This window comes from Oreochromis niloticus, linkage group LG10, assembly GCF_001858045.2.
Source record: "Oreochromis niloticus isolate F11D_XX linkage group LG10, O_niloticus_UMD_NMBU, whole genome shotgun sequence".
Taxonomy (NCBI): domain Eukaryota; kingdom Metazoa; phylum Chordata; class Actinopteri; order Cichliformes; family Cichlidae; genus Oreochromis; species Oreochromis niloticus.
In genome coordinates this window covers 3017820-3161998 of record NC_031975.2, presented here as the reverse complement: position 1 = coordinate 3161998, position 144179 = coordinate 3017820, and the positions used below count along the sequence as shown (strand labels likewise).

Sequence of the window (144179 nt, the reverse complement as noted above, 5' to 3'; positions counted from 1 at the left end):
TACTTTTTCAGAGGTAGATAATCTCTGTTTACCGTTTTCCTTAGGAAGATGCGATGACAGTCGGCTGTATTTGTATTAACAGTTACTCCTAACAGCACAGAGCACGTCACACTGTAGATCTCTTTAAAACCGAATGGGGGAGTAATATTTAGAAAGTATATGGCAACAATGGCAAAAGGGTATTTGAAGTTTCATAGCATTGCCATTAGGACTAGAACAAAAAAAATATGCCTCCTGTCATAAAATGCACTTACTGATTTGAAGAACTGCAGTTGTTGAAACATTAAAATATTCCTGTGATGCATTTTTACTTTGATTTTTTGATTTCTTTATCTGTCAAAGTGTGTAATCAGCGTAAAAATGTCTCAGCAACTGATCTTAAATTTTATGCAGACATGTTTCATATAATTAGTTGAATATTATATGAATAAATATATATATTTTTGCATTTACATAGCAGCAAATCACACTGAATAAAGATGCTAAGCACTAGCATGTTAGCGGTATTGTAAGCGGTTTGCTTAACATCTAGCTTTAGAAATGTCTGAGTACACAGCTGTAGACTCTTGGTCTTGATCCACATTAAGAATAAGAAAGAATTTCTTTGTATTTTATGCTTACTAGTGTATCACAAGCACTCTGAGGGAGTACTGATACAAATGTAACTTATTTTGTAAAATTGTTTTTACCTTCTAATTAAAGGACCAATGAGCTCATGCTCATTGGTAAGGCGTTGGTTCGTCAGCTGTGGTTCACCAGAATCATTACTCAGAATTTAACCAGTCTTAAAAACACTGATCAATTAATGAACCTTCATCCAAAATGTGCTTAAAATCAAGGTCAAAGTCACTTTTATCATTTTAGTGGCTAACCTAACATTCTCCATAGTGATACATTTTGTATGCACAAAATGAAACAAAAGAAAAATGTTCATTAAATGCGGAAAAATGTACAAGCTTGGGATATCGCTCTGACACACATGTTGCATACTACTTATATCCTGTTACATGGTGATAAATGATTAAATGGTCATGATCATGGAGGCAGAGATTCTGCTGCCTGCCTCCCACATTACGAAGGTGTAATTAGGGCCTCCTATCACCATTATGTTAACATCAGTAATATGCTGTGTCACCCTGACATGGCATTTTTATTCATGGGTACTGCTGACCATGTGATCACACTACTCCTAAACTCAAATACCTTCATATACTGTTGATTAATTTGCCCTGGATATGACTGTTTGTGAGTCTTCTTGACTCCTCAGTGGGATTTGGTTCTCATTAGTTCGTGGAATACAGCCAACCACTGAGTCACTTTCCTTCTGTACTTTACACACTACACTAACCTGCGGAGTGTGATTAACGGTGAGCCGGATGAGTTACTACGCCACTGTTGTTCTGGTTTCTGTGAACCACATCACTTCACTTTAAATAGTTGAATCAACACAAGCAAAGCAGAAAGTGAAATTACTGATAAAAATCAAATTAAAAAAACCTCCACAGACGCCAATAACCTCATCGAATTTTTTTTGTTAATTCTTGGCAAAAAATAAAATACAATCACAAGACCTTCTTTATTGATATAGCTGATAACAAAGTTTGATTAGGTCATCACTGCAGACACGTGGTGTCACAAAGTTCATCTAAGCTGACAAAAGAGTGTGGTCCGTTCTAATTTTATTTGGTGTGTGTGTGTACATGTTTAGACATCTTTGTGAGGACAGAAAACTGGCATGTTACTATACTTGTGGGGACCAACAGCCGTCCCCACAGCTTTGAAGGCATTTTTGAGGCTCAAAATGTGGTTTTAGTGTCAGAGTTACATTTAGGTTATGGTTAGGGTTAGGTTTTGATGGCTAGGGTTAGGGTTAGGGGAAGGGCCTAGGGAAAGATATGAAAACAAGTGTGTGTGTGTGTGTGTGTGTGTGTGTGTGTGTGTGTGTGTGTTTGTGTGTGTGTGTGTGTGTGTGTGAGAGCGTGCACTAGCACATTTGTTTTTAAGAGTTGACCTTATTGACCTCGACTGGCCCAAATATGTCATCACATGTTTTGACTGACTGGTTTGCACTCAGTGTCACTGAGCCACTCGCTGGCTGTAGACCGGTTTTACTAGCTAAAGCAGACTTGGTTGCAATAGTCTGTGTACTGCTACTTCTGTTAGGTCTAAGCATCGAATTTATTTCCAGTGCACATGCACATGTCCACTACTGCCAGGGGGGTATCACAGGATCATTTCCATGTAAACATAGGACAAATCTAGAAGATATTCCTGATATTTACAGAGAACAGGGCTTCTTTTAAAAACAGATTTGCAGTATTTTTGAAATTTATGATGTCAGATTAAACATCAGCACACTCTTGTTGTAGCCGTGCAATGGTGTAGAGGCATTTATTTTTCAAGCTGTGACCTTTAGATGTGTCATATTGACACAAATACCACAAAAAGAAGACATCTGTCACTCTGAAATGCATAAAACAAACTAGAATTATCACCTTGCAGTTGCATGTGTACGCCATACACGTATGTGTATGACTTGACTTTGTACCAGTGTATAGGATCACTGAGATTTAAAGAGCAAAACAAGTTAAATTGCTTGGATGTGCTCACATACTTAGCCAATAAAGCTGGTTCTAAAGAATACAAGGTTGTAGTTATGACAGTACAGGAAGCTACAAACATTGTACAACATGACTGCTTCACACAAACCTTGAGTGGCAGAGAAAATCTACACAATCAGCACATTTTCAAGGTGGGCGCACAAGATTAGCGATTCAGTATCGAGCCTTACATGAAATATGGCCACAGTCTCTGTTTCAGAGTTATATCATTGTAAGACGGCCAGATTTGTTTTGTTTGGGAACATGATGATGTCACAGTGTGTCATGAGATGACCTTTGGATTTACCTTTTGAATATAAAACGTCCTAATTTTATCATTTATTATTGTGAAATATCATCATAATTAACAAAAATGTACTTTGTGAATCCCAATAATCAACAACCTTTGACCAACAAATTTAAGCAACATATGCTCAGCTGGAGGATCCAGATGAGCGTTCTACTGGGTGATTTCATGGTAGCTATGTCCATCTTTTCTAAAATGTGTGTGTTGCCACCGCTGTGGTTCCACCTTAACTTCAACAGGGCATGTGTGACAGAAATAATTACATTTCTTCCAGGTGTGCTTGATGAATATTGCATTTAACCACAACAAAAGAAAGATATCGTTAAATGTATGTGAGGAAATTTGTAACATTTAACTAAAAGTTGCTCCACGACAGCAGCAACCACTAAAATGTGATCAGTTCATCCTTGAGTCCAAATGAATATTTATGCTAAATTTAAAGAAATTCCTACTAGGCATTCTGGACATATTGCATTCATGAGCTGCGATCAACAGTCTGTGAATATAATGCCTGTGGCCACAGATATAGCTGGTGCAGACGCATAAAAAACAAAGCAACACCTCAGAAGTGATGAGATACTTTTTCTTTCTTATTTTCTGGAGGGCTCTTCTGACTAGACTGAAGTAAGCAAAGGGCCACAGGCTGGACTGATTTAATCACCAATAAAACACACTCTATGTTTTAAAATAGACAAAATACACAAAATGTCTACTGTTTTATAGTAATACATAATAATAATGTTACATTCATGAATATATTCTGTTATTGCTTGTAATGTGTGAGACTATGTTTGCTTGTATAGCTAAATCAAACTGTCAGGGCCACTAATATTATTATTATGCCATTGCTATAATGGTCCTGAGATACCAGCAAACTTTTAAGAAACCCTGGAAAAGTACACAAAATACAACAGAAGCTGAATAAAACATAAGAAATGTGACTAAAGCTCATAATAAATAATTTTTTATTAAACTTTGTGCTGTGGCCACCTTGGCTGAATAGTAAAGGTGGACCCAAAAGCTGAACCAATGGAGATAAAAAAGGTGGAGGTGAGTACAGGAAGGTTGAGGGGGTTTGCTTAGGGGTTTTTTTTCCAAGTAAGATATCCACTGAACGGAGACGAGTATTAAATCCAGATCCGCAGTAATCACAGAGGTTGGTTAGTGGGGAACAGAATTACTTTACTTTGAGACGGGGAAGGCTTTCCAGAGAGGGAAACTTGTTACTGTAAGAGGGCAGGCAGGCAGGCGGAGAAGTTGTGGAGGATGATCCAGGTTGGTTTGATGGGTGAAGCAGCTTGCTTGCTCGCAATGGCAAAGACTGAAGACAGGAGGCACTTGAGCCAGGAGGAAGAACACTAAGAACAGGGAGAGGCACATAAGAGCAAATACACAAGGTAGCCACTAGAGAACAAGCTTTTGGCTGTTTACCACTCACTGGAAGCAGACTATCTGGCAGAGACCAGCTGATAAAGCTGATACTTTCATATTGACATTGATGAAGAAGAGGACAATAAGGTGTGTGCGGCTGAAGAGCTCAACTGAAAGGAGAGGACGGAGTAGAGAGAGAGTAGGATGGTCCAGTTGGAGGAGAGAGGAACTCAAAACAAACCTGTGCCCACTATGATACTTCCACTGTGGTTTGTGTGCTTTTGCAGCATATTTCTTTTTGCTAGTGGGTCTTTTAAGTTGTAATGCATTTGAGCTCTCGGGGCTACCGTGCATTACAGTGCAGACCTACATCACAATTAAATAAAGTTCTTAAGTATTTACTGTGTTGAATGTCTTAATGAGACTATAAATGACTGTTTGCAAGAGCATCAAAGTCTGATGTTAAGATCTTAAATTATGCAGCACAGTACAGAGGATACACTTCTATCCATCAGGTTTTGTAGGAGCTCCGTCTTTTGGAATCAACCCATGTATCCATACAGACTAATTACAGTCATTCTCCTTGAGAGTCACTAACGTAATGCTGCCTTTTATTGAGTTTTCAGGGCTTGTCTCAGTACTTTGTAGGTGGACTGAGATGTTCATCCCAGTTTTGGCCTCAGGCCGCATTATGCTCATGTGTGGTCATGCTACACTGATGGCCAAATTTTGTAGGCCAGTCAGAAATATTCAGCCTCATCTCTTGGCCACATTCAGGTTTTTCAATTATTGAAATAATATTTGTGGAAAATAAATGTTTTGGATATTTTGAATTGCAAAAACTAAAACACTGATGTTAGGATGTCACAGTTATACAGCTTCAGTGGAACCACCTCTAAGCTCCTGTGTTGATCACTATATGTTCTTCATAACATCTTTTAGCCACTTGTTAGCAAATGTCTTTGTTGGACTCAGAAAAACACTCTGAATTGGCAAGGGAACTATTTACTTATGTTTTATGACACTCAACTTTATGTATACATGAAGCCAGATAACAAACACCAATTAGACAAAGACATAAAGACCTGGATGAGCTTTAAATTCCTGCTTCTAAATTCAGATACAATGAGGTTATTGTACTCGGCCCTGAAAATCTTAGAAATATGGTATCTAAGCAGATTCTTACTCTTACCTTGGCCTCCAGCAACACTGTGAGGAATCTTGGAGTCATTTCTGACACCATTGCTACTTTTAAGATTAGGCTTCAAACTTTCCTCTTTACAAAAGTATATAGTTCAGGCTGGATCAGGTGACCCTGAGTCCTCCCTTAGTTATGCTGCAATAGGTGTAGGCTGCTGGGGGACTCCCATGATGCATTGAATGTTTCTTCAGTCACCTTTCTCACTCACTATGTGTTAATAGACCTCTCTGCATTGAATCACACTTGTTATTAATCTCTGTCTCTCTTCCACAGCATGTCTTTATCCTGTCTTCCTTCTCTCATGCCAACCGGTCGCAGCAGATGGCCCCGCCCCTCCCTGAGCCTGGTTAAAAGAGAGTTTTTCCTTCCCACTGTCGCCAAAGTGCTTGCTCACAGGGGGTCATATGATTGTTGGGTTTTTCTCTGTTTGTATTATTGTAGGGTCTACCTTACAATTTAAAGCACCTTGAGGCGACTGTTGTTGTGATTTGGCGCTGTATAAATACAATTGAACTGAATGTTGGAGAACAACACATGGAAGTGATGCGGGAGCAGGAAGTGCAAAAATACTAACTCATTTCCAGGTTTTACCTCATGCACCACTTTGAAAAGCTGCATGAGGTGTATGTTGAGCAGGAAATAGCATTCAATAGCCAAACAGCTTTTCCCTATAGATTTCTGCAGACATGGTTAAAGCAAAGGTCAATTAGCTACAGATTTTCAGTGTGGTTATAAATAGAGCGCTGTGTGCTATGTTAAAAAAGCCTATCATGTTATTAGACATCACTGACCCCCCACTAACTCCTGGCCAACCCCCACCACCTCTCCCACTGCCACAGAATGACGGATCGATTGAAGAGTGACAGCAGTGAGGAAATAGAGAGAGATTCGGGATTTACATTGTCCTCTGACACGCTCATATAAACGCCCCTCGTGATAAAGAGACTACACTCTGACAAGGACAGCGGTCCTCGTTTAGCTGCTCACAAGTTAAAAGATTTGCCATCTCCCCTCCCTCTTCCCCTCGCTTTCTCCCTGTCTCTCTCTTTTAGCAGATTTCAGTGCAAAGCATATAACCTTTGTGAATTATTTAGTTTATTGACCTCTGTGGGGATTTAATATGAAGGTCGTTTCCTGCTGGCAGAGCAAGTGCCGGCGGGGTCCTCAGGTGACACGGCCAAGGTCACTCGTCTCCCTCCAGTTAATAATATATTTGTCACACGCAGTGTGTTAGCCCCCGACACAGCGCTACTGCCTTCCACTTGATTAGTGCAACCAATAAGGACTGCCAAAGATAATAAAGTAGACATTGGCTTAAGGAGATGTGTCAAATGTCCACAGCATCTCTCCCTATCTCCTCCCACACATTCTCTGAGCACAAACACACACACACAAATTCACACCCTCTCTTTCCCTCCTCCTCTTCCTCCTCCACTCTGTTCTTGTTTTATTGTTTCCTAGATGAAGGTTAAAGGGAGATGCTGAACAGACAGAACAGCCTCAGGGCCTTGGAGGGCCTGGCTGTAGCAGGCAGTGCATTGGGCTCCAGTAGCAGCCAACCTCTGCACCTCTTCTGTCCCTACACAAGCCTATGTGGTGCACTGGCGTGTCAGGCAAGAGGCAAGAGGGTGAGTAGGCCAGAGCCAAAGGGGCAAGTGGCCTACAGTATCTGATGTAGATCGGGGGCAGTAGAGAGCTGCTGTAGCCTGGCCGTGCCTGTCACTGATAATAATCACAGAGAGCTATGGAGCCTTATTAGCGCTGCCGTTTGGCTGAGACAAAATGGCGCCCCATAGGTGAAACCCAGGTGAATTACGGCAGGAGGACAGAAAGCATTACAGCAGTGGTCGCAGATATATTCTGGCATGGTGCTGTAATGAAGCTGCCGGAGTCTGTGTGAATAAAAAGCACAGAATTTAAATCTTCAAGGGCTGAACAAGCCTTAAGTGCAGAATTATTGATTGGATTGTATGGGTGCTGGTGATAATGGAGAATCCAGGAGGCAAAGCAATGACAGGCAGATGAGGGTGGCAGAAAAGGTGCCGTAGTCAAGGGTGAGCTGCAGTCTGTTTCACGCTTCTCCTTTTCCTGGAATAGTTTGCATGAGGAGGGTCACTACAAGGTGAGTCTGAAAACCACACAGGGCCTATGCCTGTCAGACGCTGGAGACAGCTAATGACAGGGTTATCAGTCATGTATTACAGATCCGATATCCATGTAGACAAACACATTAATATTCAGTGGTTGCAAAATATATAATCCTTTGACAAAATAAAGCAAAAATGGCCTTATTAACAAACAAACACTGAGTGTTCAATAGATAACACACTAGCTTTTATTAAAGAAATGACTACTAAAAAAAATAAAAAAAAATATCTATCAGTGTCACATGTGTTAATTTTAAACTAAAATGTGAGTTATCCACATGCTGTGTGACCAGTTATATTACTAGCTGTCATCTTCAGAATGAAAATATCAAACACCTGAAAACCTTCTAATATGCAGCGTTTTACCATTTAGGTCCCAAAATGACATACATGTTTGAATGTGCATTTTTAAAAAGCGTTTTCGATTATCAGTTAACAATCAAACTTAGATGGGACAGTGTTAGACTTCAACATGTGGCTCAGCTTCTCCTCCACACAGTCCTCATTTATAAAGTGCTCTGCAAACTCAAGCATTGTGGCTAACAAGTGTATCTTCCCTTTCAGTTTCCTTGTTTTTCCACTGGGTTATTGGTTCTATCACTAGCTAACCAACCAGCAAACACAGTGACATCACATTCTGCACTGAAACGTACAGGGTTGGTGCTACACATGTTCTAACAAGGTTAACTTTAAACACTTATTTCTTAAATCTAGTTTTAGAGTAGGGTTCCATGGTGTAATTTAGTTTTAATACAAGCAGACTGGTACAAAAAGCCCCACATTGGCTTTGGTGGATAAATTCCCCATAACAAGACTAGTGGTGACTGGCAGGCGCGCTAATGCAGGCAGCTGTAACTAATCTTTTTTCTGCTAGGCCTCCCCTCCACTAGGAGGTGCTAAACAGGAGTTCTCCACCGTGAATACTACTAGTGCCTTTAAGAGTATTTCTAATGGAATGACCTTAGACATTTATGGGCTGGTGTGTGTGTGTGTGGTGTGGTCCAAACAAGTTTTTGCTTTATTTTTGGTGAGTGAAATTCTAGTTATATTAGCCTGTTCTGTAGCACTAATTAGCAGCTATGTTTGTCTATGCATTGCACCCACTGATGGCTCCTGTTAGTCAAGCTAATGTTAGCTGACAACTTGGCACTTCCCACTTCAGTCTTATTGTGGCTCCAAAACAAAATAACGACAGCAGTCAAAGCACAAACACTTCGAAATTTAGAGCCAAACGACGCGTTGACATAATCCTGGCTACATCCATGCTTTGTATACAGGTTATGTGTCATACAACCGTCAACCTACTTAGCCATTAAGCTAGGGTTAGGATTACGCTATAGTTCTAAGATTACAGCAATGTGTGCTCAGAACAGATGTTTTTTTTTTTTCAGCCTTGATGGTGAAGAAGACCATTATCTCACATTACTTTATTAAAGTAAGTTTTACTATTGTTTCGATTCAGAGACCCAGGATGTAATTAAATATTGCAGTTTTCTTAAAATTCAGCATTTCCACCAAAAAAAACCAGGAAAAAACACTTTTAAATCAAATTCTTAGGTTAGCACACAATGATAATAACATACGCACTGACACAGTTTTTGTGATACTGCTCAGGCACTGGGGATGAAACAAGGTCCCGCCACCATTTAATTGTAGCTGAATGAGAAAAACCCCACAGAAACAATGTTGCTTTGAAATCAGCACATGTAAGAGTGTGTCAGGGGGAGCTGATGAAGCTCATGTCATCCAAAATTAAACAGCAGAGAGCAAATCACGAAAGGAGGTGAAATCTGCCAGGGCATTAGCATGATCTATGATTCGACTGGTGGAAGGACACGGTACTTTTTCTCTGAATGAACAGATTTGTTGAGTCTGTTAATGACCTTCTATTCTAGACCTCTTTCCCTATTATCTGAACTGTCCAGAACCATCCATAACCTGGCTGATTCCTATCTTATAAATCATTGTTCCTCTCTCTCATCTTTGCGCTATCGTGACAATTAGGCTCAATGCTAGAATCCGTGTTTGCTTAATCCAGATTAACTCACATATAGCACATATGAGGAGGATTAATGGTCACAATACCATCCATTATTTGAGACTGTGTTGTGGTGCTTTTTCATCCCTGACATTACACAAATGGGACTTCCTGCTGCTCTATATGTGTTGCACAGATGCCATAAAATGCAAAAAGTGACTATGTGCAAGAATACAATGTTTTGCAAGTCTCATAAACCCAGAGTAGTAATTAAAAAATATTTCACAAAACATAACAAATAGCTCCAATAATACAAATGGCACTAATATATAAATATTCCATTATATTACGCAAAAATTAAATATAAATAAAGCTGATAGAGGTGCCCCTCTTCTCACACTGATATCAGATGTTTATTAATTCAAAAATTATTTTGAATTTGATTGTTTCTAAAAAGAAACAACTGGAGAAACAACTAATTAGGTTCTAGACAACAGGTCAGTAACATGACTTGGTATAAAAACAGCATCTTAGAGAGGCAGAGTTTCTTAGGAGTAAAGATGAGGAGGGTTTTATGAATCTGCAAAAAACTGTGAGGACTATCGAGCTTGTTATCAGCACCTGCTTAAAAAGCGTGCATTTACAGTGGGATGAGGTGCGTTTCTGCCTATGGGACTCCCAGGAAAAGCTTTCTGTGTTCTGTTAGTAATAAAATATGCATTTATGAGCAAATCATTGCATTTAGTTTTTTATTTATTTATTTTTTACCCTTTTTGAGCTGAGGTCTGCGTGTGTAAACATGATGACATCCTCCTTGGTGGATTTCTCCTTTAGGACTTCGCCCATGCATATGACCGAAGAGGTCACCAGTGCAGCCTTTTATTGGCCTATTCATTAAGGAGCACTGGGCCAGAAGTCTAGGGTAAGGTCTCCATTTCCAAAGTAACTCTGCGGCTCAGAGCTCATTTGCAACCAGACAAGCCCATTGTAACAGCAAATAAAACAATATTGATTTTGCAAGTGGCAACGGGGCTGTGCATCTTATTGATCAGGATCAAGCACTTATCACTCTCCAGACCCAGAGTGTGCCAGTGTTAAGCGCAGGTCTCAGGTCTTAATTACGACAGTGCCCTTTACATGGTTCCTTGTCTAATGATGCTCCAATAACATTGCTACGTTTGACCTTCCGTGTGAGCTGGCCTGGAAAAGGTGCCGTTCTTGCAACAAAATGAAATTTTGTGTTCAGTGATTTCAGTCTTTGTTATACTTTTCACCTTAGTGCCCTCTCTACTTCCGCTGTTTACATCCAGATCTGCCAGATCCAAAAACACCTGTGAACACGGAGCGTTTACACACGTGATCTGCTGTTATAAATGATCATTTGTCACCAATATAGACTACATTGTCCACTGCTTAATAAAGTCACTCCAAACAATCCAAAATAATTGTAATCAATGTTAATGTACTACAAATAATATTCAAATAAAGTGACATGTACTACAGTTAAAAAGGCAGTTCCCATTAAGCCAAATTTAACTTAATTTCAGGCATATTTTAATGATAAAAGCTTTGCACATTTATTTATCAAGCTACTTTTAATCTATTTTAATTTTAACTTTTATTTTATCTTTATGTTGCATATGTGAAAATAAGGAACATATTAGAGGTAAGAATGAAGGCATATAAATTACATCTACTTGTACAGACTGTTTGTGATTAAGCCTTGATCTACCATAGTATACATTATATTCATTATTGCAAAAATCCACAAACTAGAGAAACTAAAAAGTTGATCAAATCCTGAAGTGACACCTTAATAGTAATAAGTAATATATTTCAGTGCGAGTGTTTAATAAAACTGTGAAAACATTTTATTTTTCTTATTTACAGAATATTACCTGACAAGCGGACTTACAGATATTAGAAACAGTAAGATGAAATTAAAGTGGCTCATAGCCTCAAACAGGACCTTGCACTCCCTTGAACAGTGTTTTTGACTCTATAAAGGCCTGAAAGCTGTGCTGTGTCAACCTAGCGAGTCAAGTTGTTTGCATGCTGTGGTTTTAAACAAGTCCCATTAGAGGCTCTTCAACTTCACCTCTGCTCAGACTGAGACCTTGGCAGAAGATGCCCCTCCCCCTAGACTCAATTAAACAAAATTATCAAATTAAACGCATCTTTTAATATACACAAAATTTATTTATTGCACATTCATCTTTATTACTTTTGCATAACCTTGCCTGTGTAATTGCCAATTAACAAGCTAACAGTTAACTTTTCGTCTTCTTCGATATGAGCACAACTTCCAAACCTGCGAAACAGGGCACAGGTTTATTACCACAAACCTGCCTGGAAAGTGAGTAAGACACAGCCCAAAGTTTATGCTTCACATAAAATGTATTGATTTATGTTGATTCCATCTATAGAAAGGTGCAATCCCACAAGCTTCTTCATGTTTCATGCATCTTTGGTTGCATTCAGAGGTGCTTGTAGAACTTTGATCCTGGTACCTGGTACTGGACTCATCACAGATTGCTGTCACATCACTTAGTGCACTAAATTAGAACAAATGTACATATTGTCACATGTTGGAGATCATTCTCAAGCATGAACTGAGATCAAATGATTGATGAGCAGGTACATTTGTTTGGTTATCTCGGGATGTTTGTGCATGAAATGAGCCATTTTTAAATGCATTCCAAGAGCATTTAAAAGAAGGTATTTACATTTTTAAAAGAAAATTAGCCCCTAAAAGATATTAAAAGCATTGGGAAATGACCGCATGGAAACTGACACATAATGAAACAGACATATAAGCATAAATGTGGCTCTGCAGATGTTCCACACAGAAGTCTAACTGCATTCGCTTCTTCTACACTCATCTCTTTTCACTCTCAGCATGTTTAAGCACCACTGCTGTATTTAATCATTAGCAATGATTAAGACGCTTGCCCCTCCCTGAGCCTCGTTCTGCTGGAGATTCCTTCTTCCTGTTAAAAGGGAGTTTTTCCTTTCCACTGTTGCCAAGTGCTTACTCATAGTTGGTCATGCGATTGTTGGGGCTTCTTTCTATTATTGCAGGGGTTTTACCTTACAGTATAAAGTGCCTTGAGACAACTGTTGCTGTGATTTGGTGTTATATAAAGAAAAGTAAATTGAATTGAATTAAATTGAAAGACTGCATGTAGGCTAAGCCATGTGACTTTAATTGAATTCAGTAAAATATGTTTTATTAACGTATTACAGACAAATGGTATGTGATTACAGTGATGTGTTTATGTAATGTTTATACCCATCACTGGCCATCACATGGCCTGACATGCTCATTTTGCATATATGTTCATGTTATCTGCCTTTTACGTGAAAATGAAGAATGGTTTAGATACCTGGAGATGAGGTGCTGTCTCAGAGATGCACTGCAAGATGAAAATAAAATAAACATTTTAAAATCTCATGAATATATTTCCTCAGTGCTGTCAGGTCAACAAACACTGATAAGACTGTGAAAGAAACAAACTATAATGTGCAGTAAATGCAACCTTCTCCCAAGACCATGTGACGGAGATGCGTTTATCAAATACAGCTTCATTTTTCTACGCCTCAACATGTTTGGATAGGAAAGGTTTGGCCTCCATCTGTAAGGATTTACAAAACACACCTTTCTGAGTGCTGCAGGGATCTCAGTCGTAGATTAGCGGGCTAAGAAGGAGCATTGCTACTCAAGGTTCTGCTGTCAATCGTTGAATTTTGCTACTAGGTCACTCAGTGCCCCCCCTCCCGTCTCTCTCTGCCTAACTCTCTCTTTCCAGTGATCTTCTCAGATCAGTGGAGGAGGGAGAAAAATCAATGGAGTAAAGTAATCACTTGGCGGAAGATACAGCGAAGGCCCGAGGCCCGCCCAGCTACCTGAGTTCCATTTCACGCATCAGCAGCTGCAACACAAACACACAGTACCAGCCTGTACTCCCATCTTAAACAACATGAGCAGCCTGAAGCTCTGTACCCCATGTGACCTATTCCTCCCCAGAGGAAACTCCCAGATTGCACCACAGTGCACTGCCACTGTCTACCCAATAGCTGTGCTATTGATCTGCAGTCCCACACACTCGGGCCATGACAGCATTAGCCGTACCGCGTTTCCAAAATGCCAAGTGGCAAAAATACGTTTCCCTGTCCGTGACATCATCGCCTAATGTGTCATGTCAAACCCACACAGCCCCTGCTCGATACTGCAATAGTTTTACAGGTCCATGTCTACAAAGTGCTGCAGTGAGCTCTTTAATAAATTAAACAATATGACTCCATTTCATTTGAGTCATTTGCTGTCACGTTGAGGACTCTGGCAAGTTGGTGATGCTGGATAGCTGCTTCAACTTTTCCCTTATGTTGAGTATTTCTTTCTTTTACTCATACAAATTATTCAGCCGCTGACTCCACTCCCTCTGACTAACATTTGGAGCAGCCCTCCCTCATCTCACAGCACCATATGACTGCATTACCTTTGGCCGGCTTGAGAAGACAGTGGGTGGAGGGTCACAGTGGGTGACAGGGAGAAGGAGCCATGGGTGGGTATTTGTTTAACAACTCTAAAATGCAAATGACTGTATACACTCAAGAGCTGCTGTACTAACAAAGGACCTAAGGGAGAGGTCAGCAGTGTTTCAGAGGGGTCAGGCAAAGGAGGGATGGCCGCCGCATTAAATCCTAACTAGACAGATTTCAGCATGTCCCCAGGTCTCAGCACCCATGTTGTTTATGTATCAGGTCAGTATGGGCCAGTCATTTCTGCTGGGGTTATCCGTTTTAAGCCGCCCTTGTTTGGCTTTAGCAGCTTTATTAGTTTGCATAGGAGCAGAGGGAGGGTACTGCAGGGGTGAACTATGAAGTATATGAGATTATGTTTTGGAAGACAGTCAGCTTTTAATCCATTTATCAGACATTGTGTAAAAAAAAACTTTAAAGAGGAGGATAAATATGCAACAGTTCAAAGAAGTGGGCTAAAAAGAGCATTTCAAATAATCAGATGCAACTTCAAATACTGAATTTAAATTAAAAGAGGTCTGACAGGGAGAGGTAAGGACTATGGGATGTTCACAATGCAGTGGAAAGGATAGACAGCTGGATGCTTTATAGCTTAAAACAGCATGCCAAGGTTCCAGTTTCAATCTTACATATGCTTCTATTTATAGAAAACAAAATGCCCAATCCAACATCGACTGTATATATTACAGACAGGATTGTGGAGTGATGGAGCCTAATTAGGATTACGTCATCAGATTACAAAAATATCAGTAACTATAATCATCATTTACAATCAGGTTATAGCTGAAAAGACTGTAATTTAATAACACCCAGTGGTATTAACTCATGAAAATCATTTATTGGAATGATTTTTTAAAATGTGTGATTTATAGAAGTCTGTTTTAGTATAATTTTCAATCATTTCAGCTCTTTAAAAACACAGTGGAGGTAACCCAAATGTATGCATTCAGTAACTATACGTGACTGAATGATTGACTGATTTGATTACTGTGCCATGCATAAAACATCACCTTACAAAACATAATTAAAAAGTTTTAAATTATAATACTGAAGAAATAATCCAACCTGAAGTCTTTTAAGCTTTAAAAAAAACAAATGCAGCTCACCAAAATCAATCAAACGGTTTGGAATTTTTAAAAGACATTTTATAAAATATTCTTATTTCATCACAATAAGGAAAATAAAAGAAAATGTGACTATTTTTCTTCTTTTCTGTTCACATAATTCACACAACCTGATGCCCTTGATGTTTGCAAGTCTGCCTGTTTCCAGGGCATCGGGAAGGATTTCACAGTTATTCAACTCCTTGATACAATTTGGCTCTAACAAAGTTCAAGATCAAAGACTCGATTTGAATATGTGTTCATAATATTGGTTTTATTAAAGTATGTTTCAACCATTTTTCTTCGTAATCTTCTTGTAATTCTGTCCATCTTGCATAATGCTGTAGTTCAGCTTCCTCGAGAGCAGCATGAAGGTCTGCCATCCCTGAAGAATGTTAGATGAGCTGCGCTTTACAGACGAATCATCATATTTAACCTGTTTTCTTACATTAAGCAAATGATTCCAGTCTTGTCATGTCAAATTTTCACCTTCATCTTTAGGCCAGGAATCCATCCCATAACAGCCAAACTATGTCTTTTTTCTCTGTGGTATAGAGATCTGTCGTGGTCCAAACACAATTGCAGACTTTTTAAATTTTATTTTAATATAACCATACAGTCTCTCCTTATGCGGTTAATGGCAAACTAAAGTTAGCACCTATAAAAATGATACAAAATCAAACAAACTTTTGGCTGCAAGCCAGATGAAGCCAAACCACAGAGTTGGAAAAGGATGAACCCATCATCCGAAACATGTAAACATCACTCAAAGTGAATTTTTTCATAATTTGTTAACACTGGTATTGTGACCATATACAGCTCCCTCCCTGTACATCTTGGTGAGGTATATTCAACCTGGCAGATAGACTTTATTAAACCTGACACACCTATATACAAGCAAACATTGTTTGCTGTGATGTTGTGTAGGCTTCTTAATCTCCCTGTGCTCTGACACCACCATATTAGTTTTGAGATATCAGCCTGTGGAGACTTTAATAACACCCTTATGTATGCGTGTCTAGTCTCTCCTGTCAGGTCACAGAGACGTGGCTAGACATTTTTGCCAAAACATGCTTCAGCCATGGCAGGAAGAGTTTTGAGAGCAGCGTCGCCCTGTGCTGCTGGGACACTGTCAAGGCCGAATCTCCGGGACACTGACAGTGGAGAGATTACTCGGTGGCAAACTTCAGGCCTCTCCCTTAGCTTATAGGCAGAACATGTTCCTGAGTGGTGCAGGGTCACCCTGATCTCTGATGACTCTCCTCCTCCTCCTCCTGCTCTTGCCTGCGTTCTCCCTCTTCTTGTCTGTGTTTTTTTTTTTTTTGTGATGTTATCTTGTCACTCTCCTCCCACTCACTGCTGTTCCCTGAAGCTGTCTCGGGGATGAACGCCTCATTGTTTTTGTCCTTGCACCGCTTTCCAAAAGCGTGTTTCTGGATGTGAACTTTGAGCAGCTTTGCACTCTGTTTGACCTTTTTGTTTTCAAGGGAGCGGAGGTCGTGTCTAGGCCAATTACACTTTATGCAATTATATATTTGCCTGTAAACACGGATAAATTCACTTACGGTCATGAGGTTTATTACTGGAGACTGGTTGTCCCATATTCCCAGTTGTTTTTCCTTCTTTTTTTAACCAGCTGTCCAAATATAATTATACAGAATTTTAAATTGTGTCAAAACTCACTTTTTTTACTTAAAGTTTAGCTTTACGCAGTGCAGCTGGGGACTGGCTTATCTGTGTTCCCCCCTCAGGGCTTCCTGTAGCTGTATGAGCTGCCTGCTTGTACTGCAAACCCTTACAAACAAGTGTGCTCGACTTGACACAGCTGATGCTGATACAAGCTCTTGTACATATGCTAGTGCTACACGGAAAACCACTGCAAGTATTAAACGTAATTTGGTTTAGTTTTGATTCAGTACAGTTATTATATATAACACCCTGGCACTGCTCAACAAACCGTTTTGCTGTTTTGCCGTCTCTTTGTCTCAATGACATAAAGACTTAAATATGCTTTTGTTCTGATAACTGAACCATCGCTCAGTGGGAGTATCTGGCAGAGAAAGGTTCAACTGTTCAGCTACATCCCTTGCGGATTTTTAAACGCACGTATATGCAGCTGTCTCTACACGTATTATATTTTGTAAGTACGAAAGGTCCATATTGCTTTTGACAACTGCCAAGTTGCTAATCAGCCACCTTCCAGTTGTTACAAGCCGTGTAGCACAGGATGTTGGGGTGTATCCATCTGTTTACCTCAGTTGTGCCTGTTTATTCTTCATTCTGATCATGCACGCTTCTGGGATCCACACAAATCAAGTACACCTTCAGATGTCGTTTCTCCACGGGGGGCTGAGTGATCGAGGAGGAGACGCGGTGCCTCCTCATGAGGGCTCTAAAATTGATGTGCCCTTTTGGCTTTAGTGAGGGTGACCTTAAAAAATCTGAGACACTCAGCGAGCGGCACAACCACTGTCTCAATGCTGATCAATCTCAGTCCTCCACTCAGCTCTCCTCCAGCCTATTCAGACTCCAGAGCAGTCAAATACCAAGCGCTCATGTGCTTAAATTCTTATTATGTTCTGGGGCGGGCAGGTTGGGAGAATGCCACACAGTGTTTTGTTGAATATTGAGTGAGCGTCTTCTGTAAAACTACAGTGTGTCAGATAGTGAGACAGCCCTGATGGAAAAAGAAAGCTATTAGTGGGGATGTATGAATTAGCAGATGGTCTCAGAATTCCAATGTGGCGAGCCATAACAAGCTGTGAGTATGTGACATCCACGCAGACTTGGTTGAGAAAGAATTTTGGGGTAAAAGTGGGGATACAATAGATCTTTTTCAAGGGTAAACTCGGGAATAACTATCACAATTTGACTGGCTTAGCACTTCGTTATTTGATAATTACAGGCGTCCTTAGAGATTTCTCATTAGGGTGGTGACCTTGGGGAGGTGCACGCACCATTGACATCTTAACTAAAGAGCGGAACATGCTTACACAATGCACACGCAGGGACACTCTGATCGCATTGTCCGCTGAGAGCCAACTGGAGCGGAAAAAGGCAGTGGAAGTTCAGAAAGCGTGGCTAAAAAACTGAATGTGATGAAGTGCTGCAAGGGCAAGACGTCTTCTACGACCCCCTCCACCACCGTCACCACCCATCCGCGCCTAACCTCCGAGTAGAGCTCACGCACACAGTGGAATTTCAAAACATCAGGATACACATACACACTTCTTATAGCCCATTACCTCAGCCTGCCTCCCTACCTCCTCCTGACCCTGTCATCCCACCCCCCCTGACTCATTACTCCCTCACCACCTATCTGCCGCCGCGCTCCGGCCCTCCACCTGTTCTCTCCTCCTCTCATTCTCACTCGCTCCCTGCAGGTCAGCTCTCTATCGATGTCAAGGTAGGCAGCGTGGTGAGTAATTCTCCCAGTGATACCGGGCTTCTGACCTTTTGTTGCACCTTAAGGAAAGAGGGATTTTTCTCCCTCCTCACTGACATCACTTCTCATCGGTCATGACGGCTCACGGTGCATTCTGGGGGCTGCGGCCTTGCCCTGGACTGCGAGAAGACGGGTGGGGGAGGGATAACGCTTGTGCTGTCATGGTGCAGAGTGTCAGGACTGACCTCCTAGGTGGCCTACAGGCTGACAGCAGACAGACCTGCTATTTGTTGCCTGAAACACCTCTGAGGAAGATGTCAGGTGGCATCACAGTGGCACATCACCTGCCCCTGAGGCCTCTCTATGTAGTCCGCCTTCGCTTTTTTATGAACAACCTCTATCCAAAGACTTCCCAAGTGACATACATCACATGCATTGTGTCCATACAGTCTCCACCAGGCTTTGAGCGATGGCCTTATTTGGCGTGTGATCGAACACCTTTTCTAAACCCTGACTGCAGCATCATCACTTTAAAGAAATCAGTCTGAAACTCCTTCACAGAAAGCCAAATCGCGACGCGACCAGACATCTGTGCGTTGCTCGTCAGCAGTTAGCAGTGGGGGAGGTGGGGCTCCAGTGTTCTGTGGTTTGCCAGGAGAGAAAGGTGTTTGATTTCCCCCTTGCCAGCAGCACAACCACTTAAAAAAAAAAGAAAAAGAAAAAACACAAAGCCAGCAAACACGTTTGATAACAAGCAATCACATGGAACGAGGCGATGACTCGAGACCCGAAACTTGGCGGTGTTTAGGGAGCACAGGACGCTGCAGCACAGCTCACACAGGAGTTAGGGGGACTCGATGGAGCTCGAGTGTAAGCCACAGTAATAATAAAATGAACCAGGATTTAATTTGAGATCCTGTCTATGTCTTCCCCTCCTTCTTCTAGCCTTCAAAGCCTCTTTTCTGCAGCTTTTCCTAATTTACACTGAGCTAGAAGAATGGCTAATTGCTGACCAGAAAACAGGTTTATTTTGCTATCCTATTAAAAACACACATGGTGACAATGTCCTTCCTGTGCCAGTGCACAATCAGAGAAGCAGCACTAATGCTCTCGGCTTCACACTCTTGGATGCACACGTAGGGGTGGGAATCTCAAAATTAGAAGTGGGATCACACTGGTGGTATAATAAGTGACAGTTCTTCTCTTTTATCTTTTTTTATGGGGGGTGTTGGTTGTTGAACAAGCCTCTCGCTCAGGAGTCCTCATTTCCACACAGTCCCACAGTGGCAAACTCTTTGTCTGCTCTGAGGGCTTTGTACATATTTAGGTGCCTGGGGAAGGGAATTTTTTTATTTTTTATTTTTATGATTCCAAACAATGGCGCTCACACAGGGACAGAAATAGGTCACAAATGGATTATCTATTTTGTGTTTGTTTGTTTTTTGACACCACTTTCATTGCGTTCTATATTTAGATGTAAGGATGCATTTCATTATTGCGCCTTTGATAAAGCGCTAGCTGAGCTGTGCGGCCCAGACATGAATTTTACAGTAAAAAGTAAACACCCTTAAGTCATATCGCTCTGCTTGGGAAAAAGTATTGATTGATTATTTTGTGCTACGAAAAGTTATCTGCTCCAGCCGATGCCTTCAATTATGCATTAGTTCTGAAAATTGCATGCATGCATTATTCATCTTACATGATACATGAGCCGTTGGCTTTGTTACGTTAAACTGTCTGTATTTTGGGCTTTAAATCATATTTACACATTTGGTACAACTATCTGCTTACTTAAACTTGTAGCAGGTAACTTTGTTATGAAGCAAATTTTGCATTCTTCAATTGTGTTTGTGGTCACATGATCAATAATCATAACTCTTTGAAACTCTATACTCTTACACTCTTTTTTTGAGTGGGGGGTCTCTACAACCTCTTGAGGTTGTAGCTAAATAGTTGCATATAATGGTTACCTGCTAATTGCTAACCTTATGTCTTCATGCTCCTTTGTGCTGATCAGAGTTTAGTAGCTTTGCTCTGCACCCCCTAAAAAGCCTGCTAGCTAGCTGGCTGCCTGCTAGCAATACAAAGTGTTCTCTCTCACTCTCTCTGGGAGAAAATGAATACCACCTTGTTATGTTGTGCTAATCATTGTTGTTTTGTATAAGTATATATAATATAAATATTTATATATATCCGAGAAGCTTCTTCAGTTCTAGGATCAAATGGTGGAGAGTCCCAAATTTGACCCTAGAACTGAAGAAGCTTCTTGGATGAGAGGTGAAACGTCTTGAAGCAACTTAAAGAAGTCCAGACGCTTTTCTTTCCAAGCTCCTTTGACTATGATGTGCTGGATGACTGAGAACCTTCACAGACAAAACAGTTTGTAGTTTTGTGTAGAGTGTGTGTGAGCAGACAGCTCTTAGTGTTTTAAACATAACAATTTTTGCAACTTTGATTCAGTCTGTATTGTCACACACTAAACAGTGGAAAGACTGTGGAGCCAGTGGAAGCTGATGGTTCTTGTGTTCAAATCTCGTACGTGTGTGGGGTTGTGTTCAGTTTGGGTACACATTTGTTTGCAAGGCAAATTTCTAATTTAGAAAAAAAGGAACTAAAAAAACTAATGTTCATTCTGTGAAGTCCTCTTAATCTAAAGAAAACACATTTCCTGTGGACAAACCTTTACCATACTTCTCCTTCTTAACCGTAATCATAATCTTTACCTAACCCCAACCCTCATCCAAACTTTTAACATGTTCTCAACATAAAATCTGAATTTCTCATGTCATGGAGATTTTTTGTTTTGGGTCTCATAGGGTGGGCATGCCACCTTCATGAGGCTACACCTTCATGTGCAGTCTGTTCATTTGCAATATTACAGTTCCTCACACTGTGATCATGCTTATAGGTCCTACATATATCACATCAATGTGTTCAGGAGTTGCAAACTATAAATTCAGTCAAACGTCCTTTCTTTATTAAAAAAAAAAGAAGCCAAGGACAGTGCATATCAAGATCAACATCAAGCATCATTTCTATTTGCAGACACTGAAATAGGTCCATCAGAGCCCAGCAGCCAGCCTGCAGGGTTAAACAATGATACAAATCACCAAATTCTGTTTTCACGACAGTCGACCCGAACCACATTTAAAAACACAGTTGTACAGAGAGCCTCGTGCTTCTGCATATTGAAATCCATATCTGTTATGAATAACACACAAATAGCTAGGAAATATCCATCCAATCACAGCCATCTTACAACAGGAGGGAATATTGATAAATTGATCACTGGTGTTATTCAGGAATTGATGCAATGTGAATGCAGGAGCAACCCTCGGTACAGGACAAATAAAAGTGTGAATGTGGAACAGACCGCTTAACTAACATGAAAGGTTATAGTTCTCAATGTTCAGGGTATTACATAATGTTTTACATCTTCTTTTTTAGATTGCCGTAATTGCCTGTAAAATAATTATAATATGATGTATTATCGTGAGCTAGCAAACAGCTGTATTAAGTTTGATACAGATCGATGTGATGCTCATATAAAACTACATTCTCAAAAATAAGGGGACAGTAAAATTCACTTTCCATCCACACAGCTTCAATCTATATTAATGCACCTCAAAGGGCAAATTATTGGACCTAGAGGTACCTTTTCAAGTGTCTGTCTAAAAGTATAAAAGGTGCTTATACTATATGCTCACACTTACCATGCTTTCATAATGTTTATTATCTTCACATTGGAGTCTTATCTCACCAGGCTACAGTTGTCAAATTTTGGCGAGCCTGTGTAAAGTGTAGGTTTAGTTTAAATCACGTTACCTTCTCATTCTTGACCACGTCAACATGTCTAAATCCATCGAGTGAGAGTGCGTAAAACATTGAACAGCATCACATCCCAAGCCCGGATTGCATTGCGTCATCCGGAGTAAAATCTGTGTGAAATCATAAATGCAAATCCATCTGCTGTGGTGACATCCTGACAAGTTTCACTGTATTTCTGCCCCGTGTGCTGACGGGTGCGGCAATGTTCTGCACGTTTGTCTCCAAGCAAGAAGGTTCTGGGTTCAAGACCTTTGTTCTCTCTGGGCCTGGTGGGTTTCTCTGCGTGTTCCAGTTCTAAGAGGTGCATGTAAGGATTTTGGGCAGAAAGTGACCATCTGTTACCAAGTACACCATTACATTGAAGTGAAAAATTGTTACACGAGGTTCCACACTGGTTAATATAAGATATGAGCTGTAGCAGTACCCCCAACAAGGTGGTGGTGGAACCTTAGAAACATGTAATCAGCTGTTCTTTGCAGCATCATCCATATTAGAAGTTGTCTATTGTTATGGCTACGAGTTTGTGTTATATAAAAGTCAACTCTACATTCCAGGAATGTGAGCATATATGAAGAATTTTATTTCTCAATGAACTTACACGCCTCAAAGTCCTCATGAGATACAACACATTTAATGAGATATGTGTAGATTTAAACTACAACTTGGTTTGTTCACAGAAGCATAAACATGTAAAAGGTTCCTGTTTGTCTTTTACTGGTTCTTTAGATGTTATTCTCACTTGTATAGCAGCATTATGATATGTTGGAGCACTCCCACACTTTCATTCACTGCTTCTGTAACTGAACACCAGCTTACAGTGCTTTGTCATCTTACAGCCATAACTGCTTTTATGGCTCTCACAGACACACAGTGTAGGTAATTAGCCCTGCTGTCACCATATAAATGAAAAGGCACTGCATGACCCCTGGGTCACTCTGGATCAAGGGTCACTTTAGGGCTAACCGTATGAGTGGTGAGCAAACATCAAGTGTCCAACTAATTTCACACTGTACGGGTGTCTTAGGTCTGCTGTACATGATTATATTTTTCTCAGTGTATCTCTCAGTTTACTGTCCTACAGTGACACGATGAATTATGTAAAAGAGCAGTAAACAGCAATCTTAAGAGAGCCGGAGAGGAGTTCTGGCTGCCCTCTCCTCTGCTCGAATACTGTAAGGTTGATGGGTGAACGTGGCCCCAGGGACACGAGCCAATAGATGGTGATGGGCTTACTGAGAGTGACATTTAAGATAGAAATGACATCAAGTACGGTACCGCTGTGCCCTGCGGCAAGCCACCACATGGAGACAATGTCAGCGTGATCTGACTTAGCCCCAAAATGCTATGGACTCCCACCCCCTGTGATGCCGTGAACACACCCACACACACACATATCTCTTACACATGTCAGCTGCTTCTCATGTCAAGTGACACTTAACAAGATGTGCCACCTTCCAGATGTGTATGTGCCGCTCTCACCTTGAGGCGGATTTAGCTGCATGATATTTACATGAAGTATGCTTTTTGGGCTTTTTTCTCATATTTGTTATTTTTTTAATATTTGGAGCATTAAAGTAAAGCTCAGACTGTTGTGTTTAACAGCACATACGCGACCGCTGCATTCAGCTACATTTAAGCTACATTTAAGCTAAACAGGCTCAGTACGAGCAGAGGTGTTACTGTAGCAGCGGTGCTCAGGAGAATAGATTTTATATCATGTGAGATCAAAACGGCAGGAAATGAGTTACAGTTGTCGGGGTGAATAGCTGCATCACTGGGTAAGCTTGGAGTATCAGCAAACCACAAAATCCAATTATCTTATTCATACGTGACACAACGACCTTTGACCTAACATTCAAATGGTCCATTTCTGCAGAAGTCGCAGCGCCCCGGGAGGCGGGAGAAATTGTTTTGCCTTGTGCCGAAAGCTTATCTTGAACAGGGGCTATATTTTGTAAGAGATCTGTTTTGTGTCCTATATAAGTCATCAGAACTACAACTCCCAAGGAGAATAGAGATCAGATAGGGAGGTCCGGCATCAAGGACAGGGAAGCCATTTAAAGGTGACATTTCAGTCAACCCAGCAGATGCTGCCAATCTGTCATAGCTGGGCTCTATCTCCTGCTCTCATTTAGCATCCCTATCTCGTCCTCTCTCTGCCTCTCGCTGTCTCTGCATTACTTTTTCATTTTTTTGCCGCCGTTCTTCTGCTTTCCTCCTCTTTCTCATTTTGCTCCCTCTCCACCTCTCCCTCCTTCCACCATCCCCCGCTCTGCTGATGAGGCAGCAGGGAGGAAGCGGCGTAATAAAAGGAAGCGCTAATGAAAGGTTGAGCGAGGTCAGCAAACTCGCATACCTTTGCCAGGCAAGGGGATGAGAGGTCATTTATTCCAAGGGGAACAGAGTGTTTCGCTTTTTGGCTGTGGGGTGTTGAAAGTTCAAAAGGTCACAATAAAGGTCACAAGGTCGTAGCCTCTGGGCTGCGATTCTATGCGTCCTGGGGTCAGAGGTCGGCGCAGGAATGCCGGGAAAACCAGAAGCTGTGAGCCGGGTCAGAGCTGTGGTCTCCATTCCCCGTTTGGATGAACATGTCTGAGTGAGTGAGAATTGAACTCTGTGTTATTCCTGTGAGTGGAGATCAAACTTTACCTACAGCAGCTGCAGGTTTAGGCTGAAGGTGTAACTGGGATTTAATCTTTAATAATTACACACAGTGGAAGGTATATTATGGGAATTGATGGATCATATTATATTTAATCTGTCAAAAGAAGAATTACAGTGTTTAATTAAACCTTTCAGGATTAACTGTTGCTGCATTGGATAAAATTTATGCAGTTAATATAAGATCCCTCGACAGCCATTCTTACAAGATTCTAGTGGGTTGCATAACTTATTGCAAGACCAAGGCTATTCAATAATTCAGAAAACATGTAAAAAGTTTAAGATAGTGGACAATAAAGTGGATAGATACACTCCTCAGATGTTCTCTGAACATCACTTATAACAGCAGAAGGCTGTGAGATCCATCTGGCTGAGACGGGCTCAAAGCTGCAGTGAAATGAGTAGGTGTGATACTGCCATCTGCAGGAGCAACATAAAACAGCCAGGGTGGTGCCAGCTTTGTTACACACTGTACCAGTGAGCTCTACAGAACATGACTTTACTAGAAGAGTTTAATGTGGTGACACAAAACAAGAAGACGGCAGCAAAGTGACTGAAACCGTGAATCACGGTGATTTAACGTGTTAATTAGATCACGCTTTCAGATGTAGATCTCTCTGTTCTCGGTATAAGAAAACCCAGACACCAAACTGCTCCTTATTCAGTGAATAATGGCTAAAATGTTACATGTAACACTTCTAATAACTGCTGATAGATTGTGCTCTAAAACTCAGAGGCTGATCTCAAATCTGTGCTCGAGCCTCATCTGGACAGAGAAGACAACAAAGGCTATTTTTGTCATTGCTGATTATTAGGTTGGAAGATTCAAGGATTGAAGCTACTGAGGTTGGGAATTTTTGAAGTTGTATTCCCAACTGGTTCCACTAGAGGGGAATACACAGACATTCAGCAAGAGATGAAAATGGCTAAAAGCTGCATTTTGATGTGTTTAGGCTTTAATATTGAAATAAGAGTCCATATAAAACAACATCAAAGCATTACAAATCATAGCTCACACCACTGTGCAAAAAAATAGTAACACTATATAAGAACAGCTTAAAACATAGTTGTTGTTTCTCGCTCTCTGGGCAGTATTTACATTTATGGGAAGAATATTGTATTTAGTAAACTTCATTTTGTTTTCTTTGTTCTTTATAAATGTACTTTAATAAGTTTGTAGTGCAGTACAAATCAGATAAGGGTAGCATGACAGATGTTTGCTTTGAATACACTTTATGTAGGAGTAGGTAGTAGATAATAGCTTTGTAAATACCTGAACATGAATAACTTCAAGTTTATCATATAATATTATACTACAGTATTTTTCTAACTAACCATGCAGCTCATTCTCTTTTTATTGACAATACTTTTTTTTAAAGACAGAACACATTTTGTGTCAGCTTGAAAAGAAAGGCAGATGAGATCAGAGGTCAAATGTGATATTTAGAATTCCCACATACCAGCATCATTTTCTAAATGTTGCCAGTACAAACAAAAGCAGTAGAATTTTAAACATAGTTTTAAAGATAAAAGATATTTTATGAAAGTTTGACCTTATTTGACCTCAAAGAAGAGGTCAGAGGTCCAAAGTAATGTGATATTTAGAATCCCCATATATCATCCCCTCTATGTTGTCAGTAAAACCAATGGCAGTAAGAAACATAGTTTTAAAATAGCTGTATATAGGATTATTAAATCAGATCAGTCTATTGGCCTTGAAGGAGAGGTCAGAGGTCAAATGTTACATGATATTTTAAATCTTTATCAGCTACTATACGCCAGATTTTAATTGATTGTTAACATGATCCCACGCTACACCCCTACGAGGTTTTATCAGGATTCATTGTAAATTTTTCAAGTTATCATTTTTACAGACAGAAAGAATAACATGTACACAAACATAACCTCCTTTCTGGAGGTAATAAATCTGATATAAAGGTCAAATGAAAAAGTCATGAAGATTAAAAACATTTTTTGTTTGTTTGTAAATACTGATTTTTAGTAATGAGATACAAAATCTCTATTATGCAGTAATATTTCGTTTTGATAGGATACAATTTGGCCCTGCGACAGACTGGCGACCTGTCCAGGGTGTACCCCGCCTCTCGCCCTATGACAGCTGGGATAGGCTCCAGCGCCCCCCGCCACCGTGAAAAGGATAAGCGGAAGCGAATGGATGGAGGATACAATTTAATTTCAGTTACATCAACAATTCATCAGACATTTGGAGAGGCGCTCATTTACGTCGCTGTACTCAGTAAACATTGGGAATTCTATTTTGTTTACAGACTCAATTCCAAAATTTTGGGACATTGTAAAATGAAAAAAAAAAAAAACTACAAAAAAACTGAATGCAATGATATGCAAATCTTATAAGTCTTATAGCCCCTTTTTTTGTAATAGAACATAGAAAACATATCCAATGTTTAAACTAGCTATTTTTAAAACTTTGAATTTGATGGCTATAAACATCTGGGCTGGAGGCTAGTTGCTGGGCAAACTTCTCTGATAGAGGATTCTTGCAGTCCTGCGACTTCTGTGTCATGTATTTTATTTCATGACACAGCTGATCTGATCTGATCTCAGAGTACTCTACTGATAGATAAAGACTCTGCAACATCACCAAGAGAACTTCAACATTAGATGAGCCCCTTTGAACAAACACTTGGTGACAGTGGAGAGGAAGAAATTCCAACCTTCTTTTTAACAGGAGCTCTAGCAGAATCCGAGAGGGGCAGTCATCTGCCTCAGCTGGCTGGAAGGTAAGGAGAAAGAGAAGAGGATACTGGCACAGTATGATACAAAATGTTTAAATTCAAGACTCTAAACCATGATTTCTACACCAAATGTCCTTCTGTCTGTGGCAGATGTCCTGTAGCAAGCATCCAAATGCAGGTGCAAGGCACATGTTGTAATCTACGCATGCTACAGAAACCAGATTGTTGCTGAATGGGTGCTCCCAGGTGTGAGTGTGTTTAACTGGGTGAGTGTGAAGTAGGATGGAAAACAGCTTTCATGCTCACTGAGCTGACCCTTACAACAGCAAGGAAAAAGTGAGGAATATATCTATCTCTGTGTGTGTGTGTGTGTGTGTGTGTGTGTGTGTGTGTTCTGGTTCTTCCTATCTTGGTGGGGACCAAAATCTAAAATTTACTGTACTCGTGGGGACGTAAATCCAGGTCCTCACGAGGTTGAAGGCATTTTTCACACTCAAAATGTGGTTTTAGTGTCAGGGTTACAATTAGGTAACAGATGTCAATCTTCATGAATCTGAAGTTATTTTTAAGGCTCAAAATGTAGTTTTAGGGTTAAAGTTACAATTAGGTTATGGTTAGGTTTAGGGCGAATTTTAGGGATTCTATTTATATGGTTAGGGTAGGGAAAGCATTATAGCAACCGAATGTCCTCACAAAGCTGTGAAAATGAATGTTATGGGTGTGAGAGAGAGAGTGTGTGTGTGTGTGTGTGTGTGTGTGTGTGTGTGTGTGTGTGTGTGTAAAAACAGTTTGCAGCAAAAAGAAAATGTAAAAATTCCAAAAAGTTTTGAAAAGTTAAGCTGTTGCACACACAGAGACAAACCTGCATTGTTTTATAATGGTCAGCAGAGAGCAACTCTGGTTCTTGCAAAATGAAGCCCAATGTACAAAAGTCTGTTAGGAAACAACCCTCTGCTTCCATGATCCTCGATCCTCGTGACTGTCAATCTATAGTTTCAACTGCTAGAATAAAACATGATGTTCATTTTGTAAATGATAGTCCTATTAGAGTGCAGAATGTTACGAGACAGCAGGGGACTCAAACGCAGGACTCTGAGGCTGGAAGGAAGAACAAGGGGTTTATTTACAAACATCAGCAGAAATGTACGAGAATGAAGAAGGTGCTTTATACAGTCGTGCAGGGATGGGGTTTCCAGGGAATCCAAGGGGACAGAGACAGGAAACGCTCTCTCTCTTCTCCTCTGCTACTTCGCCTGCCACTCTCCACTTGCTGCTTCTCGAGCCTCCGCAGGCAACAGGAACAGGTCCAGGATTTCTGTGCACAAAAGAGTTCAATTAGAACAGACGCAAAATCCACACAAGCAATGCAAAAGGTTTCTAACCGGGCTTTCACTAACGCGAGTCTAACAACGATCCAGCGATGAGTACCGCGCTTCTTCCCTTTAAATAGTTGCAGGCAAATGAGGTACAAGTGAACATCATCCTTCTCAGGTGTGTAGGCCAAAGGCAGGAACCTGTAACAAGTTCCGTCCAGGTGACAGAGGGACAGAGAAAAACACAAACAAAACCTGTTGCCAGTGTGGGCCAGCCAGAGAGACACGGGACCGTGACACAGAATGATTATAAACAGTTGATGAGGGAAGAGCACTGAGATTTAAACCACGCAGAATGGATGCTGATTGGCTTGGAGAAGGTGGGCAAGGCAATTATTGCACTAGAGCAATGATGTCAGGATTGAGTTTAACAGTGTAGGAACGCTGAAGTGATGTGAAGAATATACTAGTAGAAAAACATCCAGGAACACCCCGCTTACACATAGGCTTCATTCAAAGCAGGACAGAATACAGGTGTGTAAATAATAAATTCAAATATAAAGATGATGGTTATGAACAGTAACCGTAAAATAATTTCTTTAATCCTACAAGAGGGAAACAGTTATACAGTTAAACAGAAGTAACAATAAAGCTGCAAGGAAAAGATTTTAAATCTGGTGAAGGAGAAGGTTTGGAGATGGTGGTGCTGACAAAAAAGACAGGATGCTGAGCTGGAGGTGGCAGACCTGAACATGTTCTGCTCTTCATTGGGAGCGACCGAGATGGGCAAGATTAGAAACAAGTACTTCTGAGGAACAGCTCAGGTTGAGCAGTTTGGAGGCAGAGTTAGAGAGGTGAAGCTGAGGTGGTTTGGACATGTGCAGAGAAGAGAAAGTCAATATATTGGACAAAAGATGCTGAGTATGGAGCCACGAGGCAGGTGGAAAACAGGAAGACTACAGAGAAGATTCATGGATGTAGTGAAGGAGGACATGCAGAGGCTTGGTGTGGAAGAAGATGATGCTGGGCATCAGGAAAAGTCATTATTATTATTATTTTTTTTTTTCTTAACCTGTCCCGTTTGGTTCTTTTGCCATCAGAATTATTGTCTAAAGGCGAAGAAAGATGCCCAACGGATTTACTTTACCAAATGGACCATCCCAGCCTTGCCGTAATGGTCCATCTGATTCACCTTTTATTGTTTATTTTATTTTCACTTGCTGAATACGGGACAGACTTGACTGGTGGAAAGAAAGGGGAGAAAGAAAAAAAAAAACCTGAGAAGAGGGACGGGGAAAAAGGGCAAAAAACAAAAACCAACAGAATAAGCAGACAAAAAAAAAAATACATATCGATCACCTGGATCACCTGTTGAGAAAGAAAAAAGAAAGCAAGCAGAAGAAGACAAGAGTAATAAACAAGATCACAATGATATATGGGAATATGACGGTAAATACTAAATATTAAACATTATGGTGCAGCACGTGAGATCGACAGCGCACAGTGTGCTTTGAGGTAGGAGCCCAAAAGGGTGTAGTTTGTGTGTGTGATCACCCGTGTGTACACCTGTGAGCATGAACGCGCTTGTTTTTAAAAGGTTCCTTCATGTAATGATCTGCTAGAGGGTGTGGGGGGGCCACTGCCCCGACCTCCAGGGCATGAAGCAGGTATGGAGGAGATCAAAACTCCAGACATCCAGAGGTCCTCAGAGCACAAGAGACCAAGGAAGACCAACAGAGGGGCAGCCGCGCCACTATCCCAGAAAGAGCTGAGGAGAGTCCCAGATGAGGGGTCACTCAACAGCCGCGGAGCAGAAGCCAGGGGGGGTTGCAGTGACGTGCCCGTGAGCTCCGCCGGCAGCCAGCTGTGCCTGAGTGACCGAGCCCCGGGCCGAGAGGCCGAGGGCACCCCATCCCCGAAGTGGCCCGAGTGAGCCCCAGGCTCCAGGCCCCGATAAGCAGCCGCCAAGGAGTGAGCCGGTGGGTACCCGGGCGCCCACCCCCGGACACAAAGAACCACCAACGCACCGATGTCTGAGGGCGTCTGCCACCGGCAGGGGAAGTGGTGGGGGGAGATGGGCCTCCAAACCTTGGAGGGCCTGAGATGTCCCCAGAGAGGTGGCGTCTGATACCCAACCTGACATATAGACACAGACAAACAGGCACACACAGATACAAACATCCATTCCCACCCTCATGCTCTCAACACTCACCCAACGTGGAGACAGACATAGAGAGACACTGTACACACAATCACACTCCCCAAGCGTACTCTAGGCCCCGGGTCTAGGTACCCTTGCCCCTGGAGGGGGAGAGAAAAAAAAAAAGGAAAAGTCATTATTGCAGTCTGTGAACTCAGAACTAAAAGAATTACACTGATCTGATTTGCGTTACTGTCTGCATAAGTAAAATAAATGGTTTTAAAATGTAAATGTTCTACAAGATTATTCAGTATTCTTTCTGAAAAGAGTGCAAACTGTGAGTAGCATCATTGTTTCTTATTAGCAGAGAAATATTGTCCTCATTTTCTGACCTAATTTTCAGCCCAGCCCCGATCACAGTAACATGAAAGGTCTTCTTTATCTCTGGATGAGAGACAAAAAGACAGCAGGGTAGGAGAAGTCGCAGACAACTGTACCGCGGAGCAACGGGAGACGGGCTTTAAATCCAGACATCAGTAGTAATTGTAACAACGTTATTGTTAGAAGCTAATTCCCTGGGACAGCCACCTGCAGAGAATGAGACCAACCTCAAGATCTGAAACGATGTTTATCCTCAGAATAGATGAGAAGGAGTGACAGGAATAAGAGGTTTATATTTAAGGATTTATGGGATTTGTCAGAGTGAAGCATAGTTATTTTGCAAATGGCACAGTTATGAAAACAGGTTCATGCCAGTGAAGCTCCCCCGTCTCATACAGTATGATAAACTACTGTAATTATGCTTTTTTCCCCTGATTTTCTTTCTCTTCGACATTTCTAATTCATTATTTTTCACCTTTTTTGTATTTCTGTTCTGTTAAATGGAGACCTGTTCCATTCAAAATCACATAAATATTTTTTAGAAAAGTAAAAGTATTAGTGTTGTAGAAAAAATACATATTCCTGGCTGGTTGATACAGTCCTGTGAAAAACAAAGTGTATACCCAATAGTAGCACGTAAAACCACCTTTACCAGCAACTTGGAGTAATCCCTTTCTGTGTGACTTTATCTATTTATCCTAATTTATAAAGTCATTCATTTATTTACAGCTCTCTTAAGATCCTGCCACGGCATTTTAATTGGGTTGAGGTCTGCACTGGGCCAATGCGACACCTTGTTTCTTTTCTTTTTTATAGATTTGGTCCTGTGCTTGGGATAAATGTCGCAAAATATGAGCCAGTTTGGACCCAGCTTTAGCTGTCAGACAGATGGCCTTACATTTGACTCTAAAATATTTTGGTATAAAGAGGAATTCATGGTGACTGCAAGATGCCCAGGTCCTGTGTGTCATGTGAGGGCTTGTGTGCAGGCAGGAGTGGTAGAAAGGAGGACCCAATGTGGAGACACTCGGAGGCAAAAACATGAACTGAAAACAGCTTTAATGCTGAACTTAAATGTAACGAAACTGAGAATACAAATAAACTTAGACAGGCAGACAGAACACACAGCATAGGATGAGGGTAGATCACAACACGGACAGAGGAAAACACAGGGCTTGAATACACAGAGGGAGCAATCAGGGAATGAGAGACAGGAGGGAAACACAACTGGGATAAATCAGGCCTAACGAGACAAGGGAAGCAAAACCAGACACATTAACATAGGACACAGACTTTCAAAGTAAAACAGGAAACATAACACAGAGACGCGGACTTGACAAGGGGATACAGCAGACAGGGGAGACAGAGCAACTAAGGAACACAGACAGAAACCAGAAGGCAGAAAAGAAACCAAAAGACTAGAAATGATAAATAATGGCCAAATCAAAGTTCAACAATAATGAAAACTCGAAACAACCCAGGTCTCCTAACGCTGAGGCTACAAGAACACATTATTCCTTTACCATTATGTTTAATACTGTATATGAGGTGTTTTTTGTTGTTGTTGTACATTATGGCAAAACATCTCCACTTCGGTCTGTCCAAACACTGTTCAGAAGACTTGTGGTTTGTCCAAACTTGTGAAACTTTGCACACCTGCATAGAGGCCTGTGAAAAGTGTCTTTTTCACTTGACTGTATATGACTGTAAATACGCATCAGCACTGTTGTTTAAGGTGGCACTGTTTTGCAAGGCAGTAAACACACTCTATACTGGAACAACTCCCCTGTATTCAAACATGCTGCCAGACTGTAGTCTCTCCAGCAGTCTGTGTTTCTGTGTTCAAGCCAAACATTTTTGTTTGCTGACAGCTTGCCTGCTGCACTCTGTTATGCTGCACTTCTTCAGCATCAGCATCACTCTCAAACTTCTGCCTTCACAGTCTATCTCTGCACACACTTGCCTCTCCCAGTTCTCTGTCATCAGCCAAGCCATCACTTGTGGTTTCCTCTTGTCTGCTGGCAATCCACGGCCCTTTCAGTCGTAATCAATAATAAATCAGTTTGGTCTTTCTCCTATGTGACGGTCTTTTCATACACCTGGGTTCAACTGTTTGTGTGTGTAGGTGTAATCCAGGTCTGATGTTTCTGTCTATTCTATTCCTGTCAAATGTATTAAGAAAGTGAAAAAAAATCTTTGATAAACCCTTATATTTCGTATCATAGCTCAATTATCTGGAAAATGACTTAACCCAGTGTTTAATTTGTGAAGACAGCAGTATCTTTGATTTATCACATACTTGTGTAATACGCTTTGTAGCTACTTAATTTACAGTGAACAGCATTAGGCCTGTTTGGGTTTTATTAAAGTCCAAGCTGTTTGATTATAGACTGATTTCATTCACAGTGACATTGTGTGACGCAAGAAGGGCTGCAGTGATATTTGTCAGTTTTGGTGGTCTTTGAAAAAAAGAACTGTTAGCTGAGAGCAGTGAGTGGCCACCAGATGATAGATTAGCAAAAGAGGAGTCGGTGTTTCTTGATATTCAGAGGGGAAGTAGTCCATTTTTCAACAGCCTGGTAAGAAACACCACTTTCACTAATATTTCTCTTCACCAGGTCGTGATGGCACAGACAGAAAGACAAACTGGAAAAGCAACTAATACTGTTAGTTAAGGACACAATGAAGCAACAAAGTACAAAAGTAACATGTGGAAAAGTAATAAAATACTTTTCAAAGTGATTAAAAAATATTTAAAAATCACTTTAGTGACAGGAAGCAAATGCAAGAGGAAAGAAAAGTGTCAGGGGCTGCGTCTGTGACCCCGCTTTCAGTTGGTTTTGATCTCTTTTGTTATATTTTGAAGATAATGTGGAGTTTTGGATTATTATTAATTGAACTTTAGTTTAGTCTGTTTCACCCAGGCCTTCAGTGCTAGTTGTTATGAATTTTTTGTCCACTCGTTTTATGTTGTCAAGCCTGTGTTGTCATGTCTACGTCTTTCCATGTTTCAGCTGTTCCCCCGGGTGTTTCCACTTCCCCTGTGTGTATAGAGTCTGTGTGTTTCATTCAGTCTTTGTCAGGTCGTCTGTTCTTCCCTTCATATCATGTCAAGTTTCAGGTAATTCATGATTCTGATTCTGTTTCCAGGATGCACCTGTTATGAATCATGTTCATGTTTTTGTCACAGTTATCATAGTTGAGTTTTTCCAGTTTAGGTTCTAGTTTAGTTTTCGCCCCGCTCGCCGTTGCTGTGTTTATGTACTCTTGCTATCAGCCACAATAAACGGCTCACTTTTTGTTCAAGTCACGTTTCACGCCCTGTTTTTGGTCTGCATTTGGGTCTAATATTCTCTCTACAAAGAGACAACTCCTGCTGATTGTGACAAAAAGCAAAGCTGTTGTTTGGTTTTACCAAAATCTGCTGTATTTATTTGCTTATTTATGTATTGTTACATAAGTAGCATATTAAAAATCTCTGATGGCCAAATGACAACGAACCATGGACTTAAATTTCACAGACGCACACAGCTCCCAATATTGCACATGTGCGCTTCCATGAAAAATGCCATATTTCAGAGGTCTATGACAGAAAGTAGTTTCTCATTGTCTAATAAACAGAGTACAATAAAATCAATATAACATTGTAGCTGAGTACTTGAGTAACAGAAGATTAAAGTATTACCATCTGTGTAAAGCATGCTTGACTTCGGCATGAATGCAGTTATAAAGACACATTTGATAACGCGATAAATCCTGATATTCTGCCTAAATTACATCCAAAACACTTTTTAACTGAGTAAAAAAGGTCACTGGAAGTTTAACCTCACTCAGCGATTACATAATCTCCATGAAGTCATTATCATAATCATTTTAGACATGAGCAAAACAAAGGCAGCCTGTGTGGTTTATTGTCTTCTTGCTACAGGTGTCCTGATGCTTTCTGAGGCCAGCGTTGGACAGCAATGGCTCACTGCATCTATTGGATTACGTGAGGGATTTGACTCTAGGAATAGGCCACTGGCTGGAGACGGCACGGGGCTGCGTGAGCCTTTGCATCACGGGGGTGTGGTAGGGTGCTTGTGTGGTTTGAGATGGAGGATGGCGTGTGAAAGTGTGCTTACGCGACCTGGAGGCTAAGCCTGTCTCCACTTGGCTTCGTACTCTTCGACACAGACCATCAGTCATGAACCTGTTCTGCTTCACACTGGTAAGATTCAAACTTTTCAAGTTTGTAAACTTGAGGTTAGCCTGTGAGGAGACACTTAAAGGAGCTGGTGAACAGAGGAAACTTGTGGTACTCTTATGGGAGACACTGCTGATGTTATTATTGTTGACAGGTCTCTTAAATGGGCTCTCTGCGGGATGAGACAATACAGCAAATAACTTTTCCTCCAAGATTCGTCCCAATTTCTTTGATGCAGTCTTTTTCTTCTTTACTATCCTTCTATTTCCTGCATTTTGTTGGATGAATGACTCCATTGTTACGACAGTGTTAGAAAATTGATTATCATATCAACAGATGAGCTTATAGTTGGTCTTGATGTTTCATATAAAAGAAATATTAATATTAAGGAGCTGGGAGAGCTGTGAGATCCTCATGAGTGGGAACATTATATGGCTGATCTGACACACCAAGGTCGCGGTAACTATACCTATAGATGACTTGTTTCAAATGTTGTATTATCTTATTATAATGAATGCATAGTGCGTCTACATGTGTCTGCATGTACCCCATCGTTGGCTTAACGAGTGGGTCAGTCTGAATGAAACAGACATCAGTACACATGCAGCAGCTGTTAACATCTATATGTTTTTTGATTTTCCTATATAATGCTGCTTCACTGCTTCACAGAGTGAATGGGTTAAATGCAGAGAGGAATTTCCCCACGGGGATCAATGAAGTATACATCATCATCATCATCATCATTATTATTATTATTGTTATTATATTTCCATTTCATCATCCCTCTGGAAATGTAACGTTATGTCCCCCATTTATTTATTTTTATTTTTTAACTTAGCCCGTACGTAACTTAACGGACACCGAAATTTGCATCCACGACTGAATTTTGTTTGAATCAATACGAGTCGTTTTTGCATAGCATGTAGCAAAATGAGGAAGCCCTGTGCTAACCTGCATACACAAAAAAGGTTTGGGGTTCAAATCCCGCCTGAGGCCTGTATTCTCTCTCTCTGGGTTTCCGGTTTCCTCCCACAATCCAAAGACAAGGACTGAGTCAGGTTAACTGGTGATTCTAAACTGACTGTGAGTGGGAATGGTTGTCTGTCTCTATTTGTTAGCCTTGTGACTCATTATCAACCTGTCCTGATTATTATTAAAGTTCTTAAGTGGGTCAAATACTACAGTACTTAACAACGGCTGCTGTATGCGTACTGGCTTTCTGTTTAGGAGGGCTCCACAGAAAGCATGTACGAACCAGCAAACAACCAAAAGCTCAAGGAAGTCCTGCCCAAGTACCACTGCAGTCCTGTTCTTCTGAGGCGCAACGCTGACTGGGGCGGCTCAGATTCTTCAATCACTTCTGTAAGTCTGCTGCGTCTGAGCTTTTATGGACGTAATCAAATACTCAAACGTTCACTCCACCTTGTGTTTGGAGACAGATGATCTAATGTGTTCACTGTTACATTTAACTTATAAACACACAATGCAAAACACACGGAATAAATGTGTTCACAATTTTTGTGCACATTTGTTTACTAAAAGTTGTGTTCTTGTTTTACCAAGAACCGACCCCTGGGTAAGATGAAGTTTAAAAGAGAGAGCAAAAGGTGAGTTTTACATATATTTTTTTTTATTATTATCTTGAGTTTATCTCAATTTTAAATTTCATTCAGATAATAATTATTTACTTGTGATTTTAGATCATGCGTGCCAAAATCAGCCTTGGACAATGAAATGTTAGGTTGGTATAAAAGGATCAAAGTCTCAGATGTTCACATTTTTATTTCTAATTGTTTCTATATGGCTACAATGTGACAGCTTCTTCCCTCTCCACCCCGTGCGTTGCAGAAACAGACATTCATCATACCTGCTGGTTGTCATGTGGTGACAAGGACTTGTTTCATCAAATGAAAGTCCAAGAAAAAGGTACAAATAAATAAATATATATATCTATATATCTATCTATATATATATATATACATATATATATATATATACATAATAAAAATATGTATGTAATAATAAAAGATAAAATAAAATTCAGTTGATGTAGCATTACCACAGCACTTACCAGTGGCAGCAATAGCTGGGATGAAATAGCAAGGTGTAAGGTGAATCTGCTCCTCTTTGATATGTATGATGAAAAGCAATTTGTTAAACTGCATTACTCACTTGATTGTTGGACTTCATACAAATTAAGGTGAATAAATTGTTATGCAATATGTGGATTGATCCTGCAGAGATGTGTGACAGCAGCAACCTGACAACAGAAGACAAAGTGAAGGATGTGAGGTCTGACAGGACACAGACTACTCAGGTACAACCACATCACTTTACAGCACATTTATGATCAATGTAAGACAAAAGCCCTGAAAACACAACTCTGTAGTCTCTATATAACAATTTCATTTTGAAATGGAGCCAGAGCACACAGGGCAGTACGTTGTATAATAGGAACTCTCACACTCGTCTTTTGACAAGGAGGCAATCACTTTAGCACCACAAATGATAGTTATTTGCAAAGCTGTGCAGATGGCAGAGTTAAAGGTCTCGTAATCCTGTACCCACATGGATGTGAGTGCCAGACAGGCGCACAAATACCTGGCATACCTGGATGTTTGTGCACTTGCCATGTGTGCATGTGAGCAAAATGATTGTGGTTGTTTATCTTTGCTCACCATCCACGCTCTGCTTATGTAACCGGGGAAAAAGGGGGATTAGACAAAAACAGTGTAAAGTACCAATAAAGATATTAGAATATAATACATTTGTCAGATAATAATTAAAATTATAACAAAAGAAGCGTTAGGTAGGTTTGGATGGAGGTAAAAACTCAACATCTCAAAAAATCTTGGAGAGGTCAAATGTATGTCAACCAAATCAGATACAGTGTCCACTGTAATCTGCTCTCTAATCTTTAATCTCCTTTATAAGGACCTTTTATATCTGCCCTGTGGTCTTTAGAACACCTGAATTTGATACTGTTTACCGCATTTCATGCCAACTGCTGATAAGGTAGTGAAGCATGGAACAATGCTAACATCACACAAAAAGCGAATACACAATGAGGCAGCATATGCATCAAAAGAAACCTGTGTACACCACGGTTACACTTTTTGCATGATGTAACTGGAACGTAGGCAGGAAATGCTCCGATCTTTTACTTTAGCAGTGGTTACCAACCTATGGAGTTTTTGTCCCTTCAGTCTTTTAGGTGACTGTATCTGCAAAGTAGTCTTTAGATTTTCTTATACATCTTATAATAAAAATCGCCACCTATGAGCAAGTACCTGGTGACAGAGTGAAGGAAAAACTACCTTTGAACAGGAAGAAACTTCTGGCAGAACCAAGCTCAGGCAGATGACCCCCAACCAGTCATCTTTATAAACCAGTTGTAAATTTACAATATCATCCAAATAATACCTTACGTTTTGTGTAATCAGTACCAGTAAAAAATATACACATATTTATAAAGGTTATTAAAGAGTGTCACCCAGAGGTTTAACGGGACAAAGTCTAATGAAGTCACACAGTGAGCCTCAGATCTCGCTTTCACATAAGCAGTAGTGAGTCAAAATATGACAGTTTGCAAAAACTGAAAAACTGGAAGCAGGACATGCAGTTGGTGCAGTCACACCTGCACATTAGTCTGACCAACTCTGACTGTTTTTTCCTTGTTTTGGGCAGATGTGAGGTAGCAGCAGTTTGGGTGCGGTACAAAATGAGCATACCAAGATCATTGGAATGATCTCAAGCCCTGTGGCTGTTTGTGGGAATGAGATCTAACCTCGAACTGAATGTCAGGTGTACTAGCAATTCAATGCATAAAAGGTGCTTTAACACAGATGTCCCTTTCATTTGAAGGAACGGTAGTGGTTAATGGTACAGTAGGTTTCTAGACATATTCCACGATGCAACGAGACAGTCAGAATTACAAACTAGAAACAATACCAGCCACGCTGTCATGTCTTATAATAATAATGCTGGGGAACAGCTGAGAAAATCCTGAGGCTGTCAACAAAGCCAGGCAGGTGGGACTCATTGATCCAGTGTAGAGATGATAAAACAAAACAATATCATATATATTACCTATATGTGTTATAAATATAGTTGACTAAACTGTATATAGTGGATTCAAATCAAACCTGTACTGTACTGAAACAAATTACAATGGGGGCCACAGATTTTAATCTTCTTAGTATGATTCCTTATCAAAGATCTTATGGACTTTCATAAGGAAAATTAACATGAATAGATTCGACAGCAGTCGTTTAGCATGAAGTAAATCATTGTTAAACATAGAAATGACTGTACTTAACTGGAGGTAGATAACAATGGAGACCTCATAAAACTAAAAACCCTGTTACTCTAGTATTTAGTGTTGTTCTATCTGTTCTGGAGACATGGTTGCTGTTGGTATTTGTACACTGCACTGAATGTATGCATTTGTTTTGTTTGCTTTAATCTAGGAGAGTAAGACATCAGCTGATGCATCGGAATCAATAAAAACTACAGGAAGACTAAGGAAATTACAGAATTTAGTGCAAGCAAGAAGTGGAAGTGGAAAGGGAAAGAGCACATCTAAGAGTAACGGTGAGTTACCCATGAGGATGTTTTTCAGTGTTTCAATGAATCTGTTGGAATGACGTGTTGAATCTGTTTATAATACACGGAGTATCTGGTGATCTCATGTAACAGATGCAGAAATTGTGAGCAACAACAGCTCAGTCCTAACCTGCATCGGCTGGAGGAGGAAGACCGACAGGAGGCTCTCCAAAACTGCTCCGCTGCCACAGCAGCTGTTCCAGCAACACGCCAGGAATCTGCATAAAGATCCAGAGGAGGATGAAGCTTGGAGCACAAGGGTTGGAAATTACCGGTGGAGCCCTTTTGACTATCCACAGACTTTCTTCTCTCAGACTTGCTACCAACCTCGACATGGACTTTGTGAGCTGCCACAGACCACAGAATGGGATCGTTTTGAGACCCTCGTACACTGGACAGAGCTGGACAGAAAACAGTCGGGTCTGTCTCCTCCCCAAATGATCCGCTCCATCACAGATTTGCATCTCTACCAAAACACTGTAAGTTATAACCTTGTCAGTATTACCATCCATCAGTGAAACTTTATCAATAGCTTCTGAGCAACTGAGAGAAAACAAATCTGTAAATCAGGAACTGACAACATTTGATTGGAAGCATCTGTGATATTGGCCAGGATATAAAGGCTCGTAGCCAAATGCCATGTCCTAAATTCTATCCAATTATATCCAGACCATAACTCAACTTGTATTTAATAAGACTTAAAACTTGACCAAAAGCTCTTTAGGAAAGTCTAGAGTCATTTATTCAATTTAATGCAAATGGACTACAAAAGCGTTGCATTAAAGGAATACAAACACTTTAGAAGGTCGGCTTTTTATTTACTTCCTGGCAGCTCGTTAGCTGAGAACATTGGTGCGTCATTAACTTTATTAATTATTTGTAATAATTATTAAATTAAAGCATAATGGGTTTTTTTTTAATTAAACCCATAAAAATAACAACAAGTTGGGTTTTAAAGTCTTTATACCAGATTATTTGGGATATGTATAATATAGCAGTTTTCCTGTTCCATTACTTTTTGCCAAACTAACTAGTAGCTTACAGTGGTACAAGTATTTACGATACTGGCAGAAGTATTTTCTTATCAAATTTAATTTTCCCTAAATGATTATGAATTTAAATCTCTTTTTCTTTTTTATATTTTTGGAAAAAACCCCAAATCCCCAAAATTGTGATTTCCTTACCTGGATGATCGAGCATGCATCAAGATACATTGATGGAGTTATGTCTTCAGCAGCCATTCTTCCTGTCAGCCAATGCAGCTTTCTGTTTAAATGAGCAAACCAATCCGAGATATCTACTTCCCCCTCCCAGCTCTCCGAAGTATCATTAATCTGTGCTTTGCAGGGCTCGCCTTTCTAAATGTGCTTCAGGGCTCTTTTGGGAACATTTAAGCTTCCTGAACTGTAACTGAAATTTTCACCTAGTGCTTGTGTTTCATCATTGTTTTAATGAAATCAGGAAGTTTTTAAGCACTGGTTTAATTTCCAGCCTCAGTTATCATTAATGCTTCGTTGGCTCTTCAAAACATCATAATCATAATTTTAAAATAATTCAACAATGGACTGTTTTTATCAAGGGATTCCACACAGTGTTGAAAGTGGCTGCTTCAGAATGTAATGTTTACACATTAAGTTTGTAACCAGGAAAAAGCTGCATTGCATTGTGGGTAGGGTAGATTTGCCATTTGATCCCCACTGAAGCCTAAACCTGCAAATCTTGCTGCTATTTTGATTTCCACAATACTTTTTTGTTGTTAATGTTCATGTTGTGATTGATGTGATAGTAGCATTATATACAATTTTATCAGTAATGTACACTGAAACGCTTAATTTAACAATATCAAAAGAATATTATCACTCGCAGTTTATACAGCCTGTAAACCGAATCAGTTCTAATACTGCAACATGTTAGCCTGTGCTCGTATTAGACACAGACTGTGTAGACTTAATTTCTCCGTATAATTTGGCAACTTAGTGTAGTTTTTTAAACTGCTTCAGCTTGCATCCAGACTTACACACACTCTCAGATATCTTTCAGTTCCCTCTGTGCCAACACCAAAAATCTATAATGACATACATGACACATTGCTTAAAGACTTGAGAGCATGATGCAATCATGTAATTACTGATTTTTAAAGTGTGCCACACAGCACCTCAGGGTGTGACAGTAACCACAAATCTTGTTCAGTGGCTTCAGCCTACGTTTAAATTATCAAGTGGTTCTTTAGGATTGAGTAAGAGTGACTCTTGAGACTACAGCAATATAATTTCGCCAATGTGGTTAAATTACTGACTGAAATCAGACTCAACATCATACATCAGAGCACATAGTTCAGAGAGCAGTACTGGTGAAGCAGCGGGATGGTTGGGAGAGGCAGATATTTACATTTCAGAAACATCTGCCTTAGAACTACACTTGTTTCCTGTATGTGGTATTAAGAGGTGCTTATCCACCCACTCAGTGCATGACAGTGAGGGCTCAGTTTACGTCCTTGTTGGGAAGTTAGCCAACACACACTGTAACAGATTTCTGAGAGCAGCATTGAATCACTGCTAAGCTGATGCTAATGGGCAACCTGTATAAGAAAGGATGCTTTGCTTCATGCTTCACCAGCTTCAGTGACACTTTAGGAAATATAAGCGGCTGATCAAAAATAAGCACGTGGAATTAATCACCTGTAAAATGTATATTTAAGAAACTCCAACCACAACCAAAACAGCATTTCTGCAAGCTGTGTAGCTTTCAGGGTTTAGCCTAATTCAGAACAAAGGTTTTATATTGTTGGTGTTTATGTTGCCCACCAGAAAACACACATTTTAATCTGTCTTTTATTCAAACAGTTGACCAGATTTGAGAGATTTGAAGCCTTAAGACAGCACTCGCCTTTAATGAAACCACAGGATAATGAAAGTTGTATGGTAAGAGAGCCCAGCCTCCTCGTCCTGCCAGCTCGTTCATCTACGGATTCAAACTTTCTCAAATGTTTATTTTCAGGAGCTGTGTTGGATCCTTCTGTTTACAGTGTGCTTTGTTATTCAAGCGAACGCGGGAGCAGAACGGTGAGCTGACCGAATTGAGAGTGCGGAGGACAGAGCTGGAACATCTATCTCAGACTGACAGGAAACACATCGAGGCCTCACCAGAGGGAACGCAAACTATCGTCTCTGTATGTCATGCATCTGCAAATGTTGTGTTAATGCAGAAAGTTGTTCATGGCAGAATTTACTTTTATTCAGATGTAATGAAATAACAAACAATAGTAGGAGAGGGACCAAAATGATCTAGTTATCCAGGCTCAGCTGTGAAACACATCTTCACACTCCAATATGACTCATAAAAAAAATCATTTTCCTCTTTAAATGCATTAAATGACATCCAATCATTCATCTAGCATTACTAACATTTTCAGCTCAGTATGATTGAACAATGCTGGGTCAGATTAGCCTTCTGAGGGAACTTAAATTCTTGTTAGCGCCCCAGAATTTTACTTTGCATTCATCATAGACACAGGATGCATGCATAGTGATCAGTACTTATTGGTAGTTTCTTTAGGATTACCTTGACAGCACTTATTTAACTGACCAAAACTCAGAACAGTGTGAAAGTCCAAGAAAATCAGTGAAGATGTAAAAAAGAGAATTGTAGATTTGCACATGTTGGGAGCCATTTCTAAACAAATGTACCCATATGTTCATGGCAGCCTGAAAAGATATATATAAATCTTATAAAGTTTGTATCTGTGTTGTGTGAAACTTGTATGAAAAGCATACAAGAGTGAAAACCGATATAAGATCCCTTGAAAAATTATATAAATGAAACTTGTATGTTTTGGATACTTACTAAAATAATATATGACAGTAATGAGAAAGTGGCCACTTTCATGAGTAAATCATATAAGCCTGATATGATTCACTATATGAAGTAGGCCACATCTGATGCAAGTCTTTTATAAGTTTTTTCTATTTTTTTTCCATATGGGTAGATTCCAAGATCATCCGTTCAAATAACTGCATATAAGTAGAAGTTATTCAGATGTCAGCGTCACTGTTCACTGTGAGGTTTTGAATCACCATGGACTAGGAGGGTGTCAACCAAGAAAAAAGCGCCTTCTCCAAACTGGAAACCTTCCAAACGTGACTCAAATTTGCAGCTGCCCACATGGACCAGCCAAATACCTTCTTGAGCAGTTTTATGATCAGACCAGACAAAGACTGAGATACTTATAAGACGTATGTTTGGAGGTGTAAAGATGAGGCTTTGTCCCCACTGTCAAGCTTTATGCTGTGTTTGGCTGCCAGTGGTACACGTATAATGCACAAAGTAAATGAAATAATAAAGGACGAGGAGTACCTCAAAATTTTTCAACTTCATCGCAAATTGCAGCTACATGGTTGAAACTTGACACAACTGGGTTTTCTAACGGGACAGTGATCCCAAACTCACAGCAGAACTGGTTAAAGGCTAAAGTAAAACTTTTGCAATGGCTTTCCCCAAGCCCCGACCACAACCTCAAGTATCCAGCCAAATTATGCCAGAAGCTTGTTGATGGCTACTAAAAGAATCTGGTGCAACTTGCTAAAGGTCACTAACTGACTATTAGTGGGGTTGCATGTATATTTATTTTTGACCCTGTGTATTTAGATAGAATCCAAAAAATGTACACTTGTGTAACCAATTCTTGTTTTTTAAAATCATTTCGACACGTATGCTGTACAATCACTGCACCCTGTAAAAAGTGCAGTTTAAAGAAATCACTACAAGATGATGTGCAGTATACAGTTTAGTCAAACTAATTTAGATTTCAGAGTAAGAGAAGCAGGATGTTAAAAGCTGAGCACAGGTAGTTGGGGATTAAACTCACCGCACAGCTCCTGGACCTCTGCTATAAAAAGCAAAGCAGTGTTTGCAGGATTAGGTATTTCGCTTGCCAGAGGAGCTGGCGTGTCTGGGATACTGAGCTGTTCAGTCACATGAGGAATCAAACACAGCAGCTTGGGGCCCTGACTCAGCTTTCTGCTTGGTTAGCTTCGTCTTTTATTTATCCTAAAATTCCTGTGGCACAAAATCGACAGAGAACATGGCAGAGAACAAAAGCATATACTGCATAGGAGAGTAACAACACGACTGAATGTTTTTACTGTGCAGAACAGAGACATGCAGAAAGGCGAAGCAGAGAAGACGGATGCTGACCATGGGAGACCAATTACTAAAGCACACCACAGGTCCAGTATCTCTCTGGAAAGCCTCTACAGCCTCAACAGCAGACAAAGCTCCTCAAGTAAGCACCTCTGGGCACAGACCCAAGTGCATCCTTCACACCACAACCTAATGAATTATGCAATCCTTGTGTTCTGAGTATCCTATTACCCCTCTTCTGATGCACTAATTTGTCCAGCTACACCGGCCGCTGACATATCAAAAACAGAATCCCCATCTCACACTTGTGCTGCTGTGTTACTGAATGATGAGCATTTTAATTCTGCTGCCCTTCGCTGAAGCCTCTTGTGTTCTGTTTCCCAGGTGGAGTCACCAGTGGGTCAGACTATTCCAGTAACAGAAACAGTCTGAAGCTGGAGGACGATCTTCTGTGCACAAGGCAGTTTTGTGGCAGAGCCAGAGTCCATACTGAGTATGTGCCAAGTCCATACGACACCGAGTCCCTCAAACTCAAGGTAAACAAGTACGGCAACCAAATGCAACATTATTATATTACTATGTTATCTTTAATATTTGTGGATTTAAGCTGTGACTGATATTCAGATGATAATTTTAGGACAGTCTCTGTTGGATTTTGAGCCATGCTGGCTACAGTTTTATCACCTTGGACCTTTCTGAAATATCTCAACAATGATTGGCCCAAATGTATGCTTTGCTCCCGTATCTTTGAGATTAAAGTTTGAATGTTTATTAATGTTCTGTACGTGCTATTATCTATTAAGAAATGTAATAAAATGGAATAATTTTACTCAGGTGGGAGATGTCATTGACATCATAACCAAGCCTCCCATGGGAATATGGACAGGCATGCTGAATGGCAGAATAGGAAATTTCAAGTTCATCTACGTGGACGTACTGAGGAAGGAGAACTTGGAAACACAAATCCACAGAGTGAGACACAAATCAACTGTCCAGGAAGTGCTGAAGCGTCTCAGTCTTGAGGTATTTTGCTCTTATTTATGTTATGAACTGATTTCATGTAGTTACCCAACCATCCTTCCAACAGGAAGCTGTTCCTTCAGCTTTCTTCTGAACAGTACCACTTTTTCTTTTTCAGGAATATTCCACATGTTTGCAGCTGGGTGGTTACCAAACAGTAGACGACTTGATGAGGCTGAGGGAGAATCATCTGATGGAGCTGAATGTGACTGATCCAGAGCACAGGCAGCGTCTGCTCGCCGCTGTCAACTCCCTGCAGCAACTGCGCTGTGAGTAATGAACCCCAGACAAGGTCATTGAAGGACAGCTGTGCTATAATAGAACCACAATGAAATATGCTGGGATGTTTGGATCCAGAAAGGAAAGAGAACAAGACACATTAATCCTTTCCTAGACGAGACTGGAAAGGTACCACTTTTAAAGACAACAGGTCTTTGAGTAGTAGCTTTAAGAATAAAGGAGACAGATAACCTGTTCGATCACAGAAATAAAAGTGACTGAATGATTAGTGACTGCTCATCAATTCAGCTCTGCAGCACTACATCCGACCAAGCCATCTTCTCTACTTTGCAGCTGATTGTCAGTTGGAGAATGAAGCTGATCGAAAGGCCGAGAGCTCCTCTGAGAACAAGAAGGCAGATGTGAGTAACTGCCCCAGAGACTCTGGCTGCCCCATGCCATCTGACAGCCCTGACAACATCACAGAGGAAGCAGACCTTCATTTTCTCTCTGACCACGCTTTGCCAGCCGACCTGACGGCTTCATAGGAAAAATCTATTCCTTGACTTGCTTGTTTTATTTCTTCTGTTGCTGTTGACTTGTTTTCCCCACAGCTGTGAAACATGGAAAAATACAATAAAAGGCACACTCTGACCTAATACCACTAATACCTCCTCTATGTGTTAGCTTGATTTCTAAAGTAAGACATTTTATATTTTTTTCACCATAATTACCATTTTTATGGAAATGACTGTGAATCAGAGAGAAACACTCCATGAAATGTGCAAATAGCAAAAACGAACAAACTGAGCGGCTATTGGTCTGTGCATCAAAGTAAACAACTATGTGAAATTTAGCCTGGTAAGTGTATATACGCATGTAAAACGTGCCTTCCTCCTACACTGGTAACTCTAACCAGTAGGCAGCAGGAAAAAAAAAATCCAGAATTATTACATGATAATAACATAATGACTATTTTATAAAAATAAAAGTCGCAGTCAAGCACCCAAAACACACGGTTGGGAGTTTTTTATTTGTCTCACTCATGAAAAATCCACAAAACATCATTTTTCAAGAATTTCTCACTTTTATTGAACAGTCAACTCACCTGTAGCTAAATCTGTAGTTGTAACTTCAACATTTTTCCCTATTATAAAACTAAGATGAAAATATTCTAACAAAAAGGCAGCCACGTGAAAGTTGTAATACTTGATACGTCTATGAGAAAACAACAATCATGGTGTAACAGAAGAGGCAGAGGCAGATTAGATTAGCAAGAAAACAGGTTTCCACGTGTGCCTTATTCTGTCTGTCACACTACATCAGTGCAAGGATAAAATATACAATTTCAAATAAGTTAAAGTCCTCTCAGAGGGGGGATTACAATAGAAACATGTAAAGTAAGCTGCATTCACATCATAGAGACCACTCTCCAGTCTGTCCTCTTATAAAACCATAGTAAGGTAAGTGTTGTGGAACAATCCAGCTGTACAGCTTTATAAGTTCAAAGTGAGACGACTAAGAGATTTTTTTTTCAAATCTTTTCTTTTTTTTTTTTAATTTTAACATACCTGGCTTATAAATAAATAAAATAGGAATTCCTTTCTAACTCTGGAACCATAATGTTTTGAGAGCTTTTGCCCATTCATTAACACCACAGGCACATATCAGCCAATGATGAACTCGTGCTCTATTTTAACTTTTGTAAACAGATTTTAAATACCGTATTTTCCACACAATAAGGTGCACTTAAAATCCTTTAATTTTCTCAAAAATCCACAATAATCTGGTGCACCTTATGTATGAATTCTGGTTGTGCTTACTAACCCTCGAACCGATTTTATGTCCTACACGGCGCTCAAAAAATGTTTTAGTACAACTTTGGTAAACTACGAAACTGAAACTGCACCGCTTGATGGATTGTTGGAGCATTACGGCTACAGGGTCTCCCTCAGGTCCCAAAGTCAAACGAACACTGCAGCATCACTGAGAGTTAAAAACTGTCTAAATTCTTTCATCTTTAATAAAATGATCAGCGTTGCTGCTTTACCAGGTGTAACAATTAAGTTTAACATCCAGGCATCCATGAAAACAGAATTTATTAAATTTAACGGAGTTAGAAGTTAGCAGGAAGTTAGCTTGCTAGCTTCCACCTAAGCATGATATAGCATGTTCTGACTGAGAGATTTCTGAAACATTCAAACGTACAGCTCTGCTATCACTTCCAACATAAATGAAGACAGAAAACTAAACAGCAGTGACGTTTGTAGGGTCACTGAAGTTGGGCTAGCTGCTATATAATGTTGTGCTACGTGATCGCTAGCTTTAGTGGTTAGTGGTTCCCGATGGTTAGGGACAAATGCAATCGCATGGCAGGATGCTGTAAACGGACCAAACTTCAGTCAGGAGAACAACTGAGATAATCCATCCACAATACGAGGTTAGTCATTAATATACTGCAACAACATGGGAACAGAGCAGCTGCCAGAGAATTCAACATTAATGAATCAATGGTACGGAAGTGGAGGAAGCAAGAAGAAGAATAGAATTATAATCCAGTGCGTCTTACAGTCCGAAAAATACAGTAATTTAAGCCAACAAAATGTCTTCTTAGAACAGAAATGTTAATGGCTAACCATTTCAGAAGAATTTGGCTGAAACTGGTAATAGTACATGGAACAACTGAAAAAAAACCCCAAATACATGATATTAAAACGCTCCCAAGTTTGTCATCATGGATAAATCACTACCCAGTGGACAATTATGATGGAAAATTAAGAAAAGAAAGCAACAGGCCATAAACGGAAAACTTTTAATTGTCGGGACTTAAACATGATGTGTGCTCAGCAGATCAGTACCCTGAAGAAAGAAGACGTGTCAGATCTCTGACGTCAAACTCATGTTTGCAGCTGTGGCTGTTCTGGTCAGCGACTGAGGCCTCCATGAGAGTATCTGACGTAACCATTCTCGGGATACAGAGAAAGTTCCTCTGTACTGCTGAGCCCATTGTTAAGCTCTGAAAATGACAACAACAAACAGGATTCATACACACTGCAGAGTCATCTTCAGTCATCGTTCTTAGACCACAGTGTGAACACGCATGGGCAAATGCATTAGCTGGGTTTGTACTTAATAGGTGTACTAGGGGTGGCAAACTCCAGGCCTCAAGGGCCGGTGTCCTGCAGGTTTTAGATCTCACCCTGGGTGAACACACCTGAATTAAATGATGAGTTCATTACCAGGCCTCTGGAGAACTTCAGGACATGTTGAGGAGGTCATTTAGCCATTTAAATCAGCTGTGATGGATCGAAGACACATCTAAAATCTGCAGGACACCGGCTCCGGAGTTCCCCACCCCTGGTCTAGAATTAAGTTTAGGTCATCACATATCCAAAGACTTTTGGTAAATATGGGCCTAATTAACACCAACAACAGTATTCCCCCCCCCCCAAAAAGTGTTGTTTTTTTAATCCACCAGGTTCAAAGGCTACGATACAAAAACTCCGAAGTTCCTTCCTGGGCTTCTACGAAAATGAAACGAACAGCTTACAGAAACATAGCCCACTTACACCCAGACAAAAAGAGTTACAGCTCATTCTTTTGCTGCTGCTCTTTGCTTGGTATTGAAGGTGTGTTTTCACATTATAAACAAATCTCTACAGGCTGTAATAAAAACAATGTGTGCCTCCCACAGGAGCTGACTCGATAAGTTGTGACGATGTGCGACTGCTATCAAAGCTTCACCTGAGAATATGAGCTTCTCCTTCATGATGTTGACGTCACGACTGGACCTTCGCGCTACAGCGCTCAACATGATGTGTTCTGGGTTATAGTTTTGCATCCCGCTCATCCTCCACCTGTTACAGCACACACACAGATAGATTCTTACATTGCATGAAAGGCGGCGACTGCAGCTGTTATCAATACATCCTTTAATTCAGTAATATTTTTACACATAATAAATACACTTTGAATAATTATTGAAGCCCTTGCTGAATTTGTAAGTTTGCTCAGTTACAAATAAATGCACTTGTCTTGATCTGTGCTCGATCATCCAGGTAAGGAAATCCCACTCTCATCTGAATGACTTCTTCAGTCAGTCACTCATGATGACTGAAAACTCTACATCCAGATGAACAGAATCAACTTTTTAAGAAATGAACAGTTTCTAATTTTTCTGGTAGTTTTTTTTAATTGAGAGAGACAGATTATCAAACAACAATCAAGAAAAAAAAACGCATACGAGTTATAAATTGACCTGCATGTCACTGAGTGAATTAAGTATTTTATCCCCAAGCAAAACAACACTTAGTATTTGGCCGAGAAACCTTGTTGGCAAGCAGAGCAGTAAGATGTTTATTGTAGTTGGAGACTGAAGCCACCCCATGACTGTAATGTGCTTCTTCTTTAGTCACTTGCCTTGGACTTGTTGGACTTGTTTTTGGTGCTGGAAAGACCCATCATGGCCCATCTTAGTGTCGTGGCTGAGGGAAGGAGGTGTGCACACATGTGCACACAGCCAGTCAGTGCGAGCCAAAACTCTGGTTGGGTTGTAGGATGTTTCACCTCAGTGATTTGTAAATACATTTATAACTTTGTGTTTTTGATTGCTATTCCGTCTCTCTCTGTTAAAATGAAACTACTACAAAATTAAACACTATTTCTTTGCAAGTGAGCAAACGTACAAATCTAGCAGGGGATCAAATAATTACTTCCCCCAGTGTAAAAGGCAGTGCAGTGAAAGATAGGAAGGGGACCAGCTTTGGGGTGTTGGGCGCAAAAAGCACAAGGAGGACAGACAAGGAGGCAGAAACAAAGGCCAAGGCAGACACAGCAGTTACCTGATCATATGATAGCTGACAGATGCCAGAGGGCAGCAGAGGAAGGTTGCATGCAGATCAGGTAGAGCACAGGACAAAGTAAGAATGTCGGAGGAGAAAGAGAGGACAGTAAGACAGGGAGAGGTTGTAGAATGGAGAAGAAACATGGAAATACCCAGAGGACAAGGAGAAAAAAGAAAGAAAGAGTAGAATGAACAGTCAGTGTCGAAGCAGCAGATCAGACAAAGCCACGGCTCAACTCAGACTCAACCAGGCTGATGTTAACACGGTGAATGCATTCACAACGCCTTTCTGCCACATATGAGTCAAACATTTAGACACAACGAATCGTTCAGAGGTTTGAATTTTACATTTCAAGATTGCAAAGCAAATGACGTGATTATTATTAACAACTATACTCCTGCACACAAAACTGACCTAATGATGTCACATATCCAGTTTACCCAAATGAATGTTTTCTCAGGGCCCTCTACTATGGCCTCTTTAGTTAAATTTCAAATTCTGCACTGCAGATAAAATTTTATTAATCTCCATTTTGGGGGCAGAAAAACCAAAAAAAGCTGTATAATTTTTAACAACCATGAGTCATTTTAGACAGTGACCTTAAAATTAAATAATACTATTATTTAAATAATTCAGTACAGTGGTCCCTCGTTTATCGCGGCAGTTACATTCTAAAAATAACCCGCTATAGGTGAAATCCGCAAAGCAGCCAACTTTATTTTTTACAATTACATAGATGTTTTAAGGCTGGAAAACCCCTCACTACGCACTTTATACACTTTTCTCAGACAGGCACGAACATTTTCACACTTTTCTCTTTTGTTTAAACACTCTTAAAGTTCCAAGGACGCAGGACACAATGCGCTGTAAGAAAAAAACCCAAACAAACATGGAAAGTTGCCCCAAAAAAATATCCGCGAAACAGCAAGGCCGCGAAAGGTGAACCGCGTTATAGCGAGGGACCACTGTATTGGGAATTCTGTATTCCCACCCAACTGTTTTAATCATTCATTTATAGGACTAACAGAGTAGCAGTAATATTTCCTGTCCTGTAAATCATCTGCTGTCATCACCCAGACATCTATGTCTTTGTAAAGAACCATTCTTAGGCTGGTATCTCATGTATTATGGAGCATGCATGTGTCACTTGGCTGGTATTCATTATAATTATTATTGCTTTATACTGTGTTTATTACATGTATGTGTTGTACTTACTTCTGAAAAAAGAAAACCCCTATGACTATGGCGAGGGACACTAGATCTGAAGTCATCCAGATGAAGTTGTAAGCGCTCTGGCTCTGCAAGACAGGAGAAGAAGAGGAGTAGTTTCTGCTCATTGCCATCAGAGGGCCCCATAAACACTGATGTCTTCTAGAGCAGTGAGTAAGGCTGCTGCATTCTTCAGATCTGTGCCCTTGTCGTAGATTTTCTCAGACTTTTTTCCAGGGTCCTTCTGTTCTATAATGTCACAGTGCGCCTAAAACCTGCTGCTGGGCTCCCTCATGTTTCCTTAGCCCTCAAGTCTTGCTGGGCCATCGTCAGTCTCTGTCCGCTCTCCTGCTGTCCTTTCATCTCGATGTGTGACCTTGTTTGCTTGTGCACTGTGCGTGTGTGTGTGTTGCGTCTATTGAAAGAAGGAGAACGGAGAGCTGTTTACCATGAGCCAGATGGGATAAGGCACCTTTCGGAGGACATGGGGGGCATCAGAAGACACAGAAGGCACCCCACTACACCACAGAATGGAGTAGAGCCAGGGCTCATTCACCGGGTAGACAGTCACACTCACATTATTGGCCAGGTACTCCCTGGGGGAAGGAAAATACAAGTCAGCACTGAAAAGAGAGAAAGAGAGGTCCACTTCATTTCACCTCTTTACTCCCTTGTCAACATTCACCTCTTATCATTCTGCAGCCACTGGAAAATATTGTGTGCATCGTGAAGCTGACTCTGTTTCATCTAAAGCTGCAACAGAGGTCCCAGAGGAGGGTAGAGCATGTGTTCAAGGACCACAACAGTGTAATTCTGCAATTAGAAGTGGGCTGGGCTCACTTGGGTATTGTAGCTCATTGACCAGACTGTCCTGTTTTTATAAAACAAGTTTTTGCTAATTCAAAGAAAACTGTCTTTTTTTTCTTTTTCTTTTTTCTTCTTAGGTGCTGTGTAGAACACATCCTCCAAGTTTAATGTTGTAGAGCAAATGTAATGCAAAGTAACCAATGTCTAGGTAGTTGGCAGTTTAACTCTCATGTTTAATGAGTAGAAGACACAGCACCTAGTAGACTGCAACACTGCTACAGCTGTCAATGAACGGGGCACAACCCTTTGGAGCAAGCTTAACGTTAACCACTAGAGGAAGTTCAGACTTTTAGGTCATTATTTTTGGTGTAATTCTTCAGCCCTGGAGCCTGGCGCTTGGTACTGGTAAATGTCACTTGAAGCAGCTAACCTCAAGCAGAAATAGTGAGCTTTTTAAATCCAAAACCAGTCAGAAGATATTCCCTTTAGTGTTAACTATATTTAAAACTGTTTCAGGGATTAGTTCCCCTTTTAAATACACTTTATCAAGCTACAGAACACGTCAGGCAAACAATTAGGTTTGTAAATTGTTGGGTGTTTTTACATTTTGCTTAAAATAACACAAAAAGCCTCCTTTGAAATTTCTGTAGGGTTCTTCTGAGCCTTTTTTCCTTTGCTTAGTAGCAGCTGCTTGCTCTTACTGTAGCTCTTTGTGGCTAGCCTTGCTGTAGTGGAGGGTCAGACTTGTAATTCCTCTCTGCCTTATCGCTTCCACTGACAGCTTCTCACTTGTGGTCTGGTGAAGCCCTCGCACCCTCCCCCTGTCTGTGTCGGGGGTCCACGTCACCTGGCACAAACACATATCACATGGAAAGACCCAGATTGGACAAAATTTAGTTTTAAAGGCTTTGCGAGAAGGTGCTTATTATAGATTTCAAAAGACGATATTGACGAGTAAGCTGTCATACGCTGGTATACAGTATTTAAGGAAAACAATGAAAATATTTGTCACACATGCTAAGGATGAAAGATTTGTCACAACAATTCACAGAATCAATTCCTTATTGGAATATTTATAATATTTAATACTTAGTGTGTTTAAAGGGGGAACACTACTACAGGCAACAGCTAAATTCATTTAAGGATTATTGTGGAGGGACCTACAGTCCTCACCCTCTTCAGGGGAATCCCTGCTTTCTGCACAGCCCGCAGTGTGTCCATGAACCAGCTGCGGTAGCGTGGGTGCTCTGGTGGAGGTTTGTGAATGTTGAGCAGCACGGAGCTGTTGGCCCTGGCTGCCAGACGAAGCATTTCCACCAGACTGCAAACCGTCTGGTTGCCTATTCTGCTCCGCTCCTTCACTGTCAGTGATGCTACTGTCCAGTAGGGGTCACTCTACAAGCAGAGGAAAGAAACAAGAGCGAGGTAGACACTGAGGTGGAGCATATTTGTTTATCTTTCTGCATTATATGCAGCTTATTGTAGCAGTTTGAAATCGACATTAAATGATTTTTGATAAAATGTTCAAGAAAATTTTTAAAGCGTCTGCAAATTTTAGATCTTAATCCCTTAAATTCTAAAAGGAAAATGAGACAGAGTTGTGCTATTTGACGGGAAAATCTATTTTAGAGCTGATGGACTTGAGGTGGCTTTAGATGAAGTGGATTTTAGTACCTCCAAAAACCACTGGCCTGCATTGAGAGAGCGTATCTCTGTCCAGTTGAAAAAGGAGGCATCTTCATACTGTCTGGCTGGAAACACCTTAGTGACATCTGTGGTCCGCCTCAGAGTGTGGTCTCGCATGAGGAATGGCACCCCATCGACACTAGAAGAAGTAAAGCACTTTAAAATTTTCTGTTTACAGGAAAACTAAACATAATGCAGTTTAAATGAAAAAGCAGAACTAAACAGCCAAATGGGATCCATATGTGGACCTTCAGAGCAAGCTGAATGCATTAAATACAAACAAAAGTGAATGTGTGACTTATAACCTTATGGTGACATCAGCCTCCAAGGAGCTGGCACCATGCTGCAGGGCTCTGTTAAAGGACACCGCGGTGTTCTCTGGAGCCAGCTAGAGCAAAGACATCACAGAAAGACTACTGTCAGTCACGTGATGTGTGCAGAAAACACACACCAAGAGGAAATAATAGAAGTATAAGAACATTATGTCGGACTTGTGCAAAAGGCTTCCTTCCCTTCAAATCTACCCATCAAACATTCTTTATGAGCCAAGCAGCTCATTATTTTCACAATCCTATGTTTAAATGTTAATATCACAACTTTCTCACATTTTTCTCATATGTAGAGATAACACATCATTATCTGTTTACTTTTACTTACTTTATTGATTTATATAGCACTCTTCACAGGATAAAAACTACAAAGTGCTTCACAATAATATAAAACAGATAAACATAAAACAGCACAATCAAACATACAGCACAAATCTAATTAACAGCTAGTCTAAATAAATAAGTCTTAAGATGATGTTTAAAAGAATAAATACAATCCAGACAATGTAAAGATGGAGGGAGAGAATTCCACAACCTGGGGCCACCGCTCTAAAACATCTAAAAGATCTATCACCTCTGGTTTTAAAACGTGTTCGGGGAACTACCAACAGCCTTTGATTAGATGATCTCAGGCTGCGAGAGGGAGCGTGAGGTTCTAAAACATCAGAAATATAGACAGGAGCGTCACGATTCAAAGCTTTAAAAGTCTCTATTAAGGGAAAATGAATTCTAAAATGTACTGGAAGCCAGTGTAAAGAACGTAAAACTGGCGTAATGTGCTCTCTTTGTTTAAAGCCTTGCCGTAGCATTCTGGACTGACTGGAGGCGGTCAAGATTCTTTTTGCTTAAACAAAGAAAAAGACTGTTACAGTAATCTATGCGAGAAGAAATAAAAGCATGAATAATCATTTCTAACTCAGATTTAGACAAAAAAGTTTGCAGTTTGGAGATATTTAGTTGAAAAAGGCAGTTCCTAATTAACTGTGGAGAGTATTGCTCTAGAGACATGGCAGAATCAAAAACACCGAGATGAACAGATGAGCCAAGAGAACCAAGATGCTGTTTGACTATAGATATCTGGCTGTCAGGGGCAATAATTAATGTTTCTGACTTCTCAGAGTTCAACTGCAAGTAGCTGTCTCCAAGCCACTGTTCAATGGAAGCTAAACAATTTATTAAAGAAGACAGTTTATGGACTTCCATCACTAATCACTAATGGTAAGTCCTAGGGGTAACATGTACAGCAGAAAAAGGTCCCAGAACTGAACCCTGTGGGACCCCACATGTCAGGTCCTTAGAATGTGACATAAACTGATTTGCAAAAACACTAAAAGATTTAAGTATGAAATACAAATAACATAACAAATTATAGCACTCCATGAGCACAAACCGAATAATAGTTTAATAATAGTTCAATAGGCTTTTTGTAAATTTTTGACCAATAAATCATTAAGTTGACATTGAAGACCTTGGAGGATCTAAGCCAAGTTTGAATGGATTGTTACAATGACCCAACTCTACGCCCCTACAAAGTTTTACCAGTATTCATTCAAAGCTTTTCAAGCTGCCATGTTTACAGACAGGATGACACGCATGCATGTACAGTACAGTATGTGGTGTAGTTGAGCTAAACCTGAATCACACATTAATTTATTTACTGTATTTTGTTTCTATATGAATGATGACAGGCTCAGACATACACCTTGCAAAACTGATACATTATTTAGTCTGTAAACAGTCCTGTGAATTATGAATTGTTAAGGCGGTTTTCAAACAGATGATTGTAGGTTTACACACCGTGTGCAAAGTGTATTTCAGCAACATTGCCCTGTTTTTTCTATGGCACCAACACAACACATCATAGTTTAGTTCCATAAATTACATTACAACTGGTGTAAGGGACAGGCAGAAGAAATATAAGAGTTCTTCATTATCATATCAACGCATGCTGTTCATTACATACGAGGGTTATGTGCAGCAGCACGATCAATGTGAGTGTCCACTTACAGAGAGAGAGATGCATTTTATATTAGTCTGTATTGATTTATCTAAAACCTACATGCAGTATAGGTACACTGCACTGAGGTGAAAGCAAGGCATATCTGTGAATATTACTGTTTGTAGAGTGCGTTTGCCTCGAGAAGGAAAGCAAACATAGGTCTGAATGTCTCTGTGTAGCTCTTATCTGGAACATGCCTGCCCAGCTGTGAAATGGCAGTATGTTGCTGACTCTTGCACTCTCACACAGAGCCTGACACCTATCGCTTGTGTTCTGTAGCTATACACCCCATTTGGTGTACAGAAAAATTATTGCATCTTCTTCTTTCTGTTTTTTCTTTTCTTTGTTATTACCCAAACAGCTTTGTGGAACCCAGCAAAAATGAACACTTGGTACTTCTGGCAGCCATGCCTTTCCCACAAAGAGCCTATTTGAACAATTAAGGGGATCAGGTAGTAAAGTCTGGCAAAGCCCCAACTTACCATAGGAGCTCCCCTTCGGCCAATGATGCTTGGTCGCGGTTTGAGGCTATGACGGTCCATGATGCAGGGGCAGGTGAATGTGAGCGGTGCCAAACAGAGACCAAGGAGGACTACAATGTAGATAAACAACACCATCACCTGGATATCTAAGAGAGTGCAAAAAGGGTTGTTAGTGTCATAATGCGACTTTAGCTCATTCCATCTACTCCTAATAACAAACATTAGTTAGCTTTGTGTGCTTTGATGGATGGTAAGAGTGCAGGCTGGTGCTTGAATAAGGAAAAACAATCCACTAAAGCAGGATAAATTAGACAATGACATATGTGTACAGACAAATAATACTGAATACAACTTTACGTTTCAAATAGGAACAAGAAGTCAAAAGCAATCCCCAACATGATATTTACTTGAAACACAAGTCAGAACTTACTGGATCTCTCTCTGCGGACAACATATCCAGCTACCAGCCAGCTGATAGCTGTCACTGTTACCAGGGCGCCAAGATGCAGGAAAGGTGCTGTGTACTGATAACAAAGCATAAATGTGAAATGCTGGCCTTCACAGATGGTTAGTCACTTCACAGCATCAGAGCAAAGCTTTGCAACATTGTTATGATAAAAATACATACACAGTATAATGATTGCACAGTAGAATATATCAAATGTTACGTTCCATAGAACAAATAACTTTGTATTGTAAGGTGAAGGCCCTACAATAATAGAGAGAAAACACCAACAATCAAATCAAACTAACAAGCAAACACTTGGCAACAGTGGGAAGGAAAAACTCCCTTTTAACAGGAAGAAACCTCTGACAGAACCAGGCTCAGGGGGACTAACTAAATAACAAATAGTAGGGGGAGGGGTTGATATGGATCCTAAACAGCTAATGGACAGGACATCTGTCACACACTTGACATCATATCAATGCCTGATCAGAGAACAATTGAGAAGATGGTAAATGGCCTGTATTTGTATAGCGCTTTTATTAGTCCCTAAGGACCCCAAAGCGCTTTACACAACCAGTCATCCACATTCACACACTGGTGATGGCAAGCTACATTGTAGCCACAGCCACCCTGGGGCGCACTGACAGAGGCAAGGCTGCCGGACACTGGCGCCACCGGGCCCTCTGACCACCACCAGTAGTGGTGGCAACAGGTGAAGTGTCTTGCCCAAGGACACAACGACTAAGACGGTCCAAGCCGGGGCTTGAACCGGCAACCTTCCGATTACAAGGCGAACTCCCAACTCTTGAGCCATGATCGCCCCATAGGATGCTTATGAAACCTACATGTTTATATTTTTTTTAATGAAAGTTATCTATTTGAGCCTGAAAACTGCATAAAATTAATTGAGCATCTTTGCATATTTGGCTATATTTGACCCACCTCACCCTAACACCACTTGCCTGTAGACCTGGCAGAGATTGTAAAACATGAATGCTTGAGTGCAGAGATTTTTATTTGGAAATTCTTTTTTGCGATAATGTTTTTGAAAATGCAGACCTCACCATCCAAGTATAAATTCCTCTTTCAAAAGAGCAAATAACATATGCTGAACCAGTCCAACTCAGTTTTTTGTACAATTTAATTATTTTCATGGAGCATTAAATATATAATTTTAGCCAACTGGTTTGGAAAAATAGAGAATATAATCAACTTTTAGTACAGTGTTGTTAACTGTAGACAAACCTGCAGTGACACAAGCAGAATGTCCCACTCGTCTCCCCATAAGTCATCAACAAAAATGACACCAGAGATAGTGGTGAGCAGTGTAGCCAGCACTCCAATCTGTGGAGAACAGACACCTCGATGAACCTGACTTTGCTTTGAAAGCATCAGAAGAGCAAATCAATGGCAACGACTTAGGATTGTTTTTTCCCACCGTACCTTGTGAACCCAATAAAGATTCAGCTGCTGGCCCAAAGATATATGGAAAAGTGCTAAGATCTGAAAAAGGAGTAAGATTCATTAAGTTGTATCTTAACTGATCAATGAACAAGTCTGCTACCATTTGCAAGTGTTACCAATAAGAATGTGATGTAGCTGAATCCCACAGTGGTGGAAGCGAGGATGGGGATGGTCTCATCTCTCCATTCTCCAGAACGGTTGTACACCAGCCTGGAATGAACAGAATGGATGTTGGTGCTATGACTAATTCAGTTTTGTCAAAGAGAGTAATTTGCCTTAACTGCACATCTGCAACAGTATTTGCTCATGGTCCCAAAAGGTTGATTCTGTTCATCTGGAGAAACGTTTCGTCATCCAAGTGACTTCTTCAGTCTCAGCTGTGTCTCAGGATGTGTACATCCTCATCCTTGAAAGAGTATCCACGTGGACACTCCTCATCACTGAAAGACTGTGAGATTTACTTACCTGCATAATTGAGCATGCATCAACCTACTTGTTCATGGTATTTATTTAAAATACACATGCTGAATGGGCTTGCTGCCACCCCACTGTGGTAAGGTCACCACTCTGCTGTTCTTGATCAACTATTACCGAACATGCAAGTCTTAAACAGCTTTTCAGTGAAAGTAATATAATGAAAAAACTGACTCACCAATTGAAGTCATTAAAATCATTTCGAGCCATCAACCAGAAGTAGGCCCAAAAGAGAAGCAGAAGAAAGGAACTGCACAAGATGACGAACCACGTACACTCCCACTGGAAGAGGACACAAACAGCTGATTATGGACTATGTGGACATAATTTCCCTTCAGCTGGTTCTTTTATTCATTGTTTCTGGGAAACATTTGTAACATGGTTTTGAAAAGTGCTACACAAATAAACTTGAAGAGTTGAAAGTGACAGTTGTTTTTCTTTCAAACTATCAAAGTCTTGCTTAGACTAAATCATATTCATCCAGAGGCCATATGCAACTCCAAAAGATACTTCTTTTTTATTATTATTAATTTTCACTCTTTTGCATTTTTTGCACACTTAGCTTGAAATGCTGTGAACCTGAGTAGAGCTTAAACTCACTAATGGCCCATTTGGAAACTGCAGTGGTTAAAGACATAAGTAGACCCAAATATTTCAGGTTTTCCACAGTAGTAGGAAAAACTCCTCTTTAACAGGAAGAACATCTGGCAGAACCAAGCTCAGCGTGGGGCAACCATCTGTTGTGACCAATTGAGGGTGAGGGGAGGGAGACGGGACAAAGACACACCGTGGACGAGAGCCAGAGATTAAATGCAAATGGTTTATGAACACATAAAGAGTTAAAAGAGGTGAATGAAGAAGAAACACTCATCATGGGAACCCCCAGGAGCCAAGGCATATTGCAGTGTAACTAAGTGAGGGTTCAAGGTCACCTGATCCAGCACTAACTATAAGCTTTATCAGAAAGTTTTAAGCCTAATCTTAAAAGTAGAGAGGGTTAGTTCCACTGTAGAGGGGCTGATAGCTAAAGGCTCTGCCTCGCCTTCTACTTTTAGAAACTCTAGGAACCATAAGTAAGCCTGGAGTCTGAGAGTGAAGTGCTCTGTTAGGTTAGTAAGGTACTATGAGGTCTTTATGATATAGCAGGGCCTGATTATTCAAGACTCTGTATGTGAGGAGAAGGATTTTAAATTCAATTCTGACACAAAACCAGTGAAGAGAAGCTAATGAGGGAGAAATACGGCCTCTCTTTCTACATGCTTGCTGGCGCATGTGGTGCAAAAACAGAGAGGAGAGTCTGAGCAGCCAGTCAAGGACTCTTCCCTTCACTAGGGAGCTAATTCCATATAAGGGGAGGTGTAGAGTATGATAGGCCAGTCAACAGATCCTATTGAGCACTGATCAGCTTTGCATCACACCGTGCCTGGACTCACCATTTCCAGTGGCTTATGTAAGAGGTTCAGAGATTATTACAGGGGTGTGCAGGTAAAGACCAAATGGCCGCACTAATGAATGTGTTGAGCCATCAGTGAAAAGCCTGTGAAAGGTTTCCATTTTAGCCGGGAGAAGAGAGGCCATCCATCAGTGAAAATCTACTTGGCCACAAAAACATGACAGCAAGGTGGAAATATCACAACAGCCAGAGGCTCTTTTTAGTTTGTGTAGCAGCTACTGGGACCTTAAAGTAGTGAGCATATCATAAAGAACTATGTGACACTGAGCCAACGTCACATTTACCTCATACTCCAGTGGAAACGCAGTCCAAGGTATGAGTCATTGTTATGGAGTCAAAATGATCTCTTTACAAAAATACAGCATCCAAAGCAATATCCAGTCTTCTTTGATCTGCAGACCTCAATAAAAAACAGCCATATATTTGCTGGACAAGGTTCGAGTTCCTTAATCTACCACCCGGTCACCCATGGGGTCAGAAAAGGGTTGTGACCAGCAGCTGAAGTAATCTCTGGCTGAGAAAAGTCCTTGGTAATGAAAATGGTAATAGAGACAAGCGTGGCAAAATTGCCCTATGTAAGGGCCTAAGCCAAGTGCACCATCAGTGTATAACAGACAACATATCACAGTGCTTTATATGAAGTTAATGGACAAAGTAATGAAGATGATGGAATTTCTTGATTTGTTCTGTTTTGTTTATATGAAAACAAAACTGAACTGAATAAATGAGATAGACATTTTTTGTTATATAGCTTCTATTAAACATATTTCTTTTCATCCACTCTTCCAAAGTCTGGTTGTTGTTTTCACTTTGTAACCTTTAAGAAGTCATTCTCATTGTGCAGTTTCAATTCACTTTGAGAGGAGCTGTCCAGCACATGGTGCTTTCTCCTGAGTGATATATGGCTTTCAAAGATCCCTCCAAGTCTCCATTTAGCACTGCTGGTACCCATCTACTCACAGTGCTCATAAATCCTGATCTTCTTACTCCACTTGACTTCACCACACCACAAACCTCTGTTTTTAAATACAGTACAGACTGGTCTATATCAGACAAGGTCAGTATGAGCGGAACATGGTCACTGACAATGCAAGGACATATTTACCCTCAAAATTAAAAAAAACAAACAAAAACTGAACAATTTGTATACAAATAAAGAAGCTTTTATTTTTCCCCCTTAATTTAAAGCAGTTGTTTCATTCTGAGGAGTCAACGATTTTTGGTAGCCCTTAAAATGTGAAAAAGTGAGCAAACAAAAAGAAACAGTAAGCAAATTATATAAACTATTAGAATTTATTATTCTGATCAAAATTCATGAACTCTTTTGGCCAAAGACTGTATAACAAACTGTAAGTAGACCACTGACCTTGCTCAATTAAAACCTACCATTCAATATCAACTTTTCAGCCAAGTCCAGACACCATCCTGTGCGCATGATTTTGGTAGATTGTTCTTTGCGTGCTCTGTAATTTCACCATGAACCTTAAACTTGTACAGTTCTTCTCTTACAAATAGACCCAAATTTCATGTGGGCATCTATTCAGCTACCAAACAGCTTAAACGTCCAGTTTCTGACTTCCAAGGCAACATTAAGTCAAACTGAAGGATAAACTGTGGAGGAGTTTCAGCGTCCACTGTAGAGGCAGAAGTGCAAGAGGACATAATGAGACTTCCACAGATGGAGCTTAAAATAGCTAACAGGCTGAAAATGACCCTTAATGGGATGTCAGCCAGATTAACTCAGATAAGGTTTTTGATTTTTATCGTCCAGGACCATCATTTTCATCTACCAGATACATAGCTATGTTTATTTGTATGTGGCTGTCTGGGCAGTGTACACCTAATATTTATTCTAATTATAGATGTGGTTTGGTCTCAGGTTCATTAGCTAAATGTTAACTGTCCTACTTTTTTAACAAACCTTGCTGTATGTTAGCAGGCAGGTATAAGAGCTTTTACACTGAAACACAGGCCTTCTGAGTCTGGAAACAAGGCTAATGATAACGGAAAGACTCCACCAATATGATTTAATACCTACTATTACATTTTTGCTTCACACACCTTTAACCTTGTCAAAGTGTAAACCTCAGAGAACCCATAGTAAAAAACAAAAAACAAAACAGGAGTTCATAAATCGAAACAGTCTACCAACAAAATAAAATCAAAGTGTGTGTAGCAGACTAAGCAGACAGCATTAAACCTAATGAATTCAAACTTCTCCACATATATTCAAGCACAGTGTGTGTCACTACATGAAGCTTTGTAAATGAGACAGAGTGGGAGAGAGGCAGCTGTGGGCTTGTTTTTTATCCTCTTGCTCAGCACATCATCAGTGCCCGGCTCACACATTCAGTAAATAGCCTAATTTATGGGTGAGCCACTGGCTCTTTGTGATAAAGAAGACATCCAGCAGCAAAAGCTGTGGCTGCCCAGTGGGTATCCAATACAGCTGGGCGTCTGACTCTGCTCTTCACATTCCAACACTGCACTGATTCTATTACTTGCTTTGCTGTGAAGATTGTTTTCCCCAGTTACTCGGGCTTGGTCTAGAAGTCTGTTAGGAATTCAACTGAAGAAAAAGTGGAATGACATCAGCAGCTAATAGATTTATCTTCAACCTTTAGGAATAAAAAAATATTTTAAAAAATTAATGAAGCTTTAAGTAATTAAGTTTCCTTAAAGCTGAATAAGTAGTGTGGTTTTAATCATTTTGGGTAATTAAGATGACCAAAATCTTAATTTTATGTATATAGCACCAAGAATTTCCTCAAAACAGCATATATTGTAATGTAAAGCTGTTACAATATTAGATGGAAATTCCAACAATCACACAGCTCCCTGTGAGCGAGCACTTGGTCACAGCGGGGAAAAGAAACTGCAAAATCAGGCTCAGAGAGGTGCGCCCATCTGAAATGACCTTTTCAAGGTGAGGGGAACAAGACAAGAGCACAAGAAGAGCAAACTATGGGAGAGACAGCCATAGTTTAATCATTGCTAATGATTCAATATAGTCCTGTTGAATAAACACAGAAAGTTAAAAGAGATTAGTTGATGAGAAATAAAAAGCCCCACAAAAGCCTGTTTTAGTTTAACAAGTAAGCCTGTCATGGCGCTGGATCTGTGACCCCATGTTTTCTAGTTTTTGGACATTTTGCCATTTGAACTTCACATTCAAGGAACTTCACTGAATTTAAAAAGTGTTACAATGCCTGTAAAGTTGTCAGAAACATTTTGCTGTGATTCTTAGGTTCATGGTTAATTTCATGTTGTGTCTTAAGTATGGCTCTCATGTTCTCAGGTGACGTTTAGTTTCTGTTTAGTTTCTAGCTCTTAGGTTCTTGTGTCTGTTTCTGTCAATGTCTCATGAACGTGTGTCTCATGTTTCCTGTTTAATTTTGAGAGTTTCTTGTCCTGTGTTCAGCGTATCCAGTTTTGCTTCCTCACTGTCTCGTTACGTCTGATTAGTTCAGGCTGTGTTTCCCTCCTGTTTCCCATCCCCTTGTTATCCTCGGTGTATTTAGTCCACTGTCTTCTCTTGCTTGTTCTCAAGTCCTCAACATTAGCTGTGTGTTAAAGTGAGTGGTTCATGGTCTCTCGTTTACATCAAGCCATAAGCTCCTTAGTTGCCGGAGTCTTTGATCCATTTTATCTTTTGTTTGCTTCTTTTAGTGTTTCTTTGTACTTTGTAGTTTTTTTGCACAGCAAATAAAGCTGCTGCTTTGAGTTCATTTCTTCCCTCTCTGAGTTCTGCATTTGGGTCCTACCCTTGCCTGCCACACAGCCAAACCTCACAAAACTGAGTGGAAATGTAAACGATTCCATGGACTACGCTTCCTCCATACAGTCGCGACATGCTGAGGGACAGCTAACCGGGACAAAGATACTGGCTTTGGCTACACTGATTACAGGGGTGAGGCTAGTTACAGGATTATTTTCAGCGGTGTAGACCTGGGTCTCTAATTCACTGAGCCTGGTGTCCAAAGGTACAAACAAACTCCTGTTTGACACACTGAGCAGGTAGATGCCAGTGAGACAATTAAGAATACATGCTAGTTTAAGATTGCATTAGTTTTTAGTAATATATAACAATTAGTAATTAATATCATTTTAAGTGGCAACAAAACTCTACATACTTTGGATGAGAGTGTATGGATTGTACAGTATAATGCACTTGATAATTCCTCCATACAAGATATAAGAGTCACTGAGCCTGAAAGATCTCCAGCAGATGTTGCTATTTAGTCTGCATAAAAGCTGGCACTATGTACTGCTTCCATCAGTGTGCTTTTGCACATTGATGGAGAATACACATTATGTATTTGCAGCCATAAACAATACCGTGATTTAAACTTCACATTCAAGGAACTTCATGGAATTTCAAAAAGAGTTACAATGGCTGTAAAGTTGTCAAAAATGCAGTTGTTTTATTTTAACAATGACTAATGCCTAAAGATAAAGGGTGATAAGGGTATAAATACAACAGGACCCTAGATGAACTTTACATATTAGGCTCCCGTTGTGTAGTCGCCTTTCAAACAGCCTTATCTACTTATTTGGCCTTAAAAAAAAACAAAATTGAAAATAGTTCATTTATGCCTGAGGTGTGCTCAGTGTCAGTGCAGCCTAGGCAGGACTGTGTAATGTCATTACCAGTCTGTTATGTGATCATTGTGATGTAGCACGCTTCAAAGACAGCATCTGCGATGTTCTAACTATTATTATAACATTCATACTTTATGGTTAGAGCTATATTCTTACCCTGGAGCTTTCATCCTGGGAACGCTGGTATCGCTTCCAGCGGCAACCATAGATCCCAGTGACAAAGGAGACAAAGACTTGCTTCTCATAGACCTGTAAGGGTTGGTGTTTCACCATGCTCCTTCAGCCTTAACGTGACACCAGTCTGTTAACATCCCACACAGGACTGGGAACCCTGAAGAAGAAGAAGAACTGTTACTAAACAAAACAAGCCTTCAAACATTAGCTCAGACTTCACATATGCAATTACCCTTTTCAGCAACATGCCGTGTCATGTCATGTCGCTGAGGTATATTTTCACAAAACAACAAGAAGATGTTGACAGCCCTGCACCCTGTTTGGAGTCACAACACCTGTGAGAGACCGTCAATACACCAGTCAATAGTAAGTCTTGTCTCATACAGCCATAATAACATGGTGCATGCCTTACAGTCGCTGAGTCAGTCTTTACACATGTGAGGATTTGTGGTTGTTTAAGAGTGGTAAATAGAACTGAGAAGGCTGGTACCACATGTCTGTGCGGTATAACCTGAGCCCTTGAACATCTGTAAAAAAAGAGAGAGTCAGAAGGAGACAGCGTGTTGCACTCACGTCTGGTTCAGAGAACATCTTTCTGCTTTGGTGCTAGCTAAAAATGCTGCCAAACACAGCACTGTTTTTCAAGGCTCTCTAGAGGAATTGGTCTCTTTGTCGCATTTTTCAGGGTTTTTTTAATTAGAATTTTCAGATGGTTTCTCCATGGAATAACTTCCATTTACTATAGTGAGTCAGGTAACCTAAGGTGTGTGTCAATTCTATCTATAATTAAACCTGGATCCTGGGAATAGGTTTATGTTCTAAGCATGTGATCTTAGCTTTAGGTTTATAAAACACCTAACATTGGTGCTCTAGAGAATGTTTTCAGAAGGTTTGTCACAACAGAGAGAAAGGGAACTATAAATTTTCCCAGGAGAGGAATAAGTGGCTGTGAAGCAGTATGCCTTTTTTGTAATGATAAAGGGGTATAAAAAGTGCTTAAATCTAATAACAAAGTCTCCAAGTGAGCAACAATAAAGTGAATATCTGATGCCCAAAACTTCAAACCAAATACTCAATAAATATCCAAATAATACAGGATTTGGGTCCTACAAATTACCCTAGTCTCCAAAAAGTGTACAGCCCAATGGATAGGGTCATTCTCCTGCTTTATCAAGCAACAAATTCAGTCATTTCAGTCTAAGAAAAGATTCCTAGAAAGTGCGACTGTAGAGCAGAGCCCTCTGCATTCCTCAGCTTTATCATATGCCTCACAAAAGATTTACAAGATTCTCACAGTGCCTATAAAACTCAAGCCAGATGTCCCACTGATAACCGCTTAATGATAACAAGGGGCTAATGTGGCTAGCTGGCAATTGCTAATAGTGAAACAGCTAATGGTGACGTGTGCACTGGCCAGGTCAACATTTATCATTTAACACTTTAATACTTCAATGTATTTGAATATGGAGCTTTACAGACCTTTTTGTAGTCCTCCTAAAGATTTTTAGATTTAGATTTTTTTTTTAGAAGACTGTTAAACAAGTCATACTTTTTTTGATTGTACTTTTGACAGCCACCAAAAAGCTTGAGGCATAATTCTGCCTGGATAACTAACCACTCTTTTTGGTGGAATTGGTAGAGTTCATTTAAATGGGGTTCCTGTCATGGAACTAGCTTTTAAACACGGTCCTCTTTTTAGTTTAAGTTGTGGCTTTAGGAGGAATCCAGAATCTTAATGTTAGCCTGCTTTATCTATTTCAAAGCTAGTTTTGAAGTGTGTTTGGGATCATTGTCCTGTTGTGTCGCAGTTGTGTCTAAGTGTGTGCATTGCGTCCATCTACTCTGTAGAAAGTGCCAGTACCACTGGCAAGAAAACAGCCCCAGATTATACTGATGCTTCTTTTGTGGTTGGCACACAGAGCAACGTAAAACTCATTTCACAGTGGACAGTTACACTGGTGTTCAGGCAGTTTCCAGTTCATTGCATGCATAAACCAATTGCTTCTCATCTGAGGTGATGGTTTGGGTCTTTTTCCAGACCTTAGCAAAGCGATGGCACATCTGAATGTCTTGCATTTATGTATAATTGTCCATTTCTAAATAATGGCTCCAACAGACCTTCTCAACTTGTGAAGCTCTTCACTGAGTTTCTTGGACTTTCTCGATTGCTCTGAGTATTGGTCAGTTCAATGAGTTCAAAAGACCAAAACCAATTCTTTTTATGATGACAAAGAGAAACTACTTATTAACTACTAGTTTTACTAGCATTAACTACTATTAACCAGTAGTTAATAGACCTTGACCCTGTGTATTAGAGAAAATTAGAGATTAGATTAGAGATTAGATTACATTAAAGATTCATGATCTTTAAACTCCTCAACAAATAAACAATACTTGTTGAATAATGAAAGTGTCTTACGCTAAAGAGTGTGAGCTGTGTGAATTGTGAATATTTGTCTACCATTTACTGCTAATTTAAATCTATAAGCAGTATTTAAAGAGGAAACTATTCAGCATCCACATCACAGATCTCTGTCCTTTCACTGCTGCCTGGCTATTATATGGAAACTCCCAGGCCTGAAGAAGGTTTGCGCTGGCAGATTCCCAGCATTCATAATCTCACCCTGTCCTCAGACAAGGGCCAACTGGAGCTGAAATCACAGTGGGCTTATTCCAGCCAGGTTAGCCTATTGTCTGTCTGCGTCACCATGGTGCTATCATCACAGAGCTGTGGTCATTATGAAGTAAACTAAGGCCGGCCTATATCGGTCAGATTCTGGGTGCAGTTTCTCAGTGAGTTCACCCTCCTTTAGAGAGGAATGAAAATATTTCCTCATAGCTTTGGACAACATTCAGACACCTCTCACAATTATCGGGAATCAGGGGGAAAAATTATATAATAATTTGTAACTGACATTCCATAATTTTCCATAACTCCTTGCATTTCATTTATGGTTAGGGTTTCCACCCATGATGACTTGGACCTCAGAGTGTTGAAGGACAGAATTATTATACTTCACCCACATGCTGTATGACAAATAAGCATAAACAGGGCACAAGGAAATAAAACTTTGCTGGCAAGAACAAGTGGTGCCTCAGTACGTTCGCTAAAAGGGAAAACTGTTTCTGACACAAGCAGCAGTGGTGTGGGAATAGAAAACTAAGCCAAAAACTTCACATCTTCTAATGGCCACTTCAGCTCAATCAATCAATACTGCTAAATGTTTTGATCATTTCTCCCTTCAAACGACACACGGTGGGTTTTTTTTTTTTTTTTTTTACAGCTGTCTCCACTAATTCAAGTCGCCGAGCTGGGCCTCTCTACTTAGTTTGTTGTGTTGGTGCCGTTTGGACCATTTTTAATGTAATTATATAACAAATAATATATCAAAGGTGTTCACTTTGGAAAAGTTAAGTTACCAAAAGTAGTGATTAGTCTGTTACTTAGCACTAATTAGCAGGTACCTTCATCTTATGAATTCAGTTCACGAGCCGTTTGCTGATAACTCAGCCCTCCAACTTCTTTTTAAAAAAAGAAACTAACAATAAAAAGAAAAAGGAAAGCTGATAACACTGAGGCTTCAAAATCTGTAATAAAAAAAGTCCCATGTCACAGTCCAACGTTTATAAAGAGTCTATGGGCCACTGTGGTCTGATATTTCTGACCAAGCTAATCATTGCAAAGAACAAACGCCATGCTCAGTAGAACAAAAAATATCCTAACAGAGCTCCAACAAAAGGTAGAGTTGGTGCAACCAAAATAAAGTAGCCTGATGACAGACAGAATTGTCAGCATATCACAGTTAGTCTACAACTTCACTCTGACACTGCATACATCACAGGTGTCGAACTCCAGGCCTCGAGGGCCGGTGTCCTGCAGGTTTTAGATGTGTTCTTGATCCATCACAGCTGATTTGAATGGCTAAATTACCTCCTCAACATGTCTTGAAGTTCTCCAGAGGCCTGGTAATGAACTAATCATTTGATTCAGTTGTGTTTACCCAGGGTCTTATCTAAAACCTGCAGGACACCAGCCCTCGAGGCCTGGAGTTCGACACCCACATGGAAACACATTTTCGCTCATGGTGGCATTTGATTTAAAACGGAGACCAACACTGATGGGCAGCCTCACCTGCATTCTGCTATTACTCTGTTTTCAAGGGTGTTTCACCATTTGCCCTGACACTTATTGGACAGACTTTTTATTTTATATTTTATGTATTTATCTATTCATCTATTTTTTTAAAACCTAAAAATTGCTGTTTTGTGGCACGATGCAAGATAAAATCAGTAATCTCAATAGAGATGAAGCGTTCAAAGGTCTGGTGCCAGGCAACAGGTAACGTAGTCCTGCAATAATGACTTTAACCATCATTCAAGAGGAAACAAAAGACAGCTTTGAATACTCCTTCAATTAAATGTTTGCAGTGAAAGTTTGAGTAAAACCAGTGTGAACAAGCACACACTGACAGTCCTGACTACTACATGTAAATTCTGATGAAACTGCATTGATTCATTACTAGTTATTTTTACTAGTTAAATGGTAATTAGGAGTGCAGTGTGTTTAAGGCATTGTCCATAGAAAATGGGCTGTAATGAGTCATCAGTATTAGCTGATTACATCCGTTTCATCCTGCTGATACTTACCGCAGCAGGTGCTGTGCTGCTGGACTCGCTGGACTAATATGTTATTAAATATTAATGAATCTTCTTTTGTTTCTTTTAACTTCTGTTACATATTACTGTGTGTCATAGTGTGTCCATTGTATCAGGACAGCACAAGCCTGTAAACGTCTCATTTTAAATCTGTCATTGTTGTTTAAGGCAAAAGTAATATCTAAACAGGGCTGTAATGGACCCGGGTCCTTCTATCATCAGCTCTCCTTCTCTACAGCCTTTCAGATGGCTTTGGGCCAATTTACTCTCATGCACGTTTCCTTCACCTGAGAGGACTTTACTCCTCTCTTTGCTTCGTTGCCAGCTTCTAGAAGTTGCTTGGTTACTTTCTGGAAGCCTGTGAGGCCACAGGTTGTCTGTTGAGTTGGACACATGCGCTCACTGAATAACAATACAATAATCCACTAAGTCTCAATCCACCAACTGCCACAGAGCCTCTACCATATCTGCCTATTATTAGCCTTTTATCTCGGTCACTGTTTCCTTTTTTCAGGCTTCCATTCTTCACTCCTTCATGAAATTTATATATGCATTCATTAATAATACCCTAATCTTTCAGTGGATTTTGCCCAAAATAGAATTTCCATTAGTGTCACATACTTGTTATCCACTCAAAAGGAGGAGGAGCGGGGCAAGGCTAGAAACAAAGCCTCTCTGGTAACCAGTGAGCTTTTTATAAAGTCAGCTCTGATCATCAGGTGATCAGAAAAACTTGGAACATCTTTTAGAGTGAGACCTAGTTCTCCTGTCCAAGCAACACCTGCTAGTCTCACGAGGCAGTCTTTAATTCGTTAAATGTGATTTAAATGTGACAAATAACGGAGGTGATGCTGCAGGATGGCCAGGATACACGACAGATACAAACTGATGGTCGGATATGTCTTCCACTAATCACATTTGGACGCACAAAGAGAAAGAAGCAGGTGCAATTAAAGTTTATGAAGTTCCATAGATAATGATGTCACTTTAAAGCTTCACTTAGGAAAAATGTATAACAGTTTTGTAATTTACAGTCTCACAACATTTACTAAAGCTGGTCCAACGGCTTCCAAGAATTCAATTCAGTTTTATATATGTAGCCCCGAATCACAACAACGGTCGCCTCACATTGTAAAGTCGCCTTATACAGTAAGGTAAAGACAATTCAATATTTCATACCTAATTCAATATCAGTTAGACATGAATCCATTATTTTCACTGTTTATTAATCTGACGATCAGATCATTTAATCATTTTGTCCATGAAAGTCTTTAAAGGCTATAAAATGCCTGCCTGACGTCTCCAAATACTCTTGCAGCAACTTCCAGTTCTATTTAAGTAATGTGCCATAACTGGGAGGCTGGGATCAGCATTTTCAAAGGACAGAAAGTAATTATTCAGTTATCCAAATAGTGTGAAAGTATTTACCTGTAGACTTCTAGCTCTAACCTGCCATTTCATTACTGTTTACTCACTTAATATCACGCACAGACTGTATGTTCATCTTTAGCTGCCTCATCTGCCATTAATCTGTTGTGCCTGTGTCGAAATGATACGAAATTAACATTGAAAAATATATTATTTGTGGGGAACAAACGGGACAGATCACTCAGTTCAGTGTCACCAAGTGATCACGCAACAGAAACAAAGTAATGCAAGTGACAGCTCTGAGGAGCAGTCACTTGGCTTATACGACAATAATCCGATAAAGCGCACAAACACTCACCTCGACTTCACTACAGACTTTTTTTTTTCACTGGCAATGCTGGAAAAGTCTCAGTCCCTCTGTTAGTTAGTCAGTATTTCCATGGATGCTGACACAACGCCGTCTCTTCGCAGTTTATGGATCCACACAAGACTTTCAGGTTACTTTGAGTGGCAGTCTGAGAGACGCAGCGGCACGCATCTGTGTGTTTTACACCCGGACAAGAGAGCTGATGGGGAAAGGAGAGAAAAAAACAAAGGCTTGTAATAAATGAAAGGCTTGCCTGCTTGGATACAGATGCACCTACATGAGCGTTCATAGCAGAGTGAATTCTAACTGTAATCCCTGTGACACTCCGTGGGCGGAACTGTGGCCCACACTGCAAGAAACATCTTGTTTAAGCAGTTTTTACACCTGACCAAAGCACGGCAGCACCTGTTGAAATGAGGGATATTTCTTGTAGTGGGGCAATGTCTCTCTCTCTCTCTCTCTCTCTCTCGGGTAAGTGGACCTGAGCAGCTCTTTCACTCGGAGTGGGCTTGGAGATCCCAGTGGATCCCAGTGAGCCTTTTTGTTGGACATTTTTGGGCAACTGAAAGCCCAGAATGCTAATGCTAATAGCAAAATGTACTGGATATAAAAATCCTCTTATCTGCTTCAACAATTAGGTCCATAATTTGTTGGACAAAGTTTGACAGTTTCCGTAGTTTTCCCTCTGTGCATCACTACTGTAGATTTTAAATAAAACAGTCAACATGCGACTAAAGGTCAGGTTTTCGGTTTTAATTCAAGGGTTTTTACTGAAATAATACCTCATATGTATTATAAATATATAGTGTATGTCTTATATATAAAATACCTTATAAGAAAGTTGGAACTGACATTGTACAAATGAAATAAACCAGAGCCTTTGAACCCACAGTACTGAATTTAAGTTTTTATTTCTCTTAAAATTTAAACTGAAAACAATCCAAATAGTCCTTCTTTCCAAGCTGAGAAGGCTTCAGATTAAGTTTTCTTTTAATGCAAACTTTCTATAAGTATGAAAAGAAATACTGTGTAATGATGCAAAAAAATCAAACTGTCTTTAATAATTTCAGAGGACTTTAAGACTAAAAGCTGTAGGATTATTGTTCACAGTGTGTGGCCACAAATGTGCATCTTTACTTCTCTGCACACAAAAAACAAAAAACAAAGCAAAATTTCACACATTAGAATTTGCAGAGGGCAGAGGGAGATGCAGAAGGGGAGGACGGGGTATCTTGAATCAACCAAGATGTAATGTTAATGCTTTAGCCTTTGATTCGTTTCAGGAACTAAAGCACACATTTGGTTTCTGGGAGAGATCATCGGACAAAGAGGAAAAATGTGACAGGAATCATCTCACATTTCTCAGGGAGTTGAGGGACATTTGCACATTTTAAGTGTGGGTGGAGATCTCAGGAAAGGAGGCTCAAGATTAGAGCTCATGGTAAGAGAAATAACTTAATTAAACCTCTGCAGGGGAGGGTGCTGAGGTTGCCAAGGAGGGAAGCGTGGCATCAGGCCCGAGCTCATGGAAATGTCCATGTTTCCTGGAATTTACCAGACAGCTGGGTCAGGGTCGGGGGGCTGCCAGATCTCAGGCTCAAGGATGACATGCAGGTGCAGAAGTAGGGAGTCATAATCATTCTTGTAATTGTACCATTTTTCTCCATCCCTGCTATTTTACCACTGTTCTGATTTGTAAAATTCCTGCTAAGACTGACTGTAAATCTAACTGATAAAATCAGTTATCAGCAAAAACTAGAAAGTAACACAACATTTGCATCTGCATTACATTTATCACATCATTCAGTTCCTTTTAAAGCCTTTCGTAAGTTTAAGTGTTCAGAAAAGGCTCTCAGCACAAAGAGAAGCATGGAATGTAACGCAGTGCTCGGCTTCTCTCCACTTTCCTTTCAGACTTTTCAAACAATTGAAGCGATTGTTGTAATATGTACATAATTATGTACACGGCCACTGAGGACTATGGTGGCAGTGCCTTACCTCAACACCTGGCAAAGAGGGAGAGGAGATGAGTAAAGTCTTGTAAGAGATCTGGCTATTCCAGGCCCAGCAGTCAGAGATTAACCCTTGGCTTTGGATAATTACATAAGATCCCTTTAATCCTTTGCAATTTAGCAGTGGCCGTGAAGGTACCTCAGCTAGAACTTCTTTGCACATGAAATGCAGGCTCAGGTGCAGTTTTTAACCACATGTTGAGGATGACAAGAACTTTATTGGAACGTGAACAAAAGCCATGAGAGGGATTCTTGTAAAGCCTCATTTGTGAAGTTTAAAACACACACACACACCAACACACACAAACACACACAAAAGAAAACCTACTGTGTGTTTTTGTGTGTAGAAATGAATTAACAAAACTGTGCTCGGGAAGTGGTTGTAGTGGCAGTGACAGCAGGAACGCTTAATAAGAAGATTTATTTTCATCTCCTTTGTATAACTAGCTCTTTGTTGGCCTCTAGTGGCCATGGAAAGTACCAAGGACTGTCAATTTGAAATCACCATTTCGGCTGCCATTAGTTGTTAACACATTCATTCCACAAGCGGAAGGTCACTGGTTTGATTCAAGCCAGAGACACAAATCCCCTTTAGGGTTGCATCAGGAAAGGCATCTGCTGTGCAACTCTGCCAACTCAGAGTTTTGTTGTTATTATTATACATATACATAATATACATATAATAGCAATGTTTTAATGAGAGTGATCTACCTATTGATAAGATCACATATCTCTCTGAGAACCTTCAGTGAGGCCTTCAGTCCTACATTCACATGTTAACATATTCATGTCGAAAAATGCTGCAAAGAAATAACAGCGTGGTGTAAAAGAACAAGGAGAGCGTTACACCGGACATGCTTCCACTGCTTCTGTAACTTCCTGCTGTCTGATCTACTTCTAAACACAGAAGTGGCAGTGTGAGAGTGCACATGACACGAAGAAGAAGGAAGGATTCATGGGGGGGAAAGTTACTCAGACAGTGTAGGGACTAAATACTGTTTTGAGTACTGACACAGCTATCAGAAAGAATCAGATATGGTATGTAGTGAAGCTTGTTCCAAAAATCAGACCATCTCTGCAGATTTAATCTGACTGTATTCTGTACAGAGTTCACCACTTACAGCATTACTAAAGTGCTAAACCCTGCCAAACTGTTTTCTAGACAGTCTAGAAAACAGTTTGACAATAAGTCTTTTTATTGTGTAATTTTAGTTGCAGTTGTACTGCTTCAAAGAACTTCCTGTTGTATTCAGTGGTGTACTCCACATTCCGCTGCCCAGTGGTCTGTGCGGCTTTCAAATCACACAACAGAGGAGGAAACAACAGGATGAGGAAGAGAGAAAAAAAAGTTGAGGGGGGGGCAAAGTACTGAGATAATTATAAAGACAATTAATTGCCACTACGGCAGTAGACACCAAAAAACACCTGCGTTGGCAGGCATGTTGTGTATCGTGAAGAAGAACAGTAATGAAGCTACCACATAAACAGGGCTATATTTAGAAAGTATGCACACTGGTTTCTTCAGCCAGACACTCTCTATTACTGAAAGTACAACATACATTATGTGGACTTTGTTAACGAGTGGCAGGTCTTATACAGTTAGTCATGGGGAGTAACTTTAGGAGAGGTCATGAGATGGTAAGTTGAATATTTAAGGGTTAACTGTTTGATTACTCTTTCTGAAATAAAGTTTTAGGCTTTAGGACCTGGGAGGGTGAGGATTCCTCACCCACTGATCCACATGGGCGGGACTGGCCTGGAAATCTGATTCCAGGGCAGAGATTTTCATGCTCTGGGGCCTGGGAAATTGTCTCATAGACTTCTGTCTTTGCCATCAGATACTTTCACTTAATACCGGTCAGGTCAGTGTTGGGGGGATCTTTTTGTAAGCAGCTTGACGATAAACCTGCCGAGTTATTCAAAGAACCCAATAAGGTAAGATAAATGTGCTCGGACCACGGAGGAGGGAGGGAGAGAGTAGAGGGCTTCCATCAACTGGTGGGAAATGTCCAGGCATGTGAAAAGAGGCCAAAAAGTCTGTCTATAACATGGTTAAAGATTCCTTTAAGGCTATTTATTTCCTGCAAGTAGGGGGAAAGCAAAGCAAGCGTTTGCTGCACAAAACTAGAACTGCATGAGAGTCCAGACTTTCAGGGAGTTGGCTAAACCTTTTGACCTGATTTAATCTGTAACAAGGGACGCCTCTCCTTCTTTTATCTACATATTTTCAATGCCAGTGTCATTCATACTAAGTCACATGCCCAGAAAAATGAACTGCTTGTGACATGCTCAATTAGACTGATCTAAACAGCTCTGAACTACATCTCTAAGTGGTGATATGTATATAGCCTGTCCTCCCTACAGTACACGTCCGCTCTATGTACATGAACTGCTCTAACAAAAACGTGTCTTTAGCTGTAGGGGTGTGTCAAGTGTCAGTGAGTGGCCACTTTTCCCTCACCACAAGTAACCAATGAGCATCAACCAGACTTAGTCCTCCATTAGAGAATTTTATATATATTTTTTCCCCTCTCCCAAGTCATGAACAACTCAGATCTTGCTGACCAATGTTTTGGCTTAGACACAGTACACCCTGAAGCTGCCTACGTGGCTGTTATACAAGTCATTGTTTGAGGTTTGCACAGAGAGAGCTGCTTTAAATGGCATGGGCTAAACCACACTTCCTAGCCTACCACAGCTTGCATCTTCTAAATCTCAAGAGTAAACCCTAAGTATGTACTGTTTGTCTTCATGTCTTCTCTTAGGTTTTTTCTTTTAGTAACATTACACCATGTGGGTAACAAACCTCGTATCTCTCGTCCTTCTGACGACTGCAGCCTCGGCAGCCACCTCCACATCAAAAAACAAAGTGTTGAGTAACCATGCCACCATCCTGGCTGACAGCACTGCCAATTTGGCTTTCAGTCTCTACCAGAGCATGGTAAAAGACAAAAATGTAGAGAACATTATCATTTCCCCTGTCGTCGTGGCCTCCTCTCTGGGTCTCGTGGCTCTTGGGGGAAAGGCCTCCACTGCCTCTCAGGTAAAAACCATCCTGAATGTAGCTAAAGTGAAAGATGAGCATCTCCACTCCAGTCTGGCTGAGCTGCTCATAGAGATGAGCGACCCAAAGACTCGCAACATCACCTGGAAGATTAGCAACCGGCTGTATGGACCAAGCTCCGTCACTTTTGTGGATGACTTTGTCAAAAGCAGCAAAAAGCACTATAATTGTGAGCACTCAAAGATCAATATCCGAGACAAGAAAAGTGCTGTGAAGTCCATCAACGAGTGGGCAGCCAATTCTACTGATGGCAAACTGCCTGAGGTGACCAAGAATGTAGAAAAGACTGATGGGGCGATGATCATCAGTGCCATGTTTTTCAAATGTGAGTGGATAAGGCTGTGTATGCATGCAGTATTCTATACTATTCCCTAAAAGGCACCTAAAATTAACTAAATGTTTTTTTCTCTCAGGTCACTGGGATGAGCAGTTCCATCGTGAGATGGTGGATAACCGTGGATTCATGGTGTCACGTAGCTACACTGTTTCAGTGCAGATGATGCATCGCACAGGTAGGTGGAGACATTCCTGTCAGCTTGTTCAGAGACACAGTTTGAGACTAGGAACGGTAGAAAATTTGGGGAAAATCTAAAAGTTACTGCTTTGGGATCAAGTGGAACACTCAGAAAAAAAAGTTTTTCCAGAACTGATGGACCTTTATTTCAATACAATGCTCCAGAGGATCACAGGGCTTGAAAAAGTAGTACCCTCAAACCCACAAACAAAATAACTCCACTTTTTACATGTGCACATTTCACTAGTGAATGAAGGAGTGACTAGGGACTCATTGCCTTTAGTAGATACATCAAAGTCTCTGACACAAAACTTCTGGTAGAAGGATTTTTGGCTAGCATAGCCAAACTAGCTTTCTGTTTAGTCTTTATGCTAAGCTAAAACATAAGTGCAGTGACCTTTAAAATCAGTCTTTTTCCAAAAATGTGAAAGTATTTATACGTACTGCTATTACTGATACTACTACAACTTTAAGATCACTACACACGTTGATTAAACATAGATATTTATGAGTAAATCTGATATTTTTCACTACTGTATATTGGAGAGATGAGTCAAAATGACTGCTATAACATCTGGGGAGATATCATAGGGTATCTGTAGGTAGGAACTCTATTCACATTAAAAAATGATCATAACTCGCTGAATTTTCAACTCATTAGTAAACAAAATAAGTCCACTTTAAATGGTTTGATTAGTCACAAATGCCGGGCACTTACAGTATGATTATTTCTTCCCATTTATACAGAAACAATTTCCAGTATATACTTTATCCACCGTTTTTTTGTTTTTTTTGTAAAAACAGTGATTAACAGCTGTGCATTTACCAGTTCAATATCCAACATTATGCAGAACTAAGTATGAGTAATAAATGTAACACTTTCTTTTTTTGAAAACTGTAACCAGCAGAAATTTTAAGAGGCTCTCTAAAGTGCACGGACAGATTGATGATATTTGTGATTAATTTGTTTCATCAGGTCTCTTTGGATTCTATGATGACAAAGACAATAAGTTATCTATCCTGAGCATGCCTCTATCTCATAAGAAGTCCACTGTTGTATTCATCATGCCCTACCATGTGGAACCTCTGGATAGACTGGAAAAGATGCTGACCAAGAAGCAGGTGGATAGATGGATTGGTTTGCTAAAGGAGACAGCTATAGCTGTGTCTCTGCCCAAAGTCAGCATGGAAGTCAGTCATGATCTGCAGGTAAACAATTTAAGAGTTTTTGCCTTAGCACATAACGCTCTTTTACATGGGCACTATAAACATTTGATGTTATTCCTCAGAAACACCTCCAGGAACTGGGCCTGACCGAGGCTGTGGACAAATCTAAAGCTGACTTCTCCAACATCTCTGGGAAGAAGGACCTCTACTTGTCAAGTGTGTTCCACGCCTCTGCTTTGGAATGGGACACTGATGGAAATGAAATTGATACCAGTATCTTTGGCACAGACAAGCTGAAAAACCCTAAACTGTTCTATGCTGACCACCCCTTTATTTTCCTAGTAAAGGACCAGAAAACAAGCTCCATCTTGTTCATTGGCAGGATGGTCCGACCAAAGGGTGAAAAGATGAGAGATGAACTGTAACCATGTGTGTAAGTTAGATGTTTGGCTGTGATCATGAGTGTAGATTTTATACTGCAGCATGTTGAGAAATGAAGAGTACATCTGATACTGTGTAAGCACTCTTTTATGTCACATGGCAACAACATTCCATTATACACAACCTAAACATTTGTCTTGTAATTACTGTACGAGGCGATGTGCACATCTTTGAATTTGGGACAGTTTCCAGTATTTCAGTGTGTATGTGTGTGTGTGTTTGTATGTTGGCATGTCACATTATGGACTGAATACTTACATTAAGTATGACTTATTAAAGTTTTTGTTAAAGCACATGTTGTTTTAATGACGTAGCAGTAACATCAGAATTTGTGCACGAAAAAGGTTTCTGGTGTCATTAAGTCTTAAAAATTATGTAAAATGTGCACATCCTACAAGCTTCTTCACCTTTTTGTGTCCACATGTCTTTGTTTTGAGTCACCCTGAATGCAGTTTGATATGTGTACATGTGGTTTAACCCTCTCGAGGCAGGCGTTGCCGATTTGCAACAGTTAAAAACTAACAACCTGATTACCCCACATACATATTTTATGATTTTTTTTTTTGATAATTTTCCCCAAATATCAGATTTTTCCTGTAACTAAAACTTAATTTGAGCCTGAGAGGGTTAACAATGTAAAATATGATTGAGCTGTTTCAAATGTCCAGTTTTTGCAATAAAAGTATAAAAAAGAACTAGCAGGTTTCATCCTTACTTTAGGATGCTGCCCTTTACTGTGACCTAAATAACGTCTGGTTTGCTTGTCAAGAGTAGGAATTTGGCCTTAGGCGAGCAGAGTTTTAGTAGGATATAACAACTGAAACATTCCACTGAAGGTGATCATATAGCCTTCTGGACAGCTCTACCTTCAAAGGGGACCTGGCCTCTGAATGCACAAACTTAGGATATTTAGACCTCAACTAAATATTTGACAAAATATTCTGGTATAAACACATGGTTGCTGCAGCTGCTCCAGGACATGGTTATCAGCAATTTCCTAATAACAACTGCTCCAAGACATATAATTAATGAATGGTCCATCATTTGATTGGCTAAAAAACCGGTTAGGTAAGTAAGTAGGGCCTAAGAAAGCATGCAGGAATCACTACTGAAGATAAACACTGTCATTGTCAAGAGCACAGTACAGCTCAACACACCACCTAAAGGCCATCTGTATTTATGACACATGCAAAAGGAAAAATAACAATTAGACAAAAGACATGTATTTCCTTTCTGTTGCAGTATATGCCTGCCATTTTTAACATAGTGAACACAGTTCTTTAACATGAATTGCACTGTAGCTTAGTCAGTGGAGAACGGGTGGTTAATTGTTCTGCCTTTCATATAGAAGCAAACAGCTATGTAGAGATGTATATAGCAGTGGAAGTCTCAGTTTTCTGTTACTATACAGATTTGTGTTTGATTTCCCCCACCAGCCTAGTGTTTTATCGTCATTGTACACACTGTTTACACTGTGTGACTGACTTGTTTAGACTGTGTTGTTCAGTGGTTCCTCTTTTGCTTGAGCTGTATGACACATTTCTAATTGTTGCTGACGTAGTAATAACGTCTTGATACTGTTTATTGTTGCTATGACTTAACATAGTCCACACTTTAATGTGTACAGGAAGAGAACCGGTCCCCCCATGCCCTTTTATTGGTATTAGGAATTGTGTATATTTATTGAGTTAACCAGCAATAGCATAATACCATTGCAATATTTTTTAGGTTACGAGTTTTTTAAAAAGTAGTATGATGTTTACATATTTACAAAGAAAATATATAAAATATGTAGGAAATGGGCACTTATACATTACATGAAAACCTTTGTTTATAATACCTTCAAGGTGTGCTTTCACTTTATGTGTATTAGTATTCAGTTTTTTTTAACAGCAGCTCAACTGGCTCTCGCTATCGCCCTCTCCGTCGCGCGTGGAGGAGGGCTCGCGGAGCGCTCGTGCACTATGATGGGACTACAAATCCGTTAGCGCCTACAGCCTCCTCCTCTTTCATCATGGCTCCCTCGATAGACAGGCAAGGATACTGGGGGCGGCCGACCTCAACGCTGGACTGGTGTGAGGAAAATTATATCGTGTCCTTTTACATCGCGGAATTCTGTAAGTAAAAATCTGCCCGCACCATCATTTACTCTAAAAACGGTGAATTCGGGGGTTCGTTTACGGAGGCTTTAGGCTGGGAGAGTCGTAGTAATTCACCCCTCTAAGGTAAACATAGGAAGAACCGGTGTAACTGTAATTTACTACATATCTATTATTGTATTAGCTCGGCTAATAACAGGATTTTCTCCGTGTAGTGTAAACGTTAATCTGTGCGGCGTTTGCCCTACCGGAGCTGTAAGTAAATGAGGAAAAAGATAGGCTGTTTACAGCGGATATGTTGTCAACCTGTTCTGTGCATCGTAACGCTAGCCAGCAACCTTTAAACCTGTATGCAAAACAGCTCAGCACAAACGGCTCACTTCACATTATTTCACGCTGCCAGCCATTTGTGTTACAAGTCTGCTGCTGAACGTGCTCTTCCTGTAAGACAGTACGTTAGTCATTCACGGACACCACTGGAAACTTGATAAAACATTCCCTTCACATTATCAGGGCGCCTCTTTGCCTTGTCCAGCGATAAAAAAAACCTGTTCCTCTGGAACCGTAATCTTAGATTTAACCGCTTTTTCCATCAGTCTTATCAAAAAGCTGTCGTATCAGCAGAAATGACAGGACAAAGGCTTGAACCTTTATTAAGGAGACAGTAAAACCCTTCGAAAGTATTTACTCTAGTCAAACAAAAGTGAACAGAAGAATGACCCATTCCTGTGCAGCAAACACGTTTACCCAGCCTATTAATAGTTCATGGCGACAGTTTGTAACATAAAGTGATACAAATGACTGCCGTCATGTGTGACAGTACAAAATCCATGTGTCCAGCAAGTTCATTGTGAATACAATGTATAACTGTTACAGTACTCTTCCTTTGAAGGGTTCACTTGCTGTTTTCAGCGGTGTTCAGAGTTACTGTATGGTGCAACAGTTGATCCAAAGTTGGCTCAAAGTGAACTTAAGCCTTGCAGTCAGAGTTTGGACTCCTGCTTTGTTATCTGTCTGACACACATCTGACTAGCTGGAGGTTTTCTGCTATAGCTTCTTGTGTCCTTTATAGTAGACTGCACTTCTGGTATGGGTTGTTTTTTTTTTATCAGTAACCAAAAGCTGCATATTTTGGTGGCTTTAATCAGACATCTGCAGATAAAGGCATGCTGGTTTCTGGAGATCCTAGTAAGCCAGTTTTCAAACAATGCAATGTCCTGATAAGTCTGATTGTTTTCCACGCCTCAGTGCATACATAGCCACACCCAGAAAGAGCAAGGTTGTATTCAGAGTTGAGCTCTGTTTTGTCAGGTTCCCTGTGGACTAGATGATGTGCATGCAGTGCTCTATGCACACGGTAATGACCTAAAGGGGGTGAGGGGGGGCGGGCACCGGTTCAGTCAGAGGACACATTTGTATATAAAGCGTAGTTTTGCTCGATGTAATCAGTTGAATCATTTGAATCAGAACTGACCACTACAACCCTACTACAGGTCGCCCTCATCTATCTGTGCCACAGTGTAAAACATAGTTCAGTGGGGAAAGAAACAGTCTATAAAATTAGGATCTAACTTACCTACTTTAAGATGGAACGGAAATATAAAAACACAAGATTGTACCGTGATTTCAGGATTGACTGTATAGCTGTGATATTAATTTGTCAGTAAAGGGGTCAGGTAATTTCAGTTTTGACTAGCTAAGAAGCAAAAACGCAGATCAGTCTAAATTCAAACTATTTGCATATTTGTACAGTTTAAATAAACAAATCCTAGTGCTATTGCTGCTATATCGTATAATAGAGCTTTTATAGCTGTGTACCCTTTGGATTTTACGCTGCAACCGTGGTAATGAGATACCATGCATAACATTCGTTGCGGCCATGTCACCTTTTCTCTGAGCTTTTCAGAGATGTGCAGTTATCTTAAAGGTCATGTCATCCGACTTTCATTAATCCATGCTGTCTTTGCTGACAGGGAACACTGTCAGCAACCTGATCATGATTCTCCCTCCCATTTACGGGGCCATCCAGACATTCCGTGACGGCCTCGAGTCCCGCTACATCTGCTCTTTCCTCGGACTGGCAGGTTGGTGCGCTGGCTCTGCATTAATGCTGTGATTGTTGCGAGAACGTGTTTGTGACAGTTATTGAGAGCAGTGGCTCAGTATTTACAGCAAATGCCGAATGTCCTAACTTTGAATGTTTGTGTCTTGTGTGTACTCTTTCCCCTACCCAAGCTGTTGGTGTTGGTTCCTGGTGCTTCCACATGACGCTGCTGTATGAGATGCAGGTGGGCTGCAAATCTGAACATGTCAGCAAAAGCGGGCATAAACTGAACTCATGAGCATTTGCTACTTGACAAAATGCTGGCTTCTACAGTGTTTCTTTTCTTTTCTGTCTCGTCATTTGCAGTTACTGGACGAGTTGCCTATGATTTACAGCACCTGTGTTTTTGTCTACTGTATGTAAGTGCCGTCATCTTTTTGGATCAATTGTTGCAGCACTCACCTGAGAACTAATCCAGTATCACTGTAAAATGAACCAGTGAATCCTTTACTGATAACTTGATGCCTTAAAAAAACTGTAACAGCCTGTGTTTGTGAAGATTCGTTTCTAGATTTCACTTTAGCTCAGCTTATAGTTGCCCTTTGTCCTTTGGTTCTCTTCTTATCAAGCTCATTATAAAAGATAAATATTAATTTTTTTTTCAGATATGAGTGTTTCAAGCAGGAGAAGAGCGTCAGTTTATTTCCTATTGCATTATTATTAATCTTCAGTGTCTCAGTCACTGTGGTGAGTATACATGTTTTCATTACCAGCTTACTCTGAAGCTGAACTCAGGAAGAAAGCATTAACGATCGTCTGTCCCTGTTGATTGTTACTTGTGTAGGTATATTTGCAGTGGAAGGAGCCAGTGTTTCACCAGGTAAGGGAGTGTTTTGCATTATGTTCACCTGACTCATGTTGCTCATTGTTTGCAATTAGGGCTCAGTGTGCCTTAGGTCTTCCTTGGCTTGTGTAAACACTGAGCTTGCCAATGCGGCATGCAAACTCGGCTTGGTGCATTGTGGGTGTTAAATGTATGGCAGCATTTCATGCCAAAGCAGAGGAATTTCAAGTGAACCATTAGGAAAAATGATCCCGAGCCCCGAAACGGAACCAAAGCTTTAACTTTGGCGTTAAACACGTCAAACACTTGTTACCAGGAAGGAGATAAATCTAATAAGCCATTAAAGATAAGCATAGCCAATTATGTATGGCTTCTGTTAGTGTTTGTCTGTACCTGTTATAGTCTCAGGTAATGTGTTGTATTACAGCAATAAGGACAATGTGACAAAGTGGCCTTTGTTTAGTCCTTGGAGCTGTATTTGTTTACTAATCACACTAGTCTGTAGTGGTTGTGATAACGTTCCCTCTGTTCTAGCATGGTGAACCAACACATCCATAAACATACACAAGAGACATGATGTCAGATTAGATAACAGTTGTGTGCCACTCAGCTGAAGAACGTTTTCTTTATTTTTAAATCTTACTCAAAAATTTTACTATTACTACTACTATTGCTAGTAATAATAATAATAATGATGGTAATTAACCCAGGCCTGCTACTGGCCCAGTTCCACTGGCAGCCATACACAGCCTCCACCAAATGTAACAGATGATGTAGTATGCTGTGGATCATGAGCTTTTCCTATCTGTCTGGTTTATTTAGTATTTCCAGTCTGATGCTTGCATCAGCATTTCTTTTGACCTCATATTAACCATTCCAGTGAAAACACTTGAATACTTGAAATCAACTAAATTCTTCTCTTTACCTGATACAGCTTGCTAGCCAGTTGTCAATATATTTTTGAACCTTTGAGTTAAAGCTAAAAGTTTGCACTTGAATCACATTAAGCTGTTTTAAGCTGTAAATTCCACTGTGGAGGGTATACAGAGCTCTGTATAGCCTCTAACTAGAAAAAATGTGTAATTGTCCAAATACTTATAGGCCTAACTGTATACACAGGCTCCTTTCTTTAGTTATATTCTAATTTACTACAGTATTTTTCCTTTTTATCTGTTGTTAAAAAAGTGCCAAGTCAATAATGCTACAGGTCAAACACAACACAGTCTAACACGGTTTAGTGAGTCCTGAATTATGAGCGTTACAGTTCTGTCTAAAAGTCTTGAGCCACCCTTAATTTCTTTATTATTTCCTTCCAAGGAACCAGACGTGTAACCTTTTGAACTGTTCTTCAGTAATAGTTCTCCAGGCTTTGTGAAGGTCTTTCAAAGTTTAACTTTGTCACCGACTTGTTGTCCCTGACCATTTTCAGGGAAATGTTTCTTTGTCAGCTTAATAAATAAAATGACCTATGATCTTTCAAGTATAAAAAGACACCTGACATCTAAAAAACCTGTTTTAAATTGTATCTTTAGGCACTGTGTTCCTAGCAGACTGTTGCAAAAACACAGAAGTTGTTTCCATTTGTTTTTCAGTTAAAGTAATGAAAAATGCCAAAATTACCTTTTTATGAATTACCTTTTTATGATATGAGCTTTTTTTTTTTTTTACTTGACACATTTACAGACTTGTGTTTCCGGCTTTTTCTGCCTTCTGGTGAGCAGCTGTTGCTTGGAATTGGAGCGTAGGGTCGATCCCTGCACAAAGCTAGTGCAGTGTTTGACCTTTTATTAAACGTGTCCACGCTTTTCACAGCTCAGCTAAAGCCAACATGAAACAGAACTCGAATATGATTATGGGCTTGGCTAGATTTAGTATTAGAAATCTTTCTTTTTCGATTATGAGGAACTTCTCAGATATGCCACTTCCCGAGCAGAAATAAAACTGCTGACACTTCTGATTATAAAGCTCAAATGATTTATATCATGAAAAGTTAGCATTTGGCTATAATGTGCGTGAAACACCAGAAAACAAAAATGTTAGATGAAAGGAGATTTTACATGACCAACACGGCATGCTAATAAGCTGTGTTATTATTTGTCGTGTGTAAGCTCGGGCTGTTTGCATCGGAGGAATTTCCTGTCAGTTGAACTCTGCTGACTCAGTGGAAATGTATAATTACTGAAAGATTTTATCTGTATCTATATCTGCATGATCCAACTCTGTTTCAAACCCAAACATCTGCCCTTGTTTCCAGGTCATGTATGGTGCTCTAGTAGCTTGCCTAGTATTGCGTTCTATCTTCATTGTTACTTGGTAAGTTTGCCACAAGGTCCATTAAAATGAGAAACATTACCATATCAAAAGCCGTGTTATTCATTAATATTCAGTAAGGCAACAACATGCTGAAGGGTGTTCTTTTGTTGTTGTTGTTTGATTGTCTTTCAGGGTGTACCCATGGCACAAGCCACTGTTCTACACCTCTTTAGCTATCTTTTTGTTGGGTTTCCTTCTTTGGAACATCGACAATATCTTCTGTGACTCTTTAAGGTGAGTAGTGGAAGTTAAGGTTAATTGTGAAATTCTGAGAACCAAGTTAATTATTCTCCATTTAACAGTTGCAATGGTAAAAGTGTTCACTTCAAAGTCATGAACCGTTAACTGCAATGTTACTGCAATCAAACCAACTGACACTGTTTCTCAAAAAATAAGAATGCATGTTTAGGTTTAAATGTACATGCAGGTGTCAAATAACAATCCTTGGGTCAATTTATTATTTTTTGTCGTAGGAAGTAAAACTTTTTGCTTTGTTAATGTCTTGAATTGCTGGGTCAACACTTTCTTTTGAATCCCAGAGCCAGTAGACAAACACTGCCCCCTGGTGTTGGAGTGGTAACACAGTTCCATGCATGGTGGCACATATTCACAGGTCTGGGGTCTTACCTACACATACTTTTCAGGTAAGCTTCAGTCACAGGAGATTACAGCTGCAGTGAGGTTTATTATCCACATGCATTCAAATCATTTCTTCTTCTTCTTTTAGCTTGCAGATCAGGTCGACCTACCTCAAGTACAGGCCAAAAGTAAAGGTACACCCAACTCTTTGTCTGCAGGATATTGTCTATGTTATGAAGTGTCACGTGTTCGTTTGAATATTTGTTACTTCACTGGTGACCTGTGGCTGTATCTTAACATTGTACAGTTTCTATGTGGAGTGTGGCCCACATTGCACATTGAACCACAGAGGACAAGCTGAATGAAGGAAAGGGGACCAACTGAAGGATGGTGACTGCCAAAAGCAGACATCGTCGGCACCGGGACCTGCCAATGTCACCCTGCAGCTGCTGGGGGGACCCAGCCAGGGGGAGGGTGGACCCCAAGACACCACCCCAGGGACCCTTCAGCTCTACAATGTGGGGATTAAGTACAGTATAGCACTGAGATCAGTTCTAAGACATTATTATTTTTTAATCACCATAATTTATTAGACTAGTTTTTCTGTAATTTTATTGAAGTGTAGTATTTTATTTGCTGATTAATTTTGGATGCAATGAAGTGATGTGCTGAAGTGACTAATGCTGAAAGGGTTTTGGACTTTAGCTTGGGTAGGGTTTGGGAATGGGGAAATGAGTGTCATTAATGCAAAAGTCACATGACATTGCCTTTGTATGTTCAGTCCTGTGAATGTTTAAATCCCCATCAAATGCATCCCTATTAGTAGCAAGTATAGATCAGAGTGCTTTGCTTATCGGTAGCTGAGAGAACACTACTTTCAGCACATCCTGCCCCTAATGTAGTTTCGGGATATGCTTACTACAAATGGAGTAAATGCCAGCTAGAAATCTGATGCAGTGTAGCTCAGATGTCTCGACTTAGTCATAGTTGCTCACTCATTTGCTTGGTTATTTTTTTGTAGTATTCTAACATTTTAGGTTGCACTGGGATTTAAAAGACACGTGTGGTGTGTGAGGCAAAGTAATGGTTTACTTTGCTTCTAAACAAGCAAGATTTCGTGCTCTTACAAAACAAAAAAATTATTGACAAAGTTAAGATTTTCCCTGGTCCATGGCGCAAGATGAATCACTTTCTACATCTCCAGTTTCTCTGGACAGACAGAAAGCTTCCTCTTCCTGCTAAAGTGATACTCTGAACTAATTTGTGCTCTGTGAAGGACTTTACAGCCACCTCACCAGCCCACAAGGGTAGGTGTAGTGGAACCATAATGAGACCTACCTCAGGGTGTGTGATGTTAAGAAGCAGCTTTGCTGAAATTGGAACAGCAACTGAAGGATATGATTCAACATAAGAAAAGGGGGTGTGGGTGCAGGAATGTCACTCAGGACCATTTATCAGGTTGTACAACAGCGGCCCCCGACTTTTGCGCCACGGACCGCTTTACGTCCGACAGTATTTTTACGGACCGGCCTTTAAGGTGTTGCGGATAAATACAACAAAATAAAAGCAGTACCGGTACAAAACAAAAGACGATTTATTCATAACACGCGAGTTAACAATAAAAATGATAAAAACCCTGAAAACCATACATTTCACACCCGAGCCTCACCTCTCGCGGCCCGGTACCAAACGACTCACTGGGGTTGGGGAACGCTGTTGTACAGTACAGGACAGTCATACTTGAAACGTTGATAGTGAAACTAGTTAAAAGTCTGTCAGTAGAACTTTAGTTGTTGAAAGTGAATCAAAGGACCAAGTGAATGACTGGAACATGTCTGAGTTGTTACATCTTTATGAGCTGCGGTGAATGAAGAACTGGACTTATCCACTTCTGGCTAGCTAAATATCTCCTTCTACATTAGCTATAATCCCCTCAATCTTCATTGATTAGTGATGTGCGATACCACTGATTTCCTTTCCGATCCGATACCAAGTAAAATTCAGGGTGGTATCGATGATACTGATCCGATACTGATACGTTGTGGAAAAACATCAGAATACTTGTTCTTATTGTATAATAATGCAGAATTATCATACAGAAATAAAAAACCTGCAGTTGTGCGCTATCTGAACACGCTGCCTGCCTGCAGCACTAAAAGACTCCACGAGAGACGTCTGTCTCGCCCTAGCAGCACCTGTCCCTCTCCTCTCCTCCTCTTCAGTTCGTCTCAACATAAGCTCGTCATATTCTGTGATATTATTTACTCTGAGGTGCTTGACGAGGTTAGTAGTGTTGCCACAACACTTCACTGTCTTGCCACATGTATCGCAAACCGCGTCTTGGCTGTTTGTGGAGGAAATATACGTCCGCACATGACTCCGTTTACTCTCAGCCATTGTTGTGAGTGCGCAAGCCAAGGGGCTACGACACATTTATACAGCCGTATTTCGCATATTACTATGAAAGGCGGAAGAGAAAGTAGTTCCTTCCAAATGATATAGTTTCTTTCCACTGTGTTCCTGTTAATGTTAAACTACAAATTTACCCCAGATTACTGAAATATTGATATTTTAATATGAGAATCCATTCTAGAACATAAATAACTGGTATCGGAGGAATCGATATTTCAGTATGGATCCGCACTTCACTATCATTGATCATTATGTTAAAGAACAGTAATATGGCCAAGTGTCCATAATAATTCTGAGAAAAACTGAGTCCCCTCTTTTAACTTATACACAAACAACACTACATTTTATTTTTTTTAAAAAAAGGCATCATAATGAAGAGGCAAATTGTGCATATATAGATCTATAGACGCCTTGTGATACAGTTTGTCATACAACCACTAGGTGGCTGTAAATTTCCAGCATATTTCAGATATTGCCAAGCTTGTCCTTAAGTGTATGAAGAACTACCTATCTGCTCTCGATCCAACTGTTAGGATCCATGCTTACATTTGTGTGGTGAAATGAAGGGCTTTTTTCTTTCCAATGTTTTTGTTTGGTTACTGTGAAACCATGGAGATGTATGTAAAACTGGAAGATGCACAACACTACTGTAGTGAGAGATTCATTTTCTGTGGCCTCAACTGCTGTGCACTGGATCATTTTTTTTGTCATAATTAAACGCTGTGTCACTAACTCATGCTTGGGTCTAGTAAGTACAGACACAGTCTTACAAAAACATTCACAAGCACAATGTACAAAAGGAAAGTATTACCGTTGTCCAAATGCGTGTTTTGAAGCATCACTGTATGAAAGAGCTTGAAAACGTTGTTCATCAGTATGGGTGATCAGGTGTCAAAGAAGGTGCCTTATCGTTTTCCTAGCAGTGTAATCCAAGTTGCCTTGATGTTTGTGATAAACCATTCAGTTTGTGTTCTGCAGTGTGCCCTTCCCCTGATTATTTGCAGTGAAGAAGAGCAAATTCTGCCATGGTTTTTGTTGTACTTTGATCGTGTGCCAGTCTTTTACGATGTCATGTATTGTCAAATAAAAGAAATGTCAAACTTCCATCATAATATACCATGTGTATCGTGAGTATTGTGTGTTATTGCCATGTTGTTAGTGAGTCGGTTAGAGTCATTCAACCCGAGAGTGAAGCAGTAGTTTACTGTGACACATCTACACTCAAAAATGTGGTAAATACATCTTCAGATGAAGAATGCACCACATATTAAACACTGTCATTAGGCCAAAAGTACACCCCATTATTCAGTAGCTTGCAGAACCACCTTTAGCAGCAATATATTAACATATTTCAGTGAGGCTGAGTTTTGGACTTTGTCATTGCTACATTTTGTTTTTCTGTGTTTTGGCTAAGCTTCGCTTGTCACTGTTGGACAACCTTGTTTGACTGTAGAATAATAATTTTTTTCACTGTAAAATGAAAGACTTAAAATGAAAATAATTTCCAAAAAGTTGTTTGGAAATGACCCTTTCCAGATTTATGAGCACTGAGGGGTTGGTTCTCTAAGGTCTTTTCTCCTTGGCATTGTGGTAACACACAGCTGAATGCTCCAGACCACCAAATTGCCAAAACGTCTGTTTTTATAGTGCTTGTGATGAGCACCACCTGGCTGCTACTTACCCTCTTAACTCCCATGGAAACAATAAGGGTGTAGTTAGTTTTTTGGCATTTTGGCTAATTTTTTGTTAAATAACACCTGCATGGTTTAATAGGTCATTTGTTGTTGTACATCTGGAGTTGTATTGAGCTAATGTTAAGACTTGGAAAGCACCTGATTTTTATTATAATTTTTTGATACGTAAAACCTTGCATATAAAAAATGGAACCTCCTAAAATAAAAGACATGTAGAAGCTGAGAAAACTTTCCATACACTGAGGAAGTGTGTTTGTTATTATACCTCTGTGTAAGGCATAATAGCGATAGAAGGCTTGGTGTGGATTATAAACGGTGACAAATCTCAAAATGTGTCACCACCTTTCTTCCGCTGATTGAGGTCACTGATTTGCCCCTTTAGTCAACGAGTCCTTTGTTAGTCACTTGAGTCTGTCTGAGTGAAATGCCAACAGGTTCCAGAAATCTAATAAAGGTGTGTGTCTGTGTGTGTGTGTGGTAGAGCATGCACCAAAAAACAGTTCAGCCACATGTCATAAAAATTTGGCATGGTCATAGTACTATAAATTTAAAACTCTGCCTCTCTGAATAAAGAGTCTGAACTTAGTGTAAAGTTGGTTCCACCTTTTCTTTACCTCCCTGTATGAGATAAGTGCTGATCGGTAACACACAGCCCAAATGTGTCCACTTGGTGTTTGAGGATTTTAACTTAAAAAAACAACAATAACAAAAACAGATACGTGTCTTTATTTTCAGCATATTTTACATGGAGGAATTTGACTCTCAGTACAGGATGTGTGATGTGGTGTTTCCATATATAATCATGTCCAAGGTTTTGGACAGTGACACAGTTATTATAATTTTGTACCACAACACACCACAATGCATGAACTATTAAAAACAGCTGCTCTGTTGGCAGCTGTGTTGCAGATTAGTAATTGGAAAACTGACAGTGACAAAGTATCATAGCCAACTGTGACATGTTTTCCTCTTAATTCATGATACATTAAGCGGATGAAAGGATCTGAGTTGATACAAAGTTTTAAACATATGAGTTCCAAAAATGGGTTGAGCCAAGGGTTAAAGACCAATATCTGTACCATAAACTGAACTCAAGGCCAGATCAGGGCTTTGATTTGTTCTTTAAAAGGCAGCTCAGGAACACTAGGAAGCCCGTGGAAGGCAACTAAGGTCAGAAATCAAGAGATTTCTTCATAAATATAATTACAGTCACTTTACCTCAAAACACAAACAATAATCAGGAACAGAAAGGAAAGATTCCAGATTAGTCCTGAAAAAAGATTGCAGAAATCAAGATTACATTCTATACTACAGAATACTAAGAAGAGAAGAAAAGAATATGGAGGAAGATAAAAAAAAAAAAACAACAAAAAAAACCTCTCATCCAAAGTATATCACACCATCAAACCTTTATGGGCATATGATGTGATATGCTTTCCAATGGAACTGGGTCACAGGAGTTTATTTATGCTGTGTCTGCTGTAGGAAGTAGCACAGTCAGTGTGGAAGTTTACATTCTGCTCAAATTCAGGTTCAGAAATTAGGGACATAAACCAGGAAACACCTCAAAAACAACCTCCTAGTTTTTACGTTACGTTTACGGGTTGCCACAGTCGATCATCTGCCTCCATTTCACCCAATCCCTAGCATCTTCTGCATCTTCACTGCATCCATGAACCTCCTCTGAGGTCTATTTTTCTACTGCCTAGCAGTAGAATCAACATCCTTGGTTCAGTATATCCACTATCCCTCGTCTGCACATGTCCAAGTCATCTCAGCCTTCCCTGCTGACTCCCAGTGAAAATCTTATCTCACTTCTGCTGAATTTCCTCTTCTCTCCTGTACATACCTCCACCTCTCCAGGCTCCCTATAACTGCTCCCTATTTTCCCCCAGGGTTTGTTATGTCATCTGTGAAACTCATAGTCAGTGGAGACCCCCACCTGACCTCATCTGTCAGCCTCTCCATCAACATTGCAAACAAGAAGGGGCTCAGTGCAGATTTCTGATGTTATCGCCCCAACCTGAAAACCCATCTGTCACTCTGACCACACACCTCACCACTGACCTCATACATGTCCGGCACCAGCTTCACATACTTGCTCACGCACTACCACAGTTCCTCTCTTGGCACCCTATCATATGCTTTCTGTAGATCCACAAAGACACAGTACATCTACACCTCACTTTCTCTATACTCCATCAACGCTCATAAGGCAAACATCACATCTGTAGTGGTCTTTATTGCATGAAGCCATGGCGCTGCTTGCTGATTGTCACCTCTCTTTTTAACCTCTTCAGCCCCAAGGGGGTTTCTGAGCTTCCTGCTCGAAAATGCAATGCCTAAATTAAATTGATTATTTCTCTGCAATTACAAACTCCGTCCTTACAATCTTGGTATCAAAATGAAGCTAACACTTGGGACATTTAATCAGAGGTGTAAATATTAAAGCGGATATTACTGTGTCAAAGTTACTGAGACTGGAACACAGAAAAAGGAAGTGGATTTTATTCTCGCCTAATTTTTTTCTTCTTTTGCGGCTAATTCGGTGAATTTTGGTCCGATCGTGGTCAAACTTTGTGTGTTTACGCAGTGATAGCCCTGGAAGCTAGCCAGCCTATTTATAACCGGTTACATGAAGTCTGAAGACTGTCTGGTTCTCGTTTGCGTGTTTAGCGGACTTCTGCGCATTACGTAACTGCTCGTTTAATCGCGGCTTGTTTTCGGTGAACAGTAAAATGAACAGTAACACTCAATTTAAACCCTCAGCATTTCAGAAGCTCCACTTCAAAGATAAGAGTGGAATTTGCAGGGATGATGGGTGGATATCCTGTGTTTGGTGGTTGTAGAAATGGTTTATATGACATTTTAGCTGAGATTCTGAGGTTTCTGTGGATACCGCACATGTCTGGAGTTATATTTCTCAACCGGCGTTATAACTGATTAAACGTGATCTCCTCCCTTTTGCCCCCGGTACCGAGGGCGTGGGGCTTAACCTGGATTCAACAACTCTTTCACATAGCTTAATCTTATGACTCATGAACTTTATATCTGTAGTTAATAAAGCTCTGCACATCACCCTTGATCTTTGATACCGGGACACTTTTACAGCCCATCCAGATATAAGCACTATCTGAGGGAGGCTGTAGTTACAAAGTCTCACTTCAGTCACATCTTTTTTGTTGGATTTAAAAACACTCTAATGAGAAAACTACAAAAATGTCCTTGTCCAGTACTGAGCCAGAACAGTGCCTTCTTTGATGTTGTCTTTTGCCCGTTATTTTAACTGTCTAAGCATTTTCTTGCATTTTCTTTAAATTCATTTTGCAAGGAAATCCTGATATTTAACAGCAAGCAAGTAGGTCAGTGTTAGGGATGGGTATTGAGAAGATTTTCACAATTCCGATTCCATTTTCGATTCTGTTTAAGATTTGATTCTTTATCGATTCTTATTTTTAAAAAAGGAGAACACTAAGGTCGATTAGCTTAGAACTTTGTTTTATATCTTCTCTTTGAACAAGATAGAAATTTAGGAGTAACATGGCCTTACAAACCCAACAGTGAGATCTTCAGAGATCCACAGCCTACGGCTCTCCAATGGGGTGTCACAGGGTCCCCAGGAAAAAAAATTGTAAATGTAAAATAATAAAATAAATATTCTTCTGTAGCAATAACAAAGTATAACATACACTGAATAACTCTCACAAACACTGTGGTATTCAGGTATCCTTTTCAGTAGGGTTGTGGTATGTGGGATGCTACTGAAAATAAAATGTCATATTATCCTCATCACAAGCTGTAAAAAAACCCCCATAGGGGAATTCCACTCAGTTTGGATACATCTGGCACCACAAGTGTGGTGACACAGAGGAGAAAACACTGAAGTGAGCAGTCTGTAAAAATTCCCGTTCTTATCCCATTGGCTGGGATCGTTTCTATGTCTCTTTCAAGTTTCAAAGACTCTTTTTGATATTAATAGCTGACATTAAATAAATGCTGATAGTTCTAAATAGTCTCTATTACACTGTGAGGAAGAAAGAACTATAAATTATTCCCATGGGGTATATGTTCATCTTTATCAAAGTCATGCACAAAGTAATGTGCGCCTGCATTCATAACACATGTTATATACTATCACCAGGCTAACTTTAAATCAGGAACAATCATCAGATATTTCCAAAGCACAACATTTATTATTTGTTTTTGTTGGAACTATCAAATCCGGTTTAAGCCTGTGGGCACAGCAAGATGATATCTGAGCCAGTATCATGATGTGTAACCGAGCCCTAATAAGTGTGATTTACAACTTTTCCCAAGTTTCCCATTTCCTTTGACTCAGTAGTTGCTCCTCAAAAGGTGTTCCGGCATGGAGGCTGTTTTGCTAGTTCAGGTGGGCGTCCCACAGATTACATCTGGGTGAGGCATTGTCGGTGCCAAGATGACTCATGCTGGGAATGCCTGAGTTGCTGTAGAGGTCCACAAGCTAAAAAGAGCTGAGAGCACCTCCAGCAAGTCTGCTGGCTTTGACGTCATCCAGGAACCTGACACACTTTTTATTAGCTGAATACACGTGCAGTTGTTCTATTTAAACTTTTCCAACTGGGCTTAAATAAAAAAACATAAAACTACGTGCGGAAAAGTATTTTTTTAATTGAAACACGAATGAAAATAAAATGTAAAAAAAGATACAATGTACAGGAAATAGCTCAACATAGGCCATGTGAGACTAATTGAGATGATATTAACTGAAACTAAACTAAAATAAAGAAAAATAAATAAACAAAAATGGAAAGAAAACTATTTATTGTAAAGACAACAAAGAAACACTGATATTATTATTTTTGTTATTTATTTAGGTTTTTTTTATTCTAATGTTTGGATGTGTGTTGTGGTTTCCAGCATCTTTGTGTTAGGGTTTAGCTGGTATTGTGCAAACATAGCCAAGATTACTGTAGTGATGAATCACATCCGGCCTGTGTTCACATTCAGTGTAGCTGTTAAAATGAATATACTGGCAGTAGTATAATTATGAGGTGCACATAGTGAAGGAGTTATGGCAAAGCTTATATGTTGTTACAGTTTTAAAAAAAAGCAAGAACACTACAATGACAACAATGAGCTGACACTATCATACTGTAACACATTACACTAGATACACTGTAAAATAACAACATTGCCAGTAATTTATTGTAACTTTTATTGTATCTACATATTGTGTTTTACACTTTAAAATACATGTCACTGCGTTCTTAATAGCAAAGTGAAGTGCTGCTGTAGTCTTTCATTGTAATAACATCACTATATTTCTACACATTAACTGCTTACAAAATGTATATAAATGATCAAAAGTAATAATCATAGCCCTGTGATCAGTGATTTTGTTGTTAGTTGGTATGGATTTTTTGAAGTACTTTGGTGATTGTTGCTTTGTGTTTATACTGCGTGAGTTGTGGTTTCCAGTGTTTATGGGGCCAAGAACAATATTTAGCAAGAAACGTGCTACTGTCAACAGCGGCAGTTTTTAGAATGAGTCGTGTGTGATGCAAGCAGTGACTGAATCATGACAAAACTCGCACACTGTTATTGTTCAAGAAAGACAAGAAACCTGAATTTAGGGACAAGACATGCAGGTCCAATATACTCTTAAGGGAGACTCCACTTTGAACACTGAAACAAACTCAAATGAAAATCAAAAAGCTAAAAAAAAAAATTGCAACATAAAGTTACAGTAATATTTCACAGACACTGTGAACACTTCAATGTGAGCAAATGGAGCTGGCAGGAAGTTTCCTAATATTACAGGGGCACAGTTACGTATCTTTGTTGACTAAAACTACCCAACTCATTTAAGTAAAAACTGATAAATGAACAAATAAGTATTGATGTCATAACAGAATTAGAGGACTAACTAATTTCTGCTCTGTCTTCTCTTTGAATCCTTACCTGAAGCAAAACATAGAATAGAATGCCTTTATTGTCACTATACAGCTGTACAATGAGATACAGAGCATCTCCTACTCAGTGTAAACATGCTGGGGGGGGGTACAGTTCTCCAGCGCTATGTACATATGGGCAGTATTAACATAGGGAAAAAGATATATATATATAAAATGTACAATATACAAGCCGTATTTAAAAAAAAAAAAAAAGTAATATGTAATAAATAGTGTTATGTATATACAGTTGAGTTATTGCACATAGAATTGGTATTGCACCGTGGTGGTCCATAGAGGAAGTGGGAAGTGGGGGGCTGTGTGATCGGTGCATGTGTGAGTTCAGGGTGGTTATCGCTTTGGGGAAGAAACTGTTTTTGAGTCTGTGGGTTTTTGTGTTGATGCACCTGTAGCGCTTCCCTGAGGGAAGCAGGCTGAACATGTTGAAGCCAGGGTGGGAGCTGTCCTTGATGATGTTTGCTGCTCTGCTGAGGCAGCGGGAGGAATAAATGTCCATCAGGGAGGGGAGAGGGCAGCCGATGATCTTTTGTGCTGTCTTGACCACACTCTGAAGCCTCACTCTATCCGCCTTGGTGCAGCTGCCGTACCATACCTTGATGCAGTAGGTTAGCAGGCTCTCAATGGACAAGCGGTAGAAGGTCAGCAGCAGGTTGGAGTTCAGCTTGTACTTCCTGAGGACTCTCAGGAAGTGCAGCCGCTGTTGGGCCTTCTTGACGACCGCTGAGATGTTTTCTGTCCAGGAAATGTCAGCAGAGATGAGGACACCAAGGAACCGGAAGGTGTGGACCCTCTCCACACACTCCCCGTTGATGTGGAGGGGGGCCAAGTTGGTGCTGTGTCTCCTGAAAACATGGTGCACTTAAAGCGATTATTCATCACTTCTTTCCAGTGAATCTCTGCCACTTGGCGCCCATTTCAGACAAGACTAATCTCTCAAGAAAGCAATTACAGAAACGTATCTACATAGCCAGCGTTATCTTGTGGTAACACAATAACATCAGGAGATAACAGCCATCGAAATCAACACGCAACCACACATCGAGTCGCTGTTCAAACATTTGTGCATTTCAGTTTGATTTTATTTTAGAATTCTTAATGCTTTTCTTAAATGTCAGCTTGATGTTCCAACAACATTAGCTAAAAATTTTAACATAAAACATAATCTATACATCTATTCACATCATTTCTTTTCCACTTCAGCTGATTTATTGTCTTTATTCGCGGTTTCATTATTATTTTCTTTATTTAAAGGAAACATGAGCATAAAAATAAAAACAATGCAGGATAACAGCATGGCTGTTTCTCACCTGGCAGACATTTCAGTAAAGGTAAGTACAATGCCTCTGGGCTAGCTGTCGTAGTTGTTGACTCTTGGTTATCCACAATGATTAAATGGATTTGTGGATTGTGGATTTTCCATAGCACTTCAAATATGCAAACTTGTGGATAATGGATTAATTAGAGAAATAGAAAACACACAAATGATATTAAAACATGTCTAAGGATGACGGACAAGAACCACTTTGGCACTCTATTGTCCAATCATGATGCTTTGGAAGTAGTAGCATCTCCAATCTGAACAGCTGTAACTGCAACTTTACCATCTAAGGAACTGAAAGAAGTTCTTCTTTGCAGCATAGACAGTGTTTTGCAGATACCACAGCAAGATTATGCTTAATGGAGTCATTCTAAAGAATTTTGAATTTAATCTTTGTAGCATCCTTGTTGTGATTTTAATTTAGTGCTGGATGCGATAGGAGTAGCTACTATGGCAGGAATGTTGATAAAAAAGAAGGACGAATACATTACTGAGAATTTTGGACCAGTTAGGACTGTTTTCCTACACTTTCCAGAGAAGCTTTATAAATAAGGGCTCTGGTCTGTCTTTGAAGAAACTTTATGGAATACCCTGCTGTGTACTGAGACACCTTCCTCTTCTTGTTGGGACACGAGCACGTAATTAACACGTGGTCCCTGCCACAGCTTTGGATATAGCGCTGTATATCAGCAGCTGTGCATCTCAAACACATACTGACTTGCTGGGATACTTGACAGTTAAACAAGATGCTCTGGTTTTATTTCCTGACTCTTCTGATGCCCAGCCAAACTCTAATGATCCCTTTCCCTCTACGGATAGCAGATCTGCCTAAGAAAGCTCTTCCTGGACTATCTGCAGCTGACCAAGAGTTTGCAGAGGTATTTAGCAATTTTTTGAAGGATATGATCGCTATTAAAAAAAGAAAAAGAAAAAGGAAGGCATGCTGCTAGATTTGTAGGTCTTTGTTGTTTTATTCATAGAGGGGTTCACTCTGGAACCCCACTTCAAGCATAGTACTGACTTTCTGGTGATGTCACTGTTCCAAAAGTTCCTGCTTTTAGGAATTTACTGTATTTGGGGCCTTGCTAAATTGAAACCAGTGGACATCCTGTCACTGTGTGTTTCAAGGAGTAAGACATTATCAAACTGACATTTTGAGAAGAATGGAAGGGCAGGACATGCAGTTATACCTTATTGACAATTTGTGCAGATTACACTATCAACATTTTTTTAAGTAAACTATAAAACAAATAGCTAGTAGTACTATACTGTACAACTGTGCTCTACTATAATATTTTTTCTTTAAGAAACTGTCATTTTAGGTTTACAGGCACTGCAAAAAACAGTTTAATATTGATAAATGGTTTAAAAGTTGTTTTAAAAAACTGTACAGACTGTTTCATAATATATAATTATAATATAGTTTTATATTATTGCACAGACAGTTAATTATTTTAATGACTTTAACCAACCAACTCTTCTCTTTCTTCCAAAATAATAAGTCGTTAGAAATCTCTTTTCTATAATGACTTGAATGGATAACTAATTCCTTTTTGGCTTGTCTTCACCTGTGATGCCTCACCTGAAGCAAAATGTGGTGCACTGATAATGATTCTTTATGAGGGTGCCCTGTCAATGCCTGTGAACCACTTCTGAGGAAAACATTGACTGCACGGTAACACAGCAGCCGGGAGACAGCAGCACTGAATAAATGACACTGTTAGAGCACTCGCCAGACACAAGAAATTGTGTGTTTAAGTGCCATGTTCATGCTGAAGCTGATTTCAATAACAGAATTTGGCTTTATTTAAAAATAACTTTTTAAAAGACATCTTTGTCAAATCTTTTATGAACCATTTAGTTACTACCAATCTTAAAAATACATTTTAAGTGTGCTCCTGGTTGGAGTTAGTTATATTAATAACAATGCTTCTACTAAGGCAGAGTATGAAACACAGGTACTTATAGAGCAGCAGTGGAGGGTGTGCAGTCTTAAGTGTGAGCGTGTCTGATGTTGACACCTGCAGTTACTTGAGTGCTAAAGTGTTTCTGCACTGTACTATCATTAAACGTCTGAGAACATTTCTGGAATTCTTACTGTAAATGTCATGGCTGAGCTGTGTGGCAGGCAGGATGAAGGACCCAAAACACAGGACTCCGAAACAGAGAGTTAACTTAGGGCGCAGCTTTATTACCTCAAATACTGAAGTAAAACCTAAACTGGCGAACAGGTACCTCGAAACTAAGAATACTTGGGACACGAAGAAAGGAGACACAGCACAAAGAGTGTGAACAAACTTTAACGACACGACACTAAGCAAAGAAAACACAGGGCTTAAATACAAATGGCAGTAACAAGGACATGAGACAGACAAGGGGAGCACGGCTGGGAGTAATCAAACCTGAGACACTGACCTTCAAAGTAAAACAGGAAACACACAGAACAGAGGGGTTCAAAAATACAAATAGAAACCAAAACACAGGAAACTCAAAATACTGGGTCAAAATGACCCAGAAGTGTCACAGTAAAGATATTTTAGGGGTGGTTGAGCATTTGTGTTCCTCCAAAGCAACAATGGTAATGTGTGAACATTTGTACTTTATACAGTGCTATGAAAAGAAGCATTTTCCCACCCACCATTCCTTATTTTTTGTGTATTTGTCACGTTTACATGTTTCAGATCATCAAATGAATTGTAATGTTAGACAAAAAATGACCCAAGTGAATACAAAATGTAGTTTTTAATGATAAACTCAGTTGTTAAAAGTACAATACGGGTTGTTGTACTCATAAATATCCATCGATTAGTGTGTAATTATGACTACCAGCAATAAATTCTGAATTAATCCATCACATACTAATTCATAAATTCTGAGTTAATCCATCACATACATATATATATGTAGGAGTGGGCACCAGTTTGTTGAGCCACCATGTTGCCCCGCCATGACTGACATTGTCATTCTTCCTAATCGCATCCTATATATCTGGTTAGAGACTAGCCACATACATTAGATACTCCACATACAGTAGTACACCAAAGGTGGAGAACAGAACTTTAACATACGAAGGATCATACCTAGTGTATGTTTTATCACCTGAGGAGGGTCTGCTTCACCAAATTACATTACATTCTATATTTGCAAAGTTTCAGGGCGCCACAATGTCAGATGCATTTCATAGAAAGTTTCACTAACACTGGCTAGCTGCAGCTAATGGGTGAAGGCAGGTGTGTTATAATTTTAAGTGAATTGTCATTTAAATGTGTTGAAAATGCAAAATGACGGGGGGAAACAGTTTTTCACAGCAATGTAAAGATGTTTATTTCAACTGATTTACTTGAGGAATATTTTCTTCAGGAATATCTGCGCCATTTTTACGGCTACCAGCCCAAGGCAGAAAGACAGAAGAGGACCGCCGACATAAGTGAAGATGATGATTCGACTACCGGATCCTGTGATAAGAAGACAAAGATGCGGGAGATGCAACAGTATTTTGGTTTGCCTCCAAGTGGAGAGCTCACCAAAGAGACTCTAGCAGTGATGAAGAAGCCGCGCTGTGGACTGTCAGATGTGGAGCACGTTGGAGAAACAGTTCGCTGGAAGAAGAAGAGGATCAGCTACAGGTTAGAAATAATAAGACTGACTTCTGTGGTCAGTATTGTAACTGTCACTTCAAAAAATTAGTGTTTACAGCGTTAACTAGCTTAGCTGTTAACAAAGTACAGCTGAAGCTGATCAGAATGTTAGCCTCAAACGTGAGTCTGATGCTGTTTTCGTTATAAAACTCAGTACTGGACACATTAAAAAATATAGCAGGATAATAAATGATCTACCAGGTTTCAGCTATGTTATGGCTGGAGACAGCAGATTGAAGTAGGCCTAAGTGCCTGAGTACCATGAATGACTGTTCAGAATTTTAAGACTGTCAGTCTCTCAAAATAACATAAAAAGCATTCAAATTCAATATGTCACATTAGCAAAGGTGAATCCATTTAATGGTGAATTTTTATCATTAGGATCGCTGGCAAAAAATTCCCCATCCCAGCACTTAAGGCTCAGAAAGTCTTCAGAAGAGCATGGAAGCTCTGGTCCAACGTCACACCTCTGAAATTTCGCAACCGGAACATGGAAGTGGCTGACATTGACATCTTTTTCTATAGTGGAGGTAAGCTTTAAAGACACCATTCTCCTCATTCATGTACGATAATGAAGCAGGTGGTGAAACAGGGCATAAAGGACTTACTGAGTAATACAATAATAGCACCGTGTTGTTGCAGATCATAACGATGGTTCACCTTTTGATGGCAGAGGAGGAGTCCTGGCTCATGCCTTTATGCCTGGGCTTCACATCGGTGGAGATGTCCACTTTGATTCTGATGAAGACTGGAGTTTAAATTCTACCGGTACCTCAGGACAAAAAAACCAAACAACAAAAAAAAAACAATTTAAAAGCATGTGCTACAATTTTTTTCAAGTTGTTGTATTACTGAAATACAGTGCACTTTACATCAGTTACATATTTGGTAGACTGAATTAGTGAAACATGAGTGGGCCTATTGTGTTACAACCTTCCTGCATCACACAAGTACTAATATGATGTGCGCTCCTGCTCCAGGTATCAACCTGTTTGCTGTGGCAATCCATGAATTTGGCCACGCACTTGGCTTGTCCCACTCATCTGATCCTGGAGCTATCATGTACCCAGCATATAACTTTGACCCCAACTATGAGCCCCAGCTCTCTTTTGATGATGTCAAAAACATCCAAAAACTGTATGGTGAGTTGCTGCGGGATACTTTCGTTGCTTGAGCTCAGAAATGTTGCTTACTAGTTGCATTACAAGATATTAAGCAAAGCCTGCTAGCCTCTGAATAACTTTGATGTTTTAAAATGGAAAGTTTGTACATAAAATAAGAAGAAGAAGAAAAAAAGAACAGCCACAAGAATTTTGGCTGGTTTTGGATTAAACATTCAATCCAGTAATAATTCAACAAGGAGAGGTCACTTGGAACATAATTTATTGAGAGAGAGAAATTAAGGTATTTGGCAATTAGAGTAGACGTTAGGACAGGAGCGCTGGAGTCTAGCTGGTGAAGATGAAGACTAAGGCTTGAATGGAGGTCTGGCTAATGTGTCTGTGATGGAGATGGGGAGGAGGTGGGTTGCAAGAAAGAGGGTGTGAAAGCAGAGGTTGATTGGCTCAAAGAAGGCAGGCAAGAAGATGACTGGATTAGAGTAAGGGTGTAAATATTGAGCTTGTCAGCATGGGAAAGTGGTAAACACGTAAACGACAGAAAAGAAGCCCAACACCCAGTAAAGCAGCCAGATTAGTGATTACAGATCTGCCTTATTGAACTTATGCATAAGCTTCATTTTGTTATGTGTAAACTTCCTGCAATACTGATTGGCTCTAAACCATTATAAACTGGCCACCATCAGTTATTTAATATCTGTTCACATGTTATATTTTAGATTATTCTCTTTCTTTGCTGATAATTTTTTTTTAAATCTGTGTTTCCTTTTTTTTATATTTACAAAATTTTATTTTCAGGGGTAATCACATGTCTTTTTCTGTTCCTCTCTGCTGTGTACAGGAGTCAATCCAACCAATCCAACCTCAAAGAGGCCTCCTCCGAAAACACCTACCAAATGTGATCCGTATTTGTCCTTTGATGCAGTAACAGACCTACAACAGGAAGTTTTGTTTTTCAAAGACAGGCATGTAAATCTGTGCACTACTGGACATAATTCTCTCTGTGTGTCTCTTTGGTCCAAGGATTACAGGAAAACTGAATATTCATTTGAGATAGCCTTCCTGCTTTTCAGGTTTATGTGGCGCAAACATCCTGAATTTGATGAAATGCGTGTCTCCTTGATTAGCAGTCTTTGGCCTGAGACTGTACCGGCCAACTTGGACGCCGTTTATGAGAATACGTGGGAAAATGTTGTTTTGTTTTTTAAAGGTAAAGAAAGAAAAATAAAAAAAAAAAACATCTGCGAAACCATCGGTATAGTATCTGGCTGTAGATTTAAAATACATGAGTAATTATAGTGGTTTTGTTTCAGGTAATCAGTACTGGATGCTGAGGCAGCTGAAGCTTGAGGAAGGTTTCCCTAGAAGCATCTCAACCTTGGGCTTTCCTTCCAGAATAAAATCTGTAGATGCTGCTCTTCACTTCAGAGATGAGGGCTATACTCTGTTCTTTACTGGTGACGAGTGTTGGAGGTATGTGAGATCATAAAGCCATAAAGTCTTTATGCTGACCACCTACGTACAAATATACTCATGTCACTCACTCTATCCAAGGAAGTAAATACAAATAAGAAAAGTTGCCTATATTTTAAAACAATTTGTAGGTTTTTACAATGCAGCAAACATCAGTTACCAGATCCTCTGAAAAAACTTCAGCTGTAATAGGATGACTATTTAAGACTGTAAATGCCCAAAGAATCTCAAAGGCAGGATTTCAGTTGGAAAAGAGCCAAAGAATATCTGTGTCATGTCCACCCTATACTGATATAAGTACATAGAACTGTGTTTATTACTTATATTAGAAATATCCAAGGACCAAAAACACAATCCTGTCCTCCCTTTGGTGGCTAATAATGGCAGGATGATGTGAGACCACCTGCACAGCCTACCTGGATTCTCAATATCATTTTGCATGGATCTTAGGATCATTACTAATATATGGTTTACGCACAGTAAGTGAAACTTATATAGTTGAATTGAAACGTAAAGTTTTTATAAATCATTAGTAATGGTGTCATTTATGTTTCTCTATGTTTCTATGAATGATTTGTTATATCATGAATTGTATCATAACTAACCCAGATTTGATAACCATCATATTTTGGTATGTATTTTGTATATTTTGCATATTTTGTATTAGTAAATGGGTCACACAGAGAGGTCTCTAAACAGGATTGTGACCCATTTATCTATTTTAAACCTTCAGATTAAGAACATTGTGATGGAAATGAAAAAACACTAGCAGGTATAGATTAATTCAAATACATTTCATCTACGTAGCGGTGCACTGACAGCAGCCATCATTCCACAGTTTTTAAATTTTCTTTAAAGTATTTTGTATGGCTATGCGTGAGTACTGTTATTATTTCACACATAGAAACAGAACATCATTACATGAGAACCAGTCTAGACCAGACAGGCTTCCTGCTTACGCTTTGAGGTAATACAAAATTACACATCTCTAGTACAAGCGTTTGCAGAATCAACCGCTGTCACCAACTTGACTATTTGTCATCAAAAGGTTGCTTTAAGTAAATTAGTCACGTAGTTTATCACACTTCCCAAGGAAATGTTGTCATCCATAAACAAGAAAAAACTGACATTAATCTCTGCTTTTCTAAAATCACTATTATATTTTATTATTATGTGTGATAATGTAGGTACAACGAAGAACAAAAGTGGATGGAGGGATCACCAATGTCTATTGAGGAGCAGTGGCCAGGGATCCGAACGCCTATAGATGCAGCTGTCTTCTATGATGGTACTTACGTCACCTTTCTGTTTCAGCCCTTTAAAATGTCAATTTCTCATAAAAAGAAATTCAATCCAACAAAATTTACAGTACATTTACACTAACACTTGGTATAAAGGTTTAAAACTAAGGCAATACTATCCAAGGCTCTTACATCTTTTCATTATGAATACTTTTGAATGCACTGTACACAGACAGTCCTTGCCCAATACAGCAAACACAGTTTGCCAAAATTCATTTGACTAAGTTTCAAAATCTAAATGAATATTGATTCCCCTACAGGATCTGTGCACTTCTTCAAAGGAAACCTTGACTACAAATACGACTCCAACTTCAAACGCGTGCTCTCCATCAGCCGCGTTAATGAGCTGCTGGAATGTGAAGTAAAGGAAGGCAATGAAACAGTGACAGAGAGGAGATGAGTGAAGTAATGCTTCCCCTGGAGCTTGATGGTGCTTTGCATACAGACACAAAGTTTTACACCCAGTAATGACCACAATGTATCGAACAGAAAACAGAAGTGGGAAGTGGTTGGTGTGTGGTTAGTCTTACCTCAGTGTGTAATGCAGTGATGTAATATTGGAATTGTACAGTTTTTGTGATTTGAAATGTGTGTTTTAATCTAATTTTGCTGCTAATTTTAATTTTAAATCTCTCTATATTAACATCAACAGTGGTCTAGAGCTATTCAGCTAAACATAAATGTATTTTAAGCTTGTGTCTTTCCATCAGAGTGATTTATTTCTTACTTAGCAAAGAAAAAATGTCATTTTCCTGATTAAAAAAACTTTGCTTCTCTGTTGAAACACATTCACTATGTGTGTGTGTGTGTGTGTGTGAATGTCTCTTTTTACTGCTGTTGCCTAATTTACCTGAGGCTGAACATTACTTTATAAAGTCAAAACTATTCATCTCTGTGTCCAGTATGGTGTAGCACTGACAGAAATGTAGTTTGCCTATAACACTGACACATAGTGGTTGGTGGATAATTACAGGTAAGGTGGAAAATAACCACCTGCAGTTGACTCACAGAAAAAAAAAGTTTCCAGTTTCCAAAACTTTGTGCGGTTGGGCACTATTGAATGTGTAGAATAAACTGACTTTAATGTTTTTGTAACAGAAATGATGACAATGCCAACATTAATAATCCTTTCCTGTACGTGATGTGCAGCACTTTAAACCCTCCGTGACCAATTCCTGGCAAAATACTTCTTTTCATTTGGAATCATGTTGGATCATGCAAAAAACAAAGTGTGTATAGTGAAAAAAACCCTTTCAATTCCTCTATGCAGTGTTTGACAGAATATTAGATTTATGTTAACACATCCATTCCAAGAAAACATAGGTGATAGTGTTTAATAACACTAGAACATCTACATACACTGTGATAACTGTTCTGAGCTTCTTAAATCCAGATACCAAATACCACTGAGAAAACTAATTTTTAAATAATAACAGCTAAGCTGAAAGAAGGAAACCAGCTCTGGAAAATAATTAAAATAAAGTGATAATAATAATAATGATGATTCTGGAAAAAAACACACACACAAAGAAAATCCTCAAATATGTGATTAAATCTGCTGTAAATCAGCTATGAGGTCAATTCTGGAAAAGAAAAAACGGATGTTTGTTTTCTTTGTTCAAGAGCTTGAAAATATGAAAAGTTTTAATTTTATTTCTAGAACTTTCATAAAGAGACGTCACTGAGCTTCTGTGAGCTTCATAAAATCATTAAATGCAGTTTGATTTTCTACACACTGTGGGACATGGAGGTCAGATCTGAATAAAAATCAAATGAACTAAAATCTGATTAATACAGATTTTGGGGCTCTTCTAATCTTTCTCTCATGAACAATTTCCTCTGCAAACTGCAACAATGATGCAACATCATTGTTTTGTTTTTTTGTACATGTAACACTGTCATGAGCAATCACAGCCAGAGTTCCCCTCTCCTCCATAAAAGGATCATTTCCTTAGTCACTGACGGCAGATAGTTGCTCAACACATCCAAACTCCAGCCTATATAACAGCTTCTCCCAGCACTGAGACACAAGTTGCACACAACGAGGAAGCATGAAGACTTTGACTCTGAGCATTCTGCTTGGTCTGGCAGTAGCAGTTTACTGCATGCCAGTATCTCAGATTACTGGACAAGATGAAAGTTTTGCAAAGGTATGTGTACTTGGCTCTTTTTTATTTTTTGGCATAGGCTGGGGTGGACAAACTTTGTGATTAACTTCGTAATTGTCCATCCCATGTTGTTATTTGTCTTGTTCCTTGAGCTTAAACATGCTGACAGATATTTGAGGGTAAAGCTCTGAATATTTCTCTCTTCCAGAACTACCTGACGAAATTCTTCAACCTCACAGAGGAGGAGGGTCCAGCTGTCAGAAGGGGCATCAGCCCACTGAACAAGAAGCTGGCTGAGATGCAGAGATTCTTTGGTCTCCAGATCACCGGGTCTCTGGATGCTGACACTTTGGCCATGATGAAGAAGCCCCGCTGTGGGGTTCCCGATGAACAGGTCGCTCGTTTCTCCACTTTTGGAAACAACCTCAAATGGCAGAAGAACAGCCTCACATACAGGTGAATGATCTAAAGATACAACATAACACACAACGTGAGAAAATGTGACCACACTAATGATTTTCTTGGATGTGGATTTTCTTGTTTTGCTCTGCAGGATAGAGAACTACACACCTGACATGTCTGTGGCAGAGGTGGATGACTCCATAGACAAAGCTCTGCAGGTGTGGGCCAAAGTCACTCCACTGAGGTTCACAAGGATCTACAGTGGCATTGCTGATATTATGATCTCTTTTGGTCGTGGAGGTGAGTCTAACATTAAGTAATATAATCACGGAATTTTTTTTATTGTATTATTGCACGATCATCTCACCTATCAGTCAGGAACAGTAAACTTTTTTAGTCTCTGTGTTTTGTTTGGCCAACTCTAAAACTACTATCTTCTAACAGCACATGGTGATTATTACCCCTTTGATGGCCCTGATGGCACTCTCGCCCACGCCTTTGCTCCCAGTGCTGGCATCGGAGGGGATGCCCATTTTGACGAAGATGAAACGTTCACGTTCCGCTCAAACACAGGTAAGTTTGTTTATTACTTTTACGAACTTTGGTGTCCAAATTATTACTCTGTAGTGTGTGACCTGAGTTATCCTAAGCTGTAACCAATTGTCATTCTGTGTTTTCTACTTCAGGCTACGTCCTCTTTATGGTTGCTGCCCATGAATTTGGTCACTCTCTGGGCTTGTCTCACTCCGAGGACCCTGGTGCTCTCATGTACCCAGTGTACTCATACAGTAACCCTGACACCTATGTTCTTCCCCAGGATGACATTAATGGCATCCAGTCCCTCTATGGTGAGTGCTAAATTCATTTTTTTAATTAAAAATATTTGACTTGACCAAAATCTTAGAAGAACTTGTGCATAAATAATTTTACAACATAGGTGCAATGTCATATTTATTAAATTACCTCCAGGTCGAAATCCAAATCCTGTTGGGCCTAGACCTACAGCCCCCACTACTCCTGATGCCTGTGATTCAACAATGGTTTTGGATGCTGTTGCCACACTGCGAGGAGAGATGCTCTTCTTCAAGGACAGGTATCACAAAATGAATGCTTGAATACCTGAGCTTCTGGGATTGGCTGATTAAACATTTACATTAATGTACATTTTCTGTGTGTGTCTTCACAGATTCTTCTGGCGCAACCACCCTCAGAGCAACACACCTCAGCAAACTCTCATCACAAATTTCTGGCCCAATGCCCCTGTGGACATTGATGCTGCTTATGAGAGCCAACAATCAGATCATGTCTTACTTTTTAAAGGTATGCTTTCCTAGTCTCCACCTAATGTAGCACTTTTTTCAAGTCAGCATTTTTGTGCCTTTACATAGATTTACTATAAAGTCTACTTCTTGTTTGTTCACAGGTCATAAGGTGTGGGCTTTCAGCGGCTATGATCTTGTAAGTGGCTATCCTAAACCAATATCCAGCTTTGGTCTGCCCAAAACAGTGAAGAAAGTTGATGCGGCCCTCTATGACGAACAAAGTGGGAAGACTCTGTTCTTTGTAGGCAGTGAATACTACAGGTGTGTTCCAGTAAGATCTGAGAAAATTAGGCAACCGATTTCCATACGGCAGCTTACTAGTTGTATTACAAATGTTAAATGAATCTAAACACATTTTTCTCTTCCCAGTTATGATGAGGCCACAAAGAAGATGGATGAGGGATTCCCCAAACAGGTGGATGAGACCTTCCTGGGAATGACCTCCAAAGTGACTGCAGCTCTGCAGCACGGAGGTGAGCAGCAATTCAGGCTTGAAGACCACTGAAACGAGACAATGATTTCTGTTTTTGATATTTCTGTTTTTATCTTTTGAGTTTACATGTAATGAATGATTGCTATTTTAACATATTTAAAAAGCCCTCTGGTCTGTTATGCAGCACTAACATGTAGCATCTCTGTTCTGCAGGGTACACCTACCTCTACAGTGGACCACAAATGTTTGAGTATGCCATGTGGAGCGGGAGGCTGTACCGTGTGCTGAGGAACAGCTACTTCTTGCCCTGCACCAAATACTAGAGGAGCCAGTTTTCTAACTTGTTTACAGAAGAGTTTGAATGCTAAATAAGGCACAGTAAAAAAAAGAAAGAAGAGTAACTGTGTCGATATATTTTCGGATATTTAATTTTATTGTTAAAAAGTTAACAGCAGCTTATGTACTTAATACTGTTATTGTTATGTTAACTTTGTTAAGCTTTAGCATAACTTTTTATTTTGTTTTATTTATGTCACAATCATTATTTAATTCTTCCGCTCGCTAATTGTTGTTGTGTTTTGACCTATTTATGTATACAAAAGGTCAAATGGAGTACAGTAAAAATAAATTGACATCATCAATAAGGACATTTTAAATGTGTTACTGTTGTGTTACAATGTTACAACCATAGGTGGATAAAGTACACACACTGGTAACTTAAGTATAAGTACATTTCTTTTATTTACAAAATACTGCTGCAAAAGTTGAAGAAATGCTTCTTTACTCAAGTAATAGTATTGTATTTTTCGGGTACCATTGATTCAGTAATGTTGAATCCTCTGGCAGCTGTATGGGCAGAAATCTGTGCCATCAGAAACTGAATTTGAATAAGTTAAATTCGAATTTGAATTGCTCGGATTGTATCTGAATTGTATCTTGAATAAATGCTTTTACAAACTGAATTTGAATTAGCCTAATTTGAAATTCAATTTATTAGTTTGAAAATGATCATCACTAAATTGAAATTGAATTTTATATTTTGAAAATGAATTCATTTGCTTTGAAACCGTATTTTATCTTTTAAAAATTTAGCTCTTGAATAATTTCAGATTCACTTCTCACCATTCAGTTTCAGTTCTACAATTCAGTTTTTTGGGACTTACATCTGGTTCTGGTTCAAGAGTAAACGAGTGCAGATTAATAGAACTACGTTTTACTAGCGGACCGAAAGTGTTACTAACGGGAATCTACAGCATCTTGAGCTGAATTAAGACTTCAGAACAGGGGCGATTTTAGCCCATTTTTGGGTTGAATGAATCAAAGCACCCCCAAAGATTTCTTACTTTTTTTGGACAATATTTGCTGTTTGTGGGACACACTACTAAAAATATAAAAAGCATACAGTACTTAATTGAGATGGAACATTTTAACAACAAAACTATAGATAACCCTACCCCCCTCCCAAAATGGTTTGTTCCAGCCAGCCTCCCTCCTCCTCTGGCTCTGGCGTGTTGCTGCCAGAGTTATAGTGGCTGGGACCTGAGATACAGCAGAGCGGATGCATAAGTGCCTGGCTTAAAACAGGGCATATTAGCTGCATTTAACCTTCAGTTACTCTTTATATAGTTAGGTAGGAGTCAGACCATGTTTCTTTTTAGCTGAAAAACATTACACCCAGCCAGGTAACCTGCTGTGTTGAAAACGTGTTTCCCGCCTATGTTTGCTACCCTGTCCTACTCTGTAGTAAATTCAGCGATATTTGATCGTCCTGTTGCTCCCATTGAAATTTATATAGCCTATTTAAAATCTAAAACTTAACATTATCCATAGCCTGCTGCTGTTACCACTGTCCTGTTTGAAATGTAATGAGAGAAACTGGTTATTTTATCATATGTGCATGTGTTGATCTGTTTCAAAAACAGGAGCCAGATTTAGGTAAAAGTGTAAAATCAAATGATCCCTCAATAAAGGATAATGCTGGAGTGTTTCAAGTGTTTCAATATTTATATCTTTTATTAGATGTACATGTGCTTTGGTTATTTGCCCTTTGGTTCAGGGGCGATTCTAGGATCAGAGCTTTGGGGGTGCTGAGCACCCAGAGAGCTGCCCATCCAGGCAAGGTAAACTTTACTAGTCACGATGAGACTTCTTCCCCGTCTCTGTCAGTCCCTGCATCCTTAAATGTCTCCAGTTGTCCCGAGTTCCCTCTGACTGTCTCCTTGGTGCATTTAAACCCCTGTTCCTCCCTGTCCTAGTCGTCTGTTGTCTTCATCTCCATTATTAGTCGTCATAATTTTACCCTCTCTGTGCAAGTCTGCAAATTTCTTTATTAAATCATAAGATTCTTAAATTCATCAAGTCTCTCTGTGCCTGGGTCCTCGTTACAAAACATGACATCACTGTTTTGTACATTTTAACACTATTTAATCCCCACATTTGTGAAAGAAAAGCAAAACACTTTTTTGAAAAGTTTGTAACAAAACCATCAAATCTGATAAAGGTTATTTAAATGCTGCCAAAGGAGAATGGATTGGAATTTTAAAAAATACATATCCTAACCTTACTTACTGCTGGAGAATAATGAATGATGCTCACAGTGAGTAAAAAGTAAACTGAGTGCATTTTTTGGACAGAGATTCACTTTTAATGTGTTTGTATAATATAATACAGATAGATAAAAATACACTGCAAAAGTAGAAGTCCTATATTATTATAATATTAAAAAATTAGAAAAATTGAGACACCTTGGCCTATGGTACAATGTATACAGTGTATGAAAAGATCTTTACTGCAGATACTACTATGGCCCTGCAGATTTTTTCTTTTCTTTTAACCTATGTCGCCTCACCTTGAGGTTGGTAAATCTGTCCATCACATTTTGGTGGTCAAGTCTCTCAAGCATCTTTCTCAACTGACATCACAGCCAGGTGCTGGAGTCTGCTTTGACCCATGGTCCTTCTCAGCCAGGTATGGAGCTGACTCAAGACACTAAAATACCTCTCACAGCTACAGCTGCTAACTAGGTTTGTTAGGGCAACCTGAACAGCCCAACTTCAGTAACCCTACAAACGTCACTGCTGTTTAGTTTTCTGTCTTCATTTATGTTGGAAGTGATAGCAGAGCTGTACGTTTGAATGTTTCAGAAATCTCTCAGTCAGAACATGCTATATCATGTTTAGGTGGAAGCTAGCGAGCTAACTTCCTGCTAACTTCTAACTCTGTTAAATTTAATCAATTCTGTTTTCATGGATGCCTGGATGTTAAACTTAATTGTTACACCTGGTAAAGCAGCAACGCTGATCATTTTATTAAAGATGAAAGAATTTAGACAGTTTTTTCCTCTCAGTGATGCCACAGTGTTCGTTTGACTTTGGGACCTGAAGGGGACGGAGTTTAGGACCCAGATTACTCCGCGAGGCTCCTGACTACGGTAGCTGTAATGCTCCGACAAGCCATCAAGCGGTGCGGCTTTGTAGCTTACCAAAGTCCTACTAAAATGTTTTTTGACAGATTTTTGAGCGCCGTGTACCACATAAAATTGGTTCGAGGTCAGTAAGCACAACCAGAATTTAATAAGTAGACAAAATACAGCAGCTGCACCTTTGACTTGCAGATATATGTAGCAAACTGCAATGAAAGACTTGGTGTTTATGCAGTTATTACAAATAGAGATATTTCTGTAAAATGTAGGAAGTGATAGTCAGAAAATAAAGAAAAATAAGTAAGTAAAATGGTAATAGTAAAACTATCTGTGAGTTTTACACCTGAATCTATTACACCTTTATGCCAATGGACAATGATGACTTTAGCATATTATTATGCTTCATCCATCCATCCATCCATCTTCATCCGCTTTATCCGAGGCCGGGTCGCGGGGGCAGCAGCCTAAGCAGAGAAGCCCAGACCTCCCTCTCCCCAGCCACCTCCTCCAGCTTATCCGGGGGAATACCAAGGCGTTCCCAGGCCAGCCGAGAGATATAATCTCTCCAGCGTGTCCTGGGTCTGCCCCGGGGCCTCCTCCCGGTGGGACATGCCCGGAACACCTCACCCAGGAGGCGCCCAGGAGGCATCCTTGTCAGATGCCCGAACCACCTCAACTGGCTCCTTTCGATGTGGAGGAGCAGCGGCTCTACTCTGAGCCCCTCCCGGATGGCCGAACCTCTCACCCTATCTCTAAGGGAGAGGCCAGCCACCCTTCGGAGGAAGCTCATTTCTGCCGCTTGTATCCGCGATCTCGTTCTTTCGGTCACTACCCACAGCTCGTGGCCATAGGTGAGGGTAGGGACGTAGATCGACCGGTAAATTGAGAGCTTCACCACTCTTCACCACGACGGACCGGTGCAGCGTCCGCATCACTGCAGCCGCAGCACCAATCCGTCTGTCGATCTCCGGCTCCCTTCTCCCATCACTCGCGAACAAGACCCCGAGATACTTGAACTCCTCCACTTGGGGCAGGAACTCATCCCCGACCCGGAGTGGGCACTCCACCCTTTTCCGGCTGAGAACCATGGCCTCAGATTTGGAGGTGCTGATCCTCATTCCCGCTGCTTCACACTCGGCTGCGAACCACTCCAGTGCGAGCTGGAGGCCTTCACCTGATGAAGCCAACAGAACCACATCATCCGCAAAAAGCAGAGATGAGATTCTGAGGCCACCGAAGTGAAAGCCCTCCGCCACTTGGCTGCGCCTAGAAATCCTGTCCATAAAAATTATGAACAGAACCGGTGACAAAGGGCAGCCCTGGCGGAGCCCATCACCCACCGGGAACGAGTCCGCCTCAGTGACCTCGCCCCCGGAAATTGGCGGGTCATTCCCCTCATCCCCAGACTCTGCTTCCTCCTCGGAAGACGTGTCAGTGGGATTAAGGAGGTCCTCGAAGTATTCCTTCCACCGCCTGACAATTTTCTCAGTCGACGTCAGCAGCGCTCCGCCAGCACTATACACAGTGCAGGTCGAGCACCGCTTTCCCCTCCTGAGACGCCTGACGGTTTGCCAGAATCTCTTCGAGGCAGTCCGAAAGTCTTTTACCATGGCCTCTCCGAACTCCTCCCACACCCGAGTTTTTGCTTCAGCCACTGCCCGAGCCGCATTCCGCTTGGCCTGTCGATACCTGTCGGCTGCCTCCGGAGTCCCACAGGCTAACCAAGCCCGATAGGACTCCTTCTTCATCTTGGTGGCTCCCTTCACCTCTGGTGTCCACCATTTGGTTCGGGGATTACCACCACGGCAGGCACCAACCACCTTGCGGCCGCAGCTCAATGCAGCAGCTTCGGCGATGGAGACGCTGAACATGGTCCATTCGGACTCAATGTCCCCAGTCTCCCTCGGAATGCTGTTGAAGCTCTGCCGGAGGTGTGAGTTGAAGATCTCGCGGACTGGGGCCTCTGCTAGACGTTCCCAGCACACCCTCACTACACGTTTAGGTGCACCGGGTCTGTCCAGCGTCCTCCCCCGCCACCTGATCCAACTCACCACCAGGTGGTGATCAGTTGACAGCTCAGCCCCTCTCTTTACCCGAGTGTCCAGAACATATGGTCGCAGGTCTGGTGATACGATTACAAAATCAATCATCGACCTGCGGCCTAGAGCGTCCTGGTGCCACGTGCACTTATGGACACTCTTATGTTCGAACAAGGTGTTCGTTATGGCCAAACTGTGATTTGCACAGAAGTCCAATAACAAAACACCGCTCGGATTCAGATCAGGGAGGCCGTTCCTCCCAATCACGCCCCTCCAGGTCTCGCTGTTGTTACCCACGTGAGCATTGAAGTCTCCCAGCAGGACAACGTTGTCTCCCGGGGGGGCACCTTCCAGCACCCCCCCGAGGGACTCTAAGAAGGCTGGGTACTCTGAACTGCCACTCGGCGCATAAGCGCAGATGACAGTCAGGACCCTTTCCCCGACCCTAAGGCGCAGGGAACAAACCCTCTCATCCACCGGGAAAAACCCCAACGTACCGGCAGCAAGCCGAGGGGATATTAGAATACCCACCCCAGCCCGCCGCCTCTCACCAGGGGCAACTCCAGACTGAGACAGAGTCCAGCCCGTCTCTAGGAGACTGGTTCCAGAGCCCAAGCCATGCGTAGAGGTGAGCCCGACTATATCTAGCCGGTACCTCTCAACCTCACGCACTAACTCAGGCTCCTTCCCCACCAGAGAGGTGACATTCCATGTCCCTATTGCCAGTCTTGGCAGCCGGTCACAGGATCACCAAAACTATTACAAGTCATTCTGAGCACTTTTATTCACATTAAGTACTAATTATTTCATAATGGAAGTGGCTTAACTACAGTAAAATCATATAAAAATAAATGCACCATAGTACTACTGACAGAAAAATTCAGAAAATATCAGCTTTGATTTTGAATACCGTGATCATTAGTTCATTGGTCTCAGCTTACATAGATCACATGTAAAAACAAGGATTTATTTGTGTTCTGTGTTATTAATAATCTTTGAGTTCATCATGGTTTATGACTGCTAGTGTTTTGGTTTCTTTCTTGTATTTCTAGCTCTCTAGTTTTTCTTTGTTTTGTGATTTCTAGTTCTTGGGTTTTGTTCCTGTGCCCCTGATGTTTAGTGTAGGTCTAATTCTGTCATGTTTATTTTCTTGCTCCCTAGTCGTGTCTTATGTGGCAGTTTGTTACTCCTGTCCTGTCCCTGTGCTCCGTGTTTGTCCTATTCAGTGTCAAGAGTGTGCCTCTGTGCCTGTCGTGTGTTTCCTGTTTTATTTTGATAGTCCCTGTCCTGTGTGAGTGTGTCTCATTTTGCTTCCCTCGTCTCATTGGCGGTATCCCAATTCAGGGTCTGCAGCCTTAAAGGCTGCATTTTAAGGCCGATTACATCACAGCGACGCGACGAAGGCTGTCCCAATTCAAAGGCTGCTCGAAATGCGGCCCTCAAATGCGTCCTTCATTTCCCTGAATTTTAAGGACGTGGCGGTGTAGACTTCGTGGCCCAACATATCCCACAATTCATAGCGCGGCAGTCGGTGTGGATAATTTTGCCGCAGACGGCAGAAGCGGAGCTGCGAAGAGTAAACTGTCAAAAGTAAGTACTGAATAATATGTCACTTATTTATGTGCAAATGTTTAATAATAAAAAACATTAAAACATTACTGTTGGCCACATGTCGGCAAAGTTATTTGCCATTAGTGATGTTTGTACGTTCAGCGTTTACTTGGTTTTAAAGCCTTTAAAATAATAGTCACATCTCTGTAATATAGTCTTACAGACATGTGATGATTTTATGGATAATTAAAGTCAGTCATATATCCACAAACACAACAAGCTGAAAGTCAGTGATGCTGCTCGGTTTGCAGTCCTGAATATGACGGCACAAGCAGGATTCACTGCACTGTTAATGTTAGCTATGTTATATTGCTGCCTCTGTTCGGTGGTGTCGAGCCAAACGGACTTTAACGTGTGTTTGAACGAGCTGACGGTTCACTCGTTAAGCTGAAAGAAAGATGCTTTAATCACAGGAGTCACACATGTGTCCACTGTACCATCTGGAACTCTTCTTGTTCAGCACTCGTAATAACACAAACACTAAATCCTCCTTCTCTTGTGCTGTTTTGTAGCAGTGTGTACACCTGAGACTGTCACCTGTCTGTCTGTCCTGCACTCTCTCTCTGTTTCTTTCTCTCTGATTGTGCAATAAAAGTATGAACATGTATTTATAAGTTACACTTGTGTTTGAATCCTGCAGCTTATCACACATTTGATTTCCATGTGTGACAACTGCAAGTGTCCAGAGTGAGGACAGACTGAGGGACCCACTGCTGCACATCATCTGTGAGGCTTTGCACCCCTGATGATCCACCAGGACAAACTCAGCAGTGTGTGAGGAAGAGGAGGAGGAAGAGCCAGCAGCAGCTGACAGATGGAGAGAATAGACAGACTGTTCCCTGTTTGTGAAGGACTGCTAGGAAAGTTTAACATAACTAATTGTCTGTCCTGAATCAGTCTTATTAGGTAATGTTCAAATAATGTTATCATCCCAGTGTTTTCAGTGTGGGAGAAAGTACTCAGGGCCTTCAAGTTACACACTATGAAAGGCAGCAACAAGTTTAATATTCAGAAACCTAAAGTATGTATCAGCAGCAGAATGGAGCTAAAAATAAATGTTTGTTTCAGTTCTATGAAGCTTTGAGTATTTTGGATTAGTAGCACTGCTGTGTTTGTTGCATCATATTACTGTAATTGTTTATATGCTTTATATATTCTGAGGTAAGTTGATCTATAGTGTTACATCATATTCTATAAGGATGTTATGTGTTTGTATACTTTCTGCCCAGTTTGACCCATTTAGCAGAAGTCAGCCTGTTTAAGGCTCTGATATCTATTCTGTATGACTTAAAGCAGTTATGACATGGTCTGATTTTCTCACCCAATAAAGGAATATTTCATATATCAGTCTACTCTTCATTCTAATTGTTATTTACTAGCTAATCCTAAATGACTGTTCAGTACAGATATGAAGCCCAACAATCATGTTTTACAGTCCTGTGGTCTCAGCCTCAGATACTTATTAAATCACACAAAGCTCGTGTAGAAACAAACAAATGAACAAAATATGTTCTCCTTCATTTCTGTCAACCACACGTTTCCAGCTATCATGGTTGCAAGGCAACCTGGGCAGCGCGACGGAGGCTAGACCGTCCCATTTCACAAGCACGTGTTTTGGAGTTTGTACGTGCTTTGTCTCTAGGGGCCACCGTATGTAAACATATAAATAAATCCACGTTTTTTTTTTACATTAGTAATTTCTTTTGTGCATAATTTTATATTGTTGTTGATAATAAATTAATTAAAGCAACAAAACAACCCGACGAGCCAGTTGGGACCCGAAAGAGCCGGTTCTTTTTAGTGAGCCGAGCTGAAAGAGCCGGTTCTCCAAAAAGAGCCGGAATTCCCATCACTATTAGTGATGGCCAAATGAAGCTTTCTGAAGCATTGAAGCTTGTGTTCATTACTCGAAGCTTTTCAACACAGTCATCTTTGGTGACATCTGGTGGCCAAAAATATGAAGAGCAGCTTGAATCTACAAAATAAAATGACCTGCTTCATTATGACTGCCCACGCTACAGAGCGGAGTTCACAGTTGTTAGGTTTATGTTGGCACAAACCTATTGCTGGAACAGCCGAAGCAATTTACTGCAACTAGCAAAAGCAAGACACAAGTCACCAGAGCTCTTTGTGTGATCTCGTGCACGAGGGAGTTGACTGAGATGAGCGCTGTTCCTGCCGCTCGAACCCCAGTCACTCTCAGTCAGCTCCCCTGTAGCACTGCCTTTTATTGTGGTTACATCAATATGCATAGGTTCATTAACATATGACATCTTACACAGGCATACATGTGAACAAAGAGTACCTCGTCAGTGTGTAGTGCAGGCAGTGATGGGAATAACGGCATTACAAGTAATGGCGTTACTAACGCCGTTACTTTTTTCAGTAACAAGTAATCTAACTAATGACTATTCCTATAGTTACAACGCCGTTACCGTTACGAACAAGAAAATGCGGTGCGGTCGCGTTACTATTTTTCAACAAACAGACGGTTGAAGCTGTCTTCAGCTTACCGCTTCTTATATCAGTGTCTACGTAAGTAATCTAGGTGCTACAGCTTTAAGCAGCTGCGCGCGCTCCTGCGGACAGCAATCCCTTTCTGGCAGACGATCATTTTTTGGCACAACACCTGGAGCTCAGGGGGCAAAACAATCGCATGACTGCTGCTGTTTGACTGAGGAAGAATAAAGTAGTCATGGTAAGCCAATCACATGACCACTTCAAGATTACAAAGCAACAAGGTGATATATACCAGTTTTTAAATTGTGTTGATAGGCCACGTAAAACCAGAGTCATGATAAACAATATATACACGTTTTTTCCTCAATAGTTTCGTCTCGTTTACTGTCTAAGGACAGCGCTAGCAAGCACTCTCTGCTTATGACCAACAAAATAAAAAAACAAAACAAAAACAGCCCTTTTGTGTTGGTGGAAAAATGCACCATGTCAACCAATCAAAAAAAACCGATATGGCAACATGACATTTGGTTGTTTAGGAAGACGGGGAAGTTTTAGGCGTGATGGCGAGAGAGAGAGAATGACAGCAGAAAAAGAGAGAGCGCGAGTTTTGAGATGAGAGATTTGTGACGTTTAGCGTGTTTGGAGTGTGTAGTTAACAGAGATGGGCAGTAACGCGTAACGCGTTACTGTAATCCAATTACTTTTTTCAAGTAACGAGTAATGTAAGGGATTACCATTGCAAAAACGGTAATTAGATTACCGTTAGTTTCCCGTAGGAACGCTGCGTTACTGCGTTACTAAAACCGTGAGTTTTTTGTGAGAATGTCTCATGATAGTGACGAGTGCGAAGTTCATGACAACAGCTGTCTGCAGATCAACAATGGATAATATATCAAGTACGGGAGAGAGTATGAGTGTGCAGCGTTTAAAGCGTGGAAGTACTGACCTTACTTTGAGTTTGATTCCATAAAAAGTGACAAAAACATTAGTGTCCGTTGTGCGTGGGAAGAAAACTTCTTTTTACAGCGAAAAAAACCCCTAAACTTCCAAGCAAGCGCCGAGTGTACTACGACGTAATGTGAAATTCACAGGGAAACTCCCGGATTCTTCCACTGACCGCTGCGGCACACCTGCACCAGGGTAAACCTCCGCCTACCCCACTCCTGCTTTACAGGTGAAAATAGAGCAACTAGCCTTTGACTTTATTTATTTTCTGCTGTGTTTTACTTGCATCTATTTGAAAGAGTGAGTGTAAACACAAAAACATATTTTATTTTATGTGCTGGAATGTGCAGAAAATAGGTTTAAATGTTAAACAAATTTTTTTCCAGTCAGAGAATGTTGCATATAATTTAATTTTTGCTTGATGCATAAAGTTAAAAGATTAAAACTAATAAAACAAGTTTTAAAAAGAGACTTTTCCATTTGATTACGTTTTGTATGATGGATTATGCAGAAAAAGTAGAATTGGGCTGAAAGATCTATCGCTTTATCACCTATTCAGGTTGTAAATCGTGTTTTTAAAAAGTAACTAAATAACAAAATAAGTAATCAGTAAAGTAACGGGATTACTTTTTGGGGAAGTAATCAGTAATTAGTTACTGATTACTTTTTTCAAGTAACTTGACCAACACTGGTAGTTAATGTGTCGTCTTGTGTAGTTAGTGTGTAGTGTTGTGGATAGTTTTGTGTGGTGTGTCAGAACAATGAGGCGGCTGCTGAATGAAAACAGGAGCAGTGATACGCCTGCTGCTGTCAGGCCTGCAGGTATCAGGCTGTGATGTTCTCCTTTATCATGGACAGAAATTATTTTTTTGGAGTGGCACAAATAATTTGTGTGGCATCTTATTTAATGCAGAACACCTGATTGTTCTGTAAATAGTTTGAAATGGTTATTTTAAAAAAAGGTAAAAGGTAAATGGCTGCAAATAACTTTGTTGTTTGTAAAACTTGTGCATATGATTTTAAAATTGACAATTTATATTTGCATTTAAAGTTATGAAATATGATTCAGTAAACATGTTTGTGGTTGTTACAGTAAAAAATATAACCTTTTTTACTTGGATTTTGTTTTTTGTCTGATTTTAGATCAATTGTGTTAATACAGTATGTCAAAATGAAAACATAACTGTAAATTCAGACACACAAGGTTGTGCTGAAAACAATGATACCAAACAAGGCAAAGTAAATAGTTTTTAAAGGTGAAATGTAGACAGAAAATCAAAAGTAGTCAAATTATACCCTGGACCCTAGAGGGTTAAACATTTTTTTTAAAGTAACACAATAGTTACTTTTCAAGTAATTAATTACTTTTAGAATATTGTAACTCAGTTACTAACTCAGTTACTTTTTTGAAGAAGTAACTAGTAACTATCATTAATTACTTTTTCAAAGTAACATGCCCAACACTGAGTGTAGGTATGTGTGTGTGTGTGTGTGTGTGAGAAGATGTGACCCTGTGAATGATCTGCTGGCGCCTGTGAGTCCAGCAGTTCACCTAAAAAAAAGGCACTTATACTTAAACAGATACAGAGTAGGTGTCCTCCTATACTATAAATCAGAAAGAGAAGGTACGACCTCTCTCATGACCTTAGGATGTGTGTGTATGCCAGAGTGCTCTGGAAGGCACACAGAGTCTTTGTAGACTACTAAGGACCAGACATCCTGTCATTATACAATCGATTATATACCTCTAAGCAAATATGATTATATGTTTCTAAGCACAAGTGACAATCCAACAATATAACTCTGACAACAGTTCTATCTGATATTGGGCCACCATTGTGTTGCTTTGAACATGTATTTTTTGAGGTGAAGAAATTGTTATGTTTATTTGTCTAATAAATAATTTTCATCAATAAACTGTCTGTCACGGTTCTGGGTTGTTTCGACCCAGCATTTTGAGTTTCTTATGTTTTGGTTTATTTTTGCATTGTGGATTATTTTCTTATTCTCTGTTGCTTTGATCATGATTATGAATATATGTCTTATTCTTGGTGAGGGATTAGTTCTTCGGTGGTGTCTCATGTTTAGTATTGTTTGAGTTCCATGTGTTATATTCTTTCTGTCTGCCTCTTAGTGTCAAGTCTGCGTCTTTGTGATTTGTTTCATGTTTCCTGTTTTATTTTGATAGTCCCAGTCTGTTGTCAGTGTGTTCAGTTTTACTGCTCCCCTGTCTCGTTAGTCTTATCTCTCCCAGCTGTGTCTCCCTCCTGTTGCCCATTCCCTGATTACCGCCTTGTGTATATAAGCCCTGTGTTTTCTGTCGCGTCCTCTCACTTCCTCTGTGTGCCCTGTGTGCCCTGTGTGCCCTGTGTGCCAGCCTGCCAGCCTGCCAGCCTGCCAGCCTGCCAGCCTGCCAGCCTGCCAGCCTGCCACCTTTTTAGTTATGCTGTATTCTTAGTTTAGTTACTTTCGTTCTGTGCCTTTCCAGCAATAAATCTGAGTTCTCTTGTTTACATCTGTCTCTGTGAGTCTTGCATTTTGGGTCCTCTCCTCCTGCCTGCCGGCACACAGCCCTGACAGAACGACGCGACCATACCATGGACCCCGCAGGCTCCGCCCGTGAGGAGGATATTCTCCACGTACAGTGTCTGGTGAGCCGAATAACCCGCGCCACAGACCCACGGACAATTTCTGTTGGACGCCATTAAGGCGATTGTCGAAGGAAATCCTTACCTTCGTGAGCTCTCCTGCTATGAGGACTTCATTGGAGAATTGAGCCGAGGCAAGGAGGCGTGTCGGGCCCAGGAGCGGGCAGAGTGCGTCGATTCCCGGAAGGCCTCGCTACAGCGGCAGCCAATGGAGATCTCTGCCAGACAGCAGCAGCAGCAGACGGTGCTCTCTGCAACGCAGCAGCGGCCAAAACAGCGGAAGGCTGTTTCCGTGCCGGAGCCACGGAATTCTTCAGCCTCCACATCCTGCTCAGACCACCACTCGCCTGCCTTTTTTCTCGCAGCTATGTGGTCAGAAGATGAGGAGCCAGTTTCCTTTTCCCCATCATCACTAGCCTCCTCTGTTGTCTTCTCCGCCTCCTCCTCCCCCAAAAAAACGGCGTATGCGCCGCCGGCGCTCCTCTCCACAGCCGGATTCTGAGATTTCAACACAGCCAGCTATGGTGAGTGGTAAAGACTTTTTTTCTGCTTTCTGTGAACCACAAAGCGTTACACCAGAGACTGAATCAAAAATTTCTATGGACTCAGTATCAGATATCACTACCTCTGTTAATTCTGAAACGGCAAAATTAAAGACTGTGGTTTCAGAGACCATTTTTTCCAGCCCAAGGGATTTAAGGGGCTCTCTTCATGCACCCTCAGAATCCAAGGTTGTTTTAAAGAAGATGGAGAATACTAACGCTAGGATTGGATATGCTAGCCCTGTTTTTACTGCCAGACTGGCATCTCAAGGGACTGAGACCCCCTCCAGGGCCTCCCCAGTGGCTGAGCCACCTTCCTCAGCTGACTCTGGACCCCTGGAGGTTAAGGAGCCAGGGCAGTTGGTTCAGCAGCAACCACCTTTCCTACTGTTAGCACAGCCGTTAGCTCAGTCTTCCACTCAACTACCTGCTTCACTTCCACCACAACCAGCACAACACTCTGCCGATCAGGCTTCAGCTCAGTCAGGAACCCAGTTAGCTACTCAGCTGCCCTTAGCTCAGTCAGCAGCCCAGTTAGCTACTCAGCAGCCCTTAGCTCAGTCTCCAGTGTACTCGCCCCCTGTAGCTCAGTCATCTGCTCCATCACCAGGTTCATTCTCACCTCAATCGGCTCTTCAGCCTTTAGTAACCAAGCCATCTCTGCCCTCTGTTGGGAGTTTCTCTGAACACTTTCAGCCAGCAGAGGACTGCACCCTGCTGTCGGTGCCTGAGTCAAACCTATGTGCTGCTCAGCTCCAGTCAGCATCAACCCTGCCAGAGGCCCGCACACCTTCTGGTTCTATTTTTTCCCTGCCAGAGGCCCGCGTGCCTGCTGGTTCCGTTCTGTCTGCCAGAGGCCACCATGCCTGCTGGTCCTCTGTGTGTCTCCACTGGGGGTCCGAGGGGCCCATTCAGCAGCCTGCCTCCGCTGGGGGGTCCGAGGGGCCCGTTCAGCAGCCTGCCTCTGGTGGGGGTCAGAGGGGCCCGTCCAGCCGTCGCCCGTTCAGCAGCCTGCCTCCGCTGGGGGGTCCGAGGAGCCCATCCAGCCGTCACCGTCGCCTGCAGCCTTCGCTGGGGGGTCCGAGAAGCCCACCCATCACTGTCGCCTGCAGCTCCATCACCTACGGCTCCCACGCCATCGCCTGCAGTGCCACCACCGTCGGCTCCCACGCCGTCGCCTGCAGCGCCACCACCTGCGGCTTCCACACCATTGCCTCCTGTTTCTTCGTCCTCGTCTGGTCCTGGAACGACGCAAGGTCCTGTTCCCAGTCTGACTCAGCTTCATTCAAAAGGGCTTGCTGTCATCACTGTGGGACTGGCTCTACGTGGATGGACAGCTCTACCGTGACCCCAGCACCATTCCGTGGTTGTATTGACTTCACTCCAGATAAGAATCCACTACATTTTTCTGTTTTTTTTCTTTCACACTCTCTTGCATTAACACCTGTTTAACTTATTAATATCAATTTGCTATTTCAGTGTGTTATAGCAGATAAAACACCGTCATTCTCCGTTAATGCGTTAAATACAATGTTTTGTTTTTGTTGTTGTTCAGTTTTCTTTCATCCCTCCCGCTCACCCTTTCCTTGGTTTCTTTCCTTCTCCTTTCTTTCACTGCATCGATCACCTGTTTCCCTACGCAGCCACAAACAACACCCTCAATTTCTACATATGCACATAGCAGAATCACACACACACACTCAAGGGCAGCATATCCACAACAACCTCACAGTACACACAGACACACACACTCAAGCGTGTACACACTTGCTCATATTAGTTAATATGCACACACATAATCAGACTTATTTTCATGGTCCAGTGTTTTGAGTTTTCTTGTGTCTTTTGTCATTTTGTGTTATTATTTATGTTTGAGGTCCACTTTGTTTATCCTATAATACCTGGGTTGTTCCTTTTAGAATTGTTTATTAGATTCCCCCTTGTGTCTTTGCCCTCTGTGTCTCCCTCTGTGTGTCTGCGATTATATAGTGGTGTGAGCTTTTGTGCCTTGTTTCCCCTCCTTGTGTTTTATTCCGTCATGTTTATCTATTTTCCCCAGCTCGGCATGTCCTCTCTCTCCCTCGTGCTCCTCTGTGTTCTCTCTCTCCCTCCAGTCTGCGTCTCTGTGTACTTCCTGTTTTACTTTGATAGTCTCTCGCCAGTGTGCATCATGTTGTGTTTGCTCTTCCTCGTCTCGTCTGTGTAATTTGTGCCAGCCGTGGTCCCCAGGTGTTTCCTCTTATAAAGTCCCGTCTCCGTGTACGAATCTGCATTTGGGTCCTTTCCTGCCTGCACACAGCCATTTCAAGACACTTATGGAGCATCTCGCCACACGTTTTTCTTCTTTCTATTTACAAACGAGTGATGTATTTCCATTGTCCTCACCCGTCTAAGCGACGCATGCAGCGTGCATCACTAGCTATACGCACAAAACTATGGGCACACTAAAGTTTGTCACATGGAATGTGCATGGAGCTGGCTCCAGAGAAAAGAGGTTAAAATATTTAACCAGCTTAAAAAAACACTACAGGCAGACGTTGTTTTATTACAAGAGACAAACAGACCTGTCACAGCTATAAATGAACTTAAAATACCTGAGTTTCTTTGGTTTTTTCCTACCTGGCCTGAGGGATAGGGGTTCTAAGTGGTATGGGTAGGGGATAAACTGATGAAAGCAATTATAAGACATGTGAGTGTGTCATTAATCTGTATTCTAATATTTCAGTTCAAACAGTCACTGTGAAACTTGCTTGTTTGGTGTTTAACAATTCTGCGTGTATTTGTTTTTCTTTGTTGCTTCAATTCAATAAAAATATCTTTGAGGAAAAAAAAAAAATACCTGAGTTTCCCACTGTGTTCTCCACCTCCTATAACTTTAGACAAAGGGGAGAAGCAATTTTAATACATAAAGATATTAATTTCACAGTACTCAACACACTTAGGCTACGTTCACACTGCAGGTCTTAATGCTCAATTCCGATTTTTTGATCAAATCCGATATTTTTTTTTTTTTTTTTTTTTTTTTTTTTTGTCTGCTTGTTCACACTACAAATAAAATGCGACAGCAAACGCGCTCTAGTGTGAACGCTCAAAGCGGCCCGCATGCGCAAAAGAAGATGTCACAGACAACGCGCTTTGTTTAGACCCAGAGCAAACAATATTGTTTGACTGATGGCCCTTAATATAAAGACTTCGGACTTTACGTTTCCCAATTTTTGCTTTAGTTATTTTGTTATTTACATAATAATGTAGATAACCTAATAATTATCCTTATTGCTGTTTTAGAGAGGAGCGGTGCTTCAAAGGATAGCTGCAGATTTCTGTCAGAATCTGCATTTTATACATTACAAATAAAATGTTCACGTTTCTCCAACGTTGTCTTCCCAACAGTTTCACTGACATCTACACTGGATGGCCAGGAAGCGTTCGCGATGTCTTCTCAGGCGCTTCTCCGGCGCTGATAATTGGCGTCTGTCCTGTTTCAGTGACATAAAAGACGGATTTAATGCGACATGACCGTTCAAACAGCAGTCGCTTTCTAAAACATCGGATATGTATCGGATTCAGTACCACATATGAAAGTGACCCAGATCGGATTTGAAAATATCGGATTTGTGCCGTTCACACTGTCATACCATGATCGGATATGGGTCGCATAGGGTCAAAAAAATCGGATTTGATGCGCTTTCGCCTGCAGTGTGAACGTAGCCTTATAGATCCAGAGGGTAGATTCCTAATCATTAAATTATCTATACTTAACAAAAAGCTATGTATTGTAAGTACATAGCTTGTTCCACGTTTTTTTTTTTTTTTTTTTTTTTTTTTTTTAGTGCACTCTCTGAACACCCAGATTGCGCACTTCTTCTTGGGGGACACCTCAACTTTTGGACTAAATGAAGAAATGGATAGGCTCAATACAGCAGGAACTCGGTACAATTGGCGGTCCACAAATATAATCAAACTGTACATGAGCGACTTTGGTCTTGGTGACGCATGGTGCTCTCTTCACCCCAACCCTAAGGAATATACTTTCTTCTCATATGTCCATCACTCCTACTCTCATCACGATTATTTCGTAGTCAGCAGCTCACTGAGTTACATTTCAGACACCGAGATACACCCCATAGCTGTCAGCGATCATGCTCCTGTATCTTTAACACTAATACATAGGAAGAACATTCCACCAAGTAAAAACTGGAGATTAATACATCATTGCTCAAAGATGAAGAATTTATTCAATATTTTATAATTGGACTTATAATGGACTATAATGACCTTCCTGAAACATCAACATCTGTTTTCTGGGAAGCAGGGAAAGCTGTGATGAGATGTAAAATAATTTCTTTCTCATCACATAAAAAGAAAAAAGAATAGAAAAATATTCAGGAATTAGAAAAAAACCCCCATCAAATCCTTAGAAGAAGGCTACGTGTCCGCGCCAGGAACAGGAAATACTGAACAAAATACGCAAAACAAAACTAGAATTAAATGAAATTATGAATAAAAAAACCCTCAATTCTTAGTACAAAGACTTTGCTTGCAAAATTTTTAACACCACTCATATGGAAAAGAAATAGTAAAAACTTATAAAAGACTTACATAAGATGTGGCCTACTTCATATAGTGAATCATATCAGGCTTATATGATTTACTCATGAAAGTGGCCACTTTCTCATTACTTTCATATATTGTGTTAGTAAGTATCCAAAACATACAAGTTTCATTTATATATTTTTTCAAGGGATCTTATATCGGTTTTCACTCTTGTATGCTTTTCATACAAGTTTCACACAAGACAGATACAAACTTTATAAGATTTATATATATCTTTTCCATATGGGCAGGGCCGTGCAGCGATGTTGGAAGGGTGGGTGCTCAAAGTTAAAAAGGGGCACATAGAACCAGGGTGAAGAACAACAACACACATTCATCAAGAATCTAATATGGAATCGCATCATACTATATCACTGTCATCGGGTGTGTTTTACCTGATGGGTACAATGTTGCTGTTGAGGGGTTGCTGCTGCTCCTGCTGCTGATAGTGCTGAAGGGCAGGGCTGTGTTGATCTGAGACTGTAGCCATTAAAGAATCCATAGGAGAGATGGTAACTGATTATAGTTTTTCTTGATTGCTTAAACACATTTCTTGAAACTATGCCTTGTATTCCCAAAACAGTAAACACAAATCGATAACGTCTCACCCAATTTCCCAAACATCATATTGTCAGGTCAAAATGAAGCTCTACACTCAGAACCATTCACTCTTGCTGAAAAACCAAACTTTGCCCACAGACAGCACACACAAGGCCCCCAAAACACATGACAACATAGTCTTACACATTGGTGCAATAAATGTAAAACAATATTCCCCAAACTGGCAAGTTATGTTGCTTGTGGTTCTTCCCCTCAAAATCCTTTTCAAATGATGAACACAAAAGATGAAACCAATGTAGATACAGTGGCACATTTTTATTCATGTACCATCCAGGACACAACACACATCAAAAGCATTAGTCCACCTCAGCGTCCTGTCTGTGGTCTGGGTCAGGCCAGAGATTCTCATCCACATCACAGGCTATATTGGCCCTAGCCAGGCAGCGGGGTTAAAATCCTCATGCATACCTGATCCACCCCTGGCATGCATATACTGATATGTCAAGGCAGGCATCTTCCACGGCCTGGAGGAGGTGCACACAGACATAAGGTTCACTGTCGTACACTTTCCACCGCCATGCCAAAAATAACTCCTCTATCAGGTTTAGAAAGGGAGAGTATGCAGGCAGAAAGATGTTAGACAACAAGTCATGAACCATAGCAGTGCGATGGAAGCTGACGTTATCCCAAACAACAACGTAGTGAGGCTGCTCTGGTTTGTGCTGGTTCCCTGTAGTCCCACTGGAACATATGTTGTCTCAGACCATCAAGAAAAGCAAGGAGAAGCATAGTGTTATAGGGTCCTAGAATGGCATGGTGGTGGAGTACCCCTCGTTGATGATGGCTGCGCACAGAGTGACATTCCCTCCATGCTGACCAGGGACATTTACAATAGTCCAATGGGCAATTATGTTTCTTCACCTCCACCTCCTCCACCACCTCCTCCCTGGTGCCCTAGACCTCCTTCTCCTCAAACTCTTGCTTTGCATGTCTTTAGATCCATTGTTTCAAACCTGAATGAGCTGACTTTTGTCTATCCATCAAAGTTTCTGATTGGTGTGTGATACATTTTGACTCCTAGTGTTTCCACTTCGTTACAGTTTTTCTCGATTGCTAAAACACTAAACTCTATTGTTTGAACCAAAGTCTCAGTTGCCTGAACCCACTTATTCAGTCAGTCACTCTTTTGGCAAAACCATAAGCACTTTTCACCTGTGTAGACACATCTTGTCGACATATTGTCATTGTGATGCACCTGTGTTGCATAATGGTGAGCACAGGTGGCAAAAGTCAAACACAATTAACACTCAGGTGTCACCGGTTGAACACAACAACTCAAAATTTATCATACTTGTGGCTAATGATGTGAGGGTACATATAAGCCAGATCACTGGTTTGTGAGGCACTACAGTGGTTAGAAATCCAAGAAGAGGAGTTCGTGTGGGAGGAGGTCAAGCAGGTCAAAGTGGTCGAGGTGGTCAGCAAGGACAAAGAACAGTAATATCAGATGAAATCAGAGCTACTGTGATTGACCATGTTCTTGTCCATAGTATGACAATGAAGGAGGCCAGACTAAGGGTACAACCAAATATCAGTAGATTCACTGTGTCTACCATAATCCGAAGGTTTAGAGAAGAGAACAGGTAGTTACCTTTTTCAACATCATAGTATGTAAATGTTGACAACAATTACATATGTACAATGACTGTACTATATACTGTACCACAGTAAACATGTTTCGGTACATCACTGTGCCAGTGTACTGTAGTTTTGTAATGGAGGGTTAGTCTGACTGTTTGTAGGCCTATTCCATGTATGTATTTTTGTAAGTGCATGTTCTCTTTTTGTAGAATTGAAAGACTGCCACATGGGGGTGGTAGGACATCTATGTTCTCCCCACACCAAGAGACCCTAATTGTCGATATGGTTTGTGAGAACAATACCATTAAACTGCGTGAAATTCAGCTGAGGATCATTGAGGACCATGTGCTTTTTGAGGGTATCGACAGTGTCAGCCTCTCTACTGTTGACCGTGTCCTCAAGCACAACAGACTGCGCGTGAAACAGCTGTACAGAGTGCCCTTTGAACACAACTCTGATAGACTCAAAGAGCAAAGATTCTAGTATGTACAGGTTGGTATATATCCAGACACATAAATGTTGGTTACTGTAAGTAGTGATTTGCTGTAGTTGGCCTACATCACTTACAAAAATGTATTTAATATATTTCTACAGAGAGTTTTGGAACTGGATGCAATGGAAAAACTCCATGAATACATCCACATGGATGAAGCTGGATGGATGAAGAAGGAGAGGCCGTAGTGTGATGTTGATTGTTGGTGTCCCTGGGCAGCGTGGTGGCAATGTCACATTGTGTGCTGCGATCAGCAATCATGGCGTTGTCCACTATCATGCCAACCTAGGGCCCTACAACACTCACCAGCTCCTCATCTTCCTCAATCACATGCGAGATGTTCTGTTAGAGCAGCATGATGAGCAGCCCATCTATGTTGTTGTTTGGGACAATGTGAATTTTCACAGAGGCCTCCAGGTTAGGGAGTGGTTCAATATGAACCAAGGTTTTATCAATCTTTGCTTTCCACCGTACTCCCCTTTCCTGAACCCCATCGAAGAATTCTTCTCCTCATGGCGGTGGAAGGTATATGCACGCCAACCTTACACCAGGGTAAATCTCCTGCACGCCATGGAACTGGCCTGTGGTGTCATGGGGGTGGAGGCATGTCAAGCCTGGATACGGCATGTCAAGGTTTTTTTCCCCCCATTGCCTGGCCAGAGAAAATGTGGCCTGTGATGAAGACAAAGTCCTGTGGCCTGACCCAGTACGGAGAAATGATGCTGTGGCGGAGTAATGCACTTCTTTTCTTTGTACTTCATTTTTATATTTGTGTACTTTATTTCTACGTACAAGTGCTACATGTAAATGCACAGGATTTGTTTTTTGGCAAATTCTCTTTTCTATGTACAAGTGTTAGAAATGCCCAGGTATTTTGTTTTGCAACATGCATTTAGCCTAAATAAACATTTTTTTCTACCGCTTCAAGTCCTGAGCATTGTGTTTTCCTTTTTTCTATGTAGTGTTTAGTGACTACTCAGAGTATAGAATTTTGATTTGAGGCATGATTTGACGGCATAGTTCAGTTTTGAGCACAGATTGAACTGTTTTGGGGTGAAAGTTTGGTTTTGCAAGAAGAGTCAGAGGTTTTGTGAATGTAGCTTGAAAATTGGGTTGTGTGTTCACAGTTTGGGGAAAAGGAGAGCAGCTTTCCAGGAATGTGTCTTAGCAGTCGTGAAAAACTGTAATTGGGTGGTAATTGAGCTAATGCTGTGCTGTGTGTGAGTTAACAATATTGACTGCTAGTGCTTTCTAAGTGACCACATGGTGTCAGCACTGACAAATATAGGGATTTGTGTGTAGAATTTTGCAGTAACAGTTCACCACATCTGACTCATGTGGTAAAGCAGGGCCATAGTGTTCATAGTTCAGGGAAATGGGTGTGCTTTTTGGAAAGTGGCATTATGGTTCTGAAATTTGGGTTCACAAGATTGATTATAGTGTTTAAGCAATCAAGAAAAACTGTAAACAAGTGTCATGAGATAATAATAAAATGCAAAGACTGGTAACAGTGCTTAGAACCATAAGGCAACAGATTTAAAAACACTGTGGGAAACAAGCTAGACCAGGGGTGGGCAATCTCAGTCCACGAGGGCCGGTGTCCCTGCAGGTTTTAGATGTGTCCTCGAACCAATACAGCTGATTTAAATGGCTAAATTAGCTCCTCAACATGTCCTGAAGTTCCCCAGAGGCCTGGTAACGAGCTAATCATGTGATTCAGGTGTGTTGACCCAAGGTGAGATCTAAAACCTGCAGGGACACCGGCCCTTGTGGACTGAGATTGCCCACCCCTGAGCTAGACTCTGCCTGTGACTCACTCTTTGTTCTCTCTTCCTCTTTCCATGCCCTCATCTGATCTATTATGTATGGCTCGAAGTGGCTTAAGTACCATAACGTGGTAAGCTCTAATATTTACCAGTAAGGAACCACCACACACACTGCAATGGGGTACACAAGATTTATTTTTTCCCTCAGAGTCAAACTACTGACTGAAGACACAACTCTGGCCAAGAATCCAAGGCCCAAAGCCACTGCGGTCAGGGTTGTTAGCCTGGTTACAAACAGGGCAAAGGTCGTCAACAAGCAGCCAAAAAGATATCAATCCTGCATCTTCCTCAGAAAGGCTTAACGACACCAGGCCTGAAAAGGTGTCGTTTTCAGGCCTTTTCAGGCCTGGTGTCGTTCGAGGGTGGGTCTCCACACCAGTTCCTGGGGCTTCCACTCTCGAGCTGAAACTTCCCTAAAACTTGGCCAGTTTCCTTTCCATGGGCACAGAGAGTCTCCAATACATTGTGTGTGAATGTGTGTGTGAATGGGTGGATGACTGGATATGTAAAGCGCTTTGGGGTCCTTAGGGACTGTTAAGGCGCTATATAAATACAGGCCATTTACCATTTACCATTGTTTTTCTCCCGGCAGATCCACATAAATCCTAATGAAAATGAGTCCTCCCTCCAACATCATCAGATTATTTTAAAAGCAAAACCAGGCCAGGTTAAAAATCCTTTCCTTTAAAATGTGCACACTCCATCCTGGAGTCTCCAGGCTTCCCTGCTGCAACAGTGTCCTTCTAAAAAAAAAAAAAAAAACCCAACAACCTTCCCTTCCCCTTTCCTCTCCCTTTTATAGAGAAGGGCTCCAATCCCTCCCAATCAGCTGCTCCCTGTACTCAACTCCAAATAGCTGGCAGCTAGTGATGTGTCGGTCGCGAACGAAATGGCTCTTAGAGCCGGATCTTTGACGTGAACGATGCGAGCCGGCTCCTTATCGCGAGCCATGGTTTTTGTTTTGTTTTTTTCCTTCTCTCACCCTCTCTCTCGCACTTTTTTTCCGCTTCACTCCGCATGCGAGCCTTGTGCTTTGCGCTGGGCAGAGGGGGGAGGGGCGGTAGTTACACTCGCAGTAGCACAGGAACAGAGTGGGAGGGAGAGACGGAGAAAGAGAGCCAGGGACAACACGCCACATTAGAAAGGTATAGTAATCATCCACAACTATTTTCAGTTGCGGATGATAAAGGATTCAGAAGGTTTATTCACGCAGGCCCATATGACAGAGAATGTGCATCTTCTTTTTGTTTTCATATTTTAATTTATATTTAATTGTGTTGTGGTTTGCAGTGTTTTGTGTTGTTTCATTTTAAATTTGTTTAAAAGGAAAAAGCTGAAAATTTAAATAGTTAAAAGTTGAACTGTGAATAGTTGGTTTTTGTATTATATGATTTATTTATTACATTTTATGTGGAGTGAATAAATAAAAGTATATTTACGGTGGCCCCTAGAGACAAAGCAGCACACAAACTTCAAAACACCTATGAACTCTGAAGCACGTAAAAACTCCAAAATGCATAAAAACTCCAAAACACGTACAAAACACAACGGAGTGCTCCAGGATGCTCTGTTGAGCTTTTGTTACCTAGAGGCTGCACAAGCCAGCAAGTACCAACGACTGGATTTGGTGTGTAGTAGTAACAGGTAAATGAACTTCTTTTTTTTTTTAAATTATTTGAATATATATGAGTGCTTGTGTATAAATACACAAACAATACACATATGCTTTCAATTGTGTAATTTAAGTGATCTAGGTAGCTCTGTTTTGGAAGTTCAGTTAACGCTAGAAATGTGTTTTGGAGTTTGTACGTGCTTTGTCTCTAGGGGCCACTGTATATATTTATATATAAACATATATAAATAAAACCACTTTTTTTTTTACATTAGTAATTCCTTTTGTGCATAATTTTATATTATTGTTAATAATAAATTAATTAAAGCAACAAAACAACCCGAAGAGCCGGTTCGGAGCCGAAAGAGCCGGCTCTTTTTAGTGAGCCGAGCCAAAAGTGTTAGGTGCAGGCTGTGTGCAGACAGGAATAGGACCCAAGGTGCAGACTCCGGAGACCAAAGGTGAACTCAAAACAGCTTTAATACTGAACTCAAAAAGGGGTAACATAACATGACTGGAAAAAATCAAAATAAACTTAAACCAGAGGACTAACAGAACACACAGCTAAGTAAACGGTAGAACGCGACAGAGAGCACAGGAAAACACAGGGCTTAAATACGCAGAGGGAGTAATCAGGGAATGGGCAACAGGAGGGAAACACAGCTGGGGCAAATCAGGACTAACGAGACAAAGAAGCGTAAACTGAACACACTGAGAAAAGACAGAGACCTTCAAAGTAAAACAGGAAACACAACACAGACTGAACTTACAGACACAGACACTGACTGGACGTGGGGATACAGCAAACAGGGGAGACAGCAACTCAGAATCACAGACAGAAAACCAGAACACTAAAACTAACAGAACCCACCCAGAGAACCTAAACTAAGAATAATCCAAAAACCCAAAAAGCAAAACTAGAATATAATGAAATAACAAACTCAAAGAACCAAAACACAAACCACTGGGTCGATGACCCAGGGATCCTAACAAAAAGAGCCGGTTCTCTAAAAAGAGCCGGAAATCCCATCACTACTGGCAGCTGGACTAGAGTAGAATCTCCACTCCCACATGGGTGTGACCCACACCTCACACAAGACACACACAAAAAACACCAAAGAATGCAATTAATTAAAAAAAAAAAAAATCTAAAGTAATGCCAACCAAAATGTTTAGTGGGGGATTCTCTCCATTCTTTTCCACCATGCTATACTCTGCAACACACCTACTATAGCTCCTAGTTCAGAGACTGCTAAGCATGATGCTGCTCCTAATAACTGTTTTGTTTCCCCGCCACTTTGTCTAGAGACTCTTTGAAGGGCTCATTCCAAGGTCTGTCATGCTTTTGAGACTGTTAAATCTACTGCTCCTGTGATTGCTCCTGAGCTCCTCACTCCTCCACCCGTTCCAGCTCCCAGGGGAGCTCGGGCCCAGCTTCCCCTGCACCCATTGCAGTTCCTGAGGTGAGGGACCCTGAGGCCCAGCTGGTCCCTGCTTCAGTTCCCAGGCAGGCTGAGGCTCCGTTTGTCCCTGTCCCTACTCAGGTGGGGATGGCGGACACCCAGCCATTACCTGTGCCTGTCCCGCTTCCCCAGGTGACCCAACTGTGACTCTGCCGACTACTGCACAGTGTTGGGAAGGTTACTTTTAAATTGTATTCCACTACAGATTACAGAATACATAGCCCAAAAAGTATTTTGTATCATATTCCATTAAGTTACTTAATGAGAATAATGTATTCTGAATACTGTGGATTACTTAATATTATGGCACACTGAGGAATCTTAACAACAAAGCATCCACGCAGACATCAAGCTTAGTGTTCTACCCCCAAACAGAGAGGGGAGCTCTTTATTGAACACTTCCCTGTACTACACTGTGCGTCAGAGGGTCAATAACTACAAGCCTGAACTCACTCATGGTACTACATTCTTTCCATCAACAATAACTGTCATTGAAATTATACTGCAGCATCAACAAGAACAGTTAAGAGAACAGTTAAGAGTCACGTAACCATAAACAATAAACAGTAAATATCTTAAAGAGCAACATATATTCCCAAGGCATGATGGGAGATAACGAGCCGCTCCCAACATGCCACAATATATTGTCATGCTTTTTACAACTGAGTGAATGTACTATTGCTGTGTGATTTATTATTATTACTGAAGGCTACTCGCCATACCTATACCAATTAGATTCTTCAAACTTAACATAAATTGAGTAACAGTGGGTGGACATTAGGTAAGGCTGCACTTTTTCCAGTGATCTTGTATAGAAAACTATTTCTGTATCAGTAATATGTTTTCTTTTTGTCTGTTAATAATCACGTGGAACAGCACCTGATTATTTGTAGCTAGCAGGTTGTTAATGCTGTCCATCAAGTCTAAAAACAGCATATTAATAAATGGAGATCCTGAAGGCTCCTTCAAAAATGATCAGATTATATTTTAAATATTTGTTCAATTCTCTTCCAAACCCCAGCTGTCTATTGTAAGTTTTGAGTGTTTACTAATATAAATAATATATAAAAGCATTCTAACATCTCAGTTGTTTGTTTGTTATTCAGGCATATATGTATACTATTTTTATTAAGAGAGATTAAGCTTGTGTTTCTGTCATGTAGTGATTGTGCTTAACTGTATGAAGCTTATTATGAAACAGATGATATGTAAAAGTGAATTTTGCCAAAGTGCTTAAGATACTTTTTTAAATTATCTTTTTTTTCTTAAAGAAATCTACTACATCATGTGTAATTTTTTTTTTATGTCATCTGTAATTTCCATTGCAAATTCTAATCACACTTAAATTAAGAGGGGATGGCAGTAAAAACTCCAGAACTGTGATGTCATCAAGTACACTGCCGTCCCAATTGTAGAACGATCGCGCTGCATTCTCTGGAAGTCTGTACTCCTGTGTGAACTTACGAAGTCCGGACTCGTGAGAACACGAGTACGTACTCGCGTACTTGAGTATTTAGAAACGGCCTAACAGTCTGCAGTCTGTGAACTAACCTCAAGTAACGCCAGCTAACAATGTTAGCTCGGTGGCGAGTATCCTTCATTAATAGTAATATAAAATCACACAGCAATAGTACATCGAAGATACTGAAGTTTCGCCCATCCCATTCTTCTCATGAAGTGTTGTTGGAGTTTCCAAGTAAAAAATGCATTCCTGCCTGTGCACTGCTTGCTCTGGGTCCATTGTGTAACTGACGCCACCAACATTAACAGCACGCTTAATTTAAAGCCTCCTATTGTGTGTTTTGTAATACAGAGAAACTGTATTAATCCCAGATGGAAATTCAGTTAAAAAAAATTTTAAAAAACAATCGAGTTGTACTCAAACCCGGGCCACGCGTTCACAGCCATTTGATAAATGACTACATGCTTATCCAACTGAGCTAAACCTGCGCCTGACTGCATTTAATCACCAAAATTGGAGAAACTGGAAATGATCGCCGTGTATTCTATTTATTTCAACAAAGTAACTGTATTCTGATTACCACCCATTTAAACAGTAGCTGTAACTGAATAAAGTAACTCATATTTTGTATTTTAAATATGTAACGCCAGTACATGCAGCAGCGGACCAGCTAGCTCCTGCACCTAAGCCAGTTCCCAGGGTAAAAGCATCCAGAACCCTGGACAGTCCGTCCAGCTGTTCCTCATCTCCAATGGGGGCTCAGAAGAGTCCTTCCAGCCATTTGTCTCCACTGGGGGCTCTGAGGAGTCTGTCCATCCGCCCGCGGCTTATACACTGCCATCTGTTCCTGCTAGATGTTTTGGAGAGTCCATCCAGCCATCAGCGCCACCATCGGCGCCGTCCCTGCAAGAGGTCAATGCCTCTTCAGGTCCTGCGCCGTCAGTCGGTTATTGAAGTATTTCGTTGTTGTCTAAAAACAGCTTCCTGCTGTAGCTGATAATGAGGATAAAAAACATGACGTAAGCAGCTGTAAAGCAAAAGAGGAGATGCTAATACTCTTCATAGAGTTTTAGATGATTATTTGTCTATGAATTACTCCTGTCCTTATTTACGTATATATTTTTTTTTATCATGCTGTTCACAGTGGGTTTGGCAGGTGAGGTGTGTATTTGCTCATACTTGTTGAGCTGCTGAAAAGTTGCATTTGACATAACCTCCCAGTTCATTCACATCACAGCCCACTTTAACTTCAAAACCTTGTTACAGGTCATCCTATTGATGAATGTATGCACCATATTTTCAATTACCGTCTATTCATTCTGATGGATTGTGAATAAATGAATGAATGTTGGAGAGAGCACTCTAACACAAGAAAATCCAAAAACAAACAAGAAAAAAAGAAGCAAGCAGTAGACAATCATCAGGTTAATGGCAGGTCAAACAATACAGAACAAGAATGACACAGCAACAGGCAAAGACAAGGAATCCCAGGGAAGCCTAGTTTCATGGTCCGGATGAGTGGCATTATTTTTCCGGCAGTTTCGTGTCACCTCCCGTGGGCGGAGTTGACCTATTTTCCTCTCTGGAATTGCACCTGGAGCTCATTATCGTGTCAGTATATAAGGCCAGCGCTGACTACTACTCTTTGCCAGATTGTCTGCGACCCCGCGTTAGTTCTTGGCTCATTCGTGTCTTGGATTAAGTTTTGTACTGTTTCTGAGCATGTGCTTTTCTGTCTCCAGTCAACTCCACGGATCATTACTCACCTGTTGCCTGCAGCTGTTCATAGTCTGGACCGCTGGTCTACTCGCAAATACTTATGCCACGTCAGTCTCTGCACGGACTCCAGTTTCATTCTCACCTGCCTGCCTCTCGGCCAACTCCCTTGGATTTCTGGAATTGGATCATATCATATCTTCACACTCACCCGGACCGACTACATCTTTCCCTTCCCTCCCTGGTCACGCCTCCAACTGAAAACAAGTAAGCAGCTAAAAGAAACACACAGGAGTTTTTGCCAGTGAAACTTTCGCTTCACATCGCAGTAACATCTCTTTTTCCTCTGTTACAGAGTTTCTGACCTCTGGCCTATAACCCACCTAATCATGTCAGCCCTATGAATTACTTCCTGGAACCCTGTTGCATAATCATGTCCACTCCACTCAAGTTCATGTAACCTGTGTTCATTAGCCACTGACCCCAGCTCTTGTTCATGTTTATGGTCTGTTCCGTTTAGCCTTAGTTTTACACATTTGTAAATAGTATTGCCTCACAGTTGTATATAGTCCCCTCACTAAATCCCCTGTAAATAGCTTCCTGCTCATCTTATTATTGGCTGTGTTCTCTCGTCACGGTAAATACATTATTTCACTTCACGCTTCGAGTACCTGTGTGTTGAATCTGTGCCTTGAGTGCACTCTGCCTGACGGCCTCCAGCCATGACACCTAGGCAATTCTGAAGAGAGGGAAGAATATCAATAAAAGTTCCAAAGGGGGCTAACAAGAAAATATATTACCAGGAAACATGACCATGAGAGATATACATTGTTGAGTTAGAATGGGCAGATTCTCCAACCTTTAATTTCTGATTTGTCGGATCTTGAACCTTTTCATTTAAATTTTACTGACTGATGTACCTGGAGAGGTGTGAGACATGTTTATGTATTGGAATCACCTTTATGCAATGAGATGACAGGAAAAGTGATGTAACTACCATCATAGAAGGCAGCTGCATCTATAGGCGTTGGGATCCCTGGCCACTGCTCCTCAGTCTAGTATAAGCAGTTGCACACTGTTGAGATCTCACATAGATGGGTATTCCTGATAATAGGTGAAAGAGCAAGATATATCAGATATATCAGATATATGAGATCCAGACTGTCCTCTTCTGTTAAAACCAGCAAAAATAATATGTTAAAAAGAATAATAATAAAACAATAACAACAACAACAAGCTGCAGCCGACATAAAGTGGAAAAGACTGCTTATACCTTCATATGGGTTTCGGGAGAATATATTTACTTTTACCTTGTAAAGATTGTGTCCAAATATGTTTTACACAAGGTTTATGTAAAGCGGCCTACTTAGGTTTGAAGCACAGTTCGTCAGTTCTAAATAGGAACCTGAATTATAAGTTTAGTTTAGTTCCCCGTTTGGACTTTGGTCATTATTTTCACGTTGTAGAATACAACAAGGTTGGTGATGAGCAGTGTTGGGACTAACGCGTTATTAAGTAACGCGTTACAGTAACTACGTTATTATTGTGGTAACGAGCACGGTAACTAGTTATTATGCCGAAATCAGGAACGCGTTACTCGTTACTGGGATTTAGATAGGCTCGTTATTCGTTACTTCGTGTGGTGGCTATCGCGGAGCTTCCACAAATTCAGTAACATTAGCAAGTGGTGGAAGCCAGCAGGTGGATGAAGGAAGGGGAGGCAGGAGGAGGAGAGAGTCGAGGCGGCCGCCGATCCAAGTGTCAGGTGAACTGAACTTCAGGTAAGAAGTTATGACCTGCAGTCTATCTGAGTCAGATATAAACCAAGTTTAGGTGGAGTTTATTTTCGTTATGCTGACTTTTTTGTACTGGGTACTAGCTAGCATGATGGAGTTTCTATACAGCTGGGTGGGTGCTATGATGTTACTGATGTTGAACTTTATTTTGTTCATAAGGTTAATTATTAGAGTTGCCAACCATCCCGTAAAAAACAGAATCGTCTCGTATTCAGAGAAAATATTACGCGTTTCGTACTGAGGTGAAAAGGAACGCGATTTGTCCCGGACTTCAGCTACAATGAAAAAGACACAAAGCTGAAGCTGCACAGCTGCCTCTTTGTCTCACTCTCCCCCCTCCCTCTCCTGTTTCTACGTCAATCATGAAACTGATCAGTGATCAGCTGATCGGCTTTTCTCTCTTGCTTGTTTATCTCCCACTTTGCACCAGATAGAAGAAACCAGCGGAGGTCGCGTTAAACAACAGCAGCACGTTTAAGCTTGATCAGCTGTTGTTAGAATTTATTTAATATTAATTTCTAGTATCAGCTGATGTTTGCTGGAGCCACAGCTGTAAAGCTGCTGGTCATGATATCGGTTTGGTTATCTGGTGAGAGGGAAACATGCAGATGAAACCAGGAGATGTCCTTACTGAATCATCAGAGCTGAACAGGTGATGGAGAAACAGGTTTACCTTTTAGGTGACATGAATGAGTTGAAGGGAAGTTATGAACTGTTTCTGAGAGACAAATAACACCAGGATCCTTTTTTTATGTAGCTGACAGCTGGTAACTGTGCAGGGGCGGGTCTAGCAAAGTTATGCCAGGGGGGCAGGTAGGGCATTAACAGGGAAAGGGGGGCACAAAGAAATACTTTTCTTTCTTATTCTCATTTAAAATGTCAAACTTTTAAAAAATAATTATCTGAGTCTTACAACAAACAATTGATAGATTGATACATATATACCATCAGAACAGTGTACATCACTGTCACAACAGCGTTTGTTTTCATTCAAAGACTTTATGATTTTTCCTATAATGGTGGGCCGGTCTCTAGTCAAAATGCCCAGGCCGATTTTTTATCCCAGTCCAGCCCAGTATGCAGCTCATCTGCAGTGTGGTGTTACCGACATCTTCCTATTTGGAAGGCAGAATTTTCAATTTCTGAGTACAATCGAAAGCACCACGACTGCAGTTTTCGTGTTGGATGTAAAAAGCGCACATGACACTGTGACGTAGGCTAGAATTTACAGAAGCAACACATTAACGAGAGAATTCTGAGTAAAACCAAAGTTACTTTCCCTAGTAACTAGTTACTTTGAAAGTAACGAGTAACTTGAAGTAACTGAGTTACTTTTGATAGAAGTAGCTAGTAATGTAACTAAGTTACTAATTTAAAGTAACTTACCCAACACTGGTGATAAGTGGGTAAGGTGGTCTGTGAAGACGTGGTTGTATTAGTAAATGGGTCACACAGAGAGGTCTCTAAACAGGATTGTGACCCATTTATCTATTTTAAACCTTCAGATTAAGAACATTGTGATGGAAATGAAAAAACACTAGCAGGTATAGATTAATTCAAATACATTTCATCTACGTAGCGGTGCACTGACAGCAGCCATCATTCCACAGTTTTTAAATTTTCTTTAAAGTATTTTGTATGGCTATGCGTGAGTACTGTTATTATTTCACACATAGAAACAGAACATCATTACATGAGAACCAGTCTAGACCAGACAGGCTTCCTGCTTACGCTTTGATGTAATACAAAATTGCACATCTCTAGTACAAGCGTTTGCAGAATCAACCGCTGTCACCAACTTGACTATTTGTCATCAAAAGGTTGCTTTAAGTAAATTAGTCACGTAGTTTATCACACTTCCCAAGGAAATGTTGTCATCCATAAACAAGAAAAAA

The 144179-nt window shown here is 40.5% G+C and overlaps 6 protein-coding genes and 1 long non-coding RNA gene across 9 annotated transcripts in view; 6 read left to right on the top strand and 1 right to left on the bottom strand.

Annotated features, from left to right (window-relative positions):
* The window catches only part of LOC112848075 (uncharacterized), a 2380-nt gene extending 2078 nt beyond the window's left edge, over nucleotides 1-302 (top strand). The window contains exon 2 of the long non-coding RNA XR_003222023.1: nucleotides 1-302. This exon is cut by the window's left edge and continues 901 nt beyond it. This is a non-coding gene — a long non-coding RNA (uncharacterized LOC112848075).
* Nucleotides 303-34691: 34389 nt separating this feature from the next.
* samsn1b (SAM domain, SH3 domain and nuclear localisation signals 1b) lies at nucleotides 34692-47507 on the top strand. The gene is made up of 16 exons (XM_013274175.3): nucleotides 34692-34795; nucleotides 35603-35884; nucleotides 37088-37222; nucleotides 37424-37467; nucleotides 37561-37601; nucleotides 37709-37786; nucleotides 38101-38177; nucleotides 40330-40453; nucleotides 40559-40944; nucleotides 43309-43386; nucleotides 43509-43634; nucleotides 45614-45746; nucleotides 45989-46140; nucleotides 46439-46627; nucleotides 46743-46893; nucleotides 47198-47507. Exons 2-16 carry the CDS (start codon nucleotides 35861-35863, stop codon nucleotides 47389-47391), a joined length of 1932 nt encoding a protein of 643 aa, XP_013129629.1. The 5' UTR covers nucleotides 34692-34795; nucleotides 35603-35860; the 3' UTR covers nucleotides 47392-47507.
* A 1751-nt stretch (nucleotides 47508-49258) lies between these two features.
* gdpd5a (glycerophosphodiester phosphodiesterase domain containing 5a) lies at nucleotides 49259-73523 on the bottom strand. Of its 3 annotated transcripts, none has more exons than XM_013274176.2 (17): nucleotides 73197-73523; nucleotides 66797-66971; nucleotides 60764-60867; nucleotides 60228-60321; nucleotides 60091-60150; nucleotides 59893-59991; nucleotides 58630-58723; nucleotides 58200-58345; nucleotides 55695-55777; nucleotides 55378-55528; nucleotides 54868-55098; nucleotides 54405-54550; nucleotides 53345-53492; nucleotides 52903-52985; nucleotides 51685-51699; nucleotides 50588-50700; nucleotides 49259-49859 (listed from the first exon to the last, which is right to left on the bottom strand). In XM_013274176.2, the coding sequence occupies exons 2-17, from the start codon at nucleotides 66911-66913 to the stop codon at nucleotides 49768-49770; spliced, it is 1776 nt and encodes a 591-aa protein (XP_013129630.1). In that variant the 5' UTR covers nucleotides 66914-66971; nucleotides 73197-73523; the 3' UTR covers nucleotides 49259-49767. The 3 variants fall into 3 exon arrangements, with proteins under 3 accessions (XP_013129630.1, XP_013129631.1, XP_013129632.1); XM_013274177.2 differs by having other exon boundaries at nucleotides 54877-55098; XM_013274178.2 differs by lacking the exon at nucleotides 51685-51699 and having other exon boundaries at nucleotides 73197-73522.
* Nucleotides 73524-76966: 3443 nt separating this feature from the next.
* serpinh1a (serpin peptidase inhibitor, clade H (heat shock protein 47), member 1a) lies at nucleotides 76967-81098 on the top strand. Its single transcript, XM_025910749.1, has 5 exons — nucleotides 76967-77152; nucleotides 77983-78606; nucleotides 78695-78793; nucleotides 79772-80004; nucleotides 80085-81098. The coding sequence occupies exons 2-5, from the start codon at nucleotides 78009-78011 to the stop codon at nucleotides 80385-80387; spliced, it is 1233 nt and encodes a 410-aa protein (XP_025766534.1). The 5' UTR covers nucleotides 76967-77152; nucleotides 77983-78008; the 3' UTR covers nucleotides 80388-81098.
* A 1274-nt stretch (nucleotides 81099-82372) lies between these two features.
* On the top strand, nucleotides 82373-91798 carry acer3 (alkaline ceramidase 3). The gene is made up of 11 exons (XM_003449836.5): nucleotides 82373-82520; nucleotides 84476-84586; nucleotides 84738-84790; nucleotides 84913-84965; nucleotides 85212-85293; nucleotides 85391-85426; nucleotides 87645-87703; nucleotides 87836-87937; nucleotides 88243-88347; nucleotides 88431-88476; nucleotides 88590-91798. The coding sequence occupies exons 1-11, from the start codon at nucleotides 82418-82420 to the stop codon at nucleotides 88641-88643; spliced, it is 804 nt and encodes a 267-aa protein (XP_003449884.1). The 5' UTR covers nucleotides 82373-82417; the 3' UTR covers nucleotides 88644-91798.
* Nucleotides 91799-100389: 8591 nt separating this feature from the next.
* On the top strand, nucleotides 100390-108308 carry LOC109203849 (matrix metalloproteinase-18). The gene is made up of 9 exons (XM_019363654.2): nucleotides 100390-100538; nucleotides 103021-103286; nucleotides 103680-103828; nucleotides 103941-104066; nucleotides 104279-104440; nucleotides 105258-105626; nucleotides 105730-105889; nucleotides 107077-107177; nucleotides 107451-108308. The coding sequence occupies exons 1-9, from the start codon at nucleotides 100407-100409 to the stop codon at nucleotides 107588-107590; spliced, it is 1605 nt and encodes a 534-aa protein (XP_019219199.1). The 5' UTR covers nucleotides 100390-100406; the 3' UTR covers nucleotides 107591-108308.
* An 871-nt stretch (nucleotides 108309-109179) lies between these two features.
* mmp13a (matrix metallopeptidase 13a) lies at nucleotides 109180-112417 on the top strand. Its single transcript, XM_013274189.3, has 10 exons — nucleotides 109180-109340; nucleotides 109507-109754; nucleotides 109852-110000; nucleotides 110145-110273; nucleotides 110387-110548; nucleotides 110670-110793; nucleotides 110887-111020; nucleotides 111124-111283; nucleotides 111392-111495; nucleotides 111669-112417. The coding sequence occupies exons 1-10, from the start codon at nucleotides 109242-109244 to the stop codon at nucleotides 111776-111778; spliced, it is 1419 nt and encodes a 472-aa protein (XP_013129643.2). The 5' UTR covers nucleotides 109180-109241; the 3' UTR covers nucleotides 111779-112417.
* Nucleotides 112418-144179: the final 31762 nt, after the last annotated feature.

Excerpts from the sequence above, each read along its gene's own strand:
- serpinh1a (XM_025910749.1), top strand. The coding sequence starts at position 78,009 with ATGTGGGTAACAAACCTCGTATCTCTCGTCCTTCTGACGACTGCAGCC. Across the intron at positions 78,607-78,694 it reads CAGTGCCATGTTTTTCAAAT|GTCACTGGGATGAGCAGTTC; the intron begins GTGAGTGGATAA and ends TTTTTCTCTCAG. Across the intron at positions 80,005-80,084 it reads AAGTCAGTCATGATCTGCAG|AAACACCTCCAGGAACTGGG; the intron begins GTAAACAATTTA and ends GTTATTCCTCAG.
- samsn1b (XM_013274175.3), top strand. The coding sequence starts at position 35,861 with ATGAACCTGTTCTGCTTCACACTG. Across the intron at positions 37,223-37,423 it reads CAGATTCTTCAATCACTTCT|AACCGACCCCTGGGTAAGAT; the intron begins GTAAGTCTGCTG and ends TGTTTTACCAAG. Across the intron at positions 46,628-46,742 it reads TGAAGCGTCTCAGTCTTGAG|GAATATTCCACATGTTTGCA; the intron begins GTATTTTGCTCT and ends TTTCTTTTTCAG.
- gdpd5a (XM_013274176.2), bottom strand. The coding sequence starts at position 66,913 with ATGGTGAAACACCAACCCTTACAGGTCTATGAGAAGCAAGTCTTTGTC. Across the intron at positions 60,868-66,796 it reads CCCAGGATGAAAGCTCCAGG|TGGGAGTGTACGTGGTTCGT; the intron begins GTAAGAATATAG and ends GTCCTCTTCCAG. Across the intron at positions 54,551-54,867 it reads CCCTGAAGAGGGTGAGGACT|GTGACGTGGACCCCCGACAC; the intron begins GTAGGTCCCTCC and ends TGTTTGTGCCAG.
- mmp13a (XM_013274189.3), top strand. The coding sequence starts at position 109,242 with ATGAAGACTTTGACTCTGAGCATTCTGCTTGGTCTGGCAGTAGCAGTT. Across the intron at positions 110,794-110,886 it reads ATGCTCTTCTTCAAGGACAG|ATTCTTCTGGCGCAACCACC; the intron begins GTATCACAAAAT and ends GTGTCTTCACAG. Across the intron at positions 111,496-111,668 it reads TGCAGCTCTGCAGCACGGAG|GGTACACCTACCTCTACAGT; the intron begins GTGAGCAGCAAT and ends TCTGTTCTGCAG.
- LOC109203849 (XM_019363654.2), top strand. The coding sequence starts at position 100,407 with ATGCTCTGGTTTTATTTCCTGACTCTTCTGATGCCCAGCCAAACTCTA. Across the intron at positions 103,829-103,940 it reads CATCTTTTTCTATAGTGGAG|ATCATAACGATGGTTCACCT; the intron begins GTAAGCTTTAAA and ends GTGTTGTTGCAG. Across the intron at positions 105,627-105,729 it reads TGTTGTTTTGTTTTTTAAAG|GTAATCAGTACTGGATGCTG; the intron begins GTAAAGAAAGAA and ends GTTTTGTTTCAG.
- acer3 (XM_003449836.5), top strand. The coding sequence starts at position 82,418 with ATGGCTCCCTCGATAGACAGGCAAGGATACTGGGGGCGGCCGACCTCA. Across the intron at positions 84,587-84,737 it reads CTCTTTCCTCGGACTGGCAG|CTGTTGGTGTTGGTTCCTGG; the intron begins GTTGGTGCGCTG and ends CCCCTACCCAAG. Across the intron at positions 85,427-87,644 it reads AGGAGCCAGTGTTTCACCAG|GTCATGTATGGTGCTCTAGT; the intron begins GTAAGGGAGTGT and ends CCTTGTTTCCAG.